At 57.3% G+C, this 134,645-nt stretch overlaps 8 protein-coding genes and 1 pseudogene across 23 annotated transcripts in view; 6 read left to right on the top strand and 3 right to left on the bottom strand.

Annotated features, from left to right (window-relative positions):
• Window positions 1-749, bottom strand: part of KCNC3 (potassium voltage-gated channel subfamily C member 3) — an 18,488-nt gene extending 17,739 nt beyond the window's left edge. Inside the window, exon 1 of one of the 3 annotated variants that reach the window (XM_080646053.1) lies at window positions 601-749. The gene's annotated coding sequence lies outside the window, so the exon portion shown is untranslated. The remainder of the gene's footprint in view (window positions 1-600) is intronic. The other 2 variants (XM_080646054.1, XM_080646052.1) reach the window with 2 other exon arrangements.
• Window positions 750-1,190: 441 nt separating this feature from the next.
• On the bottom strand, window positions 1,191-10,247 carry NAPSA (napsin A aspartic peptidase). Its single transcript, XM_080644697.1, has 9 exons — window positions 10,152-10,247; window positions 6,929-7,070; window positions 6,717-6,840; window positions 6,438-6,556; window positions 5,958-6,157; window positions 4,792-4,914; window positions 4,204-4,345; window positions 1,698-1,796; window positions 1,191-1,476 (listed from the first exon to the last, which is right to left on the bottom strand). The coding sequence occupies exons 1-9, from the start codon at window positions 10,229-10,231 to the stop codon at window positions 1,237-1,239; spliced, it is 1,269 nt and encodes a 422-aa protein (XP_080500823.1). The 5' UTR covers window positions 10,232-10,247; the 3' UTR covers window positions 1,191-1,236.
• A 4,913-nt stretch (window positions 10,248-15,160) lies between these two features.
• On the top strand, window positions 15,161-16,408 carry LOC308235361 (suppressor APC domain-containing protein 2-like; annotated as a pseudogene). Its single transcript has one exon. The product of its transcript is annotated as a suppressor APC domain-containing protein 2-like (transcript).
• Window positions 16,409-30,742: 14,334 nt separating this feature from the next.
• NR1H2 (nuclear receptor subfamily 1 group H member 2) lies at window positions 30,743-38,235 on the top strand. Of its 6 annotated transcripts, none has more exons than XM_080645434.1 (10): window positions 30,743-30,862; window positions 31,002-31,135; window positions 31,666-31,727; window positions 31,809-31,940; window positions 32,249-32,539; window positions 32,621-32,883; window positions 33,080-33,259; window positions 33,856-33,955; window positions 37,063-37,271; window positions 37,635-38,234. In XM_080645434.1, exons 3-10 carry the CDS (start codon window positions 31,685-31,687, stop codon window positions 37,779-37,781), a joined length of 1,365 nt encoding a protein of 454 aa, XP_080501560.1. In that variant the 5' UTR covers window positions 30,743-30,862; window positions 31,002-31,135; window positions 31,666-31,684; the 3' UTR covers window positions 37,782-38,234. The 6 variants fall into 6 exon arrangements, with proteins under 6 accessions (XP_080501560.1, XP_080501562.1, XP_080501563.1 ...); XM_080645436.1 differs by having other exon boundaries at window positions 30,752-30,862; window positions 37,710-38,235; XM_080645437.1 differs by having other exon boundaries at window positions 30,752-30,862; window positions 37,731-38,231.
• Window positions 38,236-39,451: 1,216 nt separating this feature from the next.
• Window positions 39,452-62,907, top strand: POLD1 (DNA polymerase delta 1, catalytic subunit). 2 transcript variants are annotated; one of them, XM_080644949.1, is made up of 27 exons: window positions 39,452-39,522; window positions 48,484-48,689; window positions 49,039-49,152; window positions 49,837-49,983; window positions 50,068-50,193; window positions 50,264-50,432; window positions 50,515-50,596; window positions 50,668-50,797; window positions 51,208-51,374; window positions 51,668-51,772; window positions 53,565-53,705; window positions 53,788-53,898; window positions 54,270-54,461; window positions 54,578-54,666; window positions 54,738-54,854; window positions 55,018-55,131; window positions 55,443-55,590; window positions 58,528-58,623; window positions 58,710-58,847; window positions 59,727-59,902; window positions 60,191-60,343; window positions 60,445-60,547; window positions 61,290-61,422; window positions 61,508-61,621; window positions 61,952-62,004; window positions 62,098-62,195; window positions 62,720-62,907. In XM_080644949.1, the coding sequence occupies exons 2-27, from the start codon at window positions 48,485-48,487 to the stop codon at window positions 62,823-62,825; spliced, it is 3,327 nt and encodes a 1,108-aa protein (XP_080501075.1). In that variant the 5' UTR covers window positions 39,452-39,522; window position 48,484; the 3' UTR covers window positions 62,826-62,907. The 2 variants fall into 2 exon arrangements, with proteins under 2 accessions (XP_080501075.1, XP_080501074.1); XM_080644948.1 differs by lacking the exon at window positions 39,452-39,522 and adding an exon at window positions 43,573-43,724.
• Window positions 62,908-64,524: 1,617 nt separating this feature from the next.
• Window positions 64,525-68,924, top strand: SPIB (Spi-B transcription factor; the record flags this gene model as incomplete). Of its 3 annotated transcripts, XM_080643847.1 has the most annotated exons (5): window positions 64,525-64,578; window positions 66,295-66,367; window positions 66,650-66,867; window positions 67,406-67,556; window positions 68,626-68,924. In XM_080643847.1, 5 exons carry the CDS (start codon window positions 64,525-64,527, stop codon window positions 68,922-68,924), a joined length of 795 nt encoding a protein of 264 aa, XP_080499973.1. The 3 variants fall into 3 exon arrangements, with proteins under 3 accessions (XP_080499973.1, XP_080499974.1, XP_080499975.1); XM_080643848.1 differs by lacking the exon at window positions 64,525-64,578 and having other exon boundaries at window positions 66,302-66,367; window positions 67,441-67,556; XM_080643849.1 differs by lacking the exons at window positions 64,525-64,578; window positions 66,650-66,867 and having other exon boundaries at window positions 66,302-66,367.
• Window positions 68,925-72,837: 3,913 nt separating this feature from the next.
• MYBPC2 (myosin binding protein C2) lies at window positions 72,838-101,861 on the top strand. 2 transcript variants are annotated; one of them, XM_080645007.1, is made up of 28 exons: window positions 72,838-73,018; window positions 74,335-74,439; window positions 74,926-75,012; window positions 76,244-76,392; window positions 77,282-77,399; window positions 78,049-78,094; window positions 78,221-78,280; window positions 78,967-79,160; window positions 79,432-79,564; window positions 81,650-81,774; window positions 81,871-81,976; window positions 83,518-83,690; window positions 86,739-86,904; window positions 88,941-89,047; window positions 89,334-89,363; window positions 89,796-89,935; window positions 92,496-92,655; window positions 92,743-92,847; window positions 93,693-93,881; window positions 94,533-94,667; window positions 95,061-95,228; window positions 95,412-95,500; window positions 95,601-95,796; window positions 95,983-96,122; window positions 97,522-97,681; window positions 97,854-97,990; window positions 99,910-100,096; window positions 101,237-101,861. In XM_080645007.1, exons 1-28 carry the CDS (start codon window positions 73,000-73,002, stop codon window positions 101,245-101,247), a joined length of 3,435 nt encoding a protein of 1,144 aa, XP_080501133.1. In that variant the 5' UTR covers window positions 72,838-72,999; the 3' UTR covers window positions 101,248-101,861. The 2 variants fall into 2 exon arrangements, with proteins under 2 accessions (XP_080501133.1, XP_080501132.1); XM_080645006.1 differs by lacking the exon at window positions 101,237-101,861 and having other exon boundaries at window positions 72,900-73,018; window positions 99,910-100,202.
• Window positions 101,862-102,085: 224 nt separating this feature from the next.
• GARIN5A (golgi associated RAB2 interactor 5A) lies at window positions 102,086-107,040 on the bottom strand (the record flags this gene model as incomplete). The annotated part of the gene is made up of 5 exons (XM_080644108.1): window positions 102,086-102,286; window positions 102,929-103,174; window positions 106,285-106,415; window positions 106,764-106,882; window positions 107,034-107,040. The coding sequence occupies 5 exons, from the start codon at window positions 107,038-107,040 to the stop codon at window positions 102,274-102,276; spliced, it is 516 nt and encodes a 171-aa protein (XP_080500234.1). The 3' UTR covers window positions 102,086-102,273.
• Window positions 107,041-107,267: 227 nt separating this feature from the next.
• On the top strand, window positions 107,268-115,950 carry EMC10 (ER membrane protein complex subunit 10). 4 transcript variants are annotated; one of them, XR_013959193.1, is made up of 9 exons: window positions 107,293-107,495; window positions 108,330-108,399; window positions 109,551-109,660; window positions 110,511-110,615; window positions 111,320-111,501; window positions 111,614-111,707; window positions 112,523-112,610; window positions 112,859-113,290; window positions 113,365-113,770. XR_013959193.1 is itself a non-coding variant. In XM_080644563.1 (8 exons), the coding sequence occupies exons 1-8, from the start codon at window positions 107,382-107,384 to the stop codon at window positions 113,107-113,109; spliced, it is 1,014 nt and encodes a 337-aa protein (XP_080500689.1). In that variant the 5' UTR covers window positions 107,293-107,381; the 3' UTR covers window positions 113,110-115,950. The 4 variants fall into 4 exon arrangements, 2 of the variants coding, with proteins under 2 accessions (XP_080500689.1, XP_080500690.1); XR_013959192.1 differs by lacking the exon at window positions 112,523-112,610 and having other exon boundaries at window positions 107,268-107,495; window positions 113,365-115,950; XM_080644563.1 differs by having other exon boundaries at window positions 112,859-115,950.
• Window positions 115,951-134,645: the final 18,695 nt, after the last annotated feature.

Here is a 134,645-nt window from a genome sequence, read left to right as displayed (position 1 = left end):
TGAGCTCGGATTCTCCACCCATGCAGGGACGGGGGTGGGGGGTGCTTCTGGAGGCACAATGAGGGCTCCGTTACGAGACACTAGCCTCGCAAACAGACCAGTGCAAGTGGACTTGATTTTTGGCCACTGGCATCAGTTTGGGGCAGGCCAATGTCTGTCTGCCTCTTTAGATCATTTCCCCACCCCTTCTCCTTCCCAAACCATCCTTTCCCAGGTCCTCAAGGCACAAAATTCCTGAAAGCTCCAAACTTCCACCTGTCATCCTCTGCATCCCTTCCTAACTCTCCCTTCCCCATTCCCCAAAGCCCTGGAATTGGGGGACTTCTAGGATATTGTTTCTTCTCCCCATTCCCATCGGTTCCAAATCCAGGAAAGAAGGTCTCCCGAATACTAAGCTGACCACGATCCTTGGTCCCCCGAGACCTTCCAAATACCTTGCCTGCTCCCCCCACCCCCAAAAAAAAAAGATCGTTACTGAGCGGGAATCTCTCCGCTGTAATTTTTGAGTCCCCGTTTCCCGAGTCCCCCGCCTCCACAACTAGGATTTGGGCTGTCTCACCGCCCCTGTTCCCTGAGCCTTCTACCCCTCTCTGTACTCACCCCAAGTCGAGGCGGGGCGGGGATGGGGGAATCCGGGGCTGGCGATGGGGGAGGGGTGACCCAGCTCTGGGCCGCAAAAGGCTGCGTAGGGGGAGTGACATCATCGCCGGAGGAGGGGCAGCACAGCGCCCCCAACCCAGGGGCTTCATGCTCCGCCTTTATGGGGTCCGAGAACCCAAGAGGAGAGAGGAGGAACAGGAGATAAAGTCTGCGGGAACGATATCCCCTCCCCTTAGAATAAGAATCGGAAAACTCTTGACGATATCATCCAACCCCCATTGCCACCTGTCGCTGCCGCCGCGACCTGTCGCCTCCCACGCATGTTGTGTCTGCGCCCGCCCCCAAGGCCGTGAACACAGCCCGAAATACAACGTCCGTGATGCTCCGCGATGCCGGGAGCCTTTGACGAGAGGGCGTGTAGGCGCAGAGCTTCATGGGACTCGTAGTGTAAGACACCCACACCAGTGTGAGCCCTGAAGAAAAGGAGCGATACTTTTATTTTTCCTTTTCTCAACTACAGAGAGCCAGACACTAGTTTTTCTCTCCAAAAACTACACACTTACATAAAAGCTACTCAGGTAGGTTCAATGGAAACAGCGAATTTTTATTGAGTAGTGGGACCCAGTGCGCATGCGTCTAACCAGGACGTCTTCCGGAGAACTGCGCCTGCGTGAACCCACTGCCTAGCGGTCCAGCGCCTCGAGGACGAGCGCGCGCCAGCCCCACTCGGGCACCTTTCCTCATGTTCCCGCGGTCGAAGACCGCCACGTAGCTGCGCAAGAAGACATCGCCGAGGATCCAGAGGGGCCCATCCGGCGGGGGCACGTCCAGGGCCTGGAAGCCAAGCAAGCAGAGGCGGGCGCCACCCCGAGCAATCTGCAAGGTGACAAGCCGGGCCACTGGGTGTCACGCCCTCCGAGCCTGCTTCTTCCCTGGAAGCCAAAGCTTCGCCCCGCCCACTACCCCGGCACAGTAAAGGTTTCTCTGGCCCCTACTCGGTCCTTGTGAGTGTGAGGTCTCACTCCCAGCTCCACCTTCTGAGACGCCCCCCTCCCCACTTACCGCGTCACCCTGACGTCTTTCTGACCGCTGCCTACCTGGATGACGTAGTCCTGGGAGGTGAGGTTAAACCAGACACCCCCAAGGTTGAAGGACACTGGAGGGAGCGTTGAGATGATCGAGCACTCGATAATGTACTGCGGGAGAAGGGGAACAAGTGGAGATGAGGGGTTCCCGCTCTGGTCCAATTCCTTCCGTGGCTCCCCAGAGCCATACGTTATTGGGCAGCTAGGTATTCTGAACCTGTGAGTCGGACCCTGTTGCCTCGTCTAGCCTTCACATCTCTTCTTTCACCCTGTATGACTGTCGCCACATCCCCTGGCCTCCTGTTTGATCAGACCTTCTTTTCCTCTAATTGTAGATCAAAAACTGGTGGCCCTTACCCAGCCGGTGTGGCTCAACGGTTGAGCGTAAACCCCTTCACCAAGAGGTCCCCAGCTCTATTCCGGGTCAGGGCACATGCCTGGGTTGCGCGCTCCATCCCCAGTAGGGGGCGTGCAGAAGGCAGTCGATGTTGCCCTCTCATCGATGTTTCTATCTCTCCCTCAACCTTCCACTCTCTCTAAAGTCAATAATTTTTTAAAAAGACATTTAAGAAAAAACCTGGTAGCTCGTTTTGGAGTGCCCGGGTGTATTTAATTTGTCTTACACTGAGTCTAAAATGTTTTTTGAAAGATTTTTAAAAATATATTTTTATTGGTTTCAGAGAGGAAGGGAGAGGGAGAGAGAGATCGAAACATCAATGATGAGAGAGAATCATTGATTGGCTGCCTCCTGCACGCCCCCTACTGAAGATCCAGCCCTCACCCTGACCAGGAATGGAACTGTGGTCTTTGCTCAACCACTGAGCCACATGGGCCAGACTAAAATGATTTAAAAATTCATTACCACCTGTATGCCGTGGCGGTACAGGTTTTGTCCTGTGGAGCCTGCTGCTGTGCAACCTTATACAAGTTACTTAACCTCTCTCTGCTCAGTTCCCAATCTGAACATATAGATGGTGAGAATACTCACCTTGTGTGACAAAGAAATGAGTTAGCTGGGGAAAATGCCTGACACATAGTAAGTGCTATTATTATTTGCAAACCAGGGGCTTTAAAAAAAACAACAAAAACGATTTCAGGTTTTTCCAACAAACCAGCCATCTGGCTTTCCCCAGATAGCAAACTTGGCTGGAGCTGAGTCGCTGAGAGCTACCCTTTTAGATTGATGGGGTATGTGCTCTCCAGTTTACCTCAATTTCCACCACTCCCAAGGTCCTAATAATACAATATTAGACTATTATTAGCAACCCAAGAAGTTTATCTTCCTGAAAAACCAATAGGAATGACCTAGTTGGGAAGACAGGAAATGAGAACAAGGTTGATGAAAACATCAACAGACAGGCATCAAGGCATTGTTCCAAACACCTTAAGTGGATGTATCAATTCAGTCCTCACAACACACCTTAGAAGTGGGTATTAGTAACCCCATTTTAAAATATATTTCTTTATTGATTTCAGAGAGGAAGGGAGGAGAGAGAGATAGAAACATCAATGAGAGAGAATCACTGATCAGCTGCCTCCTGCACACCCCCCACTGGGGATCGAGCCTGCAACCCAGGCATGTGCCCTTGGCCGGAATCGAACCTGGGACCCTTCAGTCCGCTGGCCGACGCTCTATCCAGTGAGCCAAGCCGGCTAGGGCAGTAACCCCATTTTAGAGATTGGGAAACTGAGGCCAAGGAATGTTAAGTGGCCTGTCCAAGATCACACAGCCAGCCAGGAAACGGCAGAGCTGGATTCCAGCCTGGGTAACGCACAGTCAACCACTGGGACCTCCTGGCTCCTTTAGCTCATTACAGGCCTGCAGACGTCCTAGGCATTTACCTTGAACCTCAGCAACTGAGTTTTCTCCACCCTCTCCGAAGCGCCAAAGAGCACAGGGATGGAGTCACAGAAATTCAGACCTGGAAGGACCCGGGCACTGCAGGGCCGGAGGTGGAAGTGGGGGCAGCTCTTCTGTTGCACGGAACCCCACTCCATGCTGGAAACACCCTTTGTGTGGCTTCTGGGAGCCTACTCGCTCCAGGCGCTCCTTCCTGCCTCTGGCTGCTTCTGTCCTGTCCCCACTTTCCCTCCATGGGGTTGTTCCCCAAGGATGTTCCTGGGACCCCTTCTGTCTCCCAGAAGGGCTCACCTTTCCATGGCTGTGATTACTGTCTGAGGGCTGGTGGCCCCTAAATGTGATGCCTGAGCTTCTTCCACATGCCCTCCCCCACCCCCCGACATCCCCGGGTCCCCTAGCCTTCTCACTCCCATCCAGTCCTGAACAGACCTCTGTCATCATCTCCTCCCATCCACTGAGTCACTCATTGTAGACACGTGGGAGGTGTCCTTGCTTCCTCCCACTTCCCCCAGCCTGTCACAGCGCCCAGTGCCTTCTGCCCTGGAATGCCTCCAGGCCCCCAATTCTCACCTTTGGGCCCCAGCATCCTGCTCAGATTCTGCCAGTAAACCCCTATCCGCTTCCCCAGCCTGCCCCTACCAGACACTGGGTCCTCACCTTCCCCAACAGGGGCAATCCCCCGATAGCTCTATGCAGGGCCTGGATCTCCTCAGTGGGTCCCGTGATGAGAGATGTGCCTGTGTCCAGAATGGCAGGACAGCCCTGGGCACAGAGAGTCAGCCCTGTGCCCACCTTCACACTGTGATTGAGAAGGGGGCAGTCATTAGGGCCAGTGTCCTAGGAGTCCAGGCCCCCAGCCCCTCAGGTCCCCAGCCCCTCCTCCCCCAGACCCAGGAGTCCAGGCCCCCAGCCCCTCCGCCCCCAGACCCAGGAGTCCAGGCCCCCAGCCCCACCTCCCCCAGACCCAGGAGTCCAGGCCCCCAGGCCCTCCTCCCTTAGTCCCAGGAGTCCAGGCTCCCAGCCCCTCCTCCCCCAGACCCAGGAGTCCAGGCCCCCAGGCCCTCCTCCCCCAGCCCCTCCTCCCTCAGACCCAGGACTCCAGGCCCCCACCCCCTCCTCCCTCAGACCCAGGAGTCCAGGCACCAGCTCCCTTCCCACCAGGACACTGGAGAGCAATCTCAGCACCCCCTCCCCCACCCCTTCATAACACCCACCCCTGCCAGCCTAGAAGGCCAGGTCCCTCACCGCTCCATGTGGACCTGCCAGTAGGCAGGGATGGTGACTGGCACGTAGGTGAGGGGTGGGATGTAGTGTGCTGGGTCCGAACCACCCAAAACCAGCTCTCCTCCATCGACGGCTTCAGGGTCCCTGAAGAGACAGGAATGCTGCAGTGTCACCAGAGTTTGCCCTGCCAGCCCCAGAGTGGCCAAGGAAGGGACTCCTGCCCATGGGGTGGATTCTGGGCTCTAGATGGGGCGGAGAGACGCAGGGAGGGCCCGATGGTGGAACTGGACGTGAAAACAAGTGCAGCTTTTCTTGGCGATGAGGATTTTATGGTCTTGCAGGCTGCCTGGGGTGGGAGTGGGACTTCCTGGTTTGGCTGTGGGAGGTAGAACTTTTGGGGGTAAATTTTAATGAGTTTAGTTGAGCTAAAACTGACAACATAGGCCAGGGAGCAAGATCTCCAATGTTCCTTTGGGGGGCGGATTTAAGAGGAGCATTGGGGTTTCTGAACTGACTCTGGAAGGCGTATGTAATTGTGTTAGAGTGGGGTGGCTTCCTAGTGGATGGGGAGAGTATTTGAATTCCATGTCTTGCGCCCTAACCAATTTGGCTCAGTGGATAGAGCGTCCGCTTGCGGACTGAAGGGTCCCAGGTTCGATTCCGGTCAAGGGCATGTACCTTGGTTGCGGGCACATCCCCAGTAGGGGGTGTGCAGGAGGCAGCCAATTGATGATTCTCTCTCATCATGGATGTTTCTGTCTCACTCTCTCCCTCTTCCTTTCTCTCTGAAATCAAGAAAAATGTATTTTTTAAAATGGGCAATTCCTGACTTCTGGTGTGTGCTCTCCAATGGAAGGCGGGCTTTCTTTATGGTGAAGAAGGGTTCTTAACTTGAGTATTTGACTGGGTCGGGCATGGAATTTCCTGATCTGAGCTGGAAACAGAGCTTTTTAACTGATGGCGAGTTCCTTTAGTATATTTTTGGGTGTTGCTTAGTGAGTGGGACTTATCAGTAGGGGTCAGGTGTTTCTTATATGGGGTATGTGAACTTCCTGTGTTGGGTGGATGACTTCCTAAACGGAGAGGAGCTCAGTGATTTCCTGAATGAAGGGTGGGACTTCCTGAAGGCAGACAGAGCTTCCTCCTTGGGGCCGGGCCTCAGGGGAAGGCAGACCCTCCCACATTACCTGTTGAGGTAGAAGGAGAAGACAGGCTTGTCTAGCAGACCTTGGTCCACCAGTGTATCCAGTGGGGGCCGAACTCCTCCCACGGCCAGAATGGGAAAACCGAGGCCCAGTATCCCATCAAAGCGGGCAAACACGAAGACCAGGCTGGGCTCCCACAGCGCCTCCCCAAAAGTCACTGATGCATTCATGATTCCCCCAATCTAGGGGGAGATTCAAACGGGGCGAGTTATTTCTGGGAGGACACTTCCCATATAGTCCTGAGTGGTCCCCAACTAAGGCCTGAATCCGGGAACGTGGGGAAGCTTCATCCGCCCCACCTAAGGATCCCCACCCCTTTACCCGGGAAGCCTGCCTCCACACTTGGGAAGCCCTGCCCATTTCCCAGGAAGCTCCGCCTCCTCAAGCCCCTCCCTAAGCCAGATCATCTTCGACATTGGGGTTCTCACAGGTTCAAGCCTTCCTGGGGTCAAGGTCACCTACAGTCAGCTTGTCCTCACTCAGGATGCCGCTTAGCCGCCCAGATCCATATTGAATGGCGAACTTAGTCCCGTTTGGCTTGAAGGAACTGGAGGCTTTCGGGTCGAAGCGGTGGTGGAACCCTAGGTCAGAAGGTCAGGGGTCTGTCAGTGGGGGAGCAGAGTCTTCCTTGGGAGGGCGTGTCAGAAGAGAAGGGGGCCTCAAAATCCCTTGGGAAGCTAAGGCCTAGCCCCCTTCTCCCTTGAACCCACTCAGCCTCATTCTCCCCCCACCAAGGCTCACAGCAGGGCAGGCTGAAGAAGTTGCATCTCCTGGACGGGACCCAGAGATTGGAGGAGCCAGTGTCAAAGATGACAGAGAAGTTTTGTGGGGGCGTCCCCAGCCCAATTTTCCCATAATACTGGGCCTGAGGGCAAAAAAGAAAAACGAGAGAGGGTGAGTGAAGAACTTGACTTGAGGGCCGGAGAGCGGGGCTATGTGGGGCTGACACTCACGTTCATGTAATTGGAGAGGGGCACAAAGGCGGACTTGCCCCCCGGGGATGGGGCCCCCAGCCCAAGGGGCTCTTCTGGGTTCCCCCATCCCCTCAGTGGGTTTGGGGTCCTGCTTCCAGTGTAGACTCGGCGAAGAGGGATCCTGTGGGGAGGAGGATAGGGATAGTTAGGAAGGTACCTTTCCTATAAACCTTCTATCACAGTCTTTCCCAGATCCTCTATAATAAAAGCCTAATATGCTAAGTATCCAGTTGTCTGGTCGTCCGTTCAACCAATCAAAGTGTAACATGCTAATGATATGCTAAGGCCGCTCAACCGCTTACTATGATGTGCACTGACCAGCAGGGGCAGACAATCCCACCAGTAGGTTAGCTTGCTGCTGGGGTCCAGCCCATTAGGACTGAGAAAGACGGACCGGACACACCCTGGAGCCCTCCCACAGTCCCTTCCTGGCTGGCCAACCTCCCGTGTCCCTCCCCAGCCCCAATAGTGCACCAGTGGGGTCCCTCGGCTTGGCCTGCACCCTCTTGCAATCCGGGACCCCCCAGGGGATGTCAGAGAACTGATTTCAACATGATCCCGCAGGCCAGGCCAAGGGACCCCACTGGTGCACAAATGCACCAGGCCTCTAGTAGAAGATGATGCAAAGAAAAATCTTTGTGGACCTACAGACAGTAACAGTCATTACCAGAAACCCTACCAAACACCTACCAGACCATGATGGCAAATTTCCCCAAGACTTTACAAGAACAAACCAACCAAAACAGACCTACCCCAAAAGCTTTCAGTAATAGACACATTCCAGTGAACATAAGCCATTCCCACCCTGACCGGTGTGGCTTGTGGATAGAGCGTCGGCCTGTGGATTGAAGGGTCCCAGGTTCGATTCTGGTCAGGGGCATGTACCTTGGTTGCGGGCACATCCCCAGCAGGGAGTGTACAGGAGGCAGCTGATCGATGTTTCTCATCGATGTTTCTAACTCTCTATTCCTCTCCCTCTTTGTAAGAAGTCAATAAAATATATTTTAAAAATAATAAAAACTTTAAAAAATAAAATATGCCATTCTCAGGGAATGGCACTCACAAAGTTTTCCAAAGACCCTACATAAAACTAGCCTTTGTAAAAAAAATCCTCACATGCCTTAGTTGGTGGCATTGGAGACTATTTCTCCCACCATTGGGGGGAAAATATAAGCACCAAATCCCAGTTTCACTCTTTATACTAAAACTACAGGCATGATGCACGAAATTCGTGCAAGAGTAGGCCTTCCTTCCCCCGGGCCGCTGGCTTCGTCCGGAAGGACGTCCAGTCTAATTAGCATATTACACTTTTATACACTAGAGGCCCAGTGCACAAAATTCATGCACCAGAGTCCCCTCAGCCTAGCCTGCATCCTCTCCAATCCGTTATCGGGCCTAAACCGGCAGTCAGACATCCCTCTCACAATCCAGGACCGCTGGTTCCTAACTGCTCACCTGCCTGCCAGCCTGGTTGCCTCCAAATGCTCCCCGCTGCCGGACTGGTCACCCCCAACTGCCCCCTCCTACCAGCCTGGTTGCCCCTTACTGCCCCCCCCCGTCGGCCTGGTTGCCCCCAACTACCCTCCCTGCCAGCCTGGTTACCCCTCATGGCCCCCCCTGCTGTCCTGGTTGCCCTTCACTGCCCCCCTCTGCTGGACTGGTTGCCCCTCAGTGCCCCCACTGCCGGCCTGGTCACCCCACGCAGCCTGCTGTTCAGTCGTTTGGTCATCCCTCACTAACCTCCCTGCTGGCCTGGATGCCCCATGCAGCCTTCTGTTCAGTTGTTACTGTGAGGGCATCCTGACCAATTTGCATATTACCCTTTTATTAGTATAGATTCCAGATACATCAACAACTTGATGTGAAATGTAAAATTGTCAGAGCACTAGAAAGAAGTAAAATGTTTAAATAGCCCGGCCGGTGTGGCTCAATTGGTTGGGCATCGTCCCATGCACCAGAAAATTGCTGGTTCGATTCCTGGTCAGGGCACAATGCCCGGGTTGCAGGCTTGATCCCTGGGAGGGGGTGTGCAGGAGGCAGCAGATTGATGTTCTGCTCTCACATCAATGTTTCTCTCTCTTCCTCTCTCCACTCCCGTCCTCTCTCTCTAAAATCAATATAAGTATGTTTAAAAGTTCCGAGCACTTAGCTTCTGATGGAGTAGATCTGGGAGGGAGCCTGAGAAGTGGCATTTCTAACAAGTCCCCGGCATGGGTTGCTGTTGGTCAGACAACACTCAGAGAATCACTCTCTACGGACTTGGGCAATAATGGCGATGATCTCTTAGGTAACACACGCAGGTGAGCCAACCTCGGGTGCAGGGATAGTTCTTGCACCTGCCTGTCGTCACTCCTGGAGCCCCGCCCCCCCTCACTGCTTTGCTCCCCTCCACCCCCACCCCACCCCCATCCCCGTGACTCCGTGACTTGGTCCTTGAGAGGCTCAGGAATGTGAAGTGGGGGAAAGGGCTCCTGGAACAGTCAGTGTACCTCTCTTCCCCATCCGGAGTTTCAGCGGGTGGGGAGAGGAAGGGAGAGATTGGGGTGGCACTGGCCAGATGCAGGGATAATTGGGGTCCCCAAAACTGGACTTACTGAGCCCTAAATAGTTTGGAAGATGCAAATTGGAGGGAGTGCCCGTTTCCATGTCACAGACCTGCGTCTCTGTCCCTGGGGGGAGGTGTTTCACGCGCCTGGAGACCCCAGGACCAGCTCATCAGAGTGCTCCCAAAACCATGAGGGGAGAAGAGGGGACGGTCCCCAGTCAAGGGTTTCGGGGCTGGAGGATCCTGGACTAAAAGGGCTGGGGTCTGCCCTGGCGGGTGTGGCTCAGTGGTTAGGGCGTGGGCCTGCACTGCAGGGTCCTGGGTTCCATTCCCAGTCAAGGGCAGTACCTGGGTTGCAGGTTTATCCCGGCCCCAGTCAGGGCGCCTGCAGGAGGCAACCAATGGATGTGTCTCTCTCACATCGATGTTTCTCTCTCGCTCGCGCTCTCTCTCTCTCTCTCTCCCTCCCCTCCCTCCCTTCCACTCTCTCTCAAAAAAAAAAAAAAAATCAATGGGGTCTTGGGACATGGCACGGTGGAGCCCTTGGGTGAGAAGCCCCTGGAAGTGGTCACGAGTCTGGGGTGCCAGGTGGACAGTCACTTGAAGGGGAGGGAGGGGAGAGTCCGTCCCAGGTTTGGGGGTGGGGGTCCCCAGTACCGGATCAGCGCGGCGTCAGCGGGCCCTGCGGTCAGCAGCAGCGGCGGCAGCAGCAGCAACAGCTGAGGCGGCAGTGACATCTCTGGGGACCGGGTGTGGGCCCAGACCTCTCCAGCTCCCTTTTCTCTCTCCTGAGACTCCGCCCTGCTCACCACCCACCTCGGGTTTTGGAGGTGACCGCGACCTGAGTCCCTGCGGGGCGGGGGCGGGGGCTGACACGGGAGGAAGCGGGGGTATTTTTGGACAGATGTGCAGAGTATTTTTGGAGTTTGCAGAAGCATTATCCAGTGTCACTGTCGCGCCTCACTCCCAACTTCGGTGGCGGTGATGGCGGGGTTTCCTGCGCCCCCAGCCCCTGTCTGTTAGCAACTCTGGCTTTAACATATAACTTCCACTGCCTTTCTCTGAGACTCATTAACCACAAGGGTTTTCTTGAGCAAGCGAAGGGGTGGGTGAGGTGTTGATGGAAGGGCTGGGGGAAGGGAGAGAGGACCAGACCAGACGTCCTCCTTCCCCTGTTAGGCGGGATCTTGAGAGGGTCAGGACCCCGCCATCCACCGCCACACACACACACACACACTCTTGTGTTTTATTGGGAAAATAACTGAAACACAAATAAAAATCGCCCATAGCCCCAGCACCAACCAGCCAAAAAAGCATAGTCCTGGCCGGGTTGCTCATTGGTTAGAGCATCCTGCCACTCCACCAAGGATGAGAGTTCAATTCCTGGTCAGGGCACATACAAGAAGCAACACGCCCTGGCCAGTGTGGCTCAATGGTTGGCCGTCACCCCATGCACTGGAAGGTTGTGGGTCCAATTCCTGGTCCGGGTAGATGCCCGGGTTTCGGGCTCGATCCCCAGGACAGGGGCATGCAGGAGGCAGCCGGTCCATATTTTGCTCTCGAGTGGGTGTTTCTCACTCTCCCTTCCTCTCTCTCTCGAAATCAATTTTTTAAAAAAGCAACCAATGAATGCATAAATAAGTGGAACAACACATCGCTGTTTATCTTTCTCTCTGTCTCAAATCAATGAATGAAAATTTTAAAAAGAAAAAGCATAAAAATAATTCTCATGGACTCTGTCACTAAGCCTCCCCCCCATGTTTCCCTGATGAAGTTTCTCAAACATCCTATATAATAAAAGGCTAATATGCAAATCGACTGAATGGCAGAATGACCGGCTGCTATGACGCACACTGACCACCAGGGGGCAGACACTCAATGCAGGAGCTGCCCCCTGGTGGCCAGTGCGCTCCCACAGGGGGAGCACCGCTCAGCCAGAGGCCGGACTCACGGCTGGTGAGCACAGTGGCAGTGGCAGGAGCCTCTCTCGCCTCTGCAGCAGCGCTAAGGACCCCTGGGGGGATGTCCCCGGGCCTAAGCCGGCAGTCGGACATCTCCCGAGGGGTCCTGGACTGCGAGAGGGTGCAGGCCGGGCTGAGGGACTCCCCCTCCCTCCAGTGCTCGAATGTCGTGCATCAGGCCTCTGGTATTGTTATGAAGATTTTGAAGCAAAGTCGAAAGAATACACAGTAAACCCCATTACTCACCACCTAGCTTCTGCACTTAACATACTACGCTGGACTTTCTTCATTACACATCTATCCGGACGTCCCTCTCTCCATCCAGCAACCTCTCTGCTTTCATTATATATTTCAAGTAAGTTGCCAGCATCACATACTTCACCCTTTAACTTTTGAGCATTTACGTGATCAGCTTACTGGGCTTTTATGTATATACCGGATCAAGATGTAACACATTTCCTGCTCCCCAGAGAGTTCTCTGTCACTGTCTCCCGGTCAGTGTTCCCAGAGATAATGAGGACCCTGATGTCTATGGCCACAGACTAGCTGCACCTGTTCTTGAATGTCACATAAAATGAATCACATGAATTCTTCCTTGGTGTCCAATTTTTATCACTCAATATTATGTCTTTGTGAGTCTTTTTGTTGTTGTGATTAATTTTCATTGATTTTTAGAGTGAGTGCAAGGGAGGGGATGAGGGAAGGAGAGGAAAAGAGGGAGAGAGAGAAGGAGGGAGGGAGGGAGAGAAACATTGATGTGAGAGAGACACATCGATTGGTTGCCTCCCACATGAACCCCAACTGGGGCTGGGGATTGAACCTGCAGCCCAGGTACATGCCCTTGACCGGGAATTGAACTCAAGACCCTTCAGTGTACAGGCTGATGCTTCAACCACGGAGCCACCCTGAGCAGGGCCAGGAAAAAGTTTAAAAAAAAAAGACAGAGATGATTGCCAGAAAAACAATAGAATGTACATTATTACTCTGTAAATGCTATTTTCATTTACAAGACTTGGAAAACCCTAAAGAAAAGCAGACTTGGGCGGGTGTACTAGTCAGCTAATGCTGTGTAACAAATCACCTCAAGATGGAGTGGTTTGAGACAGAAATAGCCACATTATCTTTTGTGATCTCCCTGAGTTAGAAATGTGAAAGCAGCTTGGCCACGGGGTTGCAGACAGATGTCAGCCTGGGCTGCTATCATCTGACAGCTGGAGGATCTGCTTTTGGGATGGTGGGGGCCCCAACTCTTGAACTTGGGTTTTTCTGTGTGTGTGTGTGTGTGTGTGTGTGTGTGTGTGTGTTTAGGTTGGTGTAGCAGGAAAGCCCTTTAGGTGGACCCTGGAGGAAAGGGATCTTCAAGGATGGAGTTACAAAGGTGGGGGTGTCCCAGGCAAAGAGGTGGGTCTAAGATCCGCGCCCGCCCCCCAAGTTTCAGAAAGCTTCCTCAGCAGCGCCATGAGGAAGGGGGGACATTCAGGGGGACCCTAAAGGAACAAAGGCTCAAGGGTTGTACAAATAATGATGCAAGAGAGAGGAGGAAATATCGCAAGATGGAAAGTTTTGAGTAGGGACAGGGGAAGGGAGTCAGCACTTAAGTGGAGGGTTGGCCTCTTCTTACAGGTTGTCCAAACATGGCCATGGGCGGGGCGGCCTGTGAGCCTCTCTGCAGATGGGCTGGGAGCGTCCCTGGGGTTGCTTCTATTTTGTTTTTGTAGCAAAAGAAGTGAGAATGAAGAGAGGAAGGGGTACTGGAGGTTGAGAAAGTGAAAGTGAAAAAATGGTTTCTTTGAGACTGGAGAAGAAAACTGGGCTGCTTCTGAGTGTCCACTTGATTTCTGCTGTCACACGTCTGAAGTGCTTCCTCTCACAAGCTCAGCTGGCAGCGAACGGGCACAGAGAAGGCAGGGAGTTCGTTTTCTTTTCTTTTTTAAAAAAAACAAACAAACATTTTTATTGATTTCAGAGAGGATGGGAGAGGGAGAGAGAGATAGAAACATCCATGATGAGAGAGAATCTTGGGTCAGCTGCCTCCTGCACGCCCCCCATGGGGAATCGGGCCCACAACCCGGGCATGTGCCCTTGACCAGAATCGAACCCAGGACCCTTCGGTCCACAGGAGGGAGTTCGTTTTCACCAGACAAGGATGATCCAGGGAGAAAGATCAAGGGGGTTCGCATTATGTGCGCAAGGACTGGATTGTGGTGGTTCACCGTAGAATCTATGCTTTTGAAGAAGGAAGTGGAGGCGAAGGAAACAGAAGAAAATGGATGGGGTGAAAGGACCAGAGGTACCAGTGGCATTACAGAATGGAAAGGCCCTATATGATTTGGTCCCACTCCCTCTCTGGCGTCATCTCTTCCCTCTCTGCCTCACTCACTCCAGTTCAGCCACATTGGCCTCCTTGCTATTCCTCAGACACCTGAGACATGCTCCTGCCTCAGGACCTTTGCACAGGCTGATCTGCCCGAGTGTTTTCCCTCCAGAAAACCTTGCTCCCTTGCTGGAAGCCAATTTCAGCATGTGAGCAGGGCGGAATCATCTGGAGATGGCTGAGGGCATTTCCCCAAACCTGAAAAGGATGCATAAATGATTGCTTGCTGCCAGACAGCTGAGGGCATTTCAATCTACATGTTATTGCCTCCTCCTGGCCAAACACCTGAACAGCTGGAGGTAGTTCCTTAGGACAATCCTATCTAATAAAGAGGGAATATGCTAATTGACCATCACTCCATCACAAAGATGGCTGCACCCACAGCTGAGGCCATAACCAGCCTTAAGGAGCAATCAGCAGGGACCTGAGGTTACTCCCTCCCCCGCCCCTGTGGGGCTTGACAGGGGACCTCAGGCTGTGCCCCCCACCCGGCAGGGCTTGACAGGGACCTCAGGCCTCGCCCTGTGCCGCGGCACCAGGCCGGGGGACCTCAGGCCGCACTCCCCACCTGGTGGGGCTTGACAGGGGACTTCAGGCCATGCCCCCCACCCCAGCACCAGGTCTGGGGACCTCAGACTGCACCCACTGCCCAGTGGGGCTTGATAGGGAACCTCAGGCCACACCTCCTGCCCAGCGGGGCTTGACGGGGGTCCTCAAGGTGCACCCCCAGTGCTGAGTCGGGGGAACTCAGGCCACACCCCTACCCAGTGGGACTTGACGGGGAACTCAGGCCACACCCCCTTCCCGGTGCTGGGCTGGGGGACCTGAGGCTGCGCCCCCATCCCCCGCCTGGTGCGGCTTGAGGGGGGACCTCAGGCCATGCCCCCCACCCAGCAGGGCTTGATGGGATCTCAGGCCATGTGCCCCCATCCTGGCGCTGGGCCAGGGAACCTGAGGCTATGCCCCCTGCCCAGAGGGGCTTGACAAGGGTGGGACTGGCGGGGTCTGGATCTAGCCCAATGGGGGAGGGGAGGGCGCGCGGCTGGGTCTGGGTCTTACTCGATTTTGAGGCACATGTGGGTGGGCAGGGACTTGACTCTGGGTCCCAGGTGAGCCCCAGACTCTGACAGGAGGAAGGTTTTCATATACATTTTACTAATTTTCTTTCATCTCTGACACTTCTATTATAGAGAAAGGGCAAATAGCAATATTAAATTAGTTCCTCTAATTAATCCCCTTTTATTGTGCACGGATTTTGTGTCCCAGGCCATTAGTTTGTGTTATAAAAAACAAGGGGTCCTCCAGCCGGCAGGCCCATGGCTGGAGCCGTGATGGCCGAGCCCAGCACGGAGGGGCTGCCGCGCCTTCCTGCAGAGCCTGCGCACCCTCTTCGACATCCTGGACCACCGGCGGCGGGGCTACTGCACCTGCGGGAGATCGAGTCCTGCTGGCGGGGCCCTGCCGCGTGCTCGAGGGCCTGCGCCCGGTGGCCCCGGCCAGCGGCTACCTGACCTTGGAGCGCTTCGTGGCCGGTCTGCGCGCCTCGCTGGGGAGCGCCTACGACGGCCCACGGGCCCCGGCGTGCGCCCCGGCCTGGGGAGGCGGCCCCGCGCGACCCGGGGGCCAGCCGCCGCCGCAGCCCCCGCAGCGCCTGGTGTTCGCGTCCGCCGAGGAGCCGCGGACCATCCTGGAGCGGAAGCCCCTGCCGCTGGGCGCGCCCCTCGGCGGTCGGCCCCGGCGGCGCGGCCCGGAGCCTGGAGAAGCTGTGCGTCCCGGCGGAGGCGGCGCCCGGCCTCGTGGAGCCCGAGCGGCCGCAGGGCACCGCGCTGGAGCGGAGCCGGAGCTCGGCCACGGGTGCAGTGACCTGCAGGGCCTGGGAGCTGGGCGTGGAGGACCCCCGGCGGGCCCCCCGAGCCCGGGGCGAACGTCGGAGGCACACCATCAGAAACGGAGTGGACTGTGAGCTGCTGAAGCAGATGGCGGAGCTGGAGCAGGAGAAGGAGGTGCTGCTGCAGGGTCTGCAGATGATGGCCCGGGGCCGAGGCTGGTACCAGCAGCAGCTGCAGCGCGTACAGGAGCGCCAGCGCCGCCTGGGCCAGAGCCGTGCCAGCGCCGAGTTTGGGGCTGAGGGGAGTCCTCGCCCACTGGGGCGGCTGCTGTCCAAGGTGCAGGAGGTGGCCCGTTGCCTGGGGGAGCTGCTGGCTGCGGCCTGTGCCGGCACGGCTCTGCCCTCGGCCTCCTGGGGGGGGGGGGGGGGGTGCCCCGCCCTGGCCCCTGCCTCACCCCAGGCACCTGGCTGGCCATCCTGATGCTGAAAGAGCAGAACCGGCTCCTCACGCAGGAGGTGACGGACAAGAGCGAGCGGATCACGCAGCTGGAGCAGAAGTCCGCCCTCATCAAGCAGCTGTTCGAGGCGCGCGCCCTCAGCCAGCAGGACGCCGGGCCTCTGGACTCCACCTTCATCTAAGGCCACGGGCACCGACATGGCCTCTTGGCCGGACACTGGCCCTGGGCAGTGCCCCTTGATCCCAGCCTCGCAGGCTGACGACCACCCGGCTGGCCTGGACACGGCTCTCCCGCCTCCCAATCTGGGCCCCCCCAGCCCCAGATGGAGCTGGCAGGTGGGCTGCCCCCAGGATGCCCTTCCACCCTGGCCTGGGGATGGGGGCTGACCTGGGCCAGGGCTCCATTGTGCGGGCTCAGCCTGAAGCTGCTGCTACCCCTTTCTCGCGGTCAGTGGATCCCTCCTCCCGTTTACCAGGTGTCCAGGTGTCCAGCCTGCCTACTGTTTACAGCTGGCCTGTCTCCCCTCCCCACCTGGCGTCTCCAGTAAAAGGTCCTGGTCACGCAGGGCTGCACTTCTGACAGCAGCCAGCAGAGGGCACCACCTACATGCTGGTCATGGATCCTGAAACCCCCACTGAGGTCTCACGTGGGGGCTGGGCGTAGGGGACCTTGGGGTGGTGGGCTGGGACACCTGAGGGCCAAGCAGGTGACCTCTCTCAACCCAGGACACCCAGACTAGGGGCCCCTCAGCAGGAACAGATGGAGGGGGTGGGGATGGCTCTGATGGAGGCATGGGTTCTGCCTATACCTGGTTCCAGGAACCCCCCCAGGATAGATGAAGGTGCCTGGAGTGGGGCTGGAGGATGGCCTGCTTGCCCCTCCACACAGAGTCTGGGCCCCAAATCAACCTGGCTCAGGCGTCATCCCTCCTGGCCGAGCCTCAACCCAGACGAGCCCACAGAGCAATCTGTGACCCGGCTCAGGGCCTTGGGGCCCCCCCAGGCACCCTGGCCAGGGCGAGCTGTGGTCACCCGTGGCTCCGGTGTGGCCCTCACCGGGGGAGGGGCGGGCCTTGGAATCCCAGACGTGCGGTGAGGGGCCTGGTGGGCCAAGCACCCCCGCCAGGTATGCACCCCACCTGTGGCCTCCTTCCCACCCCAGCTTGGCCCCAGGTCTGGGCTGGGAGACAGCATGTTGCTCAGAAAGGGGAGCTCAGGACTCAGAAGGAGGCTGGGACGGCTCCTCCAGGGAGGGGGCGGGGAGCAGGTCCGGAGGGCAGGACAGCCTCCGCCGGGCACCCAGGCAGACTTGCAGGGCGCCCATGCCCGCCAAGAGGGCCTGCCCACGGGACTCCCCAAGTCTTCCTCTCCCATGGTTCTTGGGTCTGCCCCTCCCTCTCATCCCATGACCAGTCCCCCAACCTAGCCCAGGTTCTGAGCCCACCCTCACTGGGGGTCCCTCTGCTCCCAAACGCAGCCTGTGACACTTCCAGAACTGAAACCCACGGTCCCCTGCTCCGAATCCTCCCAGCACTTGCAGACCCAGGCCCCAGTGGTGCAGCCTGGAGCCCCCACCCAACCCTCTGGTTTCGGGCTGTAGCTGTGCAGCCTGCCTCCCATCTCTGGGCTTTGCACATGCTGTTCCATCTGGAACGTCCCGCCCCGCCCCCCCTGGCTTGCTCCTCCCCTGCCCTCCAGGATGGGTCAAAACGGCCAGGGATCTGGGGAGACAGAACCTAGGTCTGCCCCAGGGGGCTCTCATCAGGCGACCTCCCACGTGAAGCTGGCCCTTCAGGTAATAGCAGGGGTAACCTGGCTACGCAATGGAGAGGGAAGGCGGCCTCCCTTGGCCCCTGTGTTCCATGCAGGTGGCATCAGTTGCCCGTGTGGCCCTGCAGCCTGAAGGGCAGGATCTCAGGGGTCCCAGGTTGGCAGGGCCCGGCCACTGGGTGGGGGGCACGGCCTGAGGTCCCCTGTCAAGCCCAGAGGCAAACATCTGGAGAGGTCCCTCAGGCTTGCACGGTGGTGTTCAGGGCGGGGCAATCCAATCCGGGGCCCTGTGCTCTGAGGGACCCTGGCTTCCCCACTAGATGCCAGAAGCAACCATAATGTCTGTGACACTGGGGGGGCGCGGGGCAAACTGCCCCATGAGAACCTCTGCCCCCGAGGAGTGCAAGTTCCAAGGGAAACGAGCACCTTCAGGCTAAAAACAAGTTTTCCCCGAACACAAGGAAAGGCTCCGCCTGGGAGCCTCAGAAACAGCAGACGAGATACCCCAGGCGTTGGGATTACCAGAATCTAAGATAACCTTTAGATGTGTCAGGAAATAAAGGCCCGTGAACGTGTGAACAAGAAAAAAACAAAAAACCAAAAACCAAGGGGTCCTGAGACAAAGAGAACTTGGTTTCTTCAGCCAAGCTCCTCTGGCCCCCCAAATGCCTTCGAAAATTATGTTTCATCTCTGGACTCTTTTATTTAATATATTTTATTGATTTTTCACAGAGAGGAAGGGAGAGGGAGAGAGAGTTAGAAACATCGATGTGAGAGAAACATCGATCAGCTGCCTCCTGCACACTCCCTACTGGGGATGTGCCCGCAACCAAGGTACATGCCCTTGACTGGAATCCAACCTGGGACCCTTCAGTCTGCAGGCCGACGCTCCATCCACTGAGCCAAACCGGTTAGGGCTCATCTCTGGACTCTTGATTAATTTACACACACCACCTTCTCCAGATTCCTGAACCCTTCTAGATGCTGGATTAAGACCACCAGCACTCCCTCTCCTCCTTCAAATTTTTGCTTAAATGTCCCCTTCCTAGTGACGTCAACCCTGACCATCCTATCGAACATGGCAGCCATTCTCCCCCACTGTGTACCCTGATCTGTATTTTTCATAGACTCAAGGCTTTCTAACAGGTCCCTCATTCTAAGATGTCATTGATTGTGAGCCATGTACATGTTAGCATCAGTGATGATGGTGTCTATATTGGTAATTTACTTACTACCTTTAATGCCTGTTTCCCTTAGTATCTTATCTTCACCAGGGCAGGCACCTGGGTCAGTTTCATTTGCCAGTGTCCCCAGCACCTAGGACAGTGCCTGGCATCTAGCCAATGCTCAATCCATTTCTTTAACAACCCACTCTGAGCACCAAGGGAGGTTTCCCTGGCACAGCAGGCACAGAGTCAGTTTCTCTAGTAACTTTCACCACATCTCCCCCTCCTCTGTCTCAACAGTTGGAATACTTTATCTTTTTTTTTGTTGTTGTTATTCCTCACTAGAGCATATATTTTTTAAAATATATCTTATTGATTTTTTACAGAGAGGAAGGGAGAGAGAGAGTTAGAAACACTGATGAGAGAGAAACATCAATCAGCTGCCTCCTGCACACCTCCTACTGGGGATGTGCCCGCAACCAAGGTACATGCCCTTGACCAGAATCGAACCTGGGATCATTGAGTCCGCAGGCCGACGCTCTATCCATTGAGCCAAACCGGTTAGGGCTAGAGGGTATTTTTTCATTGATTTTTTTTAGAGAGAGAGAAAGAGAGAGAGAGAGAAACATTGATTGGTTTCGATTGGTTGCCTCCCACACGGACCCAACCAGACCAGGGCTGGGGATCAAGCCTGCAACCGAGGTACATGCTCTTGACCGGAATTGAACCCAAGACCCTTCAATCCATAGGCCAACGCTCTATCCACTCAGCAAAACCGGCTAAGGCAGAATATTTTATCTTTTTTTCCTTTATTGATTAAGGTATTACATATGTGTCTTTATCGCCCCATTGCCCCCCCCCTCACACTGCCACTCATGCCCTCACACCCCTGTTGTCTGTGTCCATTGGTTAGGCTTATATGTATGCATACAAGTCATTTGGTTGATCTCTCCCCCTTACCCCCACCCTCCCCTACCTTCCCTCTGAGATTTGACGGTCTGATCAATGCTTCTCTGTCTCTGGATCTGTTTTTGATCATCAGTTTATGTTGTTCATTATATTCCACAAATGAGTGAGATCATGTGATATTTATCTTTCTCTGACTGGCTTATTTCGCTTAGCATTATGCTCTCCAGTTCCATCCATGCTGTTGCAAATGGTAAGAATTCCTTCTTTTTTAGTATTCCATTGTGTAGATGCACCTCCTTTTTTAATCCACTCATCTGCTGATGGGCACTTAGGCTGTTTCCAAATCTTAGCTATGGTGAATTGTGCCGCTATGAACATAGGGGCGCATATATTCTTTCTGATTGGTGTTTCTAGTTTCTTGGGATAAATTAGGCGAGGATGCGGAGAAAAAAAAAAAACCCTCGTGCACTGCTGGTGGGAATGCAGACTGGTGCAGCCACAATAATGATATAGGGCTATTCTTCAGAGGAGGTGATACCCCGAATTTTTGGACTGGAACCCGGATTCTTTGTCTGCTGGAATCGAAGAATGAATCCACGGATAGAAAGTGGTATAGCAAAGGTGGAGATTTATTGAAGAACAAGTACAGACTCCCACGTATGGAGGGGGAAGAGTCCTACAGAACGGACTCCCACGTGGGGAGGGGGAGAAGGGTCCCCAGAATATTTTATCTTGATCCTTCAGGATCCCACCTGGATTCTGCACTATCCCAGTCCCAGCCTGCATTTTCCCAAATGGCCACATGGTGGCGGTGTGGTCCTATTTACACACACACACGCGCGAGCGTTTTGTGTTTTTTTTTCTTTTAAGTCCTAGTTTATGACTTCTTCAAACTTTATGAACCATATTTCTAACAGCTAGATTTGTGATTATTCCCTAACCAGTATGAGGAAAGTATTTTCTGATGGACTATTTTTACATGAATTCCGGTAATACAGTTACATTTATTTTTCACATAAATTTCAACAGACATTTTTTGGAAGTCCTTTAAAAATTAGTATGCTCGCTATAAAACTGGTTGACTCTGCATGCAACGTTTTTACATTGGCACTGATATCTGATGAGCTTTCTTGTAACAATGAAGAACCAGTCTCTTAATTCAACTTAATTCTCTGCCATCCAACAAGTATTTTTTATAAAATATATTTTTATTGATTTCAGAGAAGAAGGGAGAGGGAGAGAGAGACAGAAACATCAATGATGAGAGAGAATCACCAATTGGCCTCATCCCACACCCCCACCACCCACCCCGGGGATCGAGCCCACAACCCAGGCATGTGCCCCTAACCGGAATTGAACCCAGGACCCTTCAGTCCGCAGGCCGACGCTCTATCCACTGAGCCAAACCGGTCAGGGCCACATCCGGCTTTTTAAAGCTTCCCTGCTTTTGCCCCTGCCCTTCCCACTGCCCACTCCATGGGAAAAGGGGCCCCACCACTGCCCCTGCCCAAGGAAACTGGGAGATGTCTTCTGAACACACTCAGCAAAGGAGACCTGGGTCACCCCATTTTGTCACATGATGGTTTGTGACCAGGTCGACCTCCACCACCAGACTAGGTGACCCTTGAGGTTAGGCTCAGACCTGACTCCTTTCTGAGTTGTCAGACTTGCTCAGCACCATCTCAAAATTGGATAAGAAATTACTAGATTTTTCAATCCACCATTTTATTTAATGGCCCAGAAACCTTGTAAAAGAGGGATTATTGTGCATACTTTTTTAAAGCTACATTTTGAAATATAAATATAAATATAAATATAAATATATATATAAAAAATACACACACACACACACACACACACACACACACACATACACACTAGTGACCCGGTGCATGAAATTTGTGAACATTAAAAGGAGATTAATTAGAGGAAATAATTTAATATTGCTATTTGCCCTTTCTCTATAATAGAAGTGTCAGAGATGAAAGAAAATTAGTAAAATGTATATGAAAACATTCCTCCTGTCAGAGTCTGGGGCACACCATGGGACCCAGAATCAAATCCCCACCCACCCACATGCACCTCAAAATCGCGTGAGACCCAGACCCGGCTGCGCCCCCCCTCATTGGGCTAGATCCAGACCCGGCCAGTCCCACCCTTGTCAAGCCCTGCTGGGCAAGGGGCGTAGCCTCAGGTCCCCTGGCCCAGCGCCAGGATGGGGGGGCGTGGCCTGAGGGGGCACAACCTCAGGTCACCCCGTCCAGCACTGGGAGGGGGGCGCAGCCTCAGGTTCCCCTATCAAGCCCCACTGGGTGGGGGCGTGACCTGAGTTCCCCTGACCCAGCACTGGGGGTGCACCTTGAGGTCCCGCGTCAAGCCCTGCTGGGTGGGGGCCATGGCCTGAGGTCCCCTGTCAAGCCCAGCCAGGTAGGGGGTGGGCAACCTCAGGTCCCCTGGCCTGGTGCTGGGGCGGAGGGTGGGGCCTGAGGTCCCCCGGCCTGGCACTGGGGCGGGGGGAGCAGCCTGAGATCCCCTAGCCCAGCACCAGGATGGTAAGCGCACCTTGAGGTCCTCTATCAAGCCCTGCCAGGTGGGGGACACAGCCTGAGGTCCCCTGTTAAGCCACATGGGGGCGGGGGAGGGCGTACCCTCAGGTCCCTGCTGATTGCTCGTTAAGGCTCCTTATGGGAACTTGGCCTCAGCTGTGGGTGCAGCCATCTTTGTGACAGAGTGATGGTCAATTAGCATATTCCCTCTTTATTAGATAGGATATTTTATTGATTTTTTTACAGAGAGGAAGGGAGAGAGAGAGTTAGAAACACTGATGAGAGAGAAACATCGATCAGCTGCCTCCTGCACACCTCCTACTGGGGATGTGCCTGCAACCAAGGTACATGCCCTTGACTGGAATCAAACCTGGAACCCTTCAGTCCACAGGCTGACGCTCTATCCACCGAGCCAAACCGGTTAGGGCTATTGTGCATATTTTAAAAATATTTTTTTAGTGATTTCAGACAGGAAGGAAGAGGGGGAGAGAGGGAGAGAGAAAGAAACATCAATGATGAGAGAGAATCATTGATTGGCTGCCTCCTACACACCCTCCCACTGGGGATCAAGCCCACAAACTGGGCACGTGTCCTTGACCGGAATTGAACCTGGGACCGTTGAGTCCACTGGCCGATGCTCTATCCACTGAGCTAAGCCTGCTAGGGCAGTGCATATTTTATAGAAGGGAAGGGGGGACTTGAAGTGTGGGGCAGGGGAGGGGACAGCCCTCCTGTACTCTGTGGGGATTTGAATCCAGATCTTGAGGCTCCAGGCATCTTTGAGTCAGCCCAGAGTCTTTCTTTCTACCTCGCAGAGGCCTATTACTTTCACTCCAGGTTCCCTTGGCCAGAACACAGTCTCCTGGTCTCACCTAGCTGCAAGGAAGTCTGGGAAGTGTAGTCCACTTGTAGTCACGGAGGGCAAAAGACTGTTCTTTCTTGTTGTTTTTGTAGTTGTTTTCTTTTTTTTTTTTGTGAATGCCCAGCCAGTGTTGGACAGGTCTGGCCCAGAGGGCCTCATGATCGGACCTCCATCCCACTTGGATCTTACTTTGTCCCCTCCTCCTCACACCACTCAGCTCTAGCCACCCTGGCCTCCTTGTTGCTTTTTAAATATGCCAAATTTACACAGGCGGGTGTGGCTCAGTGGCTGAGCATTGATCTAGGAGCCAGGAGCTCACAGTTCCATTCCTGGTCAGGGCACATGCTCAGGGTTGCAGGCTCGATCCCCAGGAGGGGGTGTGCAGTAGGCAGCCGATCAATGTTTCTGTCTCATCATTGATGTTTCTATCTCTCCCTCTCCCTTCTCTCTGAAATCAATAAAAATATATTAAAATATACATATAAATAAATATGCCAAATTGTTCCTGCCTCGTCTTATTGATAACTTTCGTTAAGACTTGGCCACAATTTTGGAAGAATCACATCACCCAGACAATGCTATTTGAGGCATGTGAGTTGGTGATACAACACTCCTGTGTCAGACTGCCCTGTAGCTTTCAAATTCACAGTAATTCTAGGTTTCAAAGTAAGACCTGACTCCCATATCCTATCTCTCTTGTGTACCTACGTTGAAGTACAAATCACTTTATTACAAGCTCCGTTTATTTCTCTTTTTATTGCAGTTGGTGAAGTAAAATGATATGTTGTTGTTGGGGACATAGTTCCGCTGTATTATCCCCGAGTTTCACTAGTAAAAGCAGAATTACCTGTTACAAATTATTTGTGATAAAAAAAAAAATCAATAGGCTCTCAGAGAAGTGCAAATTAAAACCACAATGAAATATCACTTGGCACCCACTGGAATGGCTATAATAAAAAAGATAGATAATAACAAGTGTTGTTAAGGGTGTAGAGAAGCTGAAATCCTCCCATGTCACTGGTGGGAATATAATGCATGTGGTCTGGCAGCCCTCAAAAGGTTGAACGTTCAATCCCCATATAGATGATCCAGCAATTCCACTCCTAGGTGTGTACCCAAGAGAAATGGAAACACACCTTCACAACAACTTGCGTCTGAATGTTCATCGCAGTCCTATATGCAAGAACGGAAGCAACCCAAATGTCCATCAGCAGATGAATGAATCAGCAGATGAATGAATCAGTACACTGCGGTCTAGCCAGACGGTGGAGTCAGTATGCAGACACAACAGACACGAATACGTGGTACAACAGGGGTGAGCCTTGAAAACCTTATGCTAAATGAAAGAAGCCAGACACCGGAGGACATATAGCCTAGGATTCCGCCTGTGGGAAATGGAGTTTGCCAGGATAAACAAATCCATAGAGACAGAAAGTAGATGAATGGTTGCCCAGGGCTTGGGATGGGATAATTGAGGGTGATTCAGTGCAGCGGTCGCCAGCCCTTCGGACCTCACGGACCACTGACTGGCAAGCTCGGATTTAGTGGATATGGGGTTCCTTTTTCAGTGGTGACAAAAGTATTATAAATAGCGGTGGTGGCTGCAACAATTCCATGTATATACTAAAACCCATCAAATTGTACACCTACATTTAAAAAAAATATGTTTTTATTGATTTTAGAGAGGGAGAGGGAGAGAGAGCTAGAAACATCAATGATGAGAGAGAATCATGGATCAGTTGCTTTCTGCACACCCCCTACTGGGGATTGAACCCACAACCCAGGCATGTGCCCTGACCGGGAATCAAACCGTGACCTCCTGGTTCATGGGTCGATGCTCAACCACTGAGCCACGCGGGCCGGGAAAATTGTACACTTTATTTTTATTTTATTTTATTTTAATATATTTTATTGATTTTTTACAGAGAGGAAGGGAGAGGGATAGAGAGTTAGAAACATCGATGAGAGAGAAACATCGATCAGCTGCCTCCTGCACACCCCCTACTGGGGATGTGCCCGAAACCAAGGTACATGCCCTTGACCGGAATCAAACCTGGGACCCTTGAGTCTGCAGGCCGACGCTCTATCCACTGAGCCAAAGCGGTTAGGGCTATTTTTTTATTTTTTTAATATATTTTTATTGATTTCAAAGAGGAAGAGACCTCCCCATGGGACTTGCAACCAGAGGAGCAATGGGCAGCAGCAGCTCGTCCTGAGCTGATCCCCTGAACTCTTTTCTCTGACTCTCCAGCGAGCTGCCTGCAGCCCCGCCTTGGCTCATTTCTTTTCTATGACATTTCTAGTCTGCCTCGTCTCCCTCCTGCTGCTTCTTCTATCCTTAGGCCCTTCCTTGTTCACTGTCCCCAGCTTTAATACACGTCCTCCAAAAAGCAGCTGGGCCTGGCTGGCGTGGCTCAGTGGTTGAGCATTGACCTGTGAGCCAGGAGGTCGCAGTTGGATTCCCGGTCAGGACACATGCCTATGTGGCAGGCTCCATCCCCAGTGGGGGGCGGGGGGGTGCAGGCTGCCGCTGCCCATTGCACTTCTGGTTGCAAGTCTCATGGGGGGTCCTTAGAAATTTAGGAGATGCACACTGTTGGGGGGCGGGGGAGAGGGAAAGGGAAAGGCTTGGGTGTGCTCCCTGGAGGGGAAGTGCAGGCTGGGTTCTTAGTTTTGAGGGTTTTAAAGACTGGGAGTTAGGAGAGGTCTTAGGGAAGGATCTCAACAGAATATGATCAGCTTTTCCAGGTGTATCGTTTTCTTTTCTTTTCTTTTTTTTTTTAATATATTTTATTGATTTTTTACAGAGAGGAAGGAAGAGGGATAGATAGTCAGAAACATCGATGAGAAACATCAATCAGCTGCCTCCTGCACGCCCCCTACTGGGGATGTGCCCGCAACCAAGGTACATGCCCTTGACCGGAATCGAACCTGGGACCCTTCAGTCCGCAGGCTGACGCTCTATCCACTGAGCCAAACCGGTTAGGGCTCTTTTCTTTTTTTTTTAAAAAAAATATATTTTATTGATTTTTTTACAGAGAGGAAGGGAGAGGGAAAGAGAGTTGGAAACATCGATCAACCCTGACCGGTTTGGCTCAGTGAATTGAGCGTTGGCCTGCGGACTGAAAGGTCCCAGGTTCGATTACGGTCAAGGGCATGTACTTTGCTTGCGGGCACATCCCCAATAGGAGGTGTGCAGGAGGCAGCTGATGGATATTTCTCTCTCATCAATGTTTCTAACTCTCTATTCTTCTCTTTTCCTCTCTGTAAAAAATCAATACAATATATTAAAAAAAAAAAAAGAAATATCGATCAGCTGCCTCTTGCACACCTCCAACTGGGGATGTGCCCGCAACCAAGGTACATGCCCTTGACCGGAATCGAACCTGGGACCTTTCAGTCTGCAGGCTGACGCTCTATCCACTGAGCCAAACCAGTTAGGGCTCTTTTTTTTTTTTTTTTTCTTTTCAAATTTTTATTAAGGTATTATATGTGTACATATCTTACCATTGCCCCCCACCCCCACCCCACTCCCATACATGCCCTCACCCCCCAATGTTTTGCATCCGTTGGTTACTCTTATATACATGCATATAAGTCCTTCAGTTGATCTCTTATTACCCCCACCTCTCCCTAACCTTACCCCTGTAATTTGACAGTCTGTTTGATGCTTTCTTTTTTAATATATATGTTTATTTTTATTTTTTTATTGATTTCAGAGAGGAAAGGAGAGGGAGAAAGAGATAAAAACATCAATGATGAGAGAGGATCATTGATCAGCTGCCTCTCGCCCCCCACTGGGGATCGAGCCAACAACCCAGGCATGTGCCCCTGACCGGGATCGAACCAGGGGCTCTTGAGTCCGCAGGCTGATGCTCCGTCCACTGAGCCAACCCGGCTAGGGCTCCAGCTGTATCATTGCGGGATCGCGGTCTCCACTGATTGGTCAGTGTCAGGGGTGATTAGTAACTAGCTGGTCCTGGTGTTGCTGGCCTGGTTTTGCTGCTTTTTGCTTTTCAGGGGCTTGGAGCTGAAATACAACTGAGGCCTAGATGTTATCTCCAGGGAGGAAAGCTCAGGGGCGGGTCAACACCGCATGGCCAAGGATGTGTCAGGGGAGGAAAGGCCACCCTGGGGGCCAGGTTCAGCACCAGCTTTGCCCATTGCTAGGTACCCAAGGCTTTTGGCCCTGGTGACCTGTATCTGGCTATAAATGGTTCCACCAGTTTGTTCAACTATCTGTCTCAGTTTCCTCATCCCACTTGCCAAGGAATTTTCCTAGCTTCTTGCCATCCTGCCTCAAAAAGAAATACAAATAATTTCCCCCGAGACTGAGAGGAATGTGACTTGCTCCAAAACTGTTGCAATTCACCTCCAGTCTATTTCAGCCCTTTGCTCTGTGCTGATAGTGAAAAGTTAAACACAGCCAAAACCGGTTTGGCTCAGTGGATAGAGCGTCAGCCTGCGGACTGAGGGGTCCCGGGTTCGATTCCGGTCAAGGGCATGTAAGTTGGTTGCGGGCACATCCCCAGTGGGAGGTGTGCAGGAGGCAGCTGGTCGATGTTTCTCTCTCATCGATGTTTCTGACTATCTATCACTCTTCCTTCCTCTCTGTAAAAAATCAATAAAATATATTAAAAAAAAAAAAAGAAAAAAAAGAAAAGTTAAACACAACTTTAACATCTGCAAGAATAAACTAGCTCCAACATACTGGGCTCCTGATTGGAGCCTGGCCCAGAACATGCGTTTTACTTCACTTAATCATAATGACAATGCAATGAAGTCTCGTTCCCAATTTACAGATGAAGAAACAGAGGCACAGGAGGGTAAACAGCTTGGCTTAACATTACACAGTGAGAAAGCAGACGTTGGTTCAGCCATCCCCCCTGATGCCCACCGTAACCACTTTTTTGTGTGTTTTTAAAAATATATATTTTTTAAATTATTGATTTTAGAGAGGAAGGGAGAGGGAGAAAGAGATAGAAACATCAATGAGAGAGAATCATTGATTGGCAGCCTCCTACACGCCCCCCACAAAGGATCCATCCGGCAATCTGGGCATGTGGCCTGACCGGACTCGAAACCTGACCTCCTGGTTCATAGGTCCATATTCAACCACTGAGCCACACCAGCTGGGTTTAACCATTCATTTTAATGGTAACATCCTCAGATGAAAAACTTCACAGCTTCAAGGCCATGCCAAATGGACCAAACAAGCTACAAAAATCATGGGTCAGACATTCCCATTTTTAAAAAAGGTATACATGCTCAATATAGAGCTGATTGTCATGGGGGGAGGGGGAAGACTTTGCAACAACTTCCATCTTTTACCTGTTCAAGTATTCTGAGTTTTCTTTTTCTTTTTTTTTAAATACTAGAGGCCCGGTGCACGAAATTCGTGCACAGGGGAGGGGGGTGTCCCTCAGCCCAGCCTGCACCCTCTCCAATCTGGGACCCCTCAAGGGATGTCCGACTGCCCATTTAGGCTCGATCCCCCGGTGGGCAGTCGGACATCCCTCTCACAATCCAGGACTGCTGGCTCCCAACTGCTCGCCTGCCTGCCAGCCTGATCACCCCCTAACCACTACCCTGCCAGCCTGATTGATGCCTAACTGCTCCCCTGCCAGCCTGTTTTCCCCTAACTGCCCTCCCCTGCAGGCCTGGTCACCCCTAACTGCCCTCCCCTGCAGGCCTGGTCCCCCCCAACTGCTTTCCCCTGCAGGCCTGGGTCCCTCCCAACTGCCTTTCCCTGCAGGCCTGGTCTCCCCCAACTTCCCTCCTCTGCCGGCTTGGTCACCCCTAACTGCCCTCCCCTGCAGGCTTGATCGCCCCCAACTGCCCTCCCCTGCAGGCCTGGTCCCTCTCAACTGCCCTCCCCTGCTGGCCTGATCGCCCACAACTGCCCTCCCTTGCAGGCCTGGTCTCTCCCAACTGCACTCCCTTGCTGGCCATCTTGTGGTGGCCATCTTGTGTCCACATGGGGGCAGGATCTTTGACCACATGGGGGCAGCCATCTTGTGTGTTGGAGTGATGGTCAATCTGCATATTACTCTTTTATTAGATAGGTTAGAGGCCTGGTGCACGGGTGGGGGCCAGCTGGTTTGCCCTGAAGGGTGTCCCGGATCAGGGTGGGGGTTCCCTTGGGACGTGGGGCAGCCTGGGTGAGGGGCCTGTGGTGGTTTGCAGGCCGGCCAAGCCCCCTGGCGACCCAAGAGGAGGCCCTGGTATCTGGGGTTTATTTATCTTCTACAATTGAAACTTTGTAGCCTGGAGCGGAGCCAAGCCTTCTGCTTGCTCTGAGGTGGCAGCCATTTTTTTGGGATTTATGTATCTTCTATAATTGAAACTTTGTAGCCTTAAGCGGAGGCCTGGACCAGCCAGGGTGTGCGGAAAGCTTGAAAGCTTGGCTTCCTCCATCACCGGGGCAACCCTAGCCTCCTGCTCTTTCCAGCTCCGTGGCTACCGCCATTTCTGTTTGGTTTTATGTATCTTCTATCATTGAAACTTTGTAGCCTTGAGTGGAGGCCTGGGCCCCCAAGGGCAGGCGGAAAGCTTGGCTTCTTCCATCGCCGTGGAAACCCAAGCCTCCCTCCTGCTCTCTGTGGCCATAGCCATCTTGGTTGGGTTTATTTGCATATTCACTCCTGATTGGCTGGTGGGCGTGCCTTTTGGGTGTGGCTTGTGGGTGTAGCGGAGTGATGGTTAATTTGCATATTACTCTTTTATTAGATAGGATGTTTTATTGGTTTTTTACAGAAAAGAAGGGAGATAGTTAGAAACGTCGATCAGCTGCCTCCCGCACACCTCCCACTGGGGTTGTGCCCACAACCAAGGTACATGCCCTTGACCAGAATCGAACCTGGGACCTTTCAGTCTGCAGGCCGATGCTCTATCCACTGAGCCAAACCGGTTAGGGTTTGAGTTTTCTTTAAAAACTATTAGTTGTGTCTTTTTTACTAGGAAGAAGGCTATGGTATTTTACTTCTTTCTATCACTAAGTTACTTAAAAAATGTCTTTGTTCTGGGTCAAGATTTGTAATTTAACTTATTTAAAACTAATAATCAGAGCATCTCCAAAATGAGAAAACTTATAACAACCAAAAAAGGACAAACGTGCTTTAACTCCGTCCTGTGCGAAAAGGAGCTCTAGTTGGGGAGATACATGCCGAGTCAGTCTTTTCCCGGGAGCCCAGAGAAACACTCGCGCCTGCCGGGGAGGTTTGGCACTGGCCACGTCTGACCGAATGAGTCCGGAACGCTTTCGCCTTCAGTGGACCTGCCGGGAGGGTCAACTTCCAAAGGGTGCACGACTCCCCTGCGGGGCTACTGACTGGGCTAGCTCCACGCGGACCGGAAGTCCGTCACCCGCGACTCCCCTCCCCTTGCCGGAAGTGATGCACAGTGGGGTTGCCGGAAGAAGTGGCGAAGTTACTTTTGAGAAGACCGGAGCGGCGGTGGCCTACAGGGGACAGAGAAGAGGAGAAAGAGAAGCAGAGTAAGGAGACAGGCGCAGGTGCATCCGAGTGTGGGGAGATGCGGGAAGCGCCCCAAGCCCGGGGCTTCCCGGAGGCTTCCCGGAGTTCCCCGCACTTCTCTGCTCAGCCCTTCTCTCCTTCTCCCTCTCCTTTCCGTAGCTCGCGTCGCCCCCGGCTGTTTCCAGGGCAACAGGAGCAGGAGACCCCGCGAGAGACCGCCCACGAGACCCTCGCGCGCAGCCATGAGCCCCGCCCCCCACTGGTGTTTGGAGAGGGGCGGGACCTGGAGAGAGGTGTGGGAGCGGAGCCTGATGGGCGGGATGGAGGCGGGGCTTAATGAGAGGGAATGGGTCGGGATGGGGGGGGGGGGGAAGGGTACCGATGGAGCGGGGCAAAGTGATCCGCAGGCGCATTATGGGAGGAGTGAGGGTGGAACCTGGAAGGTGGAAAGGATGGGGGCGGAGCATAATAGGAGGAGGTGGGGATGGAATGAGAGATGGGTTTTCTTCCTCAGCAGAGGTGGGATGGAGTAAGAGTAGGTGGGATGAAACTTAGTGGGAAGAAGTGGACAGAGCGGGTGGGCGGGACCTGGAGTGGGCGGAGCCTACGGAGGGCGGGATCTAGATGAGGACGTGGCTTGAGGCCAAGCCGGAGGCTGTCCTGAAGCACAAGGGGCGGGCCCTCTTAGAATCGGGGGACTGGGGTTGGGTTCTGAATGCTGTGAGGGAGGAATCTGGGAACGTTGGAAGAAAGGTGTTCCCCTCAAGACCTGTGGCTGAATTTCCCTGGCCCACAAGGCTCCCCGTCCCCCTGTATTTTGCAGGCTGCTCCGTGACCCCACCATGTCCACCCCTACCTCAAGTTCCCAGAATACCCCCTTGCCTGGTGAGTGAGCCCCTTCCCAGCCCAGCCCACTGCTCCATCACACACTTGTCAGGAGAAACTCACTATACCTCCCTCTCTCAGGAAATGTCCCCCCTCAGCCCAGCGCCCCCTCTTCTAAACCCGTTGTGAAGGAGGAGCGTCCTGAGCCGTGGCCTGGGGGCCCGGACCCTGATGTCCCAGGCAGTGATGGGGTCGGCTCAGCCTGCAGCGTGGGTGAGACGGGGCCCAGAAACGGGCTGGGAGTTGGTATGGAAGGCAGGCGGAGGGATCCAGGAAGAAAGAAAGAAAACAGAAATGAGGACAGGAGGCTCTGATTTCTTGTTGATATTTTTTTCTTCTCCTCGACACCTCATTTTGATTCATTCTTGGGGTTTGCTGACATACACATCTTTCCCCCTGAATCGCCATCTCCCTGGGTCAGCCTCGGTACTCTGGCTCTTTGCCTCTGCTCTCTCACGGGCCTGTCTCTCTGGCTGGTTTGTTTTTGTGACTCTCTCATGGCTTCTGTCCACCCACCCCAGTCATCCCGGACCCAGCAGAGGAGCCAGAGCGCAAGCGTAAGAAGGGTCCGGCTCCAAAAATGCTGGGCCACGAGCTGTGCCGCGTGTGCGGGGACAAGGCCTCCGGCTTCCACTACAACGTGCTCAGTTGTGAAGGCTGCAAGGGCTTCTTCCGCCGCAGCGTGGTCCGAGGCGGGGCCGGGCGTTATGCCTGCCGGGGCGGTGGAACCTGCCAGATGGACGCCTTCATGCGACGCAAGTGCCAGCAATGCCGGCTGCGCAAGTGCAAGGAGGCCGGGATGAGGGAGCAGTGTGAGTGCCCGCGAGGGAGCAGTGCCAGCCTGGCCACTGCCCAGCCCTGGGGCCTCCGCTGAAGCCTGCATCTCCCCACAGGCGTCCTCTCCGAGGAGCAGATCCGGAAGAAGAAGATTCGGAAGCAGCAGCAACAGCAGCAGTCACCCGCCACGCCAGGAGTCAGCAGCGGTTCAGCCTCTGGGCCTGGGGCCTCCCCTGGAGGGTCCGACGGGGGTGGCCAGGGCTCCGGGGAAGGCGAGGGTGTCCAGTTAACAGCTGCTCAGGAACTAATGATCCAGCAGTTGGTGGCGGCCCAGCTGCAGTGCAACAAACGCTCCTTCTCCGACCAGCCCAAAGTCACGGTACTGCCCCTCGCGCAGCCTTGAGGGGCCATGGGCCTGGCATGGGAAGGGAATGAAGCTCCAGAGGGCAGGGGCTTGGAGAGGAGGAGCTCGCGGGGTGCAGGCTTTGCCTCAAGTTGCCCCCCTGGCCTTGGGTTCTTGGGAAGAGTCCAGAGAATAACTCTCCCCCCACCCCACCCCCACTCCCATGTCCCAGCCCTGGCCTCTGGGCGCAGACCCCCAGTCGCGTGATGCCCGCCAGCAGCGTTTTGCCCACTTCACGGAGCTGGCCATCATCTCAGTCCAGGAGATCGTGGACTTTGCCAAGCAGGTGCCCGGCTTCCTGCAGCTGGGCCGTGAGGACCAGATCGCCCTCCTAAAAGCGTCTACCATTGAGGTAACAGCCGGCCCTCCCTTCCCTCCTGCCTGCAAGATAAGCCCCAGGACAAGCCAGATCCCTCTAGTCCTTGCCTTTGTGGGGGTATATCTGACGGAGGAATGTCAAAGTACTAAACAAGATCATCAGAGGTTCTCACGGGCCAAGGGGAGAAAGGAAATGGGCTGAGGCTGGAGGGACACACTTTAGAGAATGTGCCAAGAAGGCTGTTCGGGGGAGTTGGCATTTGAACCAAAACAATGGTAACAAACAAGGATCGAGTGCCTAGTGTGTGCCAGGCTCCATTCCAAGTGCTGGGCACATGTCGGTGAACAAAACACACAAATCCCTCCCCTGTGCCTCCTGACCACCGGGGAGAGTGTCCTGAGCGGAAGGTGCTGTGCGAGCTGGAACGAGGAGGGAGAGAGCCGGGAGCGTCCAGCGTGCTGACCGCAGGCTGCTGTGGCTGAGAACGGGGGATTGAAGGGGGGCAGAGGGACCAGGGATGATCCTGGTGAGATTGGGCCCCCTTTCAGGCCAGGAGAGGAGGGACTGTGGCCAAAGGAGTCACAGGGGCTCCTCACACCCCTGCCTGCCCCCCTCCCTGCTGCCCTCAGATCATGCTGCTGGAGACGGCCAGACGCTACAACCATGAGACGGAGTGCATCACTTTCCTGAAGGACTTCACCTACAGCAAGGACGACTTCCATCGCGCAGGTACGGCTGAGGGCAGGCGGGGACGGCGCAGGGTGGGGAGACCTGCCTGGGAGACCTCGGCTGCCTCACCCCTGTCTGAGCCTCCGTTTTTCCATCTCTAAAGTGGGGTGAGCCTGTGGCTCAATTGACTGGGCGTCGTCTCATACACCGAAAGGTTGCCAGTTCAATTCCCAATCAGGGCACATGCCCAGGTTGCAGCCTTGATCCCCGGTAGTAGGAGGCGTGCAAAAACATCACATTGATGTTTCTCTCTCCCTCTTCCTTCCTCTCTCAGTAAAAAAAAGTCTTTTAAAAAAAGTGGGGTGAGCCCTAACCGGTTTGGCTCAGTGGATAGAGCGTCGGCCTGCAGACTGAAAGGTCCCAGGTTCGATTCCGGTCAAGGGCATGTACCTTGGTTGCGGGCACATCCCCAGTAGGAGGTGTGCAGGAGGCAGCTGATCGATGTTTCTCTCTCATCGATGTTTCTAACTCTCTATCCCTCTCCCTTCCTCTCTGTAAAAAAATCAATAAAATATATTACTAAAAAAAAAGTGGGGTGAGGGTTGAGTCCCCCCCGCAGTCGGGTAAGAGCACGTTTATTGATTGTTGACTGCCCGCTAGGACGCAGTGCAGGATGAGACAGAGGTCTCTGCTATCACGGAAGGCATCTTGGTGGGACTCGAAAGACAGTCTGTCCACCCACAGCCCGGTCCCACCCGAGGGCGGCTGGATCGCAATCCATTGTGAAGTGTGCAGCCTACGCAGCTATTTAGGGCAACCCCAGTCCCTGCCCTCTCAGCACTTAACTTGGGGTGTGGGCTTGTGGAGGAAGTGCAGGCGAGCTGAGGGCTGAGAGGCATCGCCTCGGAAAAGGGAGGTGCGAGTAGCATTGCCCAGGGGAACCGCATGTGTGGAGGCCTCTCTTTCGGCCTCCGGTCTTTCTCAGGAAGTCCTGCTCTCTCCCCGGGGCACCTGTCTGCACTCCCAGATGTCTGCTTCTCACCCCCTCTTCCCTTGCTCTAACTCCCGGCCCTCCCACCACCCAGGACAGTCAGTCACCCTTTAATAGGAGGTTGTCAGCAGGGCACAGCGGGGGAGAGTGTTTTGGCAGGGCGTCAGCATGTGCAAAGGCCCTGAGGTGGACAAGAGCTGGACAGTTTTAAGGAGCTACAAGGAAGCCTTGGCAGCTGGAGCACAGAGATCAGGCTGGAGAAAAGGTTGGGGTCCCACCACTCCCACCCCCCCCCATCCTCTGCCACTGCCACAGTCCAGGCCTCAGTTGTCTCCCTAGCCCATGGCAGGGGTCCCTCACTGGTCTCCCACCTCCACCCCTGCCCAGTGTGTCTGTTCACATAGTCAGAAGGATCTTATTAACACCCTATCGGCTCATGTCCCTCTGCTCGGAACCCTCCGCGGCTCCCATCTCCCTGGGAGGAAAGTGTACCGCGGGCCTGCGGGGTCTGGCTCCATTCCCTCTCCCTCTTCACCTCCTGCCCTCTCTCCTCACTCACTCTCCTCCTGCCATACTGGTCTCCTCTTTCTTATTTGAATCATCCAATGTACTCCCGCCTCAGAGCTTTTATACTTGCTGGTCCCTTTGCCCGAAACGAGGGTACCAGCTTATCCTGGCTTGCTTGGTTCCTTCCCAATTTTTGTTTTCCTGATTTTGTGTGTGTGTGTGTGTGTGTGTGTGTGTTTATTTTCCCCATATATTTTTTTAATCCTCACCCGAGGATATGTTTTTATTTATTTATTTATTTTTAAATATATTTTATTGATTTTTTACAGAGAGGAAGGGAGAGGGATAGAGAGCTAGAAACATCAATGAGAGAGAAACCGATCAGCTGCCTCCTGCACACCCCCTACTGGGGATGTGCCCGCAACCAAGGTAAATGCCCTTGACCGGAATCGAACCTGGGACCCTTCAGTCCGCAGGCCGACACTCTATCCACTGAGCCAAACCGGTTTCGGCGGATATGTTTTTATTGATTTGAGAGAGAGAGGAAGGGAGAGAGACACATCAGTGGGTTGCCTCCCGTACACGCCCTGACCGGGATCAAACCCACAGCCTAGGTATGTGCCCGGGTTGATGCTCCAACCAACAGAGCCACCCCCGCAGGGCCTCCCCAGTTTTAACACCGAAGGTCTCGGGGCCCAGAAAGCCGCGCAGACTCAGACAGAACAGGTGGTAGTACCCCACCTGGAACACTGGCTTCCTCGTAACTCGCTCCCTCTCCTTCCGGTCCTTGCTCAAATGTCACCCTCCACGGAGGCCCTCCGACAAGTGTCCCCCTCGGGGGACCACCTTGTCTGAGACTCTGACATGATTCTCAGCGGCCCCCTTACCCTTCCCTGCACTCGCTTGCTCTCTAGACCTCACCGCTACCTCACAGGCTGGAGAGGCGACATATCTGTTTGTTATCTGTCCCCTCAACGCCAGTGTGAGTCCCACAGAGCACGGACTTTGTCTTGTAAATGCTCGCTCCGCTGGCATGTAGTAGGTACCCAAGGAAGTTTGACGAATGAATGAATGAGTCACTCTTGGGAATGAATTCCACTGAGAGCAGTGGAAGCCACTGCAGGGGGTGACACAATGTGACCTGGGCTTAAAACGCTGTCCTTGCCCTGGCCGGTGTGGCGCCTCGGCCTGCAGACTGAAGGGTCCCAGGTTCGATTCTGGTCAAGGGCACATGCCCGGGTTGCGGGCTTGATCCCCAATAGGGGGCGTGCAGGAGGCAGCCATTCGATGATTCTCTTTCATTGGTTTCTCTCTCCTTCTCCCTTCCTCTCTAAAATTAATTTAAAAAAATATAAAAACAAAAACAAAAACTTCTTCCTTTTCCTGAGGAGAGGTCCCGAGAAGCCCAGAAGAAGTGAAGGTGGTGATAGCGTAGCAATTACTGCATAAATGGCAGCTCTCAGATCTCATTCCCTCCCTCGGGCCAGATTTATGGCACAGCTACTCTGTGCCAGGCACTCGCCAGGCAGTGGGGACTCGGGTGAGCGGAGGTGGCAGGAACACTAGAGTGGGTGCTGTCTTCCTCTTCCCGCTGGGCAGTGTCAGGCTGGGTGTGGGGGCCGGTTTCCGGCGGCATGTTTATCAGGGGGCCTCCGCCTCCCGCCCGCAGGCCTGCAGGTAGAATTCATCAACCCCATCTTCGAGTTCTCCCGGGCCATGCGGCGGCTGGGCCTGGACGACGCCGAGTATGCCCTCCTCATTGCCATCAACATCTTCTCAGCCGACCGGCCCAACGTGCAGGAGCCCAGCCGCGTGGAGGCTCTGCAGCAGCCCTACGTGGAGGCGCTGCTCTCCTACACGCGCATCAAGAGGCCGCAGGTACCAGCTCTGCCCTCCTGCAGAGGAGACACAATCCTGGGGCTGGGAGGCACAGCAAGTCCAGATCGCGTGGGGTCAGCTGGGGCTGGGGTCCTACCTCCTGGTCTGAGCCTGGCTTGTCTGCCTCCCTGGCAGCACCCTGAGCTCGGGCCCATATCCTCCCAGCAGAGCCTGTGCTCGGGCCCGGTCCCCTCACCAAGGAGCTCGCCTAGTCCAAGCACAGGGGTGGGGTCCCCATGCTCTCGTTGGCCTCTGCCCACACTGGCTCTCCTGGCTCAGCCTGGGGAGGGGGCCCTCCTGGTGGGCTGACCAGAGCCTCACAGCGCAGGGCCTGGCCAGCACCCACCGTCCTGCCACCCGCAGGACCAGCTGCGCTTCCCCCGCATGCTGATGAAGCTGGTGAGCCTGCGCACCCTCAGCTCCGTGCACTCGGAGCAGGTCTTTGCCTTGCGGCTCCAGGACAAGAAGCTGCCGCCTCTGCTGTCTGAGATCTGGGACGTCCACGAGTGAGGGTCCAGCAACCCTGCCCGCAGCCCTGCACCCTCCAACGAATGGACGTGGCCACGCCTTCCTCCTCCTGGGTCGGGGGAAGGATCCGAGCCTGGGGGCCCACCTTGTGGCTTGGAGCATAAGCCCTGGCCCTGCCAGCCCTTGGCCCTCAGGATAAGCCCCAGTCAGGGTCCAGGAGGCTCCCTCCCTGCCCACTGAGTCTTCCTGGGAGGTGTGGATGGGTCGCAGGCCCTGACCTCTGACCTCTCCAAGCACTTCCAGCTGCTCTCCCGCCCAGCTTACACAAGCCCACTGCGCAGTGCACCTTGAACAGAGGGAGGGGAGGCCCATGGCTGTCTCCCACAGCCTGAGAGACCACAGGTCCCCTCTCCTTCTGCTTTTATTTAATAAAAAATAAAAGAAAAACCACATACAAAAAAATGGGAAAATAAAATATGAATAGAAACCTGCCCTGAGCCAGAGTGAGTGTGAGATGGGCTGGGGTTGGGCCGCCAGGGTCTTCCTCCACACTGGCCCTTTAGACGGCTTCTAGGCATGTGGGAGGGGTGTTCGCAGTGATCAGGCACTGGTGGGTTCAGGAGAGGCCCCTGATGGCCTCAGGGTCACCTCCCTGTATAAGGCCAGTTGGAGCCAGCTCATGGAAGACCATTTAAGTGGATAAGGGGACTGGGATGTTCACACAGTCGGCAAGTACTTGCCGAAATACTTGCTGAAGCCACCTGTGTCCATTCTGGGACCACATGTCATTCATTCTAGTATGTATGGAGCATTTCCTAGGTGCCAAACACGATTTTCGGCACTGGAAACCAGCGAACAAGACAGACCCTCCTCAGAGGTGGCAGTGGGGGAGTGAATGGGGTTAGCTAGGGTGTAAGAATGGGGGCAGCAGGCGGGAGGGGGGTGCTGGAGGAGAAAGGCAAGGCTTCACAAAGATCCCGTCCTAGCTGGGACCTAAACCTTGAGAACAAGGAGCCTGGGCCCCCACGTTGTAGGGCACATGCGGGATGTGGTAGGTGAGAGGCCCTGGTGAGTTCAGAATAGGGAGGGGCACTGAGTTCTTTTAGCCGATGGACAGTCCTGGTTGAGGGTGAAGGGGGTTTTGCTTAGAGAGATGGGCTGGTTACTGAAGGGTTATGTTGTTTGTAGGACAAGGGAGAGAGGACTGCAGAGATGAGAGTAGTTACAAATGGTGAGCTGGCACCCCACTGGTGTGCCCGCCCCACGCTAGGTCTAGTTTACAGATGGGAACTTGAGGCGTGAGACCGAACAGATCAGGCCGGGACCTGAGCGCGTATAGCCCAGCTCCTGCAGGGAGGGCGACGTCAGGCTGCCCGTGCAAGGATGGTCAGTGCTCTAGTGGTCCCCGCGGGCAGCAGGCGGGAGGGGTTGCGGAGGTTGCGCGCGCAGCGCCCGAGGGCTGGTGGGGGTGGGGCCCCAGGGTGGCTGCGCGCGCAGCCTTCACAGGGCTGCGAAGCTTCCGCAAGGAGGGGCGTGGCTTCGGGTGGCATAAGTCAATAGGGGGCGGGTTTTGCGAGAATTTGCCTGCAATTGGAAGGAGGGGGCGTGGCCTTTCCCCAGTTGGAAGAACGGGGTGTGGCCAGGTGCCATGGTGGGCGTGGTCTCGCCCTATTTGGGCGGGAGGGGCGTGGCCGGCTCTGCGCGCCGCGGCTCTGGGCCTGCGCGCGCTGGAGTCAGGGGTCACGGCGGCGCATCCCGTGGCGGGAAACGCTGTTTGAAGCGGGTGAGTAAAGGGACAAGGGGGATTGCTGAGGACCCTGCCTGGCAGGGAAGGGGGCTTGGGGAGCCGGCACGTAGGCCTGAGAGAGGGTCGTGAGGGGTCGCTAGGGCGTGGCGGCGGGAGGGACCCCTTTGGCTCGGGGGCTGGGCGGGGGCGCGCGGGGAGATGTTGGGGGCGGGGGTACCTTGGCCTGCACCTGGGGGCCCAGCGATGGGCACCCGGTCCCGGGGCGAGATGAGGCACGCACTCTGGAGGCTCTTTGGGGCACCGGATCCCGGTGGCATTAGAGGACTGAAGTGTGCACGTGGGGGCATGGTGTCATACTTTATTCACCAAATACTGAGTACTCGGTGCCAGACAGTGTTATAGAAGCAGGGGCTGCTGCAGGAACTAGTGAGACAGGGTTCCTGCCCCAGGACAGGACCGTCAGAGGGCCAGTGATAAGTAGTAAAGGTAAAGCAGTGCTTTCGGGCTCCGATGCCTTATCCGAAGTGGAGTAAGCAGGGTGGCCTGCTGCTTTGACTGGAGTGGGCGGGAATGGCCTCTCAGGGAAAGTGACATTGGAGAGAAGTCAGCTATGTAAAGAGAAACGGTGCAGAGGGACCATCAAGTGCCAAGGCCCTGAGGTAGGAAGGGAACAGGTGAGGGTGGGGACGAGGTAGGGAAGCAGATCCTGTAGGGCAGTGGTTCTCAACCTTTCTAATGCCGCGACCCTTTAATACAGTTCCTCCTGTTGTGGTGACCCCCAACCATAAAATTATTTTCGTTGCTACTTCATAACTGTAATTTTGCTACTGTTATGAATCGTAATGTAAATATCTGTGTTTTCCGATGGTCTTAGGCGGCCCTGCTAGCGGTTCTCAACCTGTGGGTCGCGATATTTACATTACGATTCATTAACAGTAGCAAAATTACAGTTATGAAGTAGCAACGAAAATAATTTTATGGTTGGGGGTCACCACAACACGAGGAACTGTATTAAAGGGTCGCGGCATTAGAAAGGTTGAGAACCACTGCAGGGCCTTGTGAACCTTGCTGAGGGGGGTTGGCTTTTATTCTGGGTTCAGTAGGGCGTCATGGGAGGTTTTTAGCCTTGGAGCCACCTGAGCCGCCCTACGTTTTGAGAAACTTGCCTGCTGAGTGAAGATGGAATGGTAGCAGGAGCAGGAGTGGGAAGGAGGGAGACGAGCCAGGAGGCAAGCAGGTGGAAGGAATCTGTCAGGCTCAGGTTGTCTGTGGGGTCTGAGCCAGCAAGACTTGGGGCTGTTGGAAGCGGAGCAACCGGCTGGATGGAGAAGGCTGAGGGAGAGCAGGTTTGGGGATGCCACTCCGTAGGCAAAGCTTAGATGGAGTGAGTGGCAGGGTTTAGAGAGAGCAGGGTGATGTCAGTGTCCTAGCGTTGCAGCCCCACCTACTCCAAGAATCTGTTGTTGCCCTGTCTCAGTCTCCTCCTCCACTCCCCCCCCCCCCCGCATCTCTTAGAGAGTTTCCTTCCCCACTGGGGCCTTTGCCATGCCCTTCCCTCCTGGACAGTGCTCTTGCCTCTCTTCAGGCCTTCAGTCAGCTGCTCTGTGGCAGGCCCTTTGCTGGGCACAAGGGAACCAGTGAAAATTCAGTTCGGGTGGGAGACAGACAGGAACTCTCCACCCAGGAGCTGGGGCTCAGGGAAGACTCACGGGTTGGTGACACTCGAGAGCAGTCTAAACTGGCACTGTGCTGGAGACCCCGACTTGAGCGAGACCCTGGCCCTATTTTGGGGGCGCTCACAGCCTGAAGCACTCCCAGCTTGGGGTGCACATGTGCAATAACAAAAGTAGCACAAGGCGCTGTGGGAGCCCCGAGGGGGCAGAGGGTCAGTCTGGAGGCCTTGCACCACAGCTGAGTCTCCGAGGATTCAGAGGAGTAAGGTGGCCGAGGAAAAGGAGGGTTTTATTCAGCAAACACTTCCCAAGGCCATGCCCGGTGCTGGGTGATGCTGGCGACTCAGAGAAGCTCCAGACCCTGCCTTACGCTCTGAGGGGTCCCTGTCTGAGACACAGGCTGATGGCCTCCGACAGGACAAGGGCAGCGGGAGTCAGGGAGGCCCGGTCTCTGCCTGCTGGGCAGAGGGCAGTTCACCTGTGTACCTTACCCGGCGCGCCCGGAGGCTGGCGTTCTGGAGTACAGTGTGCCTGCCTGGGCTGGACCCTGGCTTTCCCTCTGAGCTACCTGTGCTGCCTTGAGCAGGTAGCTTCACCTCTCTGGGCCTGGGTCCCAGTACTTGTGTGTGTGTTGGATGGTCCCTCTGCCCCGTAGCTCCAAGGCACCGACCTCAGAAGTCTTTGTGACAATTCCATGAGGGCCCTCCATCGTTCTTTTGGGAGCTGTTTATTGAGCATGTGCTCTGTCCCAGGCGCTCGTCAGGGTGCATGAGATGTAGCAGGAAACAAAAGATCAAGTCCCTGCTCTCAGAGCTCCCGTTCTCCTTGTGGGGACAGGCCGCAAGTTAAGACTGATACGCAGTGGTTCTCAGACGTGGGTGCCGAGTGCTGGACCCCACTCCCGAGGGCCGGATTCAGTTGGTCTGGGCAACGGCCTGACAGTTAGCATTCCAACCAGTTCCCACCCAGAGCTCAAGCTGCTAATCCAGGGACCACACACACTTGGAGAACTCGGAGAACTGACGCAGGGCACCAGACAGTGGTAAGTGGCATCAAGAAAAATAAAGCAGGGCCCTAACTGGTGTGGCTCAGTGGACAGAGCGTTGGCCTGCGGACTGAGGGTTCCAGGTTCCATTCCAGTCAAGGGCATGTACCTTGGTTGTGGGCACATCTCCAGAAGGAGGTGTACAGGAGGCAGCTGATCAATGTTTCTCTCTCATCGATGTTTCTAACTATCCCTCTCCCTTCTTCTCTGTAAAAAATCAATAAAATATATTTAAGAAAAGAAAAGAAAGCAGGGAAAGGGGTTGGAGAGTGTCAGCATGGGGCAGTGGAGTTGCACTTTTATTTTTATTTATTTTTTTAAAATATATTTTATTGATTTTTTTACAGAGAGGAAGGGAGAGGGATAGAGAGTTTGAAACATCGATGAGAGAGAAACATGGATCAGCTGCCTCCTGCACGCCCCCTACTGGGGATGTGCCCGCAACCAAGGTACATGCCCTTGACCGGAATCGAACCTGGGACCTTTCAGTCCACAGTCCGACGCTCTATCCACTGAGCCAAACCGGTTAGGGCTGGGGTTGCACTTTTAAACAGGCCTCACTGAGACTGTGACATTTGAACAAAGACCTGCAGGAGGGGAGGGAAGATGCCATAGCGCCATCTGGGGGAGAACATCTGGCAGGGCAGAGGGAGCAGCCGGTGCAAAGGTCCTGAGGCAGGGACTAAGCCTGGAGGGATTAAAGAGCAGAGCGGAGGCAAGTGGCTGGAGCCTAGTGAGCAGGGGGGAGAGAGTGGGAGGTGGTGTCTGAAAGGAAACGAGGTGATCGTGCAAGGTCTTGGGGGCCATGAAGAGGTCTTGGGGGCCATGAAGAGGACTTTAACTCAGCACGAGATGGGCCCCGGGGTGGGCTCTGAGCAGAGGAGGGATGGGCTGATCTGACATATTTGTACAGGATCCTTCTGACTGCTGTGTGGGGAATACACCGGGGGGCAGGGTGGAATGAGGGAGCCCTGGAGAGGCTCTTTACTCATTCAACAGGTATTTCTCGAGGACCCTCTGTGTGTCAGACACTTGTAGACTCCTGTCTTAGTTCAGTAAACAAACAGACGGATCCTGGCCGGCACAGCTCATCTTCCAGCAGGGGGAGACAAACAAACAGCAATGCGCAAAATAAAGAAGCCAACCACAGTCTTACAGAACAGAGGGGCCAGGCCCGTAGGTGGGGGCTGAGAAGCTGTGGGAATTAGGTCTCCTGGGAGGCAGAGCTGACGGGATTTGCAGACAGAGTGAGCACGTGGTCTGAGGGGAAGAGAGAAGTCGGGGTGACTCCACAGTTGTTGGCCTGATGGGAGCTGTCATTTATTGAATAGGGGGAGACCATGAGGTGCAAGGAGCAGGTCTGGGGGGAGATCAGGGGCTGGCTTTGGAGTCTGAGGTGCCCGAAGAGACAGCCTCACAGTGGGCAGCTGGACCGGTCAGCCTGGAGCCCGAGGAGAGGTCTGGGCCAGGGACACAAAGGCAGGAGCGATCGGCATGGAGATGGCACTTCAAGCCGTGAGGTGAGCCCGGGCTGGTGTGGCTCAGTTGGTTGGAGCATCCTCCCGTGCACCAAAAGGTTGTGGGTTCCGTTCCCATCAGGGCACATGCCCAGGTGGCGGGTTTGATCCCTGGTTGGGGTGCATACAAGAGGCGACTGATGGATGTTTCTCTTTTACATTGTAGCTTCTTTCTCCCTCTCCCTTTCTCTATCTCTAAAAGCAATTAAAAACACACACAAAAAAACCCCACAAAATGCCCTGAGATTAGGTGAAGTGCAGTGCGAACACTGAGGGAGTGCGGGTCACAGAGGAACCAGCACCTGACCCGAGTGGGCACTCAGCGTTGGTTACTGCTGCAGGCGCTGGGCATGATCTGCTACGGAAGGGCCGAGAAGGGAGTACAGACTTTGCCAAGCTCCTTCCTGTCTGGTGCCAGGGCAGCGGAGGGAACACACAGGGGCCTCCTTCCTTCTAATGCTGCCTTGCCTGACAGGTGCATTTAGGATGGTGCCTGGGATAGGGACCTAGCAAAGGAACCTCCACTTCGCTGCTGGTGACACCTCCCCTCCCACCATGCCCCGCTGGCCACAGCCCATTGACCCAGGGCAGCCAGTGGGCCCCCTGTGCCTTCCTCCGCCAGGCCAGGCCTGGCCTCTCCTCTGGGCTCCTGTAAGCCCCTCAGCTTCCTGTGCCCCACATTTTCTTAAACAACTTTTTGCGTACAAAAGATAACACTCTGAGTACACCGTTCTGTACCTTGCTTTCTCGCCCTAACAATGTGTCTTTGAGAGCCCTCTGTATCAGTACACAGAGCGCTTCCTCATTCCTTTATCCAGCTGCATAATATTCCACGGGGCGGAATTAATGGGATTATTCAAACAGTCCCCCAGGGGAGAACATTTAGGTGGTTTCCAATCTTTTGAGATGGCAAACAGTGCCGCCGGAAATAACCTCGTAAATGCAGTTTTCCATCATGCGATAATATACCTGCAGCATAAACCCCTGGATGTGGAATTATGGCCTCCCCCCTTTTATGTTTTTAATTGGTGTCTAATTTACATAAAGGGACATGCACGGTCTCAAGCGTACAGTTGGATGTACAGTATGTTTCCATCGCCCCAGAAAAGTCCCCCGTGCCCCTCCCCAGTCAGTCTCTCCCACCAGAAGCAGCCACTAGCCTGATTTCTAGCCCCAGAGGTTAGTCAATTCTAGAACTCTGTGTAATACCGTCGTACAATATATCCTCAGTTTTTAAAAATTGATGTGAGCCCAGGCCAGTGTGACTCGGGGATTAGAGTGTCAGCCTGCGCACTAAAGGGTCGCAGGCTCGCTATCTGGTCACGGACTCGTACCTGGGTTGGGGTTTGCTCCCCACCCCAATCAGGGAGCGTGCGGAAGGCACCAGTCGATGTGTCTCTCTCACATCAATGTTTCTCTCTTCTTCCTTCCCTCCCACTTTCTCCGAAGAGGAATGGGAAAAATATCCTCAGGTGAAGATTAACCAAAAAAAAGGAAAGAAAATTGAGGTGAAATTAACTATTTTATTTTTTAAAATATTTTATTGATTTTTTACAGAGAGGAAGGGAGAGGGATAGAGAGTTAGAAACATCGATGAGAGAGAAACGTCGATCAGCTGCCTCTTGCACACCCCCTACTGGGGATGTGCCCACAACCAAGGTACATGCCCTTGACCGGAATCGAACCCGGGACCTTTCAGTCTGCAGGCCGAAGCTCTATCCACTGAGCCAAACCGGTTAGGGCGAAATTAACTATTTTAAAGTGCACAGTCAGTGGCATTTAGGACATTCACGGTCTTGTGCAGCCACCACCTCTCTCTAGTTCTAGAACATTTCCATTATCCATTTGCAGTCACTCCAACTTCCCCAGTGTGCACTCGTGTGTCTGGTTTCTTTTACACGTTTGCGATACATCCATCCTGTGTGTATATCAGTAACTGCCTCCTTTTTTTAAAAAATTATTTTTTTTTTTTTATTGATTTCAAGAGAGGAAGGGAGAGGGAGAGAGAGATAGAAACATCAATGATGAGAGAGAATCAGCGATTGGCTGCCTCCTTGGCACCCCCCTACTAGGGATCGAATCCACAACCTGGGCATGCACCCTTGACCAGAATCGAACCCGGAACCCTTCAGTCCACAGGCTGACGCTCTATCCTCTGAGCCAAACCGGCCAGGGCTACTGCCTCCTTTTTAATGCTGAGAAATAATTCCATTGTGGACCAGCATTTGCTGAAATACATCCCGGTCCAGAATTTTTCTGTGATGTCATGGTCTAGGCCAGTGGTCGGCAAACTCATTAGTCAACAGAGCGGCAAACCGCGGCTCGCGAGTTGCATGTGGCTCCAGAGCTGCCGTTTGCCGACCACTGGTCTGGGCTAAACTCTGTAACAAAGAGGTTCCAAAGCACAGTGACCCAGACATGATACAAATCTGTTTATCCACATAATTATCCAAAGGTAGGCAGGTGTGCTCCAGAGGCTGTTGAGGGCCCAGGTTCCTTCCATCTTGTAGCTCTGTGTTCCCGGCAATGTTGCCCTTGTCCTGGTGGTCAAGGTTGGCTCATTGCCACCACATTCACGCTCCAGCATCTGGAAGAGGGAAGAAAGAGGATGGAGGGCAGGCTTCCTCTTCAGGCTGTCCTGAAAGTCACCCTCCTTTCAGTCACCCCAAGTCCATGAGCTAGAACTTGATCATGTGACCGCCACCTAGCTGTGCATCCTGGGAAATGAAGTCTTGAGCTTGTCGGCTTGTGGTGCCTCCAAGACAAAGGATGTGTTGCAAAAAAAGGACCAAAGAGAGACTGGATCTGGAGGATAGTTATGGGATCCAGAGGTGTCCCCTTGAACCTGGGACAGCTGATGTGTCCCTAGCCCCTTCCTCCCTCCCATCTGGGCCTGGGATCTGCTGTAGGTTTCTATAATCCTCTGTCTCAGCCATGGGAGACCTGTACTGTTTCACAATTCTTCATTTCTTTCTCTCTTTCCCCCACTCTTCCTCCCTCCCTTCCTTTTTTCCTTTCATATTAACCTCACCCAAGGATATTTTCCATTGATGTTTAGAGACAGTGAAAGAGAGGAAGGGAGAGAGAGAAACATTTATGTGAGAAAGACACATTGATTGGTTGCCACTCGCACATGCCCCGACTGGGGCTGGGGATCAAAGCTGCAACTCAGGTCCGTGCCCTTGACTCGGAATGGATCTGGTGGCCCTTCCGTGCACGGGCCAACGCTATCCATTGAGCAACACCGGCTAGGGCTACAACTTTTTCTTTTTTAATAGTTTCAAATGTATAGGAAGGTATACGACAAAGAGCACTTGTTTACCCTTCACCCAGCTTCACCTGTTTTCACATTTTACCCTGTTGATGTTATGATCTGCATGCACCCTTTAAAAAAAACACTTTCAGAATAGCTTGAATACATCATGGCCATTGACCCCTGAATACTTGAGTGTGTATTTCCTTAGAATATTCTCTTACTGAACCACAGTGAAGTTACCAAATCGAATAGGCTTAACCTGAGTACAGTCTTCAGTCTACCAGAGGATGTGTACCTTTATATCAATATATCTTGTCAAGCCCTAGCCCTTTTGGCTCATTGGATAGAGCATCAGCCTGTGGACCAAAGGGTCCCGGGTTTGATTCCAGTCAAGGGCACGTACCTCGGTTGCATGCAGGGGGCAACCAATCAATGTGTTTCTCTCACATCAGTATTTCTCTCTGTCTTTCCTTCTCCCTTCCACTCTCTCTAAAAATCATTGGAAAAATATCCTTAAGTGAGGATTTTATATATATATATATATATATATATATATATATATCTTGTCAAAATGTGCCCCCAAGCCCTGACCGGTTTGGCTCAGTGGATAGAGCATCGGACTGAAGGGTCCCAGGTTCGATTCCGGTCAAGGGCATGTACCTTGGTTGCAGGTACAACCCCAGTAGGGGGTGTGCAGGAGGCAGCTGATCGATGTTTCTCTCTCATCGATGTTTCTCTCTCATCGATGTTTCTAACTCTCTATCCCTCTCCCTTTCTCTCTGTAAAAAAATCAATAAAATATATATTTTAAAATAAAATAAATATGCCCCCAAAATAATTTCTGGTAGGTTACAATTAAGAAGACTTAGAAACATACGTAAGTTATGACTGATACGTGCCTATTACATACGGGAATAGAGAGGGAGTGGAAGCAAAGGTGGCAGTACCTTGCGGCTTGGGGAGTCGAGTCGGGGAATGGTGCACATTCAAAATAAAAAGGGCTTTTGTTTTTGTGTTTAAACGGGAGGGGAGCCTCTGAAGTGTGTTCGGCTGGGAAGGGACCTGGTCAGATTGGTGTTTCGGGCCACTCCCTGGCGCCCAGCACAGTGACTGGCCCGAGGAGGCACTTCCCAGCCGCTTGGTGAACAGAGGCCTGGCTAGTGGGTGATGATGGGTGATGGGTAGGCGAGGGTATCCAGGGCATCTGGTAGGAAAGAAAGGGGGGAGCTAAGGACCAAGTCTGTGCCAGAGAGGGGGGCAGGGCGTGCGGGGCCCATGACCTGCGGTCTGCAGGGGGCAAGTGAACAGGTAAAAGGATGTGGAGGGCTCGGGCATGTGAGGAAAGGGTTAGGGGAGTGGGAGCGGGTGTAGTTACACTGATGGTGCCTGAGCGTCTGGGATGCACCAGCTCCTGTGAGCCTGCGGGTGGAGGCCCTCTGAGGCCATGGGTGCGCGGGAGGCCGTGGGGAAGACAGGAGCCCTCACCCCGCCCCCACTGGCCCCCAGGATGTATGACAAGCGGCGGCCGAGCCCGGGGGCCGGGGCCGGGGTGCCCCCGAAACGGGCCCGCGGGGGCCTCTGGGATGAGGATGAGGCCCCTCGGCCATCCCAGTTTGAGGAGGAGCTGGCGCTGATGGAGGAGATGGAGGCCGAGCGCAGGCTGCAGGAGCTGGAGGAGGAGCTGCAGTCGGCCCAGGAGGGGGCTGCCGACCGTGAGACCTGGAGTGGGAGCCCCCTGCACCCCCACCCTTCTTGCCTCTGAACTGAGAGTCAGCCACAGAGCCGACCTGTAACCTCTGGTCCACTTTGAGCTCCACAAAGGGCTGACCTTTGACCCCATGCAGTATGCCCCTTCTGTTGCCTGCTGCTTTTACTCTGACCTTGACCCCTCGACTTGGCAATCTCTTCCTAGTTTCCTGCCTGATCTAAACCACCACCTCCACTTGACTTTCCTTTTTCATTTTGGGAAGCCTCCTGGGCTGTGCCGGGAGGGAGGGTGGTTACTTAGGTCTGAGGGAGGATCACGGCTCCACTTAGCACCTTGTCATTCCCGCCCCCCAGGGCACTTCTCCCCGACAGCCAGAGATGCCCGCTGGCTTCGGCCCTCCCCACCCCCCCTGGACCCCCAGACAGAACCCCTCATCTTCCAGCAGTTGGAGATCGACCATTATGTGGGTGAGTTTGGGGACAGGCCCGGTGGGTGGCAGGTGGGGCCCTGGGCTCCTGGGCGGAGTGGGGCCCGGGTCAGCCCCTCTGGCTCTGTGTGGGAGGAGCTGTCCCAGGCAGTCCCCACCCGGGAGACCAGGGCTGTGTGAGGGAGGGACCGGGCAGCAGTCTGGTGAGGGGGTCAGGGTTCATGTGCCAGGGGCTGGCGGCGGGGGGGTGGGGGGGGGCTATGACTGCAAAGGGGCAGCTCAGGGGAGCTATTTAGAATGACAACTAGCCAGTTTGCCTCAGTGGATAGAGCGTGAGACCGAGGACTGAAGGGTCCCGGGTTCGATTCCGGTCAAGGGCATGTACCTCAGTTGCAGGGGTTGCAGGTCAATCCCCAATTTTGGTGGTGATTGCACAAACCTGCACCCGTGTTCAAGTTCATAACATCACATACAACACGTCAGGTTGATTTTCCTTTTTCAAATATTTTTTTTCATGAACAGGCGGGGGCTCCCTCTAGCTGTGGGTGGGCAATGGATCACAGGGGCAGGTGGAAGTAGAAAGGCTGAGACGGCCCATGCGGAAGCTGGTGGGGGCTGAAGGCTTCAAGCTGCAGGAATGGGGGCTGTGCTCCCAGTGCAGGGGGGGCAGGGGCGAGCCTCTGAGGAATCTGAGGGACACCTGCCTTACCTGTCACACCCCCAGGCCCAGCACGGCCCCTGCCGGGGGCGCCTCCGCCATCCCACAGCTCCGTGCCTGTGCTCCGCGCCTTTGGGGTCACTGATGAGGGCATCTCCGTCTGCTGCCACATCCACGGCTTCGCCCCCTATTTCTACACCCCAGCGCCCCCGGGTGAGTGGCCCCGGCCCAGAAGATGCCTCTTACTCCTGACCACCTGGCGGCCCCTGCGCTCCTGACCAGCCCTCCCACCCCCAGGTTTTGGGCCCGAGCACCTGGGTGACCTGCAGCGGGAGCTGAACGGGGCCATCAGCCGGGACCAGCGCGCGGGGAAGGAGCTCAAGGGGCCGGCCGTGCTGGCCGTGGAGCTGTGCTCCCGGGAGAGTAAGTGCCACCCGGGGCTGAGCCGGTGGGGTCCCTCTGGACCGGTGCCAGCCTCCTCTGTCCCCCGCAGGCATGTTCGGGTACCATGGGCACGGCCCCTCGCCGTTTCTGCGCATCACCCTGGCACTGCCCCGCCTCGTGGCCCCCGCACGCCGCCTCCTGGAGCAGGGAGTTCGTGTGGCAGGCCTGGGAACCCCCAGCTTTGCACCCTATGAGGCCAACGTTGACTTTGAGATCCGGTACCAGCCCCCACCTCGCTCCTCCACCCTCCGCCCCACTCCCCCCAGTTGGTCTCGGCCCACTGACCTCATCCCCCTCCAGGTTCATGGTGGACGCGGACATCGTGGGCTGCAATTGGCTGGAACTGCCTGCTGGGAAATATGTCCTGAGGTCGGAGGGGAAGGTAGGAACCCGCCAGGGGTGCGGGACAGGGAGCCGGGGACCCAGCAGCCACTGACACGCCTGTCCCCACAGGCCACACTGTGTCAGCTGGAGGCAGACGTACTGTGGTCAGACGTGGTCAGTCACCCGCCAGAAGGGGAGTGGCAGCGAATCGCACCCCTGCGGGTACTCAGCTTTGACATCGAGTGCGCTGGCCGCAAAGGTCTGCCCCCAGGCCGTGGGCTCCCCTTCCCTCCCTGTAGATCAGTGACTTGCCAGCCTCGCCCAGGGAGTCCCTGTGCTTCTGCGGAAGAGGGAGTAAACATGCGGGTGCTCGGGTCATTATAAGATGCGAGGGTGGCTTGCGTGAGGGGGCTTCAGACGGGGTGGGGGTGGGGAGAGCATTTCTGCAGCGAGAGCAGCAAGTGCAAAGGTCCTGGGGCAGGACCATCCCCATCTGTGTGGGGGAGATGAAGGCAGAGGGGAGCCAGGATGGATCTGGCGGCGTCTGTAGGCAGTTGGGACGGAGAGGGGTGGACAGGCCAGGGGAGATTTAGAGGTGTAGCCCCCTGGTGTGTCCTGAGGGCGAGGAGGGGTCAGGTCCCTACATCCCCTCCCTGCCTCCTTGTGCAGGCATCTTTCCCGAGCCCGAGCGGGACCCCGTGATCCAGATCTGCTCACTGGGCCTGCGCTGGGGCGAGCCAGAACCCTTCCTGCGCCTGGCGCTCACCCTGCGGCCCTGCGCCCCCATCCTGGGGGCCCAGGTGCAGAGCTACGAGCGGGAGGAGGAGCTGCTCCAGGTGACTCTCGTTCCTCGTCCCCCCGTTTTCCTGCACACCCCCCACCCAAACCTTCATAGCCCAGGCTTGCGGTCATTTTCTGAGCTCTCCTGATCCTGAGACTCACGTCCAAGAGTTCGGATCCCTTCACATTGAGGGGAGAACAGTTATTTCCAGAAGCACCACAAGCGGGAGGGCTCCAGGACTGCTTTTGGGGGCTTCCAGAACATTCCAGGAGCGGGAGGGACCGTGGCAGGGGGGTGACTAGGAGGCCAAGCAGAGTGACCCTGAGTGTGCCTCCGCCCCCCCGCCAGGCCTGGTCGGCCTTCATCTGCACCGTAGACCCTGACGTGATCACCGGCTACAACATCCAGAACTTCGACCTTCCGTACCTCATCTCCCGGGCCCAGCACCTCAAGGTAGGGCAGGCCACGGCGGGGCGGGGGTGGGGGGTGGGCTCGCCTCAGACAACACCTACACCTTCCCCCTCCCCCCCACCCCCGTGGCTCTGTCCCCACGGAGGTCCACCTGGCTCTGCCCCTGCCGCCCAGCAGCTCCTGTCCCTGCTGTCTTGTCCCTGCTCTGCTCAGAGTTCAGGTCACCGGGTGCGTGCGGCGGCTAGGAGGGTGTTTATGTTGTGCCTTCAGAGGTCAGGCTGTGCGTGCAGGGTGCAGGGCCCAATATTCTAGATTTTCACACACGTCAGCAACAAATAAGGAAATGGGGCCCTGGCTGGTTGGCTCAGTGGTTAGAGTGCTGGCCTCTGGACCAAAGGGTCACAGGTTCTATTCCCGGTCAAGGGCACATACCTCAGGTGCAGGTTCCCCAGCCCCCGTAGGGGCACTTGCAGGAGGCATCCAATCTATATGTCTCTCTCATGTCGGTGTTTCTCTCTCTCCCCCTCCTTCCTCCCTTCCATCTCTCTCTAGAAATCAGTGGAAAAAATATCCTCGGGTGAGGATTAAAAAATAATAATAAATAAAGTAAGGAAATGGGGTCCTGGCCAGTGTGGCTCCGTTGGTTGCATGTTGTCTTGTGCGTGGAAAGGTTGCCAGTTCGATTCCCAGTCCGGGCACATGCCCGGGTTGTGGCCTCGATTCCTGGTGGGGAGCATGCAGGAGGCAGCTGATCAATGTTCTGCTCTCACATCGATGTTTCTCTCTCTTCCTACCCCTTCCTCTCTCTCTAAAAAGCAATTAAAAGAATCTTTTAAAAAACGAATAAGGAAATAGGGGGTGTTCCTTGAAGTATGTGGTGAAACCCGGATGCTTATTGCATCTCGGCACAGGGTATGAGGTGTGTCAGTTCACTAGGGCTGCCTGGCGGCTGGAAGTCCAAGATCCGGGTGCCGCAGGCTCAGTGCCCTCTGGGCCTCTCCGGCGTCTGGTGGCCTCAGGGTTCCTGGGTTCAGATGGCATTCTCCCGCCTCTGCTGCGCCCTGCCTCTGCGCCTGTCTGTTCAAGTCGCCCCTTGTTCTGAGGATCTAGGCATATTGGGTCAGGGCTCCCCCCAACCCCGCCCCGCCCCATTGCTCCAGCCCAGCTCAGGCCGCTGCTCTCTGCCTGATCCAGGGGTCCTCAAACTTTTTAAACAGGGGGCCAGTTCACTGTCCCTCGACCGTTGGAGGGCCGGACTATAGTTTTAAAAAAAAACTATGAACAAATTCCTATGCGCACTGCGGGCCCGGGATGAGTCCGCTGCTAAGCAGGACAGGCAGCGGCACCTGGCGGGCCGGATAAATGTCCGCGGGCCGTAGTTTGAGGACCCCTGGGCCCTGATCACTCCCAGACCACCGTCTCCAGGGCAGACGCCTCTCCTGACCCCAGACCTGGTTCTCTGTGCCAACCCTGTGCTCCCACCCGGCCCTTCTCCAGGCCCTCACCCCATGCACCCACCACCTTCCCACTGAGCTGAGCATCATCCCATCTGCTCCTCCGGCTCCCCATCTGGGTGTGGCCCTCCAGCCACTTGGAGCCGTCCTTGCCCCCTTTACCCTCACAGCCCTCGGGCCCCTGGCTCTCCCCGTTCGGTCTCCTGTCCTCCCCTCTAGACCACACCCGCCCAGCCCCTGCCCCCGTCCCCTCCCAGCCGGAAGAGCTGTGTTGTGGGGCGTGTCATGGGTGGTCTGGTCTCCATTCCTCTGGCACAGGCCTGGGAGTCCCGGGTCAGGCGCCCACCCCCGTCCGCAGCTCCCACCTGCTGTGCCCTCAGGTGCAGGAGTTCCCCTTCCTGGGCCGCGTGGCTGGCCTGCGCTCCACCATCCGGGACTCGTCCTTCCAGTCGAAGCAGACCGGCCGGCGGGACAGCAAGGTGGTCAGCATGGTGGGCCGCGTGCAGATGGACATGCTGCAGGTGCGGCCGGGCCGGGGGGGCGGGTCGTGTCCTTGTGGGGCCGCTGCCCGGGGCCTGTGCCCACCCTGCGCCTGCGCCCCAGGTGCTGCTGCGGGAGTACAAGCTCCGCTCCTACACGCTCAACGCCGTGAGCTTCCACTTCCTGGGGGAGCAGAAGGAGGACGTGCAGCACAGCATCATCACCGACCTGCAGGTGACCCTCAGCCGTGACCTCTGACCCCACTCCTGCCCCTGGTCTCTCACCTCTGCCCCGTCTCTAACCTCTGACCCCCCTTCCTGCCCCTGATCTACTCCTCTGACCGCAGCCTTCCACCCGACTTCCTGACCTTGGGCTTCAACCTCCCACCTGTGCTCCTGACCTTCACCTTGTCCTCCTGCCCCTAACCGCTGTCCCCGCCTGCGGATGTCACTATTTCTGCCGACTCACATGACCTTGATTCTGTTCTCGTCCACACCAGCCTCTCAGACTCCCTCCCACCTGTCAACTCCCTGACCTCTGCCTGCTCCCCGCCCAGACCCTGGCCCCCTCCCTGCCCCCCTGACGCCATCGGTGCCTGTCCCCAGAACGGGAACGACCAGACGCGCCGCCGCCTGGCAGTGTACTGCCTCAAGGATGCCTTCCTGCCGCTGCGGCTGCTGGAGCGGCTCATGGTGCTGGTGAACGCCATGGAGATGGCGCGCGTCACCGGCGTGCCCCTCGGCTACCTGCTCACCCGTGGCCAGCAGGTCAAGGTGGTGTCGCAGCTGCTGCGGCAGGTCAGTGGCAGAGCCCCGGCGGGTCTCGGTCCCTAGCGGCGGCCACTCCCTCTGCCTGTTCCCATGGGGCTGCCCTGTCCGCGCCCACCCTCCATTTCCTGCCTTCTCCCCGCCAGGCCATGCGCGAGGGGCTGCTGATGCCCGTGGTGAAGACAGAGGGCGGCGAGGACTACACGGGAGCCACGGTCATCGAGCCCCTTAAAGGGTGAGACCCCTGGCCGGGCGGGGCTGGTGTGGGGTGGCGAGGGGTCTCGCCCTGACTTCTGGCACTCCCAGGTACTACGACGTCCCCATCACCACCCTGGACTTCTCCTCGCTGTACCCGTCCATCATGATGGCCCACAACCTGTGCTACACCACGCTCCTGCGGCCCGGCGCCGCCCAGAAACTGGGGTATGAAACGGGGGTACGGCGCCCTCTGCGACATGAGGGCCCCAAGACTGCCGGGCCAGGCTCAGGCGGGTTGGGTGGGGAACAGAAATAGTGGGGAGGGGAGAGGCGGGTGGGGGGGGCAAGGAGGAGGCCGGGCGTCACCGCCTGCCATCCCCCGACCCAGCCTGACTGAGGACCAGTTCATCAAGACGCCCACCGGGGACGAGTTTGTGAAGGCGTCGGTGCGGAAGGGGCTGCTGCCCCAGATCCTGGAGAACCTGCTCAGCGCCCGGAAGAGGTGGGCTCCAGCGCCCCCGCCCACCCCCGCTCAGAGCTCGGACCTGCTGAGGCTCCCTCGTGGGTCACCCTGTCCCTCGTGGGTCACCCCTGCACTGCTGGGCACCTTCACTTTGTCTGTGGGAATTAGAACAAGTCGCCCCTCCAGACAGCTCCCCTTCACCCCTGTGCCTGCCGCCCCTGTGCGGTACCCGGCACACACAACCACACACGCCTTCCCAGAGAGGCACCCTGACCGCGTGCCCAGACCCGGGCCTCGTCTCCCCGAGACCTGGGATGCCACCTGAGTGCCCGTGCTTCCCCTCCTCCCAGGGCCAAGGCCGAGCTGGCCAGGGAGACAGACCCCCTGCGGCGGCAAGTCCTGGACGGGCGGCAGCTGGCACTAAAAGTGAGCGCCAACTCTGTGTACGGCTTCACTGGCGCCCAGGTGGGCAAACTGCCGTGCCTGGAGATCTCCCAGGTGAGTGCTCAGGCCCCCCGGTGGGCAGCTGGGGGCAGACAGCACCCTCCTGCGAGAACCAGGGCCCACGTGGAGGGGCCGCCTCCGGAGGTCAGGGCCCAGGTTGTCCCGCTCGCCGGCCTTTGGAGAGGGTGCTTGAGGGATGGGTCCGTTCCCTTGTTCACCAAATGCTTGCCAGACTGCCAGCGGTCGGGCCTTGTGCCCTGTGGGTCCAGCAAGTGGCAAGGCCAGTGAGAATCCCTGCCCTCATGCAGTGCCCAGCCCATCGGGGACGCAGATGCCCGTAGGCGTGAATGTGTACAGGAAGGCAGCCATCTCCAAGGGCCCTGCAGACACACGAGCAGGGGAGGAACCAGGTGGGATGGGGCAGGGCAGGCAGAGGCTGAGGGCCGTGGGGGAGAGCAGTGGCTTTGCTCATTCTTCATCTGCCACTGTCATCCCCATGTCCCCAGCAGCTGCACCCCAGCCCACATCCTCCCCGGTCCCCATGGGGGTGGGGGAGTGGAGGGCAGGCCCCCCTCCCTCCTGCTTGGGAGAACAAGGCCAGTCTCTGCTGGGGGTGGGGGCCGGGGGCAGGGCTGGGGGTCACCCAACAGCACAGTCAGGCTCGCCCTTGGTCACCATCAGATTAGACATGAGGGTCCCCCCTCCGGCCCCAGCTATGAGGACCCCACTGAGGATGATCAGTGGGTGCTTGGTTAGTGCTCTGCTCTGAGAAGGAACTGGGCCCGTGGCCTCCCTCCCCACCCACAGTAGCATCCTAGGCCTGTTTACCGGAGGCAGCTGTGCTCCTGGGGCAGGAAAACAGATCCCCAGCGAGACCACAGAGGCTCTGAGGTTCTGCCCAGCTGGGAGCGGCGCCTCAGCTCATGGCCCAAGAGGGCCTTCGAAAAGTCGTCCTGTCCAGACTTGGTTACCTCCAGCCACGGGGAGCTCCCTCCCTGCCTGGCCATTGTGTCAGGCCTCAGGCACCGCTAGGCGAAAGGCTTGGAGGAATTCCCACCCACCTGCAGTTACTGGTGCCCCCGAGACCCCGCAGATCCAGTGATTCACGGGAAGGATCCAGAGCACTCAGAGAAGCCATGTACTCACAGTTATGATTTGATATAGTGAAAGGAGAGATTAAAATCAGCCGAAGGAGAAGGGCCGTGGGGCAGGGCCCGGGAGACCAGGCACAGCGTCCGCTGTCTCCAGTGGGGTCGTGCGGACTGCTTATTCCTCCCCTCGGTGGCGCGTGACAGCATCCCCGGGTGAGGCCCACAGGGACGCTCGCCCCGCCAGTGTTTTTATTGGAGGCTGGTCCCGTAGGCATGGCTGACCCCTGTGTGGCTGACCTGGGTCCTCAGCCCATGTAGAGGTCAAGCTGATACCATGTGGCCCCAGGTGAGCAAAGACTCTTACCAGGCAGGACATTCCGAGGGCTAGAAGCTCACTCCCAGGGGCTGACCAAACGCCATTGGCCCCTCAGTCCCTGGGCCTCCCTCAGCCGCCTGGGTGTTTGGCCCTTAGGCTTAGCCCCTGAGCAAGGCCAGGTGGGGAAAGGCAGCTCTGCTCCCCCGGGGCTCCGGGGCTCCCTGGGGGGGGGGGGGGGCGGGGGGACTGCCGCTTCCTGGCCCTGTCTCTAGGTCTTTTCCCTCTCAGTCCCTTCCTCTGTTTCTTAGTTCTTTCCGTATTTCTGTCTCAAGTTTTTTGGGGCAAGGGGATGGAATAATTTAAAAATACGGAATCAGCCAAAACCGGTTTGGCTCAGTGGATAGAGCGTCAGCCTGCCGACTGAAAGGTCCCAGGTTCGATTCCGGTCAGGGGCATGTGCCTTGGTTGTGGGCACATCCCCAGTGGGGGGCGTGCAGGAGGCAGCTGATTGGTGTTTCTCTCTCATCGATGTTTCTAACTCTCTATCTCTCTCCCTTCCTCTCTGTAAAAAATCAATAAAATATATTAAAAAAAAAAAATACGGAATCATTCCAGAAAAAAATTGGAAAGCAAAAGGAACATGGAACAGGTGGAACAAATAAAAGGCTGATTAAGTAAAGTGGTGGGTTGAAGACCAGATTGAATGAGTAATTACACTAAATGTAAGTGGCCTAAATGCTCTAGTTAGAAGACAAAGCTTTTCTGGCTGGATCCAAACAAACCAAAACAGAAGAGTCACACCCGTCTTTCCTTACTGTGCCCCTCCTCCCTCCCCCAGGCTCAGTTTCCTTATTTGTAAAGTAAGACTGTTGGGAAGGTATGGTTTCTTCAGGGAGCTAGTGCAAACCCCTCCCTGGGGGCATTGGACTGTGTAGTGTCATTACCAGTTGCCCAAAGATGGGGGGTGGGGGAGGGTGGCCCTGCTGACTTTGAGGGAAGGAGCCATGAATATCGGTGGTCTTGCACCATGAAGAGCTGCCTGCCGCCCTGACCAGTTTGGCTCAGTGGATAGAGCGTCGGCCTGCGGACTCAAGGGTCCCAGGTTTGATTCTGGTCAAGGGCATGCGCCTTGGTTGCGGGCACATCCCCAGTGGGGGGTGTGCAGGAGGCAGCTGATCGATGTTTCTCTCTCATCAATGTTTCTGACTCTCTGTCCCTCTCCCTTCCTCTCTGTAAAGAATCAATAAAATATATATATTTTAAAAAAAGAGCTGCCTGCCATGTCACCACACGTCACGGCACCCCCATGGAGAGAGAGAGACACCGAGCTGCTGGCTGCTGCTGCCTCCAGCACCTCCACTTGACGCTGTCCGTTCCTCCTCTGTGCCAGGAACCCGCCCTTCCCAACAGACCATTAAGGAGCAGCTTAGTAGCCCCACTTTACAGATTTGGAAACTGAGGCACAAAGGGATAGAATGGCTTGCCCATGCCCACACCCACAAGAAGCCGTGGAGGTGGGACCCCAAGTTCGTGTCCACTGCACAGGGCTCCTGGGCCCTCACTGCGTGATCATCTCCCCAACAGAGCGTCACGGGGTTTGGCCGCCAGATGATTGAGAAAACAAAACAGCTGGTGGAGTCCAAGTACACAGTGGAGAACGGCTACAGCGCCAGCGCCAAGGTCAGGGGCCACCCTGCCCGCTGCCCGGAGTGAGCCTGGTGCGGGGAGCACAGGGGGCCTCTCGGTCACACGCCCCTCCCCACCAGGTGGTGTACGGCGACACCGACTCTGTCATGTGCCGGTTTGGCGTCTCTTCTGTGGCGGAAGCGATGGCTCTGGGGCGGGAGGCTGCAGACTGGGTGTCCGGCCACTTCCCCTCACCCATCCGGCTGGAGTTTGAGAAGGTAAGTGCCCCTCGCCCTGGGCTTGGGGTGGGCAGGTGAGGGTCTTGGCAGTTTCAGGGGGGCCTCTTAGGGTGCCTGCAAAGCTCACAGATGCCTACATATGGGGTTCCCCTGGTCAGCATCTGGGAAACCCCAGTATTCGCAGGGTCTCCCTTTTGGGGTGCTGATCGGGGTACTCTGGGTGTCCCGTTCTTTGGGTTCATGGGCCCCAGGGTCAAGGTATTTTGCTGCCGGATCCTCCTGAGTTGGGGGCCTTGGCTATCGAAACCGCCAAAGCCTGGACTCTGCACGCTGAGTGCTGCTTTGTGACAATCGGGGCATCTCTGGTGTGGGGTTTCTCTGTACCTGTGGCCGGGGGGCGGGGGGGTCCTGTCCTGGGTGGTGGGGACTCTGATGGGCCAGGCCTGGGTCAGGGAGTCATTGTCTGGGGTTCTCACCAGACTTTATCCCCAGGGTTCAAACCAGGTCAGGCCAGGGGCACCCCTGTACTTGGATTCAGAGCCTCCCAGTTTGGGGAGGGCTCTGCCTTGGGGCTCACTCTGGCCCTTAGTCTCCTCTCTGGGGGTGCCCCCATCTGCCTCAGTTCTGCCCCAGACCCAGATTTGGGGCTTTCAAGGCTTTAGCCCAAAGTCTGGATCTCATGTTTAGGGCCTGTATCTAGGTTTGTCCAGTCTCTGTTTTAGACTTGGGGACCCTGGTCTGGGGTTCCCCGGAAAGCTGATGGTGTTCCCGAGCTCAGGTGTTGGGGTCTCAGGGTCCAGTCCCCCAAGCATCCCAATCCCACATCGCAGGAACCATACCTGTCTGTCACTTTCTGGGGGGTGTCTCAGGATTGGACACCCTGCAGTCTCAGGGGCCTCAGCCACGGGTCCCCCCCAGGTCTACTTCCCTTACCTGCTCATCAGCAAGAAGCGCTACGCTGGCCTGCTCTTCTCCTCCCGGCCGGACACCCATGACCGCATGGACTGCAAGGGCCTGGAGGCTGTGCGCAGGGACAACTGCCCCCTGGTGGCCAACCTCGTCACCGCCTCACTTCGCCGCCTGCTCATTGACCGGTGTGTGAGATGAGACCCCTGGATCCAGACCCTAGCCCGCCGCCCTCAGACCCCGGAGCCCAGCCCCTCCTCTCTTGGGGACACAGGGGGTCAGGCCCGCTTTTCCTCAGTGAGAAGCGGTGGAAAGCGTGTGGGGTTGGACAGCTGTGGGGTTGTAGCCTGTGGCTGAGCAGGACTCCACGGTCCTGGACCTCAGCCCCGGAGCCTGTCCTGGTCCCCCGCCTTGGGGGCGTGGAGGTGCCAGCCTGGCCCTCAGCAGCCACTGGTGATGCCCCATCTGGCCCACAGAGACCCCGCGGGTGCCGTGTCCCACGCACAGGACGTCATCTCGGACCTGCTGTGCAACCGCATCGACATCTCGCAGCTGGTCATCACCAAGGAGCTGACCCGCGCGGCCGCTGACTACGCCGGCAAGCAGGCCCACGTGGAGCTGGCCGAGAGGTCCGCTGGGGGCCTGGCCGCCCAGAAATAGCCCCTCCAGCCCGCTGAGCCCACCACTTCCTGGCCCTGTCCACCTGCCCTCACCCACCGTCTCCCCGCAGGATGAGGAAGCGGGACCCCGGGAGCGCGCCCAGCCTGGGAGACCGGGTCCCCTACGTGATCATCGGGGCCGCCAAGGGCGTGGCTGCCTACATGAAGTCCGAGGTCAGCCCACCTGGCTGCCCGCCGCCCAGCCCGCCCTGCTCGCCCCGCTCTCACTTCTGCTTTCCGCGGTGGGAAGGTGTTTCCCTCTGTGGGCCCCGTGGGGCCCTGCCAGCCGCCCCAGCACACCCGGGCGTCGGCTCCAGGATGCTCTGCTCCCAGGCCGCCTGTGCCTTCTGGAGGGTGCCCCCTACCCCCAGTGTCTGACCTCTCCCTCGCTCCCCCTTGCGAGGGGTTCAGCCTCGCTGCACAGGGCGTCCCTCCTTCTCTGTCTCTGTGTCTGTGTCCCTTTCTGTCTCCTTGGCCCTCCTTCTCCAACCTCTGGGTCCCTTAGATCTATATCCTCCTCCATCCTGCCCAGACGTCTGTAACCTCTGACCCCCACACCCCACCCATCCTCAGTCCCTAGTTCCTGTCCAGCCTCTGACCCAGTTCTTGTCCCTCTTCACCCTTCATCGTGTGACCTCTGACCCTTCCTTGAATACCTGAGGGCCCCACCTGTGGACCTCAGCATGGATCACAGAGCCTGTGGCCAGGGACCCCCAGTGACCTATGACCCCATCCCAACCCTTCTCCCCCTTCCTTGATGCCGCTCCCCACAGGGCAGTGCTGTGCCCACACCATGGTCCCAATCACGGCTGGGGGAGCCCTCTGTTCTCAGTGCCTGTCACCCCGGTGTCCTCTGTCCCAACCCCAGTCCCCCCACTGCTCTTGTCCTGGTGTGACCCTGCCGCTCTGCCCGCAGGACCCCCTGTTCGTGCTGGAGCACAGCCTGCCCATCGACACGCAGTACTACCTGGAGCAGCAGCTCGCCAAGCCGCTCCTGCGCATCTTTGAGCCCATCCTGGGCGAGGGCCGCGCCGAGGCCGTGCTGCTGCGTAAGGGATGCCCGGGGTGGGGGGGGGCAGGGGTGCCTGGGACTGGGGGCACCAGCCCACACCTGTTCTCACCCCTCACCTGCAGGGGGGGACCACACACGATGCAAGACGGTGCTCACCGGCAAGGTGGGCGGCCTCCTGGCCTTCGCCAAGCGTCAGAGCTGCTGCATCGGCTGCCGCACTGTCCTCAGCCACCAAGGTGAGCGGGCCCAGCCCTGCCCCCGGCCCTGCCCCTGCCCTCCTCCCACCTCCGCTGGCGCCCGAGGTCCCCGGCCCCTGCCCACAAGCTAGCACTGCTGCCCAGCTAGGGTCTCCCCTGGTGGGGTCTCCTCTCTGTAGTCACCCCAAGAGGGTCCCGGCCCCCCGCCCCAGGAGTTTCCCAGGGAGTTTTCCCCACACACTCTCTCCCTTGTTCTCCGTCTGTGGGGACTTTCAGAAGTCGGGATGGGCAGCGGGCGGGGAAGGGGCAGGGGTGGGGTGGCCTGGGCCCTGGCTCGGCCCCAGCTCCCCCGTGCCCCCCCTCCCCCAGGAGCCGTGTGCAAGTTCTGCAAGGCCCGGGAGTCGGAGCTGTATCAGAAGGAGGTGAGGCTCGGGGAGGGTTGGGGCGAGGGGCCAGCCTGGGCTGCTGCTGAGCCCCCCGCCCCCCCCCCCCCCCCCCCCCCCCCCCGTCCGCAGGTGTCGCACCTGAACGCCCTGGAGGAGCGCTTCTCGCGCCTGTGGACGCAGTGCCAGCGCTGTCAGGGCAGCCTGCACGAGGACGTCATCTGCACCAGGTGCGCAGCCTGTGGCCCCGGGCCCCTCCATGCTCCAGGCCTGGGAGCTGCGCCCCCACTCCAGGGCCTCAAGCAGCCCCCGCCCGCATCCCCTTCTGGCTGCGGAGTCCCCTGACCCTCAGTGTCGTGGCTGCAAAACGGGCTGTGCTCACCCAGCCCTCCCAGGGGTCGGGGTGGGAAGCTACTGGGTGGGGCAGGGTCGAGCGCCCAGGATCTGCCCCAGGGGAGATGGCTGCACCGACCCCCTCCCCCAGGGTGGGGCCGGGCTTTCCCCAGGGAACGGGTGGGCGGGGCGGGTTCCCACGCCAGGTGACAGGTGATATACGGCTGGTGGCCCAGCGCCTCCTCGGGCACCCGCTGTTATCGCTCCCCCCCCCATGCCCGCTGAGCAAACAGCCCCACACGGGAGGGGGGCGGGTGGGCAGCAGGCCGGGGCCAAAGTCCTGGGAACGGTCCGCTCCATCCCTGGGCTGGGCATTGGGCCTGGTGCAGCCCTGGCCCTGACCTGACCCGCCCGCCCGCAGCCGGGACTGCCCCATCTTCTACATGCGCAAGAAGGTGCGGAAGGACCTGGAGGACCAGGAGCAGCTCCTGAGGCGCTTTGGGCCCCCTGGCCCCGAGGCCTGGTGACCTCTGACCTCCGCAGGCTTCCCAGGAGGGCCTTGCCGGGTGGGACCGGTGGAGAACTAATAAAGTTTGGACCTTTTGTTACCTGGTGCTTTGTGATTGGTGTCTGGGGGGGACAAAGTCCACGGTCAGGCCCTGACCCCCAGATCCCCCACTGGATCTCCTCCCCTCTGTGCAGGACACCTGGGCTCCCGCCCCACGGCCAGCCGTCACAGGCCAGGCCTGCCTGTCTCCCCTGGAGCCTGAGTGGGCATCTCTGGGCACCCACTCCCCTGCTGTCAGCTCCGCTCTGCCCTGCGCGCCCTCCCTGCCACAGCTGGCCCTCCAGGTGCTGGCCCGTTTCCTCCGGGCCTGGGGCAGCCCCGGCTCACAGGCTCCCACTCCCCACGACCCAGGGGACCCCCCTCCGGCGTCACACACCCACGATGTTTCCACCTTAGGGTCCTCATCCGCTTTGGGCCTGGGTTTTCCTCAGGACACACCCCCCTGTTTGTGACCCCCACTTTACTAACCAAGGACCCCTTTTAGAGTCCCCCAAATCCAGCTCCTCTCATTTCCACCCCTCAGGGTTACCCCCCGCTCCCAACTGTGGGGATCCCCAAATCCAGCCAGCTCCTGGGCCCGCCCTCCCCACCACGTGACCAAGAGGTTGTGCAATCCAGCCCCCTCCCTGACCCCCTCCCTGAGGGGATTTTCGAGGAGGGCTGAGCTCAGGCACCCCTGCCCCCAGGGGGCCGGGCCAAGGTATAAATAGGGGTGGCGGCTGCGCCCGGCAGTGAACCAGCCCAGCACCGCCATGCTCGCCCTGGAGGCTGCACAGTGAGTGGGGCCCCTAAACCTGCACATGGGACCCCGGCCCCCCCCCACCCCTGCCCCGGCTGTCAGCCCCACTGGGGTGTGTCCACACTGGCTCCTGCCCCTCTGGGTCTCTCTTCCCTCCCACCTCTGATTCTCTCCTCCATCCTCCTCCTGTCTCCCCCTGGACCCCACCACTGTCTCCTCCTGTCTCCTCCTGGGAGACTTGCCTCCCCCCGCCACCCACCCACTCCCCTGCCGACATCTCCAGGGCCCTCCACCTTGTCCCCCTGACCCCCTGGGTCCCCCGCTCCCTGTCTGTGTTCTGCCTCCGCTTTATGTTTCTGGGTCTCCTTTGCCTCTTGCTCCCTCTGTCTCAGCCTCTTTCCAATTCTGTCCACCTGTCTTACTTCTCCTGTCCCCCTTCTCTCCCCCACCCCATCCCTCCGTCTCCGGGGCTCAGTAAATACTTCTGCAACGGAGCGCGAACGTCTCCATACCTCTCTCCCTTCCCCGCTCTCATTCACCCTCGCTGGGTCTCCCCGTCTCTTCCCAGGCGTTTCCCGGTCGCCCTTCTGGTCCAAGGTGGACCCATTAGACAGACTGGCTAAGGGAGGCCCCTCCCTGCCCCCACTCGCCCGCGGGCACCCACATCTCTCTGGGGACTTTCTCTCCCTCACTTTCCCTACCCCCCCACCAGCCCCTGCCTATGCAAATCCCAGGGGACGGGGGACATTTGCCTGGCTCCCACCCCCCACTTCCTGTCCCAGTGAGGGAGTGGGGGACTTGGGGGCCTGGTCTCCCACACGAACACATAGCAGACGGCTGCGGTGGTCACAGCTGCAGCGCCTCTCCCCCACGGCCCCCCAACCACTGCGAGACTCAGGTGGCTGCAGGCACCCCTGACATGCCCCTGTGTCTCTCCCCCTCCAGGCTGGACGGGCCACACTTCAGCTGTCTGGTGAGTTGAGGCCCTGGGGGCCAGGGCAGGGGGGGGACTTACATGGCCTACTGTGACCTCCCTGCCTCAGTTTCCCTCTCTGCTCCTTCCTGTCACTGTCTTTTCTACTCTCTCTCAGTGTCTCCCGCCACCACCCTCCAGCCACTCATCACGGATGTCGCTCCATGTCTCTCCTCTCGGTCTCTGGGCCCGCTCGCTGCCTTGGCGTGGGTGGGGGGCAGGGTAGGGATGGGGGGGGGGGCGGGGAGGGTCTTTGTATCTTTGCCTTTCTACCTCATTCTCGTCCATCCCACAGTCAGCAAATCTATTCCTTCCTCTTCCCTTCTCTTCTTTGCTTTATATTTTCAAAGATGTAGTCTGTAATAGATCAGACACACGATCCTGGGCCTAAAACCCACAGTCTAGTCTGAGAAATAAAGCCTTACTCATGGCCCTGAATGACACCCCCTCCGGGGCCCCTCCCTCCCCCACATGACGAGTTTAGCTTTTTTAAAAAAATTGAGGCATAACTTATGTCAGTCAAATGACACATCTTGTGTACAGCGCCGTGAGGGCTGACCGGGGCGCACACCTGCGCAACCACTAACCAGCCGAGACGCGGCGCTCCGTCACCCGGGAATACCCCGTGGCCTTTGCCGCCGGCCCCCCTCCGACTTTTCCACCACGAGTTCGTTTTGCCTGGTTTTGAACTTTCCATTAAGTGAATCATAGAGTGTCCCCTTTGGGGTCTGGCTTCCTTTGCTCAACATCAAGTGTGTGTCCGGCACCGGCTTTTTCCTTGCTGTATAGTACTCCGCCCCCCTGACCGCCCCACAGTTCCTGTGTCCACACCCCCGTCCGTGGCCGCGGGGGGCTGTTTCCCCTCTGGCGCTTTTAATGAGGCCGCTCTGCGTATTCTTGGGCAAGGCTGTCTTGTACGTTTTCCTGGGTAAATCTAGGCGTGAGATGGCTGCCATGGGGACGGTATATCTGCCGCTTTGGTCTTTAATTGCTAAAGCGAGACGATTCCTTGAGATGAATGGACGCGATGTCGCGGAGGTGGGTAAAGGCGGCACTGAGACCGGAGGAGAACTTCCACCCTCGCACCCTTCACCCCGCCACCCAGGCCGGCGAGGCCCGGGGATTCGCATTCTGATGACTGAGCACCGGGAGGCGGGGGCTCCTGGCGGCCCAGGTCTCAGCAGGAGCGGCTGCGCTCTCTTTCTCTGCGAGTCTCTCTCCGGGTCTTCACGGGCGTCTGCCGTCTTGTGTCTGTCCCCTCTCCCCGTCTGGAGCCAGGTCTCTGTCTGTCTGTCTCTCTTTTTTTTTTTTTTTTTTTTAAATATATTTTATTGATATTTTACAGAGAGGAAGGGAGAGGGATAGAGAGCTAGAAACATCGATGAGAGAGAAACATCGATCAGCTGCCTCCTGCACACCTCCCACTGGGGATGTGCCCCCAACCAAGGTACATGCCCTTGACCGGAATCGAACCTGGGACCCTTCAGTCCACAGGCCGACGCTCTATTCACTGAGCCAAACCGGTTTCGGCTGTCTGTCTCTTTCTGTCTCTGTGCTTCTCTCTCTTTGAGCCCCTGTGTCTGTGGGATTGATCGTTAGCAGCTTTCTCTGTCTGGGCCTCTCCCCTGCCCCTGTGGAAGTCTCCCTGCTGGTCCTGGGTGGGGGTGGAGGCTCCTCACAGCCCGCTGACCCCCCCTCCGCCCCTGCCCCCAGCAGTACCCAGATGGCATCTTCTACGACTTGGACAGCTGCAAGCACCCCGGCTACCCCGACTCAGAGGGGGCTCCTGGTGAGTGACCCCGGCCCAGACCCCTCCCATGTGCCCCTTGGGCCCATTTCACAGATGGGGAGCTGAGGCCCAGCGGGGGTGGTCCCATTGCTCAGCAGGGCAAGGTCAGCCCGGGCCCTCAGCCTCCTCCCTTTCCTCCCTTTCCTCCCTGGCCACTCGCCCATGCAAATCCCGGGGGTCAGCCATTTGCATGGCCCACAATGGCCCCTCTGTGCTGGCGCTTCCAGTGGGAGGGGGCCAAGGCCCCCCCCCCTGGCTTCTGACTCAGTGCCCTTCCCCCAGACTCCCTGTGGGGCTGGACGGAGGGCCCGGCTGTGCCCACCACCTCCTATGAAGCCTTCGACCCAGCCACGGCCATCTTCAGCCACCCCCAGGACGCCCAGCTCTGTTATGGGCCCTCCTCGACCTACAGCCCCGTGGGCAGCCTCAACCCAGCCGCCAGCCTGGAGGCCCCGGGGCCCGGCTTCCCAGCATACCCCACGGAGGACTTCGCCTGCCAGGTGAGGGGCAGGGGGGTCACTGACACCCCCATCCTATGATTGAGGTTTGCTGGGCTCCAGGCACTGCACTGGGGCCTATGCACTGTAACCCCTCCCTCCCTCCCTCCCTCCCTCCTCCCCCTCCCCCTCCCTCCCTCTCCTCCTCCCTTCCCTCCCTTCCTCCTCCCCTCCCTCTCCCCTCCCCCTCCCTCCCCCTCCCTCCCCCTCCCTCCCCTCCCCCTCCCTCCCCCTCCCCCTCCCTTTCTCCTCCCTCCCCCTCCCCCCTCCCTCCCACAGCCCTCTGAGGCTGAGCACTGTCATTACTGCAAAACCAGTGACAGAGACACAGGTAGGAGCCGGGGGCAGCACAGGTGGCTGTCACCCGTGTGGGGCGGGCTTTCATGGAGGTGACCGGGCGTCCCCTGGCCACGCCGTGGTGGTCTGAGCCGAGGCCAGGCTGTAAACGGAGGGGGGAGGGCTCAGGAGGAGGAAGCCGAGGGAGGGAGAGCAGGGGACCCTCCCCCCCGCCCCGACGGCAGGTGACCCTGACCTTCCGCAGACCCTGGGCCCCCCGGCGTACGCCCCGTACCCCAGCCCCGTGCTGTCGGAAGAGGAGGACCTCTTGCTGGACAACCCCGCCCTGGAGGTCTCGGACAGCGAGTCGGATGAGGCCCTCGTGGCTGGCCCTGAGGGGAGGGCATCTGAGGCAGGTAAGTGGGAGCGGGTCGGGTGGGGGACCCCCACAGGAGGCGGGAGGAGGGGGCCGAAGGACCGTGGCTTCCCAAGCGTGTACTGTGCACCCCAGCTCTGAGGGCAGCCCAGGCTGTGTGACCGGGGCAGGGCCTCTGCCTACCTGTCTGTACAGGGGTGACGTCACAGTGGCTGTTACCGGCGTTCGGGAGGGTTCAGTGGGAGGATATTGTGAGGTAACGTCGCTTGGCACAGACCGAGCGCTGAGTAAGTCTTCACCACCATCAGCAGCACAACAGAAATCATCCCCGTCTCAGTCCCAGCCAGTCAGCCCTGCTTCCGCCCATGTGCCCAACATCCATTATGCACAGCCTCCCGGAAGTTGGGATTGGTCTGGGCCTCAGTCCCCCATCTGTAAAATGGGTTGTCACCGGCACCCCATCCCATGGGGCTGTGGTGAAGATGAAATGAGCTCATAATTGTAAAGCACCTGGCATGGAGTTTGTAAAAGTAACACACACACACACACACACACACACACACACACAAGCCTCATTTACAGCTGAGGAGAGGCCCGCTCAGAGACGTTAAGTCATCACCCCAGGGTCACACAGCTGGGAAATGGCTGCGGTGGGGTTCTTGTACTCGGTGCCCTGCTGTGACCACCTGCCCCTGTTCTGGGGGGCCCTTGCTGCTTGTAGGAGCCCAGCAGTCAGACCCCTGGCCTCTCTCCGGAGCTGGAGACTAGCCAGGCGGACTCGAACCCACCCCAGGTCTCTTTCCACCACCAGTCAGCTCTGTGGAGCACTGTCCGCCCATTGCATAGCTTCTCTCATCCATGTGCTCAGCAATATGTATTCCTAGGCGCTGGCCACGGAGCGGAGCACAGGCGGAGCAGATCCTGTGAAAGAAAGCAGGGAAGGGCCATGGGGTTCTGGGGGCACAGCTTCAGGGATGGGGGGGCACAGACAGAGCCAGGCAGATATATCTATCAGCCACCTGCCTCTCCCCAATTCTCTCCCTGGGGATACTGAGGCTGGGGGGACGGGGCGGGCCGCCGGGCACCTCCCTGACGCCCCGCCTCCGCAGGGGCCCGCAAGAAGCTGCGCCTGTACCAGTTCCTGCTGGGGCTGCTGACCCGCGGCGACATGCGCGAGTGCGTGTGGTGGGTGGAGCCGGGCGCCGGCGTCTTCCAGTTCTCGTCCAAGCACAAGGAGCTGCTGGCGCGCCGCTGGGGCCAGCAGAAGGGCAACCGCAAGCGCATGACCTACCAGAAGCTGGCCCGCGCCCTGCGCAACTACGCCAAGACCGGCGAGATCCGCAAGGTCAAGCGCAAGCTCACCTACCAGTTTGACATTGCGCTGCTGCCGGCCGCCCGCCGGGCCTGAGCCCAGGGCGCTCTCGGGGGCTCTCCGGGGCTCCAGGCCGGTGTCACGTTGGTGTCCCCTCACCCTAGGTCCTAGGACCCGTGGATCCCCCACACTGTGGGGGTGGGGGGCTGCCATAATCCCTAAGCCCTGCCCAGGGCCCCTCTGGGAGTCCCGCGTCATGTCCAGGGTCCCCGGGATCTTCATGGCTTGGGTCGCAGGACCATGTGTCTGTGTGGAGTGGGGCGGGCCAGTGCTTCCAGAACCCCGCGGGCTTCCCTAGGATCCCCAGCCAGGCTGGGGGGCCTCTGTGTGTCTGTGATCCCACAATCCCATCTGGGGGCGGGTGAGCCCACAGATCTTCACACCAGGAGGGGGCGCTGCCAGCAGGCCTAGGCCCGGACCAAGGTCTCGGGGGACCTCTGCTCCTGTGAGTCCCTCCTGTCAGATCTGAGGTCTAGTTATGACTGAGGCCCCTGGGGTCCCTTTACCATATTCAGATCTCTGTGCCCAGCTGTGACTCTTGCCCTATCTGTCCCCCCAAATCCCTCCGTCATCTTTGGATCCCCTAGTTCTCTGGAACCGTCCTGCCACCACTTTTTTGTGTCTGGAATTTTCCAGTCACAGCTAGGGAGGCTCGGGGATCCTTCCGTCATGTCTGAAAACACTTGTCAGGTTGGGGTGGGGGGGGCACCTCACTGAACCTTGCCATGTCCGGGCCACGTCTGGTGTCCCCTTGTCTGCCTGGGATTTCCAACCACATCTGTCCCCTCCCTGGGATTTCCACCTGATATCCCCCTATGGGGACCCCACTAGCAGCTAAGTTGTCCTGGGGTATCCTCTGTGGTCCCATTCTGCGGATCATTCTGGCCACTGAGCTGATTTCTGGGTGATCTTGGCAGCTCCCCCGCCCCCCATCATTTCTAACCAGAGGTCGAAAACGGATGACCCCCCTCCCCACTCCGTACCCCACACCCACGGGGCAAGTGTGGTCCCCCTCTCCCCCACCCCATCCCCCCTGTGGGGTTTTCTTTAGTTCACGGTCACAGTTTTGTTCCTTTGTTTTTGCTTTTGTTTTTGGAGGGGGCATCCAATTTAACTGACGTTTCAAAGGAGGGAGATTTTACAAAACCCTTCAGTTAAAACTTTGCACAATCCAGCGACTGGCTTTGCGGTGTGGAGGCTGGAGCAAGGCGGTGCTCCCCGTGGGCCCCAGTTCTCCACCTGTCCTGGACCCCAACCCCCTGGGCTGTCATACCCCGGTGGCTTCTCTCAGTTGCCTTGACCCCCAGCCATCTGCAGTTTGACCTCTGGGGTGAACCCAGCTGGGGTGAAGCCTGGATGGGCCGTGGGTGCTCTGCTTGAGAGCCCGAGGCCAGGGGCTGTGGCTGAGCCCGGAGTCCAGTCCTTGAGCCTCAGTGGCTGGGGGACCTCGAGTCAAAGACTTGCTGCTTCTGGGCCTCAGCTGTCCCTTCTGTGAAAGGGGAGAGGAAGAGGAGGAAGATGGTGAAAGTCCCTTGCAGCCCCGTGGACAGGCCTTGGATGCACCTCCTGAAATCCACCGCACCCCCCCACGGATGGCCGGAGGAGGCCGCATCAGGGACCCAGAGAGAAGAGGACCTTGCAGGGGCGCCCGGTGCTGGCAGCAGCAGGAGCAGAACAGCCCCCCTGCCTTGGGGAGGGGCCAGCCTGGGAGGGGGGGTGGCAAGATGTCCTCCTTCCTGGGGCCTCCATTGCAAATGAGGTACCTTCTGCAGAAACCATCATCACCCCAAGTATGGAATAAACTAAAATAAACAAAACAAGTCAAGGTAGACAGGCCTCCTGGGACCCTTTGTCAGGGACGGCAAGGCTGGCACCCTGGGCCTGCTGGCCCTCGGGACACTGGGACAGGGAGGGGGGTAAGAGAGGAGATGGAAGAGGCGTTTAGAGCCAGACCAGGCTGAGCCTTGAAGGCCAGGGTAAGGGGCTCGAGCTACAGACACTGGTGGTTCCATCCAATTTTTGTCTCCCTCTTCCGGACCAAGGGGATTCTTCCCGCCCTCGTTCAGCTGCCCTTTCTGTCCTCTCCCTTCTCTTTCTTTGCCCGCGCTCTCTCTCTGGGTCTCTGGCTCCACCCCTCCGCCCCTTCCTGGTCTCTGTCCTTCCTTGGATTTCTGTCCTCCCTCGGGCTGGCGGGGCAGGGCAGGGCGCCAGGCCCCAGGTGGCAGCGCAGCCCTCCTGGCTCCCCCGGCTCTGCCCCCTCGCCCGCTGGGGAGCTGTGTGGGAGTCTGCCTGGTAACCCGTGACGCCACACGAAGGCTGCCTCCGGATTGGCTTGGCTCTCCTTGGAGGCGGGAAGTTTCCGACTCATAGGGGGTTTTGGAAAAGGGGGAGGGGGGAGATGGGCCGGAAGAACACTGGGAGGGACTTGTCTTCCTCACACCGGGTCCCTCGCCCTGCGACCACCGCCCCCCCAGCCCCGTCCTCCTCCTTAACCCCAAGCCCTCCATCCTTCCCCTCCCTCCCCAACCACCTTGTCCTCTCAACACCTGGGTCCCCAAGACCCTCTCTCCCCCAATCCCCTCCCCCACCGAGCGTCCACCTCCCCCCCCCCTTCAGGCAGCCGCAGGTCTCCCTGCCGGGAAGGGCGCCAGCGCCCGGGCACCCCTCCAGGGCCTTCCCGTCCTCCCCGCCCGCCCCCGCTGGCGGCACCCGCGTCCGGTGCCCGCCGCGCCCGCTCCGGGAACCGTCGTGGGGACAGGCCGGGCGCGGTCCCAGGAGGGTGACGGCCAGTCTGGGGTCCCAGGGGGCCCGAGCCCCAGGCCTGGGTGTGCCCACGTCTGGGGGCAGACTCCGGAGTCCCCGAGTCCCAGTGCCCTCTTTGCCAGCTCGGAGACGCCCTCCCGCCTGCGCAGGGAAACCGGCCTCCCCTCCCCCAGCACTGGGCTCTGGTTTCCCGAAAACTCCTGACTTGCAGATACTAAGAATGGCTCTCTAGACCCTCTCTTCTCCCCCCGCCCCCCTCCCCTTTGCCATTCACCCACTTTAGTCCCCAGCCCCTCTGTCCCTCTTCCTAGGACCCAGGAGCTCAGGCCCTTATCCTTCTTTTCCCCAGCACCCAAGGTCTGGACCCCAGGAGCCTTCTGTCCCCAGACCCAGGGGTCCATACCCCAGCCCCTCCTCCCTCAGACCCAGAGGTCCATACCCCAGCCCCTCCTCCCTCAGACCCAGGAGCCCAGGCCCCATCCCCTCCTCCCTCAGACCCAGGAGTCCAGGCCCCCAGCCCCTCCTCCCTCAGACCCAGGAGTCCAGGCCCCAGCCCCTCCTCCCTCAGACCCAGGAGTCCTGGCCCCAGCCCCTCCTCCCTCAGACCCAGGAGTCCTGGCCCCAGCCCTTCCTCCATCAGACCCAGGAGTCCAGGCCCCCAGCCCCTCCTCCCTCAGACCCAGGAGTCCTGGCCCCCAGCCCCTCCTCCCTCAGACCCAGGAGTCCTGGCCCCCAGCCCCTCCTCCCTCAGACCCAGGAGTCCAGGCCCCCAGCCCCTCCTCCCTCAGACCCAGGAGTCCATGCCCCAGCCCCTCCTCCCTCAGACCCAGGAGTCCAGGCCCCCAGCCCCTCCTCCCCCAGACCCAGGAGTCCAGGCTCCCAGCCCCTCCTCCCTCAGACCCAGGAGTCCATGCCCCAGCCCCTCTTCCCTCAGACCCAGGAGTCCAGGCCCCCAGCCCCTCCTCCCTCAGACCCAGGAGTCCAGGCCCCCAGCACCTCCTCCCTCAGACCCAGAGGTCCAGGCCCCCAGCCCCTCCTCCCTCAGACCCAGGAGTCCAGGTCCCCAGCCCCTCCTCCCTCAGACCCAGGAGTCCAGATCCCCAGCCCCTCCTCCCTCAGACCCAGGCGTCCCAAGCCTTCCGGGCACCTGGCGTTCAGCCTCTCTCCTTGTTGGGCTGTCCCTGTTGGCTCCCAGGGCGGACTATGGGAGGGTGGGGAGGCCCGGGGATGCCTCCCAGAGACTCCTGGGAGTCAGCTCACTCCTTAAAGGGCTCCCCCCGAGGCCCACCTGGCCTCCCTAGGGCCCAGAGGGACACAGCTGTGGCCAGAGGAGCCGAGGTTCGCTGACATGCCCGAGGCTAAACCAGGTGGCTTTGGGCACTTCCTCTCTGCCGAGCGGTGTCCTCTCTGAGTGGGGACGGGGCTCCTCTTTCTGTGATGCTGGGAGAATGGGGCGCCTCCTCTGTGGGGAGAGGGCTTCCCACCCTTGTGTGTTGGGTGGAAGGTCCCATTCCCTGTGCGGTGAGGTTGAGGGGGTCCCTTTGTAGGGACTGGGAGGCCCCTATCGGTGCGGAAGGACTGCCTCTGACTGTGACTTGAGTCCTTTTTCCGGGGGAGTCTGTGTGTGTGAACCCCGGGAGTCTGCGTGGCGACTGGGGTCATCTGCCTTTGGGGACGGGTCCTCTGGGTAAGGATCGGGCCTCTGCGTGAGGCCTGGGCCTGTCTCTGTGGGGCGCGCTGTCCTCGCGGGCACAGAGTTAGGGTATCCTGTCTGCGAGGTGAGGAGAGTTCTGTGAGGGTGAGGGCGCTCCTTCCTGACAGAATCAGGGGCCTTCGTATAAGGGCTCTGAGCTTTATGTGCAGATGGGGGGGCACTTCTTGATATTGGGGTGGGGCTTCCTCTCTGTGGGGAAATGCACCTCCCAGGTGCCCAGGCCACTGGCACCAAGTCAGCCAGGCTGTGGGGTGGGGGTCCGGCCCCTCACTGCGTCTGGGCCCCCCTGGAGCCAGGAGCCAGCAGGCCGGCCTGCCTGCAGAAGTGCTGTGGTCAGCATGAGGTGTCCAATTTCCAGCCCGGGCGGAAGAGCTAATTTTACCCTCAGGACCCAAAAGGTCAGGGCCTGTGGCCTGGAGCATGCTGGCCAGGGCGAGGGGAAACCTGATCCCACACACTCAGGAGTAGAGAGAAATTCAATTTGTCTAGAAGGGGGCTGGGCTGGGCCCCTGGGCCTGAGGGAGGAGGGGCTGGGGCCCTGGACCCCTGGGTCTGAGGGAGGAGGGGCTGGGCTGGGCCCCTGGGTCTGAGGGAGGAGGGGCTGGGGCCCTGGACCCCTGGGTCTGAGGGAGGAGGGGCTGGGCTGGGCCCCTGGGTCTGAGGGAGGAGGGGTTGGGGGCCTGGACCCCTGGGTCTGAGGGAGGAGGGGCTGGGGGCCTGAGCTCCTGGGTCTGAGGGTGGAGGGGCTGGGGGCCTGGGCTCCTGGGTCTGAGGGAGGAAGGGCTGGGGGCCTGGGCTCCTGGGTCTGAGGGAGGAGGGGCTGGGGGCCTGGGCTCCTGGGTCTGAGGGAGGAAGGGCTGGGGGCCTGGGCTCCTGGGTCTGAGGGAGGAGGGGCTGGGGGCCTGGGCTCCTGGGTCTGAGGGAGGAGGGCGCTGAACTTGTGCTTAATTGGGAACACCTACCTCACAGCGGCCAAAACGGCCCCAAAAGGCAAAGATGAGGCCAAATCTGCTTCTGAGGAAACCGCTCCCAAGGAAACCCCCACAGAGGAGGCACCCCCAGAGTCCCCCAAAGGTGAGATGGTGTCCCGTGGGCTCAGCAGAGCTTGGATCTCATCCTCCAGACTCTCCCTGTCCTCCCCATGGTGCCCCCAGAGCTGACACGCCCCTCCCCAGCCTTCCATGGCTCTCCAGTGCCCCTGGGACAGAGCCCAGCCCCCCAGCCTGGCCTTCAAGCACCCCCTGATTCGTCACTGAGTCCTGCCCGCTCGGAATGCCCTGTCCATCTTGGCGCCTCTCCTATTGCAAAGTCCCACTCAGGACCATGCAGTCCACCCTCCCGTTCACAGATGGGGAAAATGAGGCCCAAGGGGCTAGGCTGGCCTGGCCAAGGTCCCGCAGCTGCCTGGGGTCACGCGGTCTTTCCCAGGTCAGGCAAGGCCACGTCATACCATGGCCTTTGGCTTCTGAGCAGAGGGTCCCTCCCTGGCTCTAAGCCCCGTCCCCAAAGTGGCCTGCTGCCCCTCCCAGCTGCCTCAGACCCAGCCCCGTCTCCCACCAGAAGCTCCATCTGAGGAGCAGTCCCCCACGGCCGAGGAGCCCACTGGTGTTTTCCTGAAGAAGCCAGAGTCTGTGTCTGTGGAGAATGGTGAGGGGGCCTGGGGACGGAGGGGCTGGGGGCCTGGTCTCCTGGGTCTGAGGGAGGAGGGGCTGGGGGCCTGGACTCCTGGGTCTGAGGGAGGCGGGGCTGGGGGCCTGGACTCCTGGGTCTGAGGGAGGAGGGGCTTGGGGCCTGGACCCCTGGGTCTGAGGGAGGAGGGGCTGGGGGCCTGGACTCCTGGGTCTGAGGGAGGAGGGGCTGGGGGCCTGGACCCCTGGGTCTGAGGGAGGAGGGGCTGGGGGCCTGGATCCCTGGGTCTGAGGGAGGAGGGGCTGGGTGCCTGGACTCCTGGGTCTGAGGGAGGAGGGGCTGGGGGCCTGGACTCCTGGGTCTGAGGGAGGAGGGGCTGGGGGCCTGGACTCCTGGGTCTGAGGGAGGAGGGGCTTGGGGCCTGGACTCCAGGGTCTGAGGGAGGAGGGGCTGGGGGCCTGGACCCCTGGGTCTGAGGGAGGAGGGGCTGGGGGCCTGGACCCCTGGGTCTGAGGGAGGAGGGGCTGGGGGCCTGGCCCCCTGGGTCTGAGGGAGGAGGGGCTGGGGGCCTGGATGTCTGGGTCTGAGGGAGGAGGGGTGGGGGCCTGGATTCCTGGGTCTGAGGGAGGAGGGGCTGGGGGCCTGGATCCCTGGGTCTGAGGGAGGAGGGGCTGGGGGCCTGGACTCCTGGGTCTGAGGGAGGAGGGGCTGGGGGCCTGGACTCCTGGGTCTGAGGGAGGAGGGGCTGGGCTGGGCCCCTGGGTCTGAGGGAGGAGGGGTTGGGGGCCTGGACCCCTGGGCCTGAGGGAGGAGGGGCTGGGGGCCTGGACTCCTGGGTCTGAGGGAGGAGGGGCTGGGGGCCTGGACTCCTGGGTCTGAGGGAGGAGGGGCTGGGGGCCTGGATCCCTGGGTCTGAGGGAGGAGGGGCTGGGGGCCTGGACTCCTGGGTCTGAGGGAGGAGGGGCTGGGGGCCTGGACTCTTGGGTCTGAGGGAGGAGGGGCTGGGGGCCTGGACTCCTGGGTCTGAGGGAGGAGGGGCTGGGGGCCTGGACCCCTGGGTCTGAGGGAGGAGGGGCTGGGGGCCTGGACTCCTGGGTCTGAGGGAGGAGGGGCTGGGGGCCTGGACTCTTGGGTCTGAGGGAGGAGGGGCTGGGGGCCTGGACTCCTGGGTCTGAGGGAGGAGGGGCTGGGGCTCCTGCCTGACCACTTCCTCTCATCCTTCACATGCCCCCCCGCCCCCCGCCCCCAGGAAAGGACGTGGTGATCGTGGCCAAGGTGAACGGGAAGGAGCTCCCGGGCAAACCGACCATCAAGTGGTTCAAGGGGAAGTGGCTGGAGCTGGACATCAAGAGCGGGGCCCGCTTCTCCTTCAAGGAGACCCATGACTCCGCCAACAACGTGAGGGCCAGGGACACGGGTGGGGCCAGGGACACGGGTGGGGCCAGGGACACGGGTGGGGCCAGGGACACGGGTGGGGCCAGGGACACGGGTGGGGCCAGGGACACGGGTGGGGTCAGGGACACGGGTGGGGCCAGGGACACGGGTGGGCCAGGGACTCGGGTGGGGCCAGGGACACGGGTGGGCCAGGGACTCGGGTGGGGCCAGGGCTGGAGCCGCGCTGCTCCGAAGGCCTGTGAACACCTGGGTGTGATCATGGGCCTGGGTTCCCGGGGATGGAGGGTGCTCGGGGCCGCTTGGTGGAGGTTGTGTCGGGCAGGAGGGGAGACCGTTGGGGTTCAGGCACTTGGGTACCGTGTGTGCATTTCCCGAAAAGTGTCAGGGGGTCAGGGACATGGGCCCAGGGTCAAGATTGTCAGGCCTAGGGGGAGACAGCAGTGGGGTGGGGGAGACAGCGGTGGGGTGGGGGAGACAGCGGTGGGGTGGGGGAGACAGCGGTGGGGTGGGGGAGACAGCGGTGGGGTGGGGGAGACAGCGGTGGGGTGGGGGGCACAGCGGTGGGGTGGGGGACAGAGCGGTGGGGTGGGGGAGACAGCGGTGGGGTGGGGGAGACAGCGGTGGGGTGGGGGACAGAGCGGTGGGGTGGGGGAGACAGCGGTGGGGTGGGGAGACAGCGGTGGGGTGGGGGGCACAGCGGTGGGGTGGGGGAGACAGCGGTGGGGTGGGGGAGACAGCGGTGGGGTGGGGGACAGAGCGGTGGGGTGGGGGAGACAGCGGAGGGGTGGGGGACAGAGCGGTGGGGTGGGGTGCGGGAGGGCTTGGAGGGAGAGCTGTGCGTGGGTTCTGGGGAGGTGGCACGTGCACCCACACTCCTGGCCTCGGCCCCCAGGTGTACGACTTGGAACTGCACATTGGGAAGGTGGTGCTGGGGGACCGTGGCGATTACCGCCTCGAGGTCAAAGCCAAGGACTTCTGTGACAGCTGTGGCTTCAACATCGATGTGGAGGGTGCGCTGGCGGGGGTGGGGCCCAGGGTTTGGGGTCTGGGGTGGGGGACCAGGCCCAGGGGCCAAGGCGTTCCAAACTGGGGAGACAGGCCGCATGCTCAGAGCGTGCGGGGGGAAGGGTGCAGGGTGATCGGCGGCGCTGGCGAAGGCTCGGGAGGCAAGTGAAGTCCATGGCAGGGCCTGGAACACAGGCTGGAGGAAGGCGAGGAGGGCGTGTGGGTGAGGGGGAGGGTGTGCGGGATTAGCGGGAGGTTACACAGATCTGGGGGCCTGTGCATGGAGCCCTGAGGGTGCACAGGCTCTGGGGGTCTATAGCCCAGGAAGTGGGGGTGCTTAAATCTGGGGGGCACAGGAAAGGAGGTGCCCAGGCCTGAGGAGAAGGGTGTGCTGGCCCGGGTGTGAGGGGCTATAGGCTGCCGAGAGGGTGGTGCATGGCAGCCAGGGAAAGGAGTCTAGAAGCAGAGGGTGTGTGGGCCTCAGAGGGAGGGTGTGCTGTTCCATGAGGTGGGACAAGAGGCCCGAGGGGGTGGCGGGGGCCCGGAGGGGGTGGCGGGGGCCCGGAGGGGGTGGCGGGGGCCCGAGGGCTGCTCTTGGCCTGCGATCAGGACGTGCCACCAGCTAACCTTCTCTCCCCTTTTGCCTCTCCCCAGCGACTCAGGACTCCTCGGGGCCGGTTCTAGAAGAATTCAAGCGCTCGTAAGTGACCCTGGACCCTGGGGTTCCCCTTGGGAGAAGGGACGATCGGGGAAGGCAAGGAGTGGGGACCCAAGGTGAGTCTGGGGGGACCTCAGAGGAGTTCACATCCCCTCTCCACGGCCGCAGGGGTGAAGGGAAGTCCGAGGACGCGGGCGAGCTGGATTTCAGTGGCCTGCTGAAGAAGAGGTGAGCCCAGCCCTCCTGGCATAGGGAGAAGACGGAGGCTCAAGGAGGGGGGGAGGGCGAGGCCATCTATGAACTCCCCGCCCGCCCCTCCACCTCCTCCTCCATCCTCCCACTGCCCGCCCAGCAGCCTCCCAACCGTCTGCCCGCCAGTTCACCTCCCTACCCACCCTTGAACCCTCCACCCTCACGTCCACTTTTCTATCCACTCCGGCTCCTTCTCATCCACTTGTTCACCCAATCCAACACCGATCCCGCCATCTGCCCACCCACCACCTACCAATCTCACCCGCCCATCCAACCAGCTCCCTGTTTACCCGTGGACTAATCCATCTACCCACCTACCTGCCCTTCGCCCATCCGGCTACCCATATGTCCATTTACCCACCCACCGTCTCCCTGCCTGCCCTTCTGTCCATCTGCCATTCCACTTAGCCACCCAGTTCTGAACAGGGAAGGGATGGCATCTGATGTGGGGGCCAGAACTGTCCCTCTGGGGTAAGGTGGGGAGCAGACTGCAGGGGGAGAGACAGGATGGAGGCCAGGAGACCAGGGAGGAGGCTGGGGCGATGGTCCAGGAGGGAGAGAAGAAAGGTTAACCGGCTCAGAGACAGAAAGGGGCTCGGGCAAGTGGGCCGAGAGGCGGAGGGAGACCCCGCGGTGGCCTGGCCTGCTCTCCCCGCCCTCAGGGAGGTGGTTGAGCAGGAGAAGAAAAAGAAGAAGGATGATGACGACCTGGGCATCCCGCCTGAGATCTGGGAGCTCCTGAAAGGGGCAAAGAAGAGCGAATATGAGAAGATCGCCTTCCAGTATGGTATCACCGACCTCCGGGGCATGCTGAAGCGGCTCAAGAAGGCCAAGGTCGAGGTCAAGAAGAGTGAAGGTCAGTACTGGCCTGAGGGAGAGGGGCCCCGCCCATAAGAACCACAGCATCGTGGGCATCAGATGTTGGGAGCCTGGACCCATCTTTTGGAGGCCCCAATCTGAAGCGTAAGAGAGTCCTGTTCGCGGGGACCTCCAAGCTCTTGACCTTGACCTCTTTTGGACCTTGGAGAGCTGATGGTCTGGGTGGGGAGGGAGACTTGGCAGCTCTGGGATGACCAGGGCAGTAAGGACCTCTTAGCTCCACCCGCCCTGTGTCCCTCAACCTCCAGCCTTCACGAAGAAGCTGGATCCAGCCTACCAAGTGGACAGGGGCCAGAAGATCAAGTTGGTGGTGGAGATCAGCGACCCAGACCTTCCGCTCAAGTGGTACAAGAACGGCCAGGAGATCAAGCCGGGTAGCAAGTATGTGTGTGTGGCAGTCTCTGCGTAGGGTGGGGCGGGGATCTGGGGTCCGGAGAGAAGCCCCCCGAAATAAGGCTGGCCCCTCTGAACCCAGAAAGGGCACTCCCTCTCCCATATGAAACGTACAAGTACCTCAGGAGAAGACTAGACAAAAGCATGGGAGACCAGGAATTCCGGTGAGAAGGTCCCCAAATGGCCAGTGTGCTGTGAAGTGCACATTCAGTCTTGCAAATGGTAAGAACAACAGCGACAGGAATAATGCCAGTCAAAGCCAGCAGCCCGCCTGCTCTCCCAGTGGGCAGAGACAAAGTGATAAAACCGGAGCTGAGGGAGACACAGGGACGTGGGTCCCCAGTGCTGCTGGTGGGAAAGTGAATTGCTAAGTCCCCTAACCTGGCAGTGCTATTAAAAAGCCTTTTGAGCCCTAGCCGGTTTGGCTCAGTGGATAGAGCGTCAGCCTGCAGACTGAAGGGTCCCAGGTTCGATTCCGGTCAAGGGCATGTACCTCAGTTGCAGGCACATCCCCAGTAGGGAGTGTGCAGGAGGCAGCAGATCAATGATTCTCTCTCATCATTGATGTTTCTCTCTCTCTCCTCTCCCTCCCTCTCTGAAATCAATAAAAATACATTTTAAGAAAGATTAAAAAAACACATTTTGATGGTTCAATTTTAGGTATTTGTCTTAAGGCAGTGGTCGGCAAACTGCGGCTCGCGAGCCACATGCGGCCCTTTGGCCCCTTGAGTGTGGCTCTTCCACAAAACACCACGTGCGGGCGCGCACGTACAGTGCGATTGAAACTTCATGGCCCATGTGCAGAAGTCGGTTTTCGGCTCTCAAAAGAAATTTCAATCGTTGTACTGTTGATATTTGGCTCTGTTGACTAATGAGTTTGCCGACCACTGTCTTAGGGGAACCATAGTGCTTACGTATATGTAGCTGCAAGGATGCTGACCTAAGCCTTGGCTATTGTAGCAAAACATGGAAAACAGCCCAAATGTACAATTCCGTGCCCAGGTGCTGTAAAGATATTCTAAAATACATGCTCACTTGGTAAGCTGTTTAAGATTATTGTATGCAGAAGCGCAGTTCCCATCTGCTTCACAAAATGTTATCTGAACATCTATATATATAAAAGCCTAAGTGACCGTTGCGACCGGAACGACCGGTCGACCAGTCACTATGACACGCACTGACCACCAGGGGGCAGATGCTCAATGCAGGAGCTGTCCCTGGTGGGCAGTGCGCTCCCACAGCCGACCTCCCGCGGCCCTCTTGGCCCCGATCACCAGCCAGGCCGAGGGACCCCACCCGTGCACCAATTTGTGCACTGGGCCTCTAGTGTATAGATAGAAAGATTGGAAAGACAGAGGCCAAAATGTTTGCATTTGGTGGGACAGTTATGGATGAGTTCTTTTTCTTTTTTTTTTAAGATTTTTTATTAGTTTTTAGGGAAAGAGGAAGGGAGAGGGAGAGAGAAAAACATCGATGTGAGAGAGAAACATCCATCAGCTGCCTCCTGCATGCCCCCTACTGGGGATCGAGACCGAAACGGGGGCATGTACCCTGATCATGAATTGAACCACTGACCCTTCGGTATGTGGGACAACACCCAACCAACTGAGCCACACCGGCCAGGGCTACATGGGTTCTTTTTTAAAACAATTTTTCCCCCTTGGCTGTGTTTTCTCAATTTGTCATCATGAGCATTTGGGATAAGATAAAAAGTTGTATTAGCCCTAACTGGTTTGGCTCAGTGGATAGAGCGTCAGCCTACGGACTGAAAGGTCCCAGGTTCGATTCTGGTCAAGGGCATGTACCTTGGTTGCGGGCACATCCCCAGTGGGAGGTGTGCAGGAGACAGCTGATCGATGTTTCTCTCTCATCAATGTTTCTAACTCTATCCCTCTCCCTTCCTCTCTGTAAAGAACCAATAAATGTATTTTAAAAAAAAAAGAAAGAAAAAAGAAAGAAAAAGAAGTGGACTGTGTACCCCCTCCCACACAGTTTGTCCCTGAGCGGGAGTGCCTTGCCTGAGAACTGGTGGGCGGCTCCAGGCCCTGGTCTGAGGTGAGACTTTTGCACCAGGTACGTGTTTGAGAACGTCGGGAAGAAGCGGATTCTCACCATCAACAAGTGCACGTTGGCGGACGATGCCGCGTATGAGGTCGCGGTCGGCGATGAGAAGTGTTTCACTGAGCTCTTCGTCAAAGGTGAGGCCGGGGTTGGGGCCTGAGCTTGGGGGTTGGGGTCGGGAGGGGGTCCTCAGACTACCTGACCTCCTGTGTCCCCCGCCCTCGTGCCCACAGAACCTCCAGTGCTGATTGTGACCCCCCTTGAGGACCAGCAGGTGTTTGTGGGCGACCGGGTGGAAATGGCCGTGGAGGTGTCTGAGGAAGGTGCCCAGGTCATGTGGTAAGTGACCCTTGATCCCCCAGCTCCACTCAGGTGCCCACCGCGTCTCTGCATCGGCCCGATCTTCACGGCCTCCCTTGGAGACCCTGGGCCTTTACCCCGGAGTCCCCCAGAGGCCTCAGCCTCTCTCTCTAAATTCTGACCTTCACCGTCTAGAAATTCTAGAACATCTGACTTTTACCTATGCCATCCCTTTTCCTGATCCCTGCTATTTCAGATTCATTAAATCATTTATTCATCCATTTGACCAATCATCCATCCTCCAGCCCAGTGGTCGGCAAACCGCGGCTCGCGAGCCACATGCGGCTCGCGAGCCGTGGTTTGCCACTCTGTTGACTGATGAGTTTGCTGATCACTGTCATATACTACCCTTTACCTCTTTGCACACAATATGCCACAATTGCCTAATCCTCACAGCTTCCAACTACACGGTAACATTTAGTCTAGTCCAGTGGTCGGCAAACTCGTTAGTCAACAGAGTGGCAAACCACTGCTCTAGCCTATTTATTCATCTCCCCATTCCCCATCCCCCATCCCCCCATCCACTCATCTAGTTATCCATCCATTCACCCACCCACTCACCCACTCACCCACCCATCTACCCCTCCATTCATGTGTCCCCACATCTGTTCACCCATCTGACAGATATTTAGTAAGCACCTACTGTGTGGTCGCACTCTTCCCTATGTTGAGATAAATGGAAAGATAATATATCACCATGGTACCTGCCCTCGTGTAATTTGTAATCTGGTAAATTTCTGGAGTGTGTGGGTGTGAGAGACGGAGACAGGCATTAGTCAAGTCATCACATAAATAAAGACAAAAGTTCTGTTTTGACAAGGGTTTCAGAGGAGCCGTAGCTGATGCTGTAACCACTTTTTAAAAAATCCTCACCCGAGGATGTGTTGTTGTTTTTTTAATTGATTTTAGAGAGAGAGGAAGGGGCAGAGAGAGAGAAAGAGAGAGAGAGAGAGAAACAGCAATCAGTTACCTATGTACGAGCCCTGACTAGGGATCAAACCTGCAACCCAGGCATGTGGCCCTGACCAGAATCGAACCCAGGACCCTTCAGTCCTCAGGCCGACGCTCTGTCCCCTGAGCCAGACCGGCTGGGGCTGTAACCACTTTTTAATAGAAAGAAGGCACTCAGGAAGACTTCTTGGAGGAGGTGACGATTGAGCTGAGCTTTGAGTGATGAGGAGGTGTAGTGAGGAAGGAGTGTCCCAGGCAGGGGAAGCACCATTTACAGAGGCCACACTATTTGACATTTCTCTGTGACCTCAGGACTATCTCCATGCTCTTTCCTCTCCTCATGACCTCTTTTTGTGACCCCTGACCTACAACTGGGACCTGGAGGCATCTCCCCGTGACCCGCACCGGTGACCTATTCATTCAGGATGCCGCTGCCAACCTTAATCTCTCTTCCCTCCTGTGACCTCCCTTTGGACTCCTGACCCCCACTGAGGACTGTCTCTCTGGCCCATGATTCACCCTCTGACATCCAGACCCCTCCCTCCCCGCTTTGCGTCCCCTCCGCCCAGGATGAAAGACGGCGTGGAGATGACGAAAGAGGACTCCTACAAGGCGCGGTACCGCTTCAAGAAAGATGGGAAGCGTCACATTCTCATCTTCTCAGAAGTGACCCTGGAAGATGCGGGTCGGTTCAAGGTCATGACCAACGGCGGCCAGTGCGAGGCTGATCTCATTGTGGAAGGTACGGGGCCCCCGGGTGGGGCGGGGCCCGTGGCACATCCTGCTCCTTGCTGCTCAGCGTTGCTCAGGCCCCATTTTGGAATGGTCCTTGATGCCTCCCTTTGCCTCATACCCTTCATGCCATTCACCAGCAAGTCCTCAAAGAGCTCCTGAATCTGACTTACTCCACCTTCGTGACCCCCTTCCCCCCCCGCCCTCCTGCCCCCCGCTCTGGTCCTGGTCTCCATCCCCTCATACTCGGATCATTCTAGTAGTCTCCTTGCTGGTTGTTCTGTTTCCACGCCTTCCCCACATCACACACACACACACACACACACACACACACACACACACACACACACCCCAACCAGTGATCCTTGTAAAACGTCAGTCAGATGGTGACAACTAGTATTGATCCCAGGTCCACCTCCTGGATTGATTATTGGACTATGGGTGTCTAAGATGTCACCGTCAGGGCAAGCTGGGTGGAGGGGAGTACATGGGACTCCATGCACTATTTTTGCAAACTCCTGTTAGTCTATAATTCTTTAAATATGACAAAAACTCGTGTGGCCGGCATGGCTCGGTGGTTGAGCATTGACCTATGAACCAGGAGGTCACGGTTTGATTCCTGGTTGGGGGCTCGGTCCCCAGTGGGGGGCATGCAGGAGGCAGCCAATCGATGATTCTCTCTCATCATTGATGTTTCTCTCTCTCTCTCCCTCTCCCTTCCTTTCTGAAATCTATAAAAGTATATGTAAGTATGACAAAAAATCGAGCCATTTAGGGACCAAGTTAATTATGTCATAGTCACATGTAGCCATAAATACGGTCAGCTTTTAGTTGACTGATGTGGAATTATTTCCAAGATACAGTAAGTCCTGACTTACCGTCGCCGATGGGTTCTTAAAACTGCGGTGAAATGACATATAGCGAAACCATTCTTACCAAAGGCTAGGTGACAGAAACGAGAGCTAAGTTCCTATCACACTGCATCGATGTTACTACAAAGTGATGTTGAAAGAAATGACATTATTCAAGGACCTGCTGTATATTTTTAGGAGAAAAAGCAAATGTGCTCTTATTTGCATATGGGGGGAAAGAGAGGAGGCGGGAAGGGAGGGAGGGAGCGAGGGAGGGAGGACAGAAAGAAAATGTGTATACGCATCTGCTTTTACAGCCCTAGACTGGATGGGTGATGCCTTCAGAGAAGGGTCTAGATCTAGATGATTGGCGGTGGGTGGGGATGAGACTTCCCCTCTATGTCTAAAGCCTCTTCTTATTTAATTTAATTTTTTAAAAAATATCTTTATTGATTTCAGAGAGGAAGGGAGAGGGAGAGAGAGATAGAAACATCAGTGATGAGAGAGAATCATTGATTGGCTGCCTCCTGCACGCCCCCTACTGGGGAATCGAGCCCACAACCTGGGCATATGCCCTTGGCCGGAATCGAACCTGGAACCCTTCAGTCTACAGGTCAGTGCTCTATTCACTGAGCCAAACTGGCTAGGGCTTAATTTAATTTTTGTTACTCCTCACTCGAGGATATATTTTCCATTGATTTATTATTATTTCTATTTTTGTTGATTTCAGAGAGGAAGGGAGAGGGAAAGAGAGAGAGAAACATCAATGATGAGCGAGGATCATTGATCGGCTGCCTCCTGCATGCCCCACACCGGGGGTCAAGCCCACAACCTGAGCATGTGCCCTTGACTGGAATCGAACCCGGGACCCTTCACTCCACAGGCTGATGCTCTAACCACCGAGAAAAACCAGCCAGGGCTATTTTCCATTGATTTTTAAAGAGAGTGGGAAGGAGCCCTAACTGGTTTGGCTCAGTGGATAGAGCGTCAGCCTGCGGACTGAAGGGTCCCAGTTCGATTCCGGTCAAGGGCATGTACCTTGGTTGCAGGCACATCCCAGTAGGGGGTGTGCAGCTGATCGATGTTTCTCTCTCATCAATGTTTCTAACTCTCTATCCCTCTCCCTTCCTCTCTGTAAAAAATCAATAAAAATATGTTTTTTTTTTAAAAAAAGAGTGGAAAGGAGGGAGGGAGGGAGGGAGAGATATCAACTGGTTGCTTCTTGTAAGCATCCTGGCTGGGGAGCAAACCCACAACCTGGGCATGTGCCCTGACTGAGACTTGAACCCGTGACCTCTCGGTGCACAGGACAATGCTCCAACCAAATGAGGCACACCGGCCAGGACCACATTTTTTTTTTTTTAATTTATTTTATCGATTTTTCACACAGAGGAAGGGAGAGGAATAGAGAGTTAGAAACATCGATCAGCTGCCTCCTGCACACCCCCCACCGGGGACGTGCCCGCAACCAAGGCACATGCCCTTGACCGGAATCGAACCCGCGACCCTCCAGTCCGCAGGCTGACGCTCTATCCACTGAGCCAAACCGGTTTTGGCTAGGACTGCATTTTTTTTTTTTTTAAATATTTTTATTGATTCAGAGAGGAAGGGAGAGGGAGAGAGAGACAGAAACATCAATGATGAGAGAGAATCATCACCAGCATGTGGCCTGACTGGAAATCGAACCATGACCTCCTGGTTCATAGACCAGCACTCAACCACTGAGCCACGCCAGCTGGGTTGTATTGTTTTACTTAAAAACAAAACAAAACAAAAAAAACTTTAAAAATGTAAGTCAGATCCCCGCTGTCTTCCCATCACCCCGCGCGGCTCCCGCCTTGCTCAGACTCAACACAGGGTCCTCTCCAGGGCCACAAGCCCGGGATCGGCCCCGGCTGCCCCGCCCGTTTCATCTCCTACCACGGCTGGCCTGCCTGCTGTTTCCACACCAACAAGCCCGCTCTGCTCCGCGGGGCCTTTGCACATGCCGCCCTCTCTACCTGGGGCCCCTGCGTGACACGTGAATGTGTTTCCCAGTTCACTGCCTCCCAGCTGCAATGTGAGCTCCATGAGGCCAATGGATTGTTTCTGGGCTGGTCATGGCTGTGTCCTCAGTGCCGGGAACAGTCCTTGGCACGCTGGGTACCCCCACAGGTCGTGGGCAGACGGGAATTGTGACAGCCCCATCTCCTTCTCTCCTCGTCCAGTGAAACAGCTGGAGGTCCTGCAGGACATTGCGGATCTGACAGTGAAGGCCTCAGATCAGGCCGTGTTCAAGTGCGAGGTGTCTGACGAAAAGGTGACGGGCAAATGGTTCAAAAATGGGGTCGAGGTGCGGCCCAGCAAGAGGATCACCATGACCCACACGGGGAGGTGCGGAGTAGACTATGGAGGTGACTGGGGGATGGAGCGTGTGTATCAGCTAGCTCTAGCCGCATAACGAACATCCCCGGACTTAGTGGTTTCAAAGAACAAGGACTTATTTAATCGAGTCTGTGGGTCGATGGGAGGCTGGCTGATCGAGGATGGCCTTCCTGGTGCTTGTGTGGTCAGCTGAGTGTCAGCTCTGCTCACCCTCCTGTGCTCTGTGGGGACCTGGAGGCGCTGGGCTGTGTCTGCTCTGGTCCTGGTGATGCCTCATCTCCTAGTAGGGCTGGTCCTGGCATCGTCACGTGGTAGAAACGGGTTCTGAGGGCGTGCAAGGGAACGTGGCTGTGTGGCCTGGGCTGGGAACTATCCCCATGTTGCTTCCTCCATATTCCTTTTTTTTTTTTTTTGCATTGATTTTTTAAAAGAGAGAATGGAAGGGAGGGAGGGAGGGGGAGAGAGAGAGGGAGAGAGAGAAAGAGAGAAACACTGTTGTGAGGGAGACACATGGATTGGTTGCCTCCTGCACGCACCTGACCAGGGCTGGGGATCGAGCCTGCAGCCCAGGCACACGCCCTTGACCGACGTTCTAAGCACAGAGCACGCCGGCCAGGGCACTTCCCCCGTATTCTGTTGGGCGAAGGAGGTCAAAGGCTGCACGGTCTCCTGGCAGGGAGCGTGGATAGAGGGCGGGAAAATCGTGGTCCTATTTGCAGCCTATACGAATGCCCCCACAGTGCCATCGGACGTCGCGTCCTGTGGGCTTCCGGAGGGTAGCTCTGGGTGGAACGTGGCTTTCTCTGGGTTCTGTGTCGGAACCCTGCCTGCTTGTGGTTGCAGTAAGAAGAAGAAACCCTACAGCTCACAGGGCACTCGCTGTGCGCTGGGGAATTTCCTAAATGCTCCACAGCCCTGGTGGGGATTGTTACCATTGCCTGGATTTTTATATATATATATTTTTTTCTTTTTTATTGACTTTTTTACAGAGAGGAAGGGAGAGGGATAGAGAGTTAGAAACATTGATGAGAGAGAAACATCGATCAGCTGCTTCCTGCACACTCCCTACTGGGTATGTGCCCATAACCAAGGTACATGCCCTTGACCGGAATCGAACCTGGGACCCTTCAGTCTGCAGGCCGATGCTCTATCCACTGAGCCAAACCGGTCAGGGCTGCCTGTATTTTTTTAAATACATTTTTATTGATTTCAGAGAGGAAGGGCGAGGGAGAGAGAGAAACATCAATGATGAGAAAGAATCATCGATCGGCTGCCTCCTGCACGCCCCCTCCTGAGGATCGAACCTGCAACCCAGACATGTGCCCTTGACTGGAATCGAACCTGGTAGCCTTCAGTCCATAGGCCGACGCTCTGTCCACTGGGCCAGACCGGCTAAGGCACCTGTATTTTTTTAAAAATATATTTTTATTGATTTCAGAGAGGAAGGGAGAGGGAGAGAGAATCACTGATCAGCTGCCTCCTGCATGCCCCCACCTGGGGATTGAGCCCACAACCTGGACATGCACCCTGACTGGGCATCAAACCGTGACCTCCTTGTTCATAGGTCGACACTCAACCACTGAGCTACACCGGATGGGCATTATTGCTTGTATTTTATAGATGAAAACTGAGGCACAGAGAGGTTAAGTAACTTGCCTAAGGCCACACAGCTAGGAAGGGGCAAAGCTGAGATTTGAACTCAGAGTTCCAAAGGCCAGAATAAAAAGGGTGGGTGTGGCCCAGCTGGGGTGCTCAGTGGTTGAGTGTCAACCCATGAACCAAAAGGTCACTGGTTTGATTCTCTGTCAGGGCACATGCCCCATTGGGGGTGATCCCCAGTAGGGGGCGTGCAGGAGGCAGCTGATCAATGTTTCTATCTCTATCCCTCTCCTATCCCCTCTTTATAAAATTAAAAAAACAAAACAAAACGTATTAAAAAGAAAAGGGTGGGTGTGAGCATGTAAACTGCATTGAGGAGGATGTTTCTCCGTGGTGGTCCCAGGGCGACCTGGCTTGACCTCTGCCCTGTGCCCCCGACCCCTTAGGATTCACAAGCTGGTGATCAATGATGTCCGCCCAGAGGACGAGGGGGACTACACGTTCGTGCCCGATGGCTATGCCTTGTCTCTCTCAGCCAAGCTCAACTTCCTGGGTGAGGGGCCCCTTTGCTCTCCCCAGGGCCCGCGTGCCCCCTCAGGAGTAAGCGTCCCTCAGTGCACACTGTGGGGGGGGTGGGCAGTCAGACAGAAGATGAGGGAGAGCATCGTTTCTGCCACAGCGTGACCATGTGGGGACCCGTGGGACATCACGGTCCTGAACCCACCCCATCACCCCAGGTGCCCGGGTGACCCCAGACCCTCCCCCCTGCCTCTGGGTGTGAAGGTGGGATTGGGCCCCATGGATTTAGACCTAACCATCCCCTCTCCTGTGTTCACCAGAAATCAAGGTGGAGTACGTCCCCAAGCAAGGTAGGGACTCTGTGGCTTTGGTAACGGGCTGGACTCCTGGGTGGGAGGGAGGAGGGGCTGGGCTCCTGGGTGTGAGGGAGGAGGGGCTGGGGGCCTGGACTCCTTGGTCTGAGGGAGGAGGGGCCAGGAGCCTGGACTCCTGGGTGTGAGGGAGGAGGAGCTGGACTCCTGGGTGTGAGGGAGGAGGGGCTGGGGGTCTGGGTGTGAAGGAGGAGGGGCTGGGGGCCTGGGTCTGAGGGAGGAGGAGCTGGACTCCTGGGTGTGAGGGAGGAGGGGCTAGGGGTCTGGGTTTGAGGGAGGAGGGGCTGGGGGCCTGGACCCCTGGGTCCCTATGGCTGGGGGAACCCAGCTTCTCCGGAGACCCTTTGGAGGGCTTTGGGATGGCCCAGCTACCGACTCCCAAGTTCCCCGGAATCCCGTCTCTGCCACCAGAGCCACCGAAGATCCACCTGGACTGCTCGGGGAAGACCTCGGATAACTCCATTGTGGTTGTGGCTGGAAACAAGCTGAGGCTGGACGTGGCCATCACGGGGGAGCCCCCTCCTGTCGCCACCTGGCTGAAGGGGGATGAGGTATGTGGGGCGTTCCCCACGCACTGACGACCTGTCCCGCTCGGCTCTGCTGGGCGACTTTAGGCGAGCGGCTTTCCCTCTCTGAGCTCCCGTTGCGTTGTAAAACGAGGATTGTGATTCCTTCTTCAGAGGGTGCTTTTGAAGATTGGAGATTCAGTTTGTCCATCACAGGGGACTGTCCCAGCACATGGTGGGTCCTCCGTCCATCCATGTCTCCATTCATCATTCTCCATCCACCCATCTTCCCACTCATCAGTGAATCGATTAATTCACCCATCCATCCACTCATCCAGTATTTAATCAATTTGTCCATTAGCCAACCCAGTTATCCTGTCCATCCATCCATCCATCCATCCATCCATCCATCCATCCATCCTTCCTTCCATCCATCCATCCATCCATCCACTCATCCATCCATCCATCCATCCATCCATCCATCCATCCATCCATCTCTCCATCCATCCATCCATCCATCCATCCATCCATCCATCCATCCACTCATCCATCCATCCATTCATCCATCTATCCATCCATCCTTCCATCCATCCATCCATCCATCCATCCATCCATCCATCCATCTATCTCTCCATCCATCCATCCATCCATCCATCCATCCATCCATCCATCCACTCATCCCTCCATCCATTTATCCATCCACTCATCCATCCATCCATCCTTCCATCCATTCATCCTTCCTTCCTTCCATCCACCCATCCACCCATCCACCCATCCATCCATCCATCCATCCATCCATCCATCCACTCATCCATCCATCCATCTATCCACTCATCCATCCATCCATCTATCCATCCATCCTTCCATCCACCCTTCCTTCCTTCCTTCCTTCCTTCCTTCCTTCCTTCCTTTCTTCCTTCCATCCATCCATCCATCTCTCCATCCATCTATCCATTTATCCATCCATCCATCCATCCATCCATCCATCCATCCATCCATCCGCTCATCCATCCATCCATTTATCCATCCACTCATCCATCCATCCATCCATCCATCCATCCATCCATCCATCCATCTCTCCATCCATCCATCCATCTCTCCATCCATCCATCCATCCATCCATCCATCCATCCATCCACTCATCCATCCATCCATCCATCCATCCATCCATCCATCCATCCATCCTTCCACTCAACAAATATTTTGACCTTGTATGCTCCAGGCCCTGGGACAGTCCAAGGTGTCTGCTCTGGGCCTCAGTTTCCTCTTCTGTAAAAGGGAGACTCTGTCTTCACTCATCCCTCCCGTTGGCAAACACCCCCTGAGCTCTCCTTTCTGCCAGGCTCTCTGTGCAGGCACCGCGGTGATAGGTGATAGCCATGCATCAGACACCCCGTGCCTCCCTGAAGCCTCGCTCTGGGAGAGAGGCAGACACACGCCCGGATAGTCAGAGTCCAGGGTGAGGGGCTGAGAGACAGGGAGGTGCCCGATGCGATGAGAATTCAGGGGATGGGCCGTCACTTTCCCTCGAGGGCATCCAAGAGTGCTTCCTGGGAGCGGTGGCTTCTGGGCAGGTCCCGAAGGATGAGAGCAGTAGAGCAGAGAGATCCGTGGGTCGGGACATTGCCTGCAGAGTCTTGGCACGAGCCAGTCTGGTGTTTTGAATGGAGGGCGAGGAGGGCAGTAGGGAGTGATGAGTGAGGCAGGTGCAGATCCGACGGGTCCTTTGTGCTGGCCCACGGCCTTGGTAACTGGGGCCCCGACTCGTGGGTCTGAGGGGGGAGGGGCTGGGGGTGTGAGGGAGGAGGGGCTGGGGGTGTGAGGGAGGAGGGGCTGGGGGTGTGAGGGAGGAGGGCTGGGGGTGTGAGGGAGGAGGGGCTGGGGGTGTGAGGGAGGAGGGGCTGGGGGTGTGAGGGAGGAGGGGCTGGGGGTGTGAGGGAGGAGGGGCTGGGGGTGTGAGGGAGGAGGGCTGGGGGTGTGAGGGAGGAGGGCTGCGGGTCTGAGGGAGGAGGGGCTGGGGGTGTGAGGGAGGAGGGCTGGGGGTGTGAGGGAGGAGGGGCTGGGGGTGTGAGGGAGGAGGGCTGGGGGTGTGAGGGAGGAGGGCTGGGGGTGTGAGGGAGGAGGGGCTGCGGGTCTGAGGGAGGAGGGGCTGGGGGTGTGAGGGAGGAGGGCTGCGGGTCTGAGGGAGGAGGGGCTGGGGGTGTGAGGGAGGAGGGGCTGGGGGTGTGAGGGAGGAGGGGCTGGGGGTGTGAGGGAGGAGGGCTGGGGGTGTGAGGGAGGAGGGCTGGGGGTGTGAGGGAGGAGGGGCTGCGGGTCTGAGGGAGGAGGGGCTGGGGGTGTGAGGGAGGAGGGGCTGGGGGTGTGAGGGAGGAGGGGCTGGGGGTGTGAGGGAGGAGGGGCTGGGGGTGTGAGGGAGGAGGGGCTGGGGGTGTGAGGGAGGAGGGCTGGGGGTGTGAGGGAGGAGGGGCTGGGGGTGTGAGGGAGGAGGGGCTGGGGGTGTGAGGGAGGAGGGGCTGACAGGAAGCTGCTGGGAGATTCGAGCAGGGGAGGGGCAGAGGCAGGTCTGGTGGGGAGAGGCGCCCCATGGCCCTTGGCGCTGGTCCAGGTGTTCTCGGCCAAGGAGGGCAGGATGCGCATCGAGCAGCGCGTGGAGTGCAGCAGCTTTGTGATTGAGAGTGCGGAGCGGGCGGACGAGGGCCGCTACACCATCAAGGTGACCAACCCCTCTGGCGAGGACGTGGCCTCCATCTTCGTGCGGGTTGTGGGTGAGCAGAGGGAGCCGAAGGGGCTGAGTTTGGGGGTGGTTCCCTGAGGCTGTGAGGAGCCCCCTGACTCTCCTCTCCCCCCCACAGATGTCCCAGACCCCCCGGAGGCTGTGCGTGTCACCTCAGTTGGAGAGGATTGGGCCATCCTTGTCTGGGAGCCACCCAAGTTTGATGGGGGACAACCAGTCACCGGTGAGTGCCTGCACACCAGTTCCCATGACCTCCGACCTCCTGGTCCCCCTGGTTTCTCTTTGACCTCCCAGAGTCCTTAGCATCCTCAATGACCCCCCTCTTTGAGACCTGGTTTCCATCTTTTTAAAAAATATATATTTTTATTGATTTCAGAGAGAGGAAGGAAGAGAGAGAGATTGAGCCAAAACCGGTTTGGCTCAGTGGATAGAGCGTCAGCCTGCGGACTGAAAGGTCCCGGGTTCGATTCCGGTCAAGGGCACGTACCTTGGTTGCGGGCACAACCCCAGTAGGGGGTGTGCAGGAGGCAGCTGATCGATGTTTCTCTCTCATCGATGTTTCTAACTCTCTATCCCTCTCCCTTCCTCTCTGTAAAAAATCAGTAAAATATATTAAAAAAAAAAAAGAGAGAGAGAGAGAGATTGAAACATCAATGATGAGAGAGAATCATTGATCGGCTGCCCACTGGGGATCGAGCCTGTAACCGGGGCATGTGCCCTTGACTGGAGTCGAACCCGGGACTCTTCAGTCCGCAGGCAGACGCTCTATCCATCGAGCCCAACTGTCTAGGGCTGGTTTCCATCTTTGACATCTCACAATCCCTTTGGTCTCTGCATAACCCTTCTCCCTAACGACCTTGGAATCCTCCCTCAGAGCAATAGCCTGGGATTTTCTGTGACCCCTGACCCCCTGATTTATGACCCGTGACCCTGCTTGATCCGTGACCCCAGGACTGGTGAACTCTGACTGCTAGTCATGGTCTCAGGTGACCCTCCCTGCCCCAGCTGGCCTGCGACCCCCTTGATGGCCTCTCCATGACCCCCACGACTCTCTGCTTGGGGGGGCAGGGTACCTCCTGGAGCGGAAGAAGAAGGGCTCCCAACGCTGGATGAAGCTGAACTTCGAGGTCTTCCCGGAGACGACCTACGAGTCCACCAGGATGATCGAGGGCGTCCTCTACGAGATGCGGGTCTTCGCTGTCAACGCCATCGGGGTGTCCCAGCCCAGCGTCAACACCAAGCCCTTCATGCCTATTGGTGAGGTCCCCGCAGCCCCTCACGGAGCCCCTGCCTGCCTCTGACCCCTGCCCTGGCTGTCATTGACCTCTGACCTCACAGAGTCTGCTGGCTTCTGCCCGCTCTCATCCAACAACTCAGTGCATTGACCCTGAGCCCCGCCCACCCTCCTGACCTGTTCCTGCCTCCATGGCCCTAGACTCTGTGCTGCTGCCTGAGTATCTCATTGACCTCTGACCTAGCAGACTAACCCCTGTCTCTGTCCTTGGAGACCTCACTTTTCCTTGATAATCTTGTTTTTGTTTATTTTCAATTGATTTCAGAGAGGAAGGAAGAGGATGCAGGGGAGAGAGAGACAGAGACATCAGTGATGAGAGAGAATCATTGATTGGCTGCCTCCTGCACGCCCCACACTGGGGATCGAGCCCGCAACCCGGGCACGTGCCCTTGACCGGCAATCGAACCGTGACCTCCTGGTTCATAGGTCGATGTGCATCCACTGAGCCACGGCAGGCCGGGATATCTTGTTTTAATTATCGTTGATGACGTGTCCTTGCTCATTGACTTCTGGCCCACTCTCTGACCAGGGACTCTAACTCTGACCCCTGACCTTCCCTGCTGACCCCTGACCCCTCATTTACCCCCACCTCCCCTTTCCCTGGATCCTTACAGCACCCACCAGTGAACCCCGGCACCTGACAGTGGAGGACGTGACAGACACCACCACCACCCTCAAGTGGAGGCCCCCAGACAGGATCGGGGCGGGCGGCATCGACGGGTACCTGGTGGAGTACTGCCTGGAGGACTGTGAGTGGCCTGCCAGGCTGGTGGGGCGGCGGCTCCCGGATCCCCGTGGGTGTCTAGTCCAGCCGTGGGCAAACTACGGCCCGCGGGCTGGATCCGGCTGTTCTATCCGGTTCTCTTGCTCTCCCCTCCGCTCCTTTACTTTGAATTTATATTAGTTCACACAAACACTCCATCCATGCTTTTGTTCCGGCCCTCCGGTCCAGTTTAAGAACCTATTGTGGCCCTGGAGTCAAAAAGTTTGCCCACCCCTGGTCTAGTCCCATCTTTCAAGCCTGGTCATAAGTGCTTAATCACTGTCAGCTGCTGCCAGTTCAGGGCGGGGAGGGGCGAGGGGCTGAGGTGCCAGCCGGCCGGAGGTCGGAAGGCAGATCCCCGGCACCGCCCTCTCTCCAGCCGAGGAGTGGATCCCCGCCAACACGGAGCCCGTCGAGCGCTGTGGCTTCACCGTCAAGGATCTTCCCACAGGAGCCAGAATCATCTTCCGGGTCGTGGGGGTCAACATCGCGGGGCGCAGCCAACCGGCCAGTCTGGCTCAGCCAGTCACCATCAGGGAGATCGTGGGTGAGCGCCCCTGACCCCTGACCCCTGACCTTGCTCTCCTGCAGACCAAGCTGGTGTCTTCGGGCCAGCCCTTCCCAGGCCATCGCTAGGGTCCCCCCTACAGTCTCATCGCCCCGGTCTCCTCGTCCCTCTCTCGAGGGTCCCCAAGCCCAGCGCTGACCTTCCTTGGGTTTGTGTCCGCAGAGCAACCCAAGATCCGACTCCCCCGCCACCTGCGCCAGACTTTCATCCGCAAAGTAGGGGAGCCCATCAACCTCCTCATCCCCTTCCAGGTGCGTGGCTGGGGTCAGGGTTGGGGCTCAGGGTCAGGGGTCAGGGGCCAGTTCCCACAGGAGAGCCCCGGCCGACCTCCGCCCCCTGCTGCCCACCCAGGGAAAGCCGCGGCCCCAGGTGGTGTGGACGAAGGGCGGGGCGCCCGTGGACGCCTCCCGCGTGAACGTGCGCACCAGCGACACCGACACCGTGTTCTTCGTGCGCCAGGCGGCCCGCTCGGACTCGGGGGAGTACGAGCTGACCGTGCAGATCGAGAACATGAAGGACACGGCCACCATCCGCATCCGGGTCGTGGGTGCGTGGCCAGGGCGGGGCGGGGGGACCCGGGCCAGGAGGGGACAGAGGAGGTGGGTGGGGGAGCCAGGGTGGGAGGTGAGGACATGGGAGTGGGGGGCAGGCCTGAGAGGTCAGGACAGGTGAGGAGGCGAGGGTGGACATGGAGGGGCCCTCGGGCTGGCCTGTAGCAGCCACCTCCTTCCAGAGAAGGCAGGGCCCCCCGTGAACGTGACGGTGAAGGAGGTGTGGGGCACCAACGCGCTGGTGGAGTGGCAGCCCCCCAAAGACGACGGGAACAGTGAGGTCACAGGGTACTTCATCCAGAAAGCCGACAAGAAGACCATGGTGAGAGGCGGAGGCCCGGGCGGGGCGGGGCGGGGTGAGCTGGGGGGGCAGGGCGGGCAAGGGGGCAGGTGCTGCTGCACCCCCCTTTTCCAGCTGGGGAAACAGAGGCCCCGAAAGGTTGGGAGAACGGGCTGGGGCTGAGGTTTGGTGTATGATGGGTTTTCCTTCTTTTTAATTGTTTTTTTGTTAATCCTCCCCCGAGGATATTTTTCCCCATTGATTTTTATTTTTATTTATTTATTTAAAATATATTTTTATTGATTTTAGAGTGGAAGGGAGAGAAAGAGAGAAACATCAATAATGAGAGGGAATTATTGATCGGCTGCCTCCCGCACACCCCCTACTGGGGACTGAGCCCACAACCCGGGCATGTGCCCTTGACCGGAATCGAACCCGGGACCCCTGAGTCCGCAGGCCTTCGCTCCATCCTCTGAGCCAAACTGGCTAGGGCCCCCATTGATTTTTAGAGAGAGTGATAGGGAAGGAGAGAGGGTATGAGAGAGAGAGGGAGAGAAGAAAGAGAAACATCATGTGAGAGACACATCAGTCTGTTGCCTCCCACACACACCCCGACCAGGGCTGGGGATTAAACCTGCAACCCAGGAATCAAACCCATGGCCCATTGATGGGAGGGCCGACCCCTGACCAGTGAGCACACCGTCCAGGGCACCTTCCTTTACATGGAGGTAAAATTCACCTAACAACGTTAAGCATTGACTTCGAAGTGGCTTTTAGTACATTCCCAGTGGTGTGCAACCACCACCTCTATCTAGTCCCAGGACATGTTTTTAAAATTTTTATTTTTATTGATTTCAGAGAGGAAGGGAGAGGGAGAGGGAAACATCCATGATGAGAGGGAATCCTTGATCAGCTGCCTCCTGCACGCCCCCCACCGGGGATGGAGCCTGCAACCCGGGTGTGTGCCCTGACGGGGAATCGAACTGTGACCTCCTGGTTCCTAGGTCGATGCCCAACCACGGAGCCAGGCCGGCCAGGCTAGTCCCGAGGCATTTCACACCTGAAAGGAAACCCCGTATCCACTAAGCAGTCACCCCCTCCCCTCCCCTCATCCCCTGGCGACCCCCACTCCACTCCCTGGGACTGCGGATTTGCCTCTTCTGGCCGTTACCTAGGAACAGAATCGCACGATATATGGCTGCTCTTGCTCAGCCTCGTGTGATCCGGGTTTCAGTGTTTCCTGCCTTTTTCTGGCCGAGTGACGGTCCCTGGCTCGGCCGCTGCCTGCCGAGTTGTGCTTCTCCATTCATCGGCGGGTGGGCGTTTGGGTTGTCCCAGGGCGGGCTTGCTGGCTCTGCCCACACGTGGGGGTGCTTTCCTCACCCCGGCCCTTCCCGGGTCTGTGTCCCTGACTCCTCCGCTCTTCCCTGGCCCCCGCCAGGAGTGGTTCAACGTCTTTGAACACAACCGCCAAACCCACTGTACCGTGTCCGACCTCATCGTGGGCAACGAGTACTTTTTCCGAGTTTTCAGTGAGAACATCTGTGGGCTCAGTGAGTCCCCCGGCGTCTCTAAGGACCCGGCCCGGATCCTCAAGACAGGTAAGGCCACCCCCTCGCAGGGTCCAGTCCCCCTCTCGGCTGCGGCCTGGCCGTGGCTCCTCTGCGCCCCCCCCACCCCTGAACCCCGAGTTGATGGCACCTGGTGACCGAGGAGAGGCGGCTGGGAAGAGCGGGGCTCAGTCGCCTCACAGGTTCATCTGCCGGCCCGTAGGCATTAGCTGGAAACCGCCGGAGTACAAGGAGCATGACTTCCGGATGGCTCCCAAGTTCCTGACGCCGCTGCTGGACCGCGTGGTGGTGGCTGGTTACACTGCTGCTCTCAACTGCGCCGTCAGAGGCCACCCCAAGGTGCGTGCATGCGTGCGTGCATGTGTGCGTGTGCGTGTGTGTGTGTGTGTGTGTGTGTGTGTGAGTGTGTGTGACCCTGGAGGGGAATCTTCAGCAAGATGAAGCCCCTCCCCCTCCCATCACCGCCCCTCGGCCTCTCCGGCTTGTCTCTTCTCAGTTCATGGACTTTGCTCCCTTTAACCGGCTGCCACCAGTTTCTCTAAATAAAGTTTTATTGGAACATGGCCCTGCACACTCACTTGTGCATTGTCCATGGCCGCAGAGAGCTCAGGGCCCACTGTCCTAAAATAGCGACGACCTGGCCCTTTGCCACCAAAGTTTGCTGACTTCTGGTCTGACTTCCAAGTTGTTTTGTGTTTTTTTTTGTTTTGTTTTTTTTTTGTTAATCCTCACCAGAGGATATTTTTTACATTTTTATTTTATTTCATTTTATTTTTTTAAATATATATTCTATTGATTTCAGAGAGGAAGGTAGAAGGAGAGAGAAATAGAAACATCAATGATGAAAGAGAATCATTGACCGCTGCCTCCTGCACGCCCCACACTGGGGATCGAGCCTGCAACTGGGGCACATGCCCTGACTGGGAATCGAACCGTGACCTCCTGGTTCATAGGTAGACGCTCAACCACTGAGCCATGCCAGCCGGGCATTTTTCACATTTATTTATTTTTTTTAGAGAGAGTGAAAATGGGGGGCGGGGAGGAGGAGTGGAGAGAGAGAGAGAGAAAGAAACATTGATGTGAGAGAGACACATTGATTGGTTGCCTCTCACATGTGTGACCAAGGCTGGGGATTGAACCTGCAGCCCAGGTACGTGCCCTTGACTGGGAATCGAACCTGTGACCCTCTGATTCGTGGACTGACACTAACCATTGAGCAACACCTGCCAGGGCTGACTTTCACATTTTTAGCTTTGCCCCTGTTGGCACACTGTGGGTTCATGAGTTCACCTCCTCCATCTCCATCTACCTGCTCATTCACAGACTCCACCCGTTCATTACGCCACTTAGTTATTTACCTCCCGTTCTATTCATTTCCTCAGTTCATTCATTCACTGCATTTGCTTACTTACATCATTCATTCACTCAGTCATTCATCCACCCTGTTTATCACATATTTTCAAAGGCTTTCTATGTGCTGGTGGATTGGAGAAGTTCCCGTATGCGGGGGAACACAGCCTTAACTCAGTGTCACACAAATGACTATAAATTATAAAGGGTGGAAGGGTGCTGGGAAGCACAGGCAGCCACGAGTGTGAAACAGGCCTCAGGCCCCGCCCAGAGGCCGGGAGTGACGTGTGAGCTGAGGCCCGAGATGGGCAGGTGCTGACTGGAGGGAAGAGGAGGGAGGAGCAGTATTGGAAGAGGAAGTGGCCAGCACCAAGGTCCTGGGGTGAGAGCCTGCCTGAAATCAATAAAAATCTACATAAGAAAAGAGAAACATGCAAATTGACCATACCTCTGTGACACTCACCAGCCAATCAAGAGTGGGTATGCAAATTAACACAATAAAGATGGTGGGTTAATTTGCATACACAGGCATGGAGGGGGCGGGCAGGACGCCTGCTATGAGGGGGAGGGCAGGGGCGGAGGGAGCTACAGGAGCGGTGCTTTGGCTGGGAGTGAAGACTTGCAGGCTCCTGGGCGGCTGGGAGCGAAGTCAGGGGAAGGAAGGCCTATTCTTGCACGAATCTTCGTGCAATGGGCCTCTAGTTTAAAATAATAAAAAAGTAAAAATAAATAAATCCTGCCGGGCCCGCGGGACCCACAGGAGTGAGCTTCTCCTCCTACAGCAGGTCATGCGGCCATAATTAGGAGGTGGCACAGCCAACATGAGGACTCAGACCTCCCGCCCAGGGCCCGTTCTCCACGGCCCAGGCACCCTCTCTGAGCTGCCCGCCTTCCCTCCCCCTCCACAGCCGAAGGTGGTCTGGATGAAGAACAAGATGGAAATTAGAGAAGACCCCAAGTACCTGATGACCAACTACCAGGGGATCCTGACGCTGAACATCCGCCGCCCCTCCCCCTTCGACGGGGGGACCTACACCTGCCTCGCGGTCAATGAGCTGGGGGAGGCGCTGGCCGAGTGCAAGCTGGAGGTCCGAGGTGAGAGGCGGCCCCTCCGCCCGCTGCCCACGCTCGTGCCCTTTGCAAAGCTACGGGAGGCCACCCGCTTTGGGAGGGTGGGGTAGGAGCACCTGACCCAGCCTGGGTAGTGTCCCAGGTTTCCCAGGGGAGTTGAAGGACAAGAAAGAAGCGATGAGGAGAGCTTAGCAAGTGACCGCTGCGGCCTCCAGTGGGAGGCGTGTGGACATGGCCTGGAAACAAACATGGGTTACGGCAGAGGTCCCAGGCTGTGGGAGCCCAGAAACACGCCTTCCTCCTGCACAGCCTGCCCCAGGCTGTCCCCCCGCCTCACTCTGCCCGCCCCCCACCCCCACCCCTTGGCCCACAGCCTCAGCTTCAGCTGCTGGCCCTCTTCCTTCTGAATGCTTGCCGGCAGCCTCCCCGCCTCCGTGTCTCTCTCCAGCCCACCCCACACAGGGCCCCAGAGGACACTCTGTCCAGGGGTGACCTGCCCTCCAGGGGCTCCCCAGCAGCCCAGGCGCCCCTCAGCCTGGTGTCATGGTCCTGCATCTGACACCCCCCGCCCCCGGCCTCCCCTCTCCGGCCTCATGTACCCCCATTTTCCTCCACACTGTTCAGGCCACACGGAGCTGTGGGCAGTAGGACAGACTGGCCGTGCTTCCTCCTGGCCCTGGGCCCTTGCACGTGCCATTCCGTCCACCCAGAACACGCTCTTCCTCGTCTCCCCACGCTGGGCTCTGTGGGGAGGCTGCTGTCCAGGTCCCTCCCCGACTGGGACTTCCCCTGGCCCCAGAGAGCAGAGACCTCCGAGCCTTCCCCGCAGTCACGCCTCCAGGCTGCCGTCCCCTTTATCAGCTGCTCAATCAGCTCAGAAATATCCCCACTCCAGGGTTCCGGGGTCAGCCTGTTGCCAGCCGCTGCTCAGAAATCTCTGCTCAGATGGTCCCAGTTTGGGGTTCAAAGCTGCAGCCGTCACAGGCACCCTGGCCCTGCGGTGGCACCCGGCAGAGATGAGGGAGCCGGGTGGTGAAGGGGAGACGGCGCCCCCTGCTGGCCAAGCGAGTCCAGCAGGCGGAAGGGCCTAGCGGGGCGCTTGCCTTGGGGAAGCCGGGTCCCTGCGCCCCCGCAGCCACCCTCTCTCTCCTCATGTCCCCCCAGTGCCGCAGTGAAGTCCCCACCGCCGGATCGCGGCTGCTGAGCCTGAGCGGACCTCCCCGACAGCGGCTCTTTTCAGGAGCCGCCACTGAAGATAACAATCTTGTCTGGAGACACGCGTGTCTGTCCTTCTTGACACCGTAGCCCTGCCTTCCTCCTGGGCAGGGGCTGGGCCCCTGGGGCGGGGCGGGGAGGGGTCATCCAGGTCGCAGCGGCCCCCGCCTTAAAGGCAACCCCTTGATGAAATAGACCACTCGGAGGCCGCCGTCCAGGAATAGCCACTTTAGTCGGGCAACCACGTTGCTGTGGCAACCACGGAGCGTCAGGGGCGAACCCAAGACCCCCTCTTAGACTGGTGCCCGTGAGTGGGGACCCCGGCAGGCCGGCTGCGGGAACTGCAACGAGTTGGGGCGGAGCCAAAGGCCAGGCTGGGAAGGCTCCCCTGGTGAGGTGGCCTAGGAGGGATGGGGCGCTAGGTCTCAGGGGTGGCCCCCAAGGAGCCGGACCTGGTGCGAGGATGCGTGGGAGACCATGCTGAGCATGCTGGGAAGGCTGCTTCGGCCAGGCGGCCACCCACGTGGAATTGGGGACGATGGCCAAACTGCTCATGACCTGGTTGTTGGTTCTTAAGTGGCCGATCTTGATTCACTGTAATGATTCATCTGTCCGCCCGACTTAGGGAAGTTAGATCTCCGGTCCTTTGGGGACATAAAGGGAGTTGGAGGAATCGGAGTCCCGGAGTCAGGAGGTCTGAGAGCTCAGCCTGGCTCCCAGGGCTCACAGCTGCGGACAGTCTGTCTCAGAGGCCGTGGCTGCAGATGTAGCTGCAGTTGGGGCGGGAGGGGACCCTGTACTTACTGGGAAGGCGGGGGAGCAGGTATCTCCAGAGGAAGGGGCCCCACAGGTTCCAGTGGCCCCACCTTCAGGGAGAGGCGCCGCTCCCCTCCTCAGGCCCATGGGGACCTGGGCATCGGGCCTGGCTGGCCCCACCCTTCAGGCCCAGGCATTCCCTTGCCAGATGCCCCTATCACCAGATGCCCCTATCGAGAGAAGCTGGAAGGGGAGATGCCCAGTTAGGGAACTGCAGCCACCTTAGCTGGCCCCCCTCGGCCATGAGACCCGCCCTGCTGAGTCCCTGCTGTCCTTCATCACAGACTTCACACCCTTTCAGGACAGCCCTGTCACTGCCACGGTCAACCCACGCATCTGGGCCCCCAGCCCCTCTTCCCTCAGACCCAGGCAACCAGGCCCCCAGCCCCTCCTCCCTCAGACCCCGGAGTCCAGGTCCTCAGACCCAGGAGTCCAGGCCCCAGCCCCTCCTCCCTCAGACCCAGGAGTCCAGACCCCCAGCCCCTCCTGCCTCAGACCCAGGAGTCCAGGCCCCCAGCCCCTCCTCCCTCAGACCCAGGAGTCCAGGTCCTCAGACCCAGGAGTCCAGGCCCCAGCCCCTCCTCCCTCAGACCCAGGAGTCCAGGCCCCCAGCCCCTCCTCCCTCAGACCCAGGAGTCCAGGCCCCCAGCCCCTCCTCCCTCAGACCCAGGAGTCCAGGCCCCCAGCCCCTCCTCCCTCAGACCCAGGAGTCCAGGCCCCAGCCCCTCCTCCCTCAGACCCAGGAGTCTAACCCATTTTCCACCCCACCCGCCACCCTCCGCCCTCCTGGAAGCCCCATCCCTCCCTACTCCCATCCCTCCCTACTCCCGCTGGGTCAGATACTCCTCCTCCTCTTCATCTTCCTCTCCATCCTCCTCCTCCCGGTCACTCCGGGCCGAGTGGAAGCGCAGGCAGTAGAGCAGCCGCACCCACTGGCCAAACTCGCAGTCGCCGGTCCTGGGCGGACTCCGCAGCTGCAGGTAGAAGGTGCGGCCGGTTTGAAACTTGACCTTGAGCTGCCTGCGGCTTTCGTCGTGGACGAAGAGCTGGACGAACTGCAAGGGGATCATCCTGGCGGGCGGAAGGGGCGCCTCAGGTCCCGCCTTCCCCGGCCCCGCAGCCGGCGCCCTCCGAGAGTCGCGGTTGCCCACCTGGCCACCCCTTTCTCTCCCCAGAGTCCTTTTCACTTTCTCCGCCGCTTGAATCTCACCCATCCCTTACTGGCGTCCACAAAGCACATTTGTGCCTCCCGCTGGCGAGTCCTCTCTCCTAAACCCCAGAGTTGAAGAGACATCCGCCTACTAGAAATCCAGTTCCATTTGGATGTTGGATCGACAACTGACACAGAAAATGTCCAGCTACCAAATTTGACCTTATCCCCACCCCAAGCCCGCTCCTCTCCGTCCTCCCGGCTTTAACTACTTCCACTTGCTCGGCCAGGAACCTGGAGTTGCTCCTGACTTTCCCTCCCACCCTCATCCAGTCCTGACACCGAATCCTGAGGGCCCTGCTGCTAAAATTATCCACAATCCCACCACTTCCAACCCGCAGCGCCACCACCGGGGCCAGCCCCAGTCTGTCTTCCACGCGGCCGCCAGAGGGCGCTGGTCAACACCTGAGTTGGCTCAGGTTCCTCCCGTGGTGGCTCAGAGTAAAAGCAAAGTCCTCACCTTGGCCAGGACGCCCTGCATGGTCTGTCCCTTTTGTCCCCTCTCTGCCCTCACCTCCGCGCTGGCCTCCGCGCTGTTCCATTAACCGGCCAGGCTTGGTCCGACCTCAGGACCTTTGCACAGGCGGTTCCCTCTGCTTGAAGTCTTCCTCCAGCCACCCCCTGTGGCTTGGCCCCCTCATCTCTCTCTCAGGGAAGTCTATTTACAACCCTTGGCCTATGTGCAACCATGTCCACGCTTGCAGACCTCCGCATGGCCCCCTCTCTGGGCCCCCATACGTCTCCACAGACCCTTTATCCCATTGGACAAACTGCCATCTATTCCGTCTGCCTGCCCAGTCGAAGGTGAGCGGGAGGGCAAAGATTTGGGGCCGATTTTGTCACTGCTGCTTCCCTAGCACCCAGATTGACACATAGTGCCGTGGATACTTGAGTATTTGAAGAAATGAATTGTTCTGCCTCCAGCCTGATTCAAGGTCCAAGGCAGAGGAGAAAACAATCCAGAGAGGGTGGGTAAGCTGGCCGAGGTCACACAGCAGGATCTGGACCCAGTCGTCCATGTTCTTAACCACAGCAATTAGGGAGCCACAAAGGCCCACTCTGGCCCAGCAAGCCTACCTCTAGGAATTGGTCTTACACCCTCATACCTGGGCACATGGATGTCCCCTGCCTGCCACACTGGCCGTAACCCCAAGACACCAGACACAACCTCCGTGGGGGGACTATCTATGATTATATTCTCAAAATGGAAGAACAGCCTCTGGCATTGACAGAGAGCTTACTCTGTGCCAGGCACTGCTGTTCTAAGCACTTTTCCTCAGTTCGTCCCCCAGCAGCCCTGGATGGGGGCTCTCCCCTCATGCCCATGTTCCAGATGAGGCACAGACAGGTAGGGAACTTGGCCAAAGCTAGTGAAGAGGGGAAGCCAGGATTTGAACCCAGGTCATCCGACGGCGGCCTTTTGTTCAAGGATGGCCCCGATTACAAGGATGTTCCCTAGAACAGCAAGAGTGGTGCCCCCCCCCCCCCAAAAAAAACACACATATTAAAAACAAGAGTGGTGTCTGAGGGGCCAGAGTCTGTTCAGTCGTGTATGTCCGCGAGAGGACCTGGTGGCTGTACTCACGTTGATATGAAGTGGATATTGACATCCTGCTGAAGGAGTGAGCGGAGGGAAAAGTGGCCTATAGCATGTGCCTGCAACTGTTAAAGGGCCAACACACACAAACACTAGATGTCCATCAGAAGTGGTCCTGAGTAACTCTGGCTGTAAGCTGGTCAGCAGGGAGGGGCCAGGGTGAGTCTTGAGGCTGAGTTTGCAGAGGAAGCTGAATGCTTTTACATGGATGGTGAGGTGCTAAAGGAGATTATGGGGGTCAAAGCCCTCCCTCAGTGCCACCCTTAGCATCCTTCCCACGGCAGGTCACGGCTCAGTGAGCAGGGATATCAATTGGTGGGATACGGTTAGCACCGGAAAGAAAAGGAATGTTGTAGAAAATGCCAGGCCACCATAAGACGCCTGGATACTGCTTTGTGGAATGCTTTAAACTCAGAGACAGGGATAAATAAAGGCTGTAAGACGCCTTTCATTCAGGTCAGAATCAGATTCTGCCACCAAGTGTATTACAAAGAAGTCAGAGCCGCCTGGCCGGCGTGGCTCAGTGGTTGAGCATCGACCCATGAACCAGGAGGTCAGGGTTTAATTCTGGGTCAGGGCACATGCCCAGGTTTTGGGCTTGATCCCCAGTAGGGGGTGCACTGGAGGGAGTGGATTGATGTTTCTCTTATCATTGATGTTTCTCTCTCTCCTTCTCTGTTCCTCTCTCTCTAAAATAAGTAAAACGTATATATTTTTAAAAAAGTCAAAGCCACTGGCAGAAGGCTTCTCTAAATACACTATACCCATGGGCATGGTATTTGCAGCTGGAGTTGGACACAGGAGCCTAGGATGGGAGAAACGTATATTTTGTTTTGTGTTTTGTACTTTGGGGTGAATCTGCATTACGTTTTCCATGAAAAACCAGAGACCTGAAGGGGCAGTGTGTAGTGGGACACAGGAGCTTGAGCTTTGTGAGGTCGGCCATCACGAGGAGCCTGAGGTTCCAATCCCAGCCCTGACTCACTGTGAGACCCTGGGCAGGCGGCTCCCCTCTCTGGGCCCCCATTTATCTCTTTGGAGGATGGGGCTAAAGGGCCCCACCCTATACGAGTATGACGTTAGAGATGACATGAGTGGCCCAGGGGTGCTTGGCATGCAGTGGGCGCTGCAGGTCATTCTCTTGACCCCTGCCAGGCTGTGGCTGAGGACTGTTCCCCCTCGTGGCTAACTATCCCTGACGTCTGGCCCCTGTTGACTGCCCTGTCCTGGTTCTTCTGGGTGGCGGCAGCCCAGAGAGGGCTGGTAGCCATCCAAGGTTCCTGGCCCTCGGTCACCTGGGCGAGAGGAGGAGCTGCAGGGAGCCAGGATGCCCTGAGCTGGGGAAGGAGGTCGGGGCTGGGCTGGGGCAGTCACCCAAAGAGCTGCAGGCGTCCGTTCTCCTTGGCAGGGCCCGCCAGCAGCAACAGGTCTGGGAGTTCCAGGGCTGGACTGGAGGCTGCCACCCCCATCGTTACCTTGTTGGCAACTTCTCCTAACCGGGTCACCTGGGGCGGGGGACAAAGGTTAGAAGCTGGATAGATGGTGGTGGTGGTGGTGGTGTGTGCGCACGCGTGCAGAATTGGGGAGGGATCAAGGTTCATGAACCTAGTGAATGAAACACCAAGATGTCCTGAGGTCAAAGGTCAAGAGTCATATAGGTGTTAAGTCAGGGAAACTGAAGCAAGGGAATCAGAGGCCAGGTTTCATAGAGAAGCTAAAGGTCTGGAGGTATGGGGTAAGGGATCGGTCAGGAATTCCAGGAGATGGACGTTATGGGGGAGTTGTCAGAAGTGGGGAGAGCCGGGGTTCCCCAAGTCAGGAGGTGGGGCTCAGGCGGTCCTGGGGCTTCACACCTGCACGAAATTGCTCTCAAAGATGGTGAAGTCTCGCAGCTGGTCGAACTCCCCGCTCTGAAGGAGGCGTTGGAGCCGTCCAGGCCGGCCCGTGGGACAGGCTGAAATGAGGGTGTGTTCTAGGGGGTCAAGTTCGGGGCGGGTAGGGGGGGTCTAGTCCAGGAGGCTGGGCCCGGCGCTGAGCGTAGGGGTTACCGGGGCTATCGGTCTCCAGTCGCGGGCCTCATCCCTCACCTGGCCCAGCCCCCGAGGCATGGCTCCGCCTCTCACCTGCCATCCATCCCACCTGGTCCCACTATACCTGTTCCATCCAGGGCCGGCCTAGGCTCTGTGAGTCTCTGCTTCATCGGAGGGAGGAGCCGGGGGAGAAAACTGAGGGCGTGGCCACGGACAGTGTGACGTCACAACGCAGCGGACCGGGAGACGCCCGTGATTGTGCCGTCACCCGAGGGGCGGTGCCCCGCCCGTGACGTCAGGCCCCGGTAGGGGGCGGGCACTAGTGCGCAGACGCGAGGAGCCCGCGCAGGCGCACGCGGGCGGGATGCGGTCCGTTCCTCCCAGAGTGCTCCGCGGGCGCTCGGCTCACTCCGGCCCGTGGATTGGTGGGAAGAGGCCAAAATGGCGGCGGCCGGCGCCCGGGCCACTCGGCTGCTCCTGCTCTTGTTGATGGCGGCCGCAGCCCCCAGCCGCGCGCGGGGCAGTGGTTGCCGGTCCGGGGCCGCTGCGCGGGGGGTGAGTACTCATTGGCGCGGCCGACAGAAATCGTGAGGTCGGTTAAGGCGGGAACGGGGCCACGGAGGGCCGAGAGGGAAGAGAGGTGAAAGCACCGTGGAAGGCGAGCTTGCAGCCCTGCACCTGCAGAGGCCGCACAAGAAGCGGGAGGGCAGCGTGAGGGGCGGGGCTCGGGTGGGACCTAGGCACCCGTACGCTCAGCGCGGTGAGGGTCGGGGCCAGACTGCCTCTCCTCTCCCGCGTTCGGACGCTGGGAACCTGCAGTCATGAATATGCATGAGGAGGTGTGGCTCGGATGGAATACTGGCGAATCAGACGTCGGGCCGCTAAAATGAAAAAGGCGGGGTGGAGGGCTCTCGCGAAATTGGTGGGGGGGTGTGCTGTGGCTGAATATGCATGAGGGGGCGGGATCTTGATCGCATTAAAATCTGGAACGGAGGTTGCGCAGATCCGAGAGTGGAGGATGCAGCAGAGTTAGGAGAAATTTGGACATTTGGAGAAAAGGAGGGCGTGGATCCCTCCTTTTTGGGGCAGTTAAGGTTAACACGAGGCTACTTGGATATTATTAGCTTAGAAAGGAAGCGCAGGGTGCCTTTTAACTCAGACATGTTAATGATACTGGACGTGAAAGTGACCCGCGGATAGTTGCCTTGGAAACGAGGTTAGCTTGCTTGCAGGCTCTGGTTTTCTGGGGACCGAACAGATCCTGAATTTTCATGAAGCGTCAGTGTTTGGATATGAGTATGAAAATAAGGCTCCTCTCTCAGGATGCCAGTCTGTCCGGGGTCACGGTGAGGGCTCTGTGGGTCCTCACTTGGGGTCCTCTGTCTGCAGGCCGGGGTGGAAGGTCGAGACGAGGCCTGTGGCACCGTGGGGCTGCTGCTGGAGCACTCATTTGAGATTGGTGAGTCCAGCAGTGTCCTCTCCTGAACGCGTACCCAGCGCCGGGTGAAGTCGGTAGCCTTGGTTTGGGTGCTGTGCAGTGTGAGACACCCTCGCTTCACTAACAGCCTTGCCCCTGAGAGGGTGTTTGCATTGCCCTGGGGACGAGGGGCGGGGAGGGCACTAGAAGAGGAACTATGCCTTTAACTGTAAGGCAAATCCAATTCAGAAAGGTCACTGCAGCAGCAGAGATAACCTCGAAGAGCACTTCTCTGACCCATTGCCTGTGCCCTGCACTAGTGGTTAGATGCTCTGCGTTGTAGTAACCCCAACATCCTCACAACAGTCATGCAAGGGAGTAGGTGTTAGGGATGGCCCCATTTTTCAGAGGAGGAAACAGGCCCAGAAGGGCCCCACACTCCATGGCCCAGCCTACACTGCCTTGATTCAGATGCCCCCAGAGCACAGATGTCAATGTGGCCCAGGGGTTAATAATCCAGTCTGGGAAGCAGCTCCCCCTGTAACATCCAGGACCGGCCACCAGGGCCGGGGGTCCAGGTGGCGCGCCAAGTGCTGTCCTCTGCAGCTTACAAAGGCCTTGATCTCTAGCTGCCTGCTGCCCATCGCTCCCTCCCCCAGGTGCCCCCCTTCTAGATGGCTTCCCTTCCTGGCTCTGCTGAAGACTCAGTACATTTTTGTAACAGTTTCCTCTTGCAGCATGGGCTTGCTTTAAACTTTGATGCGGGGGAGGCGGGGGGAGCAGGGGCGGGGAGCCCAGCCTGGGGCCCCAGACTCTGGGGGGCACTTATTATAAACACTGAAGCTAGGCCTCTTAGACCTGGGTCGGACCTGGTATCTTCCTGAGAAAGCCACGCTGATTGTGATGGCCTGGTGGGGGGTGAGTTGCGGGGGGGCGGGGGGTGGACTCTTGGGCCCTGTATTTTGCAGCTGGGCAAACAGGCTCAGAGCAGTTGTGGGAATGTCCCTGGGTTGCCTGGCAAGGCAGAAGGGCTTAGGAGCTGTGGGGTTCAGGCGTCAGCCCTGCTCTGTGAGGATGTGGTGGGGTGTCCCTCACTTGCAGGTGGGAAAATGGGGGCTCAGGTTGGGGAAGCTGGTCACTGCAAGGGTTGAAGGGTGCTGTGGGGGGTGCTCGCTGAGCCCAGGCTCCCACAGATGACAACGCCCACTTCCGGAAGCGCGGCTCCATACTCTGGAACCAGCAGGACAGCACCTTGTCCCTGTCGCAGCGGCAGCTCAACGAGGAGGAGCGGGGCCGACTTCGGGTGAGGAGGGGACCGGGGCCTGGCAAGCAGGGGGGACACATGTGCCCTAGAGTGTGGCATGCATGCCTCAGAGCCTTGGCCCGTGCTGCCCCTCTGCCCAGCACACCCTCTCCTCTGTCAGTTTTTTTACAAAATATATTTTTATTGATTTCAGAGAGGAAGGGAGAGAGAGAGAGAGAGATAGAAACATCAGTGATGAGAGGGAATCATTGATCAGCTGCCTCCTGCACGCCCCCTACTGGGGATCAAGTCTACAACCCGGGCATGTGCCCTTGACCGGAATCGAACCCGGCACCCTTCAGTCCGCAGGCTGAGGCTCTATCCACTGAGCCAAGCCAGCCAGGGCTCCTCCATCAGTTTCCCACAACCAGCTCTACCCTTCCAGATTCAGCCAGAACCAGTTAGTCGGTTAGGATGGGGTTTGCTTTTGAGGAGAAAGATCCCCACAGGAGCCATGATGGAACGCGAGAACGTTACCTCTATAGCTCTGCTCCATGGCCTCCTCCAGGCTGGACGCCCAGGCCAGCACGGTCCTCCCCAAGGAAGGTGTAGGGGTTCCTGGGGCTCCAGTGGGGCTCCAGGGAACAAGGGAGAGGAGGGGCTGAGGGAACAGCCGTATTTTAGGGAAACTGGCGAAAGCAACCACAGTGCACTTCCACTCTGTCCCTTTGGGCAGATGGAGCTGCAGGGGTCCTGGCCTCACCCACGGGCAGGGCCATCCTCACCGTGGCGGGCGGTGCTGGCTGGGCGGGACTGTGGACGGGCCTTCCTGGCTGCGGGCCCGTGGGGGTCTAGGCTTGGTAGGGTCCTGGCGTCATCCCTCTCACCGCCGCCTCTGCCTGCCCTGCAGGATGTGGCAGCCCTCAACGGCCTGTACCGGGTCCGGGTTCCGAGGCGGCCCGGCGCCCCTGATGGCCCAGAAGCTGGCGGCTACGTCTCCTCCTTCGTCCCCGCGGTGAGTCACTGGCGAGGACTGGCCTCCATCCTTGTTCTTCCCACCCGTCCCGGCCTGGCTGCCACTGTTCGTGCCCCAGTATTTATGGACGAGGAGAACTTGGACTTGGCCTTGTCCTCGAGGGCCTCCCCAGCTGCGTCCATGCCGTGGGTTCTCTGAGGGGGCAGCACAGGGCGGCATGGGCCTGGGCTTGTGCCCGAGGGGCAGGTGGCCACGGAAGCTTGAAAGATGCTGCTGGGGCTGTGGGAGGGGCTGTGGGTGTGTGTGGGGGGGGGCTGTGGGTGTGGGGGGGGGGGCTGTGGGAGGGGCTGTGAGAGTGTGTGGGGGGCTGTGGGAGGGGCTGTGGGAGTGTGTGGGGGGGGCTGTAGGAGGGGCTGTGGGAGGGGCTGTGGGTGTGTGTGGGGGCTGTGGGAGGGGCTGTGGGTGTGTGGGGGGGGGCTGTGGGTGTGTGTGGGGGGGCTGTGAGAGTGTGTGGGGGGCTGTGGGAGGGGCTGTGGGAGTGTGTGGGGGGGGCTGTGAGAGTGTGTGGGGGGCTGTGGGAGGGGCTGTGGGAGTGTGTGTGGGGGCTGTAGGAGGGGCTGTGGGAGGGGCTGTGGGAGTGTGTGGGGGGGGGCTGTGGGAGGGGCCGGAGGCTGGGGCAGGCGTCCCAGTGCTGGCAAGGCCTGGGCAATAGCCCCTGCTCCCCTCCTACCTCCCCCCTACAGTGCTCCCTGGTGGAGTCGCACCTCTCGGATCAGCTGACGCTGCATGTGGATGTGGCTGGCAACGTGGTGGGCCTGTCGGTGGTGACGCACCCCGGGGGCTGCCGGGGCCACGAGGTGGAGGACGTGGACCTGGAGCTATTCAATACGTCTGTGCTGCTGCAGCCGCCGGTCACGGCCCCAGGGTGAGGGCGCGGGACAGTACCCAGCCCCTCCGGCTTGGGCGTCCCCCTGCCTTTGCTGGTGTTCGCGGTGGCTGACTCCCCGTCCCTCACCCGTCTCCTTCCTCCACCACAGCCCGGAGACGGCAGCCTTCATCGAGCGCCTGGAGATGGAGCAGGCCCAGAAGGCCAAGAACCCGCAGGAGCAGAAGTCTTTTTTCGCCAAATATGTGAGTGGGGTTCCGCCTGCCCTGCCCCCTTCCGGACAAGCCCGCTCCTGCCCTGCTTCTCCTCCTCCCGGCCCCCTCTTGCGGGCCTCCGGGCCTCGGTGCATGTCCCGCTGGCCCTGGGCTGAGCCTAGGCCTGGGCGGAGCCGTGAGGGCTGGAGCCCAGGCGCCCAGTCTCAGAGCGTGGCCGGCTCAGAGCTGGTGGTGCGGCCGGCCGGCCGGGCCGGGGCAGCCTGGCATAGGCAGGCTCCGTCAGAGCAGGGGCCTGTGGGGAGGGCTGAGGACGGCGGGGGAGAAGGGGGAAGGGCTGCCCCAGGAGCAGCTGGGATGAGAGTCCAGTGGGGAGGACGCAGCCTGGGCCGGGGCCAGGGCTGTGAGGCTGGAGATGGGGTGGCAGAGGAACAGGGTGGCTTGGAAGGAGGGGCTGGTGGGGTCCCCCCAGGTCCAGGAGGCAGGCGGCTCTGGGCAGGGGCATTTGGGTGGCAGTGCTCTGGGCCAAGTGCCCGGAGGCCGGTCTGGAGCTGAGGAGGGGCCAGGCCTGTGCTGCCAGAGAGGCCCCGAGGCCCAGGGTCCCAGGACCTGGGGGTGCTGGCTGGAGGGGGGCGGGGCCAGGGCCACGGGTGGGAGGACACAGAGCCCTGCAGTGCTGGGCGCCCTGGCCACAGGGCCTGGCGGAGGGAGGATAGCCCGGCCGGCTGCGGGATTGTGAGGAACTGAGGCCCAGAGAGGCCGAGAGCTTGCCTCCCTGGTTGCCCTGCCGAGGGCTGCAGGACCCCACGGCCACCACTGGCCCTGACCCGCGCCCCCTCCCTCCTCAGTGGCACCTCATCCTGGGGGGGGGCCGTGTTGCTCACAGCCCTGCGTCCTGCTGCCCCGGGGCCCGCGCCATCTCCACAGGAGGCCTGAGTGAGGACCGAGCCCCTCCCGCCTCTGCCCGCCGTGCACCCCCCTGCCCTCCCCACCCGACCCTGACCCGTAGTGATGTAGGGGACCCGGGCCCTCTCCTCACGCCGCCTCCCCTCACACCAGCCCCCACCTTCCCCGCCCTGGGGGGATGCTGCTCACACTCACCTCCCTTCTCTCTCTCTCTCTCTCTCTCTCTCTCCCCCCCCCCCCCCCCCCCCCCCGTTGCCCGTCCTCCTGTCCGCCCACAGTGGATGTACATCATTCCTGTCGTCCTGTTCCTCATGATGTCGGGAGCACCGGATGCTGGGGGCCAGGGGGGCGGTGGGGGTGGGGGTGGCGGAGGGGGCAGTGGCCGCTGAGGGGCCGGGGGCTTCCCTCCTGCCCAGAGAGCCGGGCCTTGCTCATCCCAAAAGGACTCGCTGGCCCCTCCCCAAGTGACTCTCCCCGTGGGCCCCTGTGTTCCTGTCTGGAGGGGCGGTGGGACTCTTGGCCCCACTGAAGCCCCAAAGGCTTCCCTCTGACCCCGTGTCCCGTCATCCCCAGCACCCTCCAGCCTCCGCGCCTTGGTTCTCCCTGCCTTCCGCTGGGCTCCATGGCCCCTACCTCGTTGGCCACACTCCTGTCCCTGTGCCCTGGGGGCGCAGCAGGCCGGGCTGGCGTGGGCGTGGGCGCCTGGCCCCGTGGGCGCCTGGCTCCGCTCCTCCCTGGCCCTGCCCTCGGGCCTGCTCTGCCCCTTCTCTGCCCAGGATGCCAGGCCCCCATGGGCTCCTGCGCTTGAGGAGTGATGTGTGAGTTAGCTCAGAGCAGACGGCTTCCGTGCGCGCAGGCCCGGGATGTCACTCCCACCGCCGGGCGGCCTTCCCTGGGCCGCGGGCTCCGGGTGGGGACGCTGGGCCTCAGCTGTGATCCCCCACCCCAAGCTCATCTATTTAAAACCATTGAGAGAATATACTGAAATATATTCCACTTCCAGCACCAAGTGCCCTGGGCACTTGCTCCTGGTGCATTGTGTGTATATATGTGTGTAGGCATTGTCGAATTCCCATGTTCCCGTTATGAATTACTCAGAGACCTCAGAGGATGGCCCTCGTCGTCGTCACGGCTGCGGGACGCTCCTCCGTGCCGGGTGGCAGTTGATTAAACTGGTCCCCAAATGTTCACTGTCTCGCTTGCTTCCCGCTTCCCGCGGTTATAACAGCCCCACAGTGAGCTCGCGGCCCCCTCAGGTGGGAGTGGGAGTTATTTCCTGGGCACGTGTGACTGGACGTGGGGTCACTGGCAGCTGAGAAGCCTTTTTATGAGCAGGTGAGGCGTGGGGTGTGGGGCGGACAGTTGTCCCCATCACTTTTACCCCTTGATTTTCCTCCTGGAGGTGGATGAGCACAGGCCAGTCGGGGTGCTGTTGATCTCCCCGCGCGGTCATAGAATCGAGAACTCCACACACGCCTGCCACTGGCTTCGCTCCTGCGGTCTTTCTGGCCAGTGCCCAGAGGGGCCTGGTCCCTGTGCTCCCCCACAAGGGGCCCCTGAGCTCAGCCCACCAGGGACATGCAGGTGTAACTAAGATAAAACCCTGGGCCCCCGCTGGTGTGTTCAGTGGTTAGAGCATTGGCCTGTGCCCCGAAGGGTCTCTGGTTCGATTCCCAGTCAAGGGCCATGTACCTGGGTTGCAGGTTGGATCCTGGCCCTGGTCGGGGTGAATGCGGGAGGCGGCTGATCAATGTGTCTCATATTGATGATTCTCTCCCCCTTCCTGCCTCCCATTATCTAAAAATCGGTGGGAAAATTATCCTTTGGGTGAGGATTAACCAAAATGCCAAGCCCCGGAACCAGAAGGCTGGGCGGATCCATGTCGCTGAGCTGCCTCCAGTCCCTCCCCCACAGCCTCGCCGACAGGCGCCCAGAATGAGGCAGAGCGAGGTGGCACTGGGATTGTCTGAGAACGTGGCCTTTGCTCAGTGGCGGTTACGTTTTGAAATCCTCTTGGGAGTTGTCTGGTGTTGCTGACCCCGTTTTCTGATGCCCTTGGACTCGGCCAGCTGCGGCCCTTCCCTTGACCCCTCTTCCCTCCCTTCATCCCTGCCCCTGCCCCTGCCCCTGCACTGTGACAAGCGGCCTGAGGCCCAAGGGTCGCACCATCTACATTTCCTCAGTGTCTGTGTGACACACCTGGCAGCATGGGGCTTATTTCACCAGTTTTTAAATTTTTATTTATTTTCATTTTAAAATATATTTTATTGATTTTTTTACAGAGAGGAAGGGAGAGAGATAGATAGAAACATGGATGAGAGAGAAACACCGATCAGCCGCCTCCTGCACACCTCCCACTGGGGATGTGCCCACAACCAAGGTACGTGCCCTTGGCCGGAATCGAACCTGGGACCCTTCCGTCCACAGGCTGATGCTCTATCCACTGAGCCAACCGGTTAGGGCTCACCAGTTTTTTTAAAAATATGTTTTTTATTGATTTAAGAGAGGAAGAGATAGAAACATCCGTGATGAGAGAGAATCATTGATCGGCTGCCTCCTGCACGCCCCGCACTGGGGATCCAGCCTGCCACCCGGGCACGTGCCCAGACCGGGAATCGAACTAGCAACCTCTCTGTATGGGATGGCGCCCGACCAGCGGAGCCGCACCGGGCAGGGCTCATCATTTTTAGTGGCTTGCAGTTTGAGGTCTCTGTTTATTAACCCCCTTGTCCTCTCAGCCTGTCGATCGCTCTCAAGTGGGCACAGTTCTGGTGTGGTTTGTTCTAGTCCTGTCTGAGCTGTTCACGCTCCCCGGACTCTGTCCTTCCTAACCTTCCGCTTCTCGCCTGTCCCTGGAGAGCTCACTCATGGCTCCGTTTTATTGGCCGGGGTATCGGGATACAGCATGAACCTCAGAAGGTACGGAAGGGTCCACAGCAAAGAGCCTTCTTCTCACCCGGCCAACACCGTCTCCCCGCACCTGGGCCGTCCCGTCCGGTGCACTGTTCTGGAGGCATTCTCCACATAGACAATCAATCATGTATGTCAATAGTTTTGCACAAGCGTGTTGCCTTTATTCCCCCTCCCACTGGACATAAGTTGGAGAGGTTTCCATCTCTGATATAAAGTGCGTCCTCAGCCCGGCCTGTGTGGCTCAGTGGTTGAGCGTGGACCTATGAACCAGGAGGTTATGGTTCGAATCCTGGCCAGGGCACATGCCCAGGGTTCGGGCTTGGTCCCCAGTGTGGGGCGTGCGGGAGGCAGCCAGTCAATGATTCTCATCACTGATGTTTCTCTCTCTCCCTCTCCCTTCCTCTCTGAACTCAATAAAACTGTATTAAGAACTAAATAAAGTGGGTCGTCACTTGTGGACCGGCTCCCGTGGATTTCTTTGGCCCATCAGCGGCCCTTTGGGTTCCCGCGGGAATTGCCAGGTACCTCATGGCTTTGCTCCTGGGTGCGTAGGTGCAGGCCCCATTGCCGGGTGGGGACTTGCTGGGGGCGCCAGTCCCCGCCCAGCCACGCTGAGGGCTGAGGTTCCACACAGCACCTCCTCATTGACGATTCCCAAACCCGCCTCCAGCCCAGGCCCTGCTGGTCTCCAGCCCCACAGCTGCCGCCTGGAAGTGCCTCAGGAACCACTGGGGAAGCCAGTGCCGCCATCGCCCCAGTCAGAGCTGCTGCGGGGCCACCACCCCCCCAGCCTCACAGACCGGAGCACTCCCTGCCTCACCGCTCCTCTCTGCCTCCTCCGTTCATCACAGCCCTGGGCTCATCCTTCCCCACCTAGACCGTCAGCCCCGCCTCCGCCTGGCCTCCATCATTCTCTCTCTGCCCATCCCCCTCACGGGGGCTTTCTGACAGCTGAGCGGACCCCCACTCACAGCTGTGGCTGCCCAGTGCCCCCAGGACCAAGTCCCACAGTCCCTCAGCCGGGCCTTTGAGGCCTGGAGTCACTCAGCTGCCACCAGGCGGGACTGCAGGCACAGTTCTCACCTCTCCGTCTCCCCACAGCCCCGCCCCTCTTTCTGCTGTGCCCCTTCTTTTCTTTCTCCACTGAGCTCAGCCCTCATGTTCCTCCTGGACACCCCACCCAGCCTCCGGACCTCTGGTCTGAGATGGGGGGACACCTACAAGGTAACCACAATGAGTGTCCGTTTCCCAATGTCCTACCTCACCTTGGAGGCCCCTCTTTGCCCTGCAAAATGTCACCTGCTCTCTGGCATCGGGGAAACCCCCTTTCCCCAGCCTAGGGCTTCCTGTTGGCATTTGGGGGTCCTTAGCATAGGGTTTGACAATTTTTTAAGATATCTAAGGCACTCAGCTGGTGTGGCTCAGTGGTTGAGCATTGACCTATGAACCAGGAGGTCATGGTTCGATCCTCAGTCAGGGCACATTCCCAGGTTGCAGGCTGAGTCCCCTGTATGGGCCATGCAGGAGGCAGCCCATCAATGATTCTCATCATCGATGTTTCTATCGCTCCCTCTCTCTTTCTATTCAAAATAAAAAATATATATATATATATATATTTTTTTTAATATATTTTATTGATTTTTTACAGAGAGGAAGGGAGAGGGATAGAGAGTTAGAAACATCGATGAGAGAGAAACATCGATCAGCTGCCTCCTGCACACCTCCCACTGGGGACGTGCCCGCAACCCAGGTACATGCCCTTGACCGGAATCGAACCTGAGACCTTTCAGTCTGCAGGCCGACGCTCTATCCACTGAGCTAAACCGGTTAGGGCAATAAAAATATATTTTAAAATTAATGCTGAAACCACAAAAGGAGAGCACAAGAATATAAAACTAAATCAAGAAAATATTTTTGACGTATATGGCTAATTTTAGTATTTTTAAAAGCCTCTTTACTACCCTAAATGGTGCATTGTAGCATGTGGCTTCTGGAAGCAATTCTACAGGAAGCAAATCTCTCAGCTGGGACTCCATGGTGAGGACCAGGGACCAATTGTTGGGGCCCCTTTAGCTGCCATTCACCTCTGCACCCACTTCCATTCAGTAAGGATTGTATCAGTGGCATTACAAAGGACACACTCAGTTTGTCCCAATTCCTAGAAATAGGCTCCCAAGCAAACCGTGGATACCAAATCCCACCTTCCTTGTTTCCCATACAGTCCCATATGTATCTCCATGGCAACAAAGGAGAGTCTACCCCAGAATGTCTTGAAAACATGTGAAGTCCAGAGGTTTAAGTTGGTACACACACAAGAAACTTGCTGAGTATGATGTATATGTATTGACTAGGAGTAAAAGGATTTTATTTTTACAGAATTTTGGAAAATCCTCCCTTCCCCCTCCTTCCCCACTAGCGCCCCCTCCCCATCCAGCATTGTAGTCACTGTCCACTTTTTGCTGGGACCATTCCCATGTCTAATACAGCTGGGTTGCAGTTTCACCCTTTGCCACGAGGTGGAGACAGAGGACTTCACCCCAGACTGTCTCTCAGGCCTCAGGCCCACCCAGGCGGTCCCGCTCAGTGGAGAGACGTGCCCTGCAGGGGGCACTGGTGTCCTGTCCTTGGGGAAGGTCGGTTCCCACGGAGCCTCGGTCCTGGCAGATGCTGGTCCTCAGGAACACTGGGCGCCTGTTTTCTCCTGTGTGCAGGGAGAGCCAGCGGCAAGGTCCTCCCTCTGGCTGCTCCGCTCCCCCGGCCTGAGGAAGAGGAGATGGTGGGGGCTGGGGAGGAGAATGGAGCAGGAAGGAGGTAGCCCTCTTCTCGGTGAGCTTAGCCAGGAGTCCAGGGGTCCCCAGCATGAAGGAGCCCATTCCTGGCCACCCCAGGAGGCCCGCCCAGTCCTGGCCCTGCCACTTACTTACGTGCTGTGTGTCTTTAGGCAACTTGCTCCCACTCTCTGAGCTTGTTCTTCATTCCCTCCTTCCTGGGCCTGGGGCAGGTCTGGTTCCTCCAGGCAGTGTCCAGAGTCCAGGACAGACAGAGAAGAGAGAAAATGGGTGTCACAGGGGTCCTCCCACCCCAGGGCTCTGGCTTGGCCGCCCTGCCTCCTCCACAAAGCCTGCGAGGACCCCTGGGTGGCTCCCCCTCCTGCTCAGAACTGGGAAACCCCAGAGCTTTGAGAACAGGAGAGGGAGGCGCAGAGTGAGAGGGAGCCCTGGGATGAAGGGGTGAGGTGAGGGGGGCAGGGATGGTGGGGGCCCTGGACAGAGACTGGGTGGAGACAAGGCACCGAGGGAGGCAGGCTGCTGGAAGGGGAGAACCCCTGGGTGGCGGGGGGAGGGGGGCAGATTCATGGAGGAGAAAAAGGAATAAGATGGAAAGGTGGGGGGGGGGGGTGCGGAGAGCGAAGAGAGAAAGGAGAAGACAGAGAGAGGGAGAGATGAGAAGAAAAGGAGAGATTCAGAAGTGAGAACTCAAAGGAAAAGGAGAAAGGAGAGAAAGATGGGAGAGAGAAGGGAGGGGGAAGGCGGGGCGGGGAAGTGCAGGGACTAGGACGAGGGGAGAAAGAGAAGCGGTGCTTAGGGGAAGAGGAGGAGGGAGATGAGAGGATGGCGCTGGGGGGGGGGGAGCAGGGAGGGAAGGGGGATAAGAGAGAAGGCAGAAATGGGAGGAAAGGAAGACGGGGAGGAGCAGGGAGAGCTCAGGCCAGAGGAGAGGAGAGGAGGAAGAGAAAGGAGAGAATGAGGCGAGAGAAACGGGGAAATGACCGGGAGGCGGAGCAGCTCAGGGAGGTGACAGAGGGAGAGGGATTAGTGGCAAGTGGTTCTGAAGGGGAGAGAGCAGAAGAAGAACAAGAGAAAGAGGCCAGAAAACAGGATGGAAAAGAGAGAGGAGTGTGGAGAGAGGAAAGGAAGAGAGAGCCAGGAGCAGGTGTGTGTGTGTGGGTGGGGGGGGGGGACATGGGAGGGAAAGAGAAAGGCAGGGGAAGGAAGGAGAGGAGCGAGGAGTGAGGTGCAGAGGAGAGGGGGAGGGAAGAGAGGAACTGGAGGGAAGACGGGAGAGTGGGAGAGATGGGGAGAGGGGATGAGAGGCGCTGGAGGAGGAGAGGACAGAGGGAGCCGAGCGGGACAGGGAGGGAGGGCCAGGACGGAGGGGAGGTGTGAGGAGAGGCCAGACCTCGGGAGAGCAGGAAAGGCGGGGAGAGGAGAGGAAGGGAAAGGTGAGAAGAGTGAGTGTGTGTAGGTGGGAACGGGTGTGGAGACGCGTCTGAGAGAGAAGAGGAGGCAGGGACAGAGTGGAAAAGAGGTCCCCCAAACACAGGCTGGGGGAGGTCTAGCCAGAGGACGGGGTGGAGGGAGGAGGGTGCGGGGTGGACAGGGATTGGGGAGACCGTGGGAGAGATTGGGGAGACCGTGGGAGGGATTGGGGAGACCGTGGGAGGGATTGGGGAGACCGTGGGAGGGATTGGGGAGACCGTGGGAGGGATTGGGGAGACCATGGGAGGGATTGGGGAGACCATGGGAGGGATTGGGGAGACCGTGGGAGGGATTGGGGAGACCGTGGGAGGGATTGGGGAGACCGTGGGAGGGATTGGGGAGACCATGGGAGGGATTGGGGAGACCGTGGGAGGGATTGGGGAGACCATGGGAGGGATTGGGGAGACCGTGGGAGGGATTGGGGAGACCATGGGAGGGATTGGGGAGACCGTGGGAGGGATTGGGGAGACCGTGGGAGGGATTGGGGAGACCGTGGGAGGGATTGGGGAGACCATGGGAGGGATTGGGGAGACCATGGGAGGAATCCCAGAGGTGGGAGAACGTGGCCAGTGGGGCAGGGATGGGCCACAGCCTGAGCCAGGGAGCAGCGGGACAATGGAGAGAGAGAGAGAGAGAGAGAGAACAAATGAGAGAGGGAGAGAGAAAGAATGAGACAGAGGGAATCAGAGAGAGAGTGAGTGAAAGAGAGAGAGAGAGATTGAGAGAGAGAATGAGATAGAGTGAAAGAGAGAGAGGGAGAGAATGAGACAGAGGGAATGCGAGAGAGAGGGAATGAGAGAGAGTGAGAGAGGGAATGAGCGAGAGAATGAGAGAGAGAGGAAGAATGAGATAGAGGGAATGAGATAAAAGGAATGAGAGAGAGTGAGAGAGGGAATGAGCGAGAGAATGAGAGAGAGAGGGAAAGAATGAGACGGAGTGAGAGAGCAAGAATGAGATGGAGTGAATGACAGAGAGAGTGAGAGGATGAGATAGAAGGAATGAGAGAGAAAGAATGAGATAGAGCTGGAGAGAGAGAATTAGACAGAAGGAATGAGAGGGAGAGAGAAAGGATGAGATAAGAATGACAGAATGAGACAGAGGGAATGAGAGAGAGAAATAATGAGATGGAGGGAATGAGGGAATGAGCGATAGAGAGAGAGTGAGAGGGAAAGAATGAGAGGGAGAGATAGCAAGAAGGAGATGGAGGGAATGAGAGAGAGAGAGAGAGAGAGAGAGAGAGAGAGAGAGAGAGAGAGAAAGGAGGAAAGAATAAGACAGAGAGAATGAGAGAGAGAGTGACAGGATGAGATAGAGGGAATGAGAGAGAAAGAATGAGATAGAGCTAGAGAGAGAGAGAATTAGACAGAAGGAATGAGAGGGAGAGATAGAGTGATATATGGTGAATGAGAGAGAGAGAGAGAGAGAGAGAGAGAGAGAGAGAGAGAGAGAGAATGAGAGGGAATGAGAGAGAAAGAATGAGATAAAGGGAATGACAGAGAGAGGGGGAATGAGACAGAGGGAATGAGAGAGAGAGAGAGAGAGAGAGAGAGAGAGAGAGAGAGAGAGAGAGAGAGAGAGAGAGAGAATATGATATATAACGAATGAGAGAGAGAGAATTAGTGAGAGAAAGAATGAGATTGAGGGAATGAGAGAGAATGAGAGCTAGAGAGAGAGAGAGAGAATTAAACAGAGGGAATGAGAGAGAGAGAGAGAGAGTGATATATAGCGAATGAGAGAGAGAGAGAAAGAACGAGATGGAGGGCCTGGCCGGCGTGGCTCAGTGGTTGGGAGTCGACCTGTGAACCAGGAGGTCACAGTTGGATTCCTGGTGGGGGTACATGCCCGGGTTGCAGGCTCAGTCACCAGTAGGAGGCGTGCAGGAGGCAGCCCATCGATGATTCTCTCTCATCATTGGTGCTTCTCTCTCTCTCTCTCCCTCCTCCTTCCTCTCTGAAATCAATTATATATATATATATATATATATATATATATATATATATATATATATATATTTTAAGGAATGAGATGGAGGGAATTAGATAGAGAAAGAATTAGAGAGGGAATGAGAGAGAGAGAGAAAGGATGAGATAGGCAGAATGAGAGAGAAAGAATAAGAGCTAGAGAGAGAGAGAATAGACAGAGGGAATGAGAGGGACAGATAGAATGATATACAGAGAATGAGAGAGAGAGAGAGAGAGAGAGAGAGAGAGAGAGAGAGAGAGAGCGAGAATTAGAGAGAGAAAGAATGAGAGAGGGAATGAGAGAGAGAGAAAGGATGAGATAGAGGGAATGATAGAGAGAGAGAATGAGACAGAGGGAATGAGAGATAGAGAAATAATGAGACAGAGGGAATGAGAGGGAGAAAGGATGAGGTAGAGGGAATGAGAGAGAGAGAGAGAGAGACAGAGAGACAGACAGAGGGAATGAGAGAGAATGAGACAGAGGGAATGAGAGAGAATGAGACAGAGGGAATGAGAGAGAATGGGACAGAAAGAATGAGAGAGAATGGGACAGAGGGAATGAGAGAGAATGGGACAGAGGGAATGAGAGAGAGAATGAGAGAGAGAGTGAGAGGGAAAGAATGAGACAGAGAGTGAGAGAGAAAGAAGAAGATGGAGGGAATGAGAGAGAGAAAGGATGAGATAGAGCGAGAGAGAGAGAGAGAGAGAGAGAGAGAGAGAGAGAGAATGAGACAGAGGAAATGAGAGAAAGAATGAGAAAGAGCAAATGAGAGAGCAAATGAGAGAGAGGGAATTAGAGAGAGAAAGAATGATATAGAGTGAATGAGAGAGAGAAAGAATGAGATGGACGGAATGAGAGAGAGAGATAGAATGATATATGGCAAATGAGAGAGAGAGAAAGGATGAGATAGAGGGAATGACAGAGAGAGAGTGAGAGAGAGGGAATGAGAGAGAGAGTGAGTGAGAGGGAAAGAATGAGGCAGAGGGAGTGAGAGAGAAAGAAGGAGATGGAGGGAATGAAAGAGAGAGAAAGGAGAGATAGAGGGAACGAGAGAGAGAAAGAATGAGACAGAGCTAGAGAGAGAGAGAGAGAGAGAGAATGAGACAGAGCTAGAGAGAGAGAGAGAGAGAGAGAGAGAAAGAATGAGACAGAGCTAGAGAGAGAGAGAGAGGGAATGAGACAGGAAATGAGAGAGAAAGAATGAGATAGAGCAAATGAGAGAGAGAGAATTAGTGAGAGAAAAAATGAGATTGAGGGAATGAGAGAGAGAATGAGAGCTAGAGAGAGAGAGAGAGAATTAAACAGAGGGAATGAGAGAGAGAGAGAGAGTGATATATAGCGAATGAGAGAGAGAGAAAGAACGAGATGGAGGGCCTGGCCGGCGTGGCTCAGTGGTTGGGAGTCGACCTGTGAACCAGGAGGTCACAGTTGGATTCCTGGTGGGGGTACATGCCCGGGTTGCAGGCTCAGTCACCAGTAGGAGGCGTGCAGGAGGCAGCCCATCGATGATTCTCTCTCATCATTGGTGCTTCTCTCTCTCTCTCTCCCTCCTCCTTCCTCTCTGAAATCAATATATATATATATATATATATATATATATATATATATATATATATATATATATATATTTTAAGGAATGAGATGGAGGGAATTAGATAGAGAAAGAATTAGAGAGGGAATGAGAGAGAGAGAGAAAGGATGAGATAGGCAGAATGAGAGAGAAAGAATAAGAGCTAGAGAGAGAGAGAATAGACAGAGGGAATGAGAGGGACAGATAGAATGATATACAGAGAATGAGAGAGAGAGAGAGAGAGAGAGAGAGAGAGAGAGAGAGAGAATTAGAGAGAGAAAGAATGAGAGAGGGAATGAGAGAGAGAGAAAGGATGAGATAGAGGGAATGATAGAGAGAGAGAATGAGACAGAGGGAATGAGAGATAGAGAAATAATGAGACAGAGGGAATGAGAGGGAGAAAGGATGAGGTAGAGGGAATGAGAGAGAGAGAGAGAGAGACAGAGAGACAGACAGAGGGAATGAGAGAGAATGAGACAGAGGGAATGAGAGAGAATGAGACAGAGGGAATGAGAGAGAATGGGACAGAAAGAATGAGAGAGAATGGGACAGAGGGAATGAGAGAGAATGGGACAGAGGGAATGAGAGAGAGAATGAGAGAGAGAGTGAGAGGGAAAGAATGAGACAGAGAGTGAGAGAGAAAGAAGAAGATGGAGGGAATGAGAGAGAGAAAGGATGAGATAGAGCGAGAGAGAGAGAGAGAGAGAGAGAGAGAGAGAGAGAGAGAGAATGAGACAGAGGAAATGAGAGAAAGAATGAGAAAGAGCAAATGAGAGAGCAAATGAGAGAGAGGGAATTAGAGAGAGAAAGAATGATATAGAGTGAATGAGAGAGAGAAAGAATGAGATGGACGGAATGAGAGAGAGAGATAGAATGATATATGGCAAATGAGAGAGAGAGAAAGGATGAGATAGAGGGAATGACAGAGAGAGAGTGAGAGAGAGGGAATGAGAGAGAGAGTGAGTGAGAGGGAAAGAATGAGGCAGAGGGAGTGAGAGAGAAAGAAGGAGATGGAGGGAATGAAAGAGAGAGAAAGGAGAGATAGAGGGAACGAGAGAGAGAAAGAATGAGACAGAGCTAGAGAGAGAGAGAGAGAGAGAATGAGACAGAGCTAGAGAGAGAGAGAGAGAGAGAGAGAGAGAGAGAGAGAGAGAAAGAATGAGACAGAGCTAGAGAGAGAGAGAGAGGGAATGAGACAGGAAATGAGAGAGAAAGAATGAGATAGAGCAAATGAGAGAGAGAGAATTAGTGAGAGAAAAAATGAGATTGAGGGAATGAGAGAGAGAATGAGAGCTAGAGAGAGAGAGAGAGAATTAAACAGAGGGAATGAGAGAGAGAGAGAGAGTGATATATAGCGAATGAGAGAGAGAGAAAGAACGAGATGGAGGGCCTGGCCGGCGTGGCTCAGTGGTTGGGAGTCGACCTGTGAACCAGGAGGTCACAGTTGGATTCCTGGTGGGGGTACATGCCCGGGTTGCAGGCTCAGTCACCAGTAGGAGGCGTGCAGGAGGCAGCCCATCGATGATTCTCTCTCATCATTGGTGCTTCTCTCTCTCTCTCTCCCTCCTCCTTCCTCTCTGAAATCAATTATATATATATATATATATATATATATATATATATATATATATATATATATATATTTTAAGGAATGAGATGGAGGGAATTAGATAGAGAAAGAATTAGAGAGGGAATGAGAGAGAGAGAGAAAGGATGAGATAGACAGAATGAGAGAGAAAGAATAAGAGCTAGAGAGAGAGAGAATTAATTAGACAGAGGGAATGAGAGAGACAGATAGAATGATATATATATATATATATATATATATATAGAGAGAGAGAGAGAGAGAGAGAGAGAAAGAGAGAGAGAGAGAGAGAGAGAGAGAGAGAGAGAGAGAGAGAGAGAGAATGAGAGGGAGGGAATTAGAGTGAGAAAGAATGAGAGAGGGAATGAGAGAGAGAGAAAGGATGAGATAGAGGGAATGACAGAGAGAGAGAGAATGAGACAGAGGGAATGAGAGATAGAGAAATAATGAGACAGAGGGAATGAGAGGGAGAAAGGATGAGGTAGAGGGAATGAGAGAGAGAGAGAGAGAGAGAGAATGAGACAGAGGGAATGAGAGAGAATGAGACAGAGGGAATGAGAGAGGAATGAGAGGGAATGAGGGAGAGAATGAGAGAGAGAGTGAGAGGGAAAGAATGAGACAGGGAGTGAGAGAGAAAGAAGAAGATGGAGGGAATGAGAGAGAGGAAGGATGAGACAGAGGGAACGAGAGAGAGAAAGAATGAGGTAGTGCTAGAGAGAGAGAGAGAGAGAGAGAGAGAGAGAGAATGAGACAGAGGAAATGAGAGAAAGAATGAGAAAGCAAATGAGAGAAAATGAGAGAGAGGGAATTAGAGAGAGAAAGAATGATATAGAGTGAATGAGAGAGAGAGAAAGAATGAGATGGAGGGAATGAGAGAGAGAGATAGAATGATATATGGCAAATGAGAGAAAGAGAGGATTAGATGGAGGGAATTAGGGAGAGAAAGAATGAGAGAGGGAATGAGAGAGAGAGAAAGGATGAGATAGAGGGAATGACAGAGAGAGAATGAGAGAGAGGGAATGAGAGAGAGAGAGAGAGTGAGAGGGAAAGAATGAGGCAGAGGGAGTGAGAGAGAAAGAAGGAGATGGAGGGAATGAGAGAGAGAGGAAGGATGAGATAGAGGGAAAGAGAGAGAGAAAGAATGAGACAGAGCTAGAGAGAGAGAGAGGGAATGAGATAGGAAATGAGAGAGAAAGAATGAGATAGAGCAAATGAGAGAGAATTAGTGAGAGAAAGAATGATATAGAGTGAATGAGAGAGAGAAAAAGGAATGGATTGAGGGAATGAGAGAGAAAGGATGAGATAGAGGGAATGAGAGAGAGAATGAGATAGAGCTAGAGAGAGAGAGAATTAAACAGAGGGAATGAGAGAGAGAGATAGAGGGAATTAGAGAGAGAAAGAATGAGAGAGGGAATGAGAGAGAGAAAGGATGAGATAGATGGAATGAGAGAACAAGAATGAAATGAAGGGAATAAGAAAGAGAGAGAGAAACAATGAGATAGAGGGAGAGAGAGAGCGAATGAGAGAGCGAGAGAATGAGAGAGGGGATGAGAGAGAGAGAGAGAGAGAGAAGAAGAAGAAGGAGGAGGAGGAGGAGGAGGAGGAGGAGGAGGAGAAGGAGAAGAGATGTCATCTGCTTTTCCGAGGTCGGCTACGGAGTCTGAAGCCGCCACAGGATCCGGAGCTGTCATATCCCCTCCTTTTCCACTTCCCATTGCAACCAATAAAGGCCAAGGCCATTTGTACCCTTAAAAAAAAAAAAAAAAAAAAAAGAAGAGATGCCATCCATCCAGAGAAAGGGGGATGGAGGTGCAGAAGTTCATAGACGAGGGACAAGTAGAGATAGAGCCAGTTCTCTTCCCTTTTCTCAGCCTCAGTGTCTGCTCCTGCTTCCCCAGGTGGTGGGCGAGGGAGCACTCAGGATTTAAAGACCAGAGACGAGTCAGTACCCATGTGCCCAACATTGGGCACTGCTGTCTCCTGGGTTCTATTCTAGCACTTTCTATCTCACTTTCTCTCCAGTCTTATTATCTCTCCCCCAATCCCGGGAGTGGCTATTACCATCTACAAAGAAGAAGTATGGTTGGAGCCCAGCGGTGCTGACCGAGAGCCCCAGGACAACTAACCCCTGTCAGGAAAGCCTCAAACCTCCAATGCCGAGAGGAAAGGAAAAGGGAAACGAGGAAGCTGGGGGCGTGGAAGGGGCAGGAAGAGCAGAGGGTGGGGGGAGAAGCCTCAGTGAGTGGCAATCACCCAGCACACAGTTGGTGCTCAATTAGTGCCCCTTCCCTTTCCAGGAGGAGCACATGGAGAGCAAGGAGAGAGCTGGAGGCAGCAGGAGGGGAACGGGAAGGAGAGAGTGTGAGGAGGGGAGGCCATGCTTATAAAGAGCCTGGCACACAGTAGGTGCTCAAGAAAGAGAAATCAGTGAGAAGGGAGGTGAAGAAGTCACCATAGAGGAAATCAGGAGGAAAGAGGCTCAGAAGAGAGGGCTGCCCTCACTGGTGTCACTCAGTGGTTAGAGCATCGGCAGGAACACTGAAGGGTCTCAGGTTCCAGGCAGGGTGCATGCAGGGGGCAACCCATAGGTGTGTCTCTCACATCCATGATTCTCTCTTTCTTTCTCCCTTGCTCTTGCTCCCTCTCACTCTTCCTCTCTCTCCCCCTCCTTCCCTCCCTCCCTCTCTCTGAAAAATCAGTGGCAAAAAATATCCTCAGATGAGCAATGATGACAAAGAAGGAGAAGGAGAAGGAGAAGGAGGAGGGCGAGGAGGAGGAAGAGGAAGATCAGGAGAAGGAGAAGGAGGAGGAAGTAGAAGAAGAAGGAGAAGGAACAGAAAGAGAAGGAGGAGAAGGAGGAGGAGGAGGGAGAAGGAGAGGGAGGAGGATGAGGAGAAGGAAAAGGAGGAGATGGAGGAGGAGAAGGAGGAGAAGGAGATGGAAGAGGAAAAGGAGAAGATGGAAGAGGAGAAGGAGGAGAAGGAGGAGGAGGAGAAAGAGAAGGAGATGGAGAAGGAAATGGAGGAGGAGAAGGAGAGGGAGGAGGAGATGGAGGAGGAGAAGGAGAGGGAGGAGGAGAAGGAGGAGGAAGGAAAAGAAGGAGGAAGGAGAAGGAGCAGAAAAAGAAGGAGGAGGAGAAGGAAAAGGAAGGAGGGAGGAGGAGGAGGAGGAGATGGAGAAGGAGGAAGAGGAGAAGGAAAAGGAGGAGAAACACAGGAAGGAGAAGGGGGAGGAAGGAAAAGGAAGGAGAAGGAAGGAGGAGAAGGAAGGAGAAGGAGAGGGAGGAGGAGAAGGAGAAGGAGAAGGAGATGGAAGAGGAGAAGGAGGAGGAGATGGAAGAGATGAAGGAGAAGGAGATGGAAGAGGAGAAGGAGATGGAAAAGGAGGAGGAGAAGGAGATGGAAAAAGAAGGAGGAGGAGAAGGAGATGGAAGAGGAGAAGGAGGAGGAGGAGAAGGAGATGGAAGAGGAGGAGGAGGAGGAGGAGATGGAAGAGGAGAAGGAAGGAGGAGGAGAAGGAAGGAGAAGGAGGAGGAAGGAAAAGGAGGAGAAAGTAGAAGAAGAAGGAGAAGGAGCAGAAAGAGAAGGAGGAGAAGGAGATGGAAGAGGAGAAGGAGAAGGAGATGGAAAAAGAAGGAGGAGGAGAAGGAGATGGAAGAGGAGAAGGAGGAGGAGGAGAAGGAGATGGAAGAGGAGAAAGAGGAGGAGGAGATGGAAGAAGAGAAGAAGATGGAAGGAGAAGGAGGAGGAAGGAGAAGGAGAAGGAGCAGAAAGAGAAGGAGGAGGAGGAAGGAGGAGAAGGAAGGAGAGGGAGGAGGAGGAAGGAGAAGGAGGAGAAGGAAGGAGAGGGAGGAGCATGAGGAGAAGGAGAAAGAGGAGAAGAAGGAGATGGAGGAGGAGAAGGAGATGGAAAAGGAGGAGGAGAAGGAGATGGAAAAAGAAGGAGGAGGAGAAGGAGATGGAAGAGGAGAAGGAGGAGGAGGAGAAGGAGATGGAAGAGGAGGAGGAGGAGGAGGAGATGGAAGAGGAGAAGGAAGGAGGAGGAGAAGGAAGGAGAAGGAGGAGGAAGGAAAAGGAGGAGGAAGTAGAAGAAGAAGGAGAAGGAGCAGAAAGAGAAGGAGGAGAAGGAGATGGAAGAGGAGAAGGAGAAGGAGATGGAAAAAGAAGGAGGAGGAGAAGGAGATGGAAGAGGAGAAGGAGGAGGAGGAGAAGGAGATGGAAGAGGAGAAAGAGGAGGAGGAGAAGGAGATGGAAGAGGAGAAGGAAGGAGAAGGAGGAGGAGAAGGAAGGAGAAGGAGGAGGAAGGAAAAGGAGGAGGAAGTAGAAGAAGAAGGAGAAGGAGCAGAAAGAGAAGGAGGAGAAGGAGAAGGAGATGGAGAAGGAGGAGAAGGAGATGGAAAAAGAGAAGGAGGAGGAGAAGGAGATGGAAGAGGAGAAGGAGGAGGAGATGGAAAGGAGAAGGAGAAGGAAGGAGAAGGAGGAGGAAGGAAAAGGAGGAGGAAGTAGAAGAAGGAGCAGAAAGAGAAGGAGGAAGGAGGAGATGGAAGAGGAGAAGGAGGAAGAGAAGGAAGGAAAAGGAGGAGGAAGTAGAAGAAGGAGAAGGAGCAGAAAGAGAAGGAGGAGGAGAACCATAAGGAAGGAGAAGGGGGAGGAAGGAGAAGGAGGAGGAGAAAGAGAAGGAGGGAGAAGGAAGGAGGAGAAGGAGGAGAAGGAGATGGAAGAGGAGATGGAGGAGGAGAAGGAGGAGGAGAAGGAGGAGGAGAAGGAGATGGAAGAGGAGAAGGAATAGAAGGAGATGGAAGAAGAGAAAGAGAAAGAGTAGAAGGAGGAGGAGAAGGAGAATGAGGGAGAAGGAGGAGGATAAGGAGGATAAGGAGGGAGGGCCAAGAGTGGACATTGCCAGGCACACAGTAGGTACTTTTTTTAGTGTTCTGTTCCCAGAAGAGAAGAAACAGAAAGGGGTGGGGGGACTCCAGCAGAGAATGAACAGGAGAGGCTGTGAGGGAAGGCATATATGTAAGTCCGTGGTCACACAGTAGGTGCTTATTAAATGCCCATTCCCCTCCTGGCAGAGAGTCCAGAGAAAGCAGCGGGGGTGATGGGGTGGGAGGGCAAGCAGAGGGGAAGGAAGAAGGGAGAAGGCAGCTTGTGAGGCAGACGCTGACCGACAGGCATATGGAAGAATACCCAGCAGGCGCTCAATGCCTGCCTGCCTCCTCCCCCCCCCCCAGGTTGCCTGAGGGGCTGAGAGGAGGGGTGAAGCCAGAGGAACCCGGGAGGAGAGTGTGCAGGTGAGGGAGGGAGGGTCCCAGGAGTCGCTCAGTATGTGCACACCATCTTCTCTGGAGGAGAGACAGGAGGAAAGGTAGGCCCAGGCCCAGGCGGGGGGAACGGAGGTTGCGGGCCAAGGACGTGATAGGCTGGGGGTGGGGCAGAAGGGGCCAGGTGCCCAGGAGAAGAGTCCAGCAAAGGAGAGGATGCACAGGGAGGGATCAGCGGGCAGATCCTGGAGCACACAGTAGGCGCTCACTAAAGGCTCTGTACTCTTTCCTGGAAGAGGACCCAGAGAACACAGCGAGGGAGATAGAGGCAAGAGGAGACGATGTGGGATGTTAATCGTCTGGGATACAGTAAGCGCTCCATATTGAATGTTTTGAAAGAAAGAGCGGATGGAGCAGAAAAAAAGGAGAAGTGAGAGATGTAGGAACAGGGAAAAATGGAAGGGGGGAGTGGAAGGAAATTGTCTGGTATACAGTAGGTGCTCAATAAATGCATATTTCCCATCCTGGCAGAAAGCAGAAAGAAGCAGAGGACAGCAGAGACCACAGGTTCGTGGAGACAGAGGACAGAAGAGAGGAGAGAAAGCACAGGCAACTGCTTGGCATACCACAGGTGCTCAGTAAGTGTGTGTTCCTTGCCTTGGAAGAGCAGAGAGGCCAGAAAGACAAGGAGGGGACAGAGGAGAGACAGGTGAGGAAGAGAGTGTGAGGAAGGGAGAGGGGAGTAAACTGCCTGGTACACAGTAGGCACTCAACATGTGTCCATTCCCTCCCCCCCACCCCCCCCACCCCCCGGAGGGGCCAGAAGGTCAGAAAGCAGAGGATATAGAGAGGGAAGGAGTTCGGGAAGGAAAGAGCGTAATGAGAGGAAACGGTGCAAATTCCCCTGGTACACAGTAGGTGCTCAGTAAATGCTCATTTCCTTCCCTTCCCAGGAGAGACCAGGCAGAGCAGGAAGAAGTGAACAGAGGGCAGGGTGGAATGGACCAGAGAGGGAAACAAGTATGAGGTGCAGAGGCAGTATGTGAAACCTGTGCAAACACTAGGAACTTAATAAATGCCTACTTCCCCCCCTGAAGAGAGCCAAAAGCACAGGAAGAACAAGCAGAGGGCACTGGAAGGGGCAGGGGAGAGAATCGGGTGCCAGAGAGGCAAGGAGGCAGTTTCAGGTACATACAGCAGGTGCTTCATACATGCTGGAGGCAGGCGGGCAGCCAGAAGGAGGCCAGAAGGAGGAGTGGGAGTCTGATGGTGGAGGCCCTCCTGGTGGATGCTCCTCCCCCTGGTCCCGGCTCAGGGCCCCCTCTTCCTGCCCCAGCCCACCCCCAGCTGCCCTGACTGGAGCCAGGACAAGGGTGCATTGTCCTGGGCCTGGCAACCGCCTGGTGGGAGGGAGGGGGCTGCCCAGCCCTTGTCGGCTGTGTCTGGGGGGGACAGGGTTTGGGCCACCTCCTGATCTCTCTCAGTCCCTGAGTATCTCTGCATCTCTGTGTCCTGCAGTCTCTCCCATTTCTGAGTCCCTGCATCTCCCTGTCTCTGGGTCCTCCCTGCATCTCCCTGTCTCTGGGTCTCTCCCTGCATCTCCCTGTCTCTGGGTCTCTCCCTGCGTCTCCCTGTCTCTGGGTCTCTCCCTGCATCTCCCTGTCTCTGGGTCTCCCCTGCATCTCCCTGTCTCTGGGTCTCTCCCTGCGTCTTCCTGTCTCTGGGTCTCTCCCTGCGTCTCCCTGTCTCTGGGTTCTCCCTGCATCTCCCTGTCTCTGGGTCTCTCCCTGCGTCTCCCTGTCTCTGGGTCTCCCTGCATCTCCCTGTCTCTGGGTCTCTCCCTGCATCTCCCTGTCTCTGGGTCTCTCCCTGCATCTCCCTGTCTCTGGGTCTCCCTGCATCTCCCTGTCTCTGGGTCTCTCCCTGCATCTCCCTATCTCTGGGTCTCTCCCTGCATGTCCCTGTCTCTGGGTCTCCCTGCATGTCCCTGTCCTCTGGGTCTCCCTGCATGTCCCCTGTCTCTGGGTCTCCCTGCATCTCTCTGTCTCTGGGGACTCTCCTGCATCTCCCTGTCTCTGGGTCTCCCTGCATCTCCCTGTCTCTGGGTCTCTCCCTGCATCTCCCTGTCTCTGGGTCTCTCCCTGCATCTCCCTGTCTCTGGGTCTCCCTGCGTCTCCCTGTCTCTGGGTCTCCCTGCGTCTTCCTGTCTCTGGGTCTCCCTGCATCTCCCTGTCTCTGGGTCTCCCTGCATCTCCCTGTCTCTGGGTCTCTCCCTGCATCTCCCTGTCTCTGGGTCCTCTCCCTGCATCTCCCTGTCTCTGGGTCTCCCTGCATCTCCCTGTCTCTGGGTCTCCCTGCATCTCCCTGTCTCTGGGTCTCTCCCTGCATCTCCCTGTCTCTGGGTCTCTCCCGGCATCTCCCTGTCTCTGGGTCTCCCTGCATCTCCCTGTCTCTGGGTCTCTCCCGGCATCTCCCTGTCTCTGGGTCTCCCTGCATCTCCCTGTCTCTGGGTCTCCCTGCATCTCCCTGTCTCTGGGTCTCTCCCTGCATCTCCCTGTCTCTGGGTCTCCCTGCATCTCCCTGTCTCTGGGTCTCTCCCTGCATCTCCCTGTCTCTGGCTCTCTCCCTGCATCTCCCTGTCTCTGGGTCTCCCTGCATCTCTCTGTCTCTGGGTCTCTCCCTGCATCTCCCTGTCTCTGGGTCTCCCTGCATCTCCCTGTTTCTGCCCCCAATCTCTCAGTCGGTCTCTAGGCCTCTGTTTCTTGCCATCTCTAAGGGAGGACCCCCAACCCCAAGCCCTGGACCCAGCTCCCCCCACCCCCCAGGATCAGGGCAGGGGCGCCCAGCTAGAGGCAGAGTGAGGAAGGAAGAAGGAGGCAGAGGAGCGACAGTGGTGAGGACAGAAACAGCTTATTCACAGAAACCGCAGCAGAGGTCCCGACAGGCCTCCATCGGAGAGCTGGAGAGAGAGCTGGAGCGGTGGGAAGAAGGTGGGGTAGGGAAGACAGAGAGAGAGAGAGAGAGAGAGAGAGAGGAGAGAGAGAGAGAGAGAGAGAGAGAGAGAGAGGCTGAGAGAGAGAGGAGGGAGAGGCTGAGAGAGAGAGAGGAGAGAGAGAGAGAGAGAGTCAGGGAGAGGCTGAGAGAGAGAGAGAGAGAGGGAGAGAGGGAGGGAGAGGCTGAGAGAGAGAGAGAGGGAGGGAGAGGCTGAGAGAGAGAGAGAGAGAGAGAGAGAGAGAGAGAGAGGGAGGGAGAGGGCTGAGAGAGAGAGAGGGAGGGAGAGGCTGAGAGAGAGAGAGAGGGAGGGAGAGGCTGAGAGAGAGAGAGAGGGAAGGGAGAGGCTGAGAGAGAGAGAGAGAGGGAGGGAGAAGCTGAGAGAGAGAGAGAGAGAGAGAGAGAGAGAGAGAGGCAGAGAGAGAGAGATGGAGAGGCTGAGAGAGAGAGAGAGGGAGGGAGAGGCTGAGAGAGAGAGAGGGAGGGAGAGGCTGAGAGAGAGAGAGAGGGAGGGAGAGGCTGAGAGAGAGAGAGAGGAAGGGAGAGGCTGAGAGAGAGAGAGAGAGAGGGAGGGAGAAGCTGAGAGAGAGAGAGAGAGAGAGAGAGAGAGAGAGAGAGACAGAGAGAGAGGGAGGGAGAGGCTGAGAGAGAGAGAGAGAGAGAGAGAGAGGGAGGGAGAGGCTGAGAGAGAGAGAGAGGGAGAGAGGGAGGGAGAGGCTGAGAGACACAGAAAGAGAAAGGGAGAGAGACAGACACAATCGGGAGAAGAGAGAGAGCTGGGTCCAGGAAGTCCGATGGAGAAGGAGATGGGAAGGGGGGGTGGTGAGGGAGAGAGAGAAACAGAAACAAAGACAAAGGTAGAGAGGTAGAGACAGGCGTGGGAAGAGATGAGAGAGACGATGGGGGAAGAGAGGAAGGACAGAGGCAGAGATTTACAAAGGGGACGGGAGAGAAATGGAGAGCAGGAGGGACAGAGATGGGAAGAGAAACGGAAAGACAGATGGAGAGGAGCGGGAGAGGGGGAGAGAGGCAGAGACAGAGTTGAGAGACTGAGGGAGGGAGAGCGAGAGCTGGAGAGGCTGGAGCTGCTGTGGGGAAGTCGAGGAAGGACGCCCCCTCTCACCTGGCGCTGGCGGCGGTGGAGCCCGGGGCCCGGCCGGGTGATTTAAGGGGCGCCCCGGGGGCGGGGCTGCGCCCTCCGCCGCCTTATCTGGGCAGCCGGCGGGGCTGCGGGAGCTAAATCGGGCCTCAGCTGTCAGCGCCGCAGGGCGCGGGGCGCAGGGCAGGGACAGCTGTCGCCCTCCGCACCTGCCGGACACTGGCCTCCCCCCCTGCCAGGCGGGGCACTGGAGGCCCCTGCGGGCTGTGTGGCGCCCCGATGGGGAGTCGGGCGCCCCGGGGCAGGTACAGCCGGGGTCAGGGGTGACGTGGGGCCCGGCAGGTGGGGACGGTCCCAGCACCACAAGAGGGAACAGTAACCGCCCCATCAGTGTGCAGGCCCGTGCGCAGCTGGGGGTCAGAGGAT

The sequence above is a fragment of the Plecotus auritus genome (assembly GCF_963455305.1).
Source record: "Plecotus auritus genome assembly, chromosome: 10".
Classification (NCBI taxonomy): Eukaryota; Metazoa; Chordata; class Mammalia; order Chiroptera; family Vespertilionidae; genus Plecotus; species Plecotus auritus.
This window is presented reverse-complemented; position numbering and strand designations above follow the sequence as displayed.

What these genes read in the sequence shown, in the direction of transcription:
- NAPSA (XM_080644697.1), bottom strand. Translation starts at nt 10,231, where the DNA reads ATGTCACTGCCGCCTCAGCTGTTGCTGCTGCTGCCGCCGCTGCTGCTG. An exon ending in CTTCTTCAGCCTGCCCTGCT is followed by an intron (nt 6,557 to 6,716) that starts GTGAGCCTTGGT and finishes CTTCTGACCTAG; the next exon opens with GGTTCCACCACCGCTTCGAC. An exon ending in CCCAGGACTACGTCATCCAG is followed by an intron (nt 1,477 to 1,697) that starts GTAGGCAGCGGT and finishes GTCACCTTGCAG; the next exon opens with ATTGCTCGGGGTGGCGCCCG.
- NR1H2 (XM_080645433.1), top strand. Translation starts at nt 31,685, where the DNA reads ATGTCCACCCCTACCTCAAGTTCCCAGAATACCCCCTTGCCTG. An exon ending in CGGCTCAGCCTGCAGCGTGG is followed by an intron (nt 31,941 to 32,248) that starts GTGAGACGGGGC and finishes CACCCACCCCAG; the next exon opens with TCATCCCGGACCCAGCAGAG. An exon ending in GGCCGGGATGAGGGAGCAGT is followed by an intron (nt 32,540 to 32,620) that starts GTGAGTGCCCGC and finishes ATCTCCCCACAG; the next exon opens with GCGTCCTCTCCGAGGAGCAG.
- POLD1 (XM_080644948.1), top strand. Translation starts at nt 43,699, where the DNA reads ATGGAGATGGCACTTCAAGCCGTGAG. An exon ending in GCATCATCACCGACCTGCAG is followed by an intron (nt 53,899 to 54,269) that starts GTGACCCTCAGC and finishes GCCTGTCCCCAG; the next exon opens with AACGGGAACGACCAGACGCG. An exon ending in GCTACAGCGCCAGCGCCAAG is followed by an intron (nt 58,624 to 58,709) that starts GTCAGGGGCCAC and finishes CCTCCCCACCAG; the next exon opens with GTGGTGTACGGCGACACCGA.
- MYBPC2 (XM_080645006.1), top strand. An exon ending in CTTCAACATCGATGTGGAGG is followed by an intron (nt 77,400 to 78,048) that starts GTGCGCTGGCGG and finishes GCCTCTCCCCAG; the next exon opens with CGACTCAGGACTCCTCGGGG. An exon ending in TGGGGGACAACCAGTCACCG is followed by an intron (nt 92,848 to 93,692) that starts GTGAGTGCCTGC and finishes TTGGGGGGGCAG; the next exon opens with GGTACCTCCTGGAGCGGAAG.
- EMC10 (XM_080644563.1), top strand. Translation starts at nt 107,382, where the DNA reads ATGGCGGCGGCCGGCGCCCGGGCCACTCGGCTGCTCCTGCTCTTGTTG. An exon ending in AGGAGCGGGGCCGACTTCGG is followed by an intron (nt 109,661 to 110,510) that starts GTGAGGAGGGGA and finishes CCTGCCCTGCAG; the next exon opens with GATGTGGCAGCCCTCAACGG. An exon ending in TCTCCTCCTTCGTCCCCGCG is followed by an intron (nt 110,616 to 111,319) that starts GTGAGTCACTGG and finishes TCCCCCCTACAG; the next exon opens with TGCTCCCTGGTGGAGTCGCA.